General features: G+C 42.3%; 1 long non-coding RNA gene across 1 annotated transcript; it reads left to right on the top strand.

Moving 5' to 3' along the window:
* The first annotated feature begins 7,558 nt into the window (after window positions 1–7,558).
* On the top strand, window positions 7,559–102,067 carry LOC139153389 (uncharacterized). The gene is made up of 3 exons (XR_011556807.1): window positions 7,559–7,575; window positions 38,359–38,433; window positions 101,946–102,067. It is a non-coding gene; the product is annotated as an uncharacterized lncRNA (long non-coding RNA).
* Window positions 102,068–144,179: the final 42,112 nt, after the last annotated feature.

Here is a 144,179-nt window from a genome sequence, read left to right on the forward strand (position 1 = left end):
CATAGGCATTTCTATTAAAAAAATAAAAAAGAATCTATGGCTCTTCTGATGTTGCTGAGTGCACTTTCCAACATCTCACACATTGGGCTAGAACTGATGGGCTTTGAATAACCTATAGAAGTCTATGTGTTTCCTGTCCCTGAAGTAGACAGCAATATTATACTGACTGTAATATTGTACTCTTGCATAGCTTGCTAACATCAATGCATTTACTTCTGAGAAAATGTGAATTGCAGGAATTTACAGAATTCCTATTATTTCATACAGAATAGGATAAATCCTAACATCTTCCTAAATTACAGTACTTTTATCATATTTATATGAACGACATTTTAAAAGTACATAAAATTAAAATTTCATGGCTATGATTCTCTGTTTCTTCTACTTTTAATAATTGCACTACAATAAATGAACTATTTTCCACTACATTGGGATCACCTTATCAGAGCACACTCTCTAAACCAAAGTTGCTGCCAGTTTTTGCCCTATATATCAACTCCTTCCTGAATTTGGCAGGCAGTTGCTGATGCCACACAGCATTTCCAGTTATTTATTCAGCTTTAATACTATAGCAAACAGCTTTGCTATGAATGCTCAGTAATTCCTTTGGGGTAAGCCATTTTGCTGGAATAACCTCCAAATAGAAGGGTGTTGGCAGTAGTTGATAGAGAAAAGATTTCATGTTGTATTCAGTTTCCTCACTTTATTGTGGAAGCTTCATCTTTCGTATTATCTCATCTTTTGTGTGCACATTATTAGTATCTCCTTTAGGATTTTAACATCATATTCACTGGTTTATAATTTCCTGCCACTGGATTTTAGATTGTGCTGAGGTATAATGCTTGTATCATGATTTATCTATGATTTTTCTACAATAAATTAAATGCAAATATATTTAATATTATTTGAATATAGGATTAAATCATTAAGAGGCGAGAAGTGAGAAGCTTAAAGAACAAAAGGCAGTTTATGAATCAGTATATAGATATATTGGATATAAGGATGATAGACAGAAGGTAGAAAAGTTAAGGAGTGGTATAGTGAATGTTATTTATGTAAACTTTAATTGTTTAGTTGTCTGTCTTTTTAATCACCTGGACTTACTATGTCTGATGCCTTTTCTGCATTCCACATAACTGTTTATTGCAATAGAGAATAGTGACATGGATCTCTCTCTCTCCATCTCCCTCCCTCTCTCTCCCTCCCTCTCTCTCTCACACATACAATCTGTCTGTCTGTCTGTCCATCCATCCATCCATCCATCCATCCATCCATCCATCCATCCATCCATCCATCCATCCATCTATCTATCTATCTATCTATCTATCTATCTATCTATCTATCTTCTATCTCTTCATAAAATCTTTGCTGCAGAAAAAACTGTTGATAGGTACTCCCTGTCATCAATGTATTTAAAAACTGATTAGACATAAAAATATATTATTGATGTATAAAAAGGGGCTCCTTGGTGTTCTCTGAGCTTGATCCTTTGCTTGCAGATATTTCATTATCTATATTACCTTCTTTGATAATGAAATATCTGCAATCAAAGAACCAAACTTTGCCCTGCTGAAGCCTCTATTCTCCTATCCCCTTATCTCAGGCTGGCCTCATTGATCCTCTCTATCCTCTCCTCTCTCGCACACTTGTTCCACAGAGATCTTTCCTTTCCTATTTCCCTTTCTCTCCCTCAGGTATATCCCACAGAAACCTCTCATCTAATATCCCCCTTCTCCCTTTCAGCCTTGCCCCACAGATACTTCCTCTATCCTATCCCCTTCTCTCCCTCTGCCTTGCCCCACAGAAGTCTTCCCTACCCTAACTCCTTCTCTCCCACAGATTGGCCCACAGAAGCCTCTCATCTCCTATCCCTCTTCTCTTCCACAAGCTGGCACCACAGAATCCTCCCCTATCTTGTCCCCTTCTCCCTTTCAGCTTTGTCCCACAGATACCTCCCCTATCCTATCCCCTTCTCTCCCTCAGGCTGGCACCATATGATTCTCTCCTATCCTCTTCTCTTCCTGAGGCTTTCCCCACAGAATACTCCCCTATTCTATCCCCTACTCTCCTTCAGTCTTGCCCCACAGAAGCCTCCACTATCATATCTCCTTCTCTCCCTCATGTTGGCCCACAGGATCTTATTCTATCTCTTTCTCTCCCTCAGCCTTGCCACACAGAAATGTCTCCTATCCTATCCCCCTCTCTCCCTCAGCTTTGCCCCACAGAACCCTTGCCCCTTCTATTCTCTTCTCTCCCCCAACCTTACCTCACTATCCTATCCTATCCCCTTCTCTCCCTCAGATTTGTCTCAAAGAAGTCTCCCCATCCTATCCCCTTCTCCAGTGCACTGCTGAGGAGAGTCCAATGTGGGTTCAACTTTAGTCAGTTTGTAGGGACTGAGTTTTAAATATTTAAATGAGGTTACATCCTCTAGCTGCCTTGGAGGTCAGTTTTTAAAACTCAGTCATAGTGTATAAGATTTCTCTCCTAACTAGCTAGACTGAATCTATGTTGGACTCTCCTTTGGAGGCTTTTCTTTATTTTATTTTAATTTCTTTGCTTTATTTTACTTTATATTTTATTGATTTCTTCTGGGTTCTCCTCCACTGGCAGATTAGATAATTGGCTGCCTGGATCCCTAACCTCAGGAGGGATTTCGCTGGGTCCTTGCCCCCCTTGGGTATTGTTATGCCGGGCTTCTTGTTAACAGCCCCCAGTGAGAGAGGAATGCAAAGTCAAACAGACACATGCCAGTTCAGAAGAAATAAAAGTAGTTTATCTGAAACAGTGTTGAAAGCACACACGTTTAAGCAGAGTCAAATTTCTCTCACCCAGATAACAGTCCTGGAATGCAGTCAAAAGCAGGAACAAAAGAGAGCAATTAAGGCAGCTGTGATTCTGCACAGCTCTCCCTTCTTTGAGTCCACAAGAATTAACTGTGAATTGTCCAAATAATCAACAGAAGTCCTGGAATAGTCCAAACCTTGGCAAAGATCCTTCTCCAAACAAATAAATGCCCACTTGCACACTCCCCAACGCCTGTAATTTATCATCAACCGCCTTAACCTAATTGCCTCAGTAACAGGTGTTCTCCCTTATCTCCAATGATACCTGTGCAGTTGGTCCCTTCTAGCCATGAGCCTGCGCATACGGGCATCTATCCACTGATCCTCTTCTGAGTCTGATGTCTCACTAATGGGCTGGCTGCACCCATCTCTCTGTCTGATTCTGCTTCCCTACTGTCTGACCTTGGCAATGAATCTTCACTATCAGACGCTGTTGGCAACAGTACAAGTCTCTGTGAAGCTGAGGATTCCCTTAGACCAATGTCCAAATTCCCCATTGAAGGGCTGGCCCAGAGCCAACCACAACACCATCCCCCCTGGAAGCCCCCCCCCCGAACCCTGTGCTTGTGCAGGAACTGTACATGAAAATCCCAAATGAGCTCAGGAGCATCCACCAGGGTGGCTTCCACCCACGAACAATCATCCGACTCATCCTTAACCCATTGAACCAAATATTGTAATCAATCCCCCACCCATTGTGAATCCTGAATGGCATGAATCATGGCATCAGGCAGGTGATCCCAAACACAGAGTGCAAATAGGGTGGTTACACTAGGACGGAGCGGGCAGTCAGGATGAACAGGAACCAATAGGGAGTGATGAAACACTGGGTGGGCCTTCCAGGGCGGAACCACTGTGAGCGGGTGGAAGAGAACAGGGCTCTGCTCTTTAAGCCCGAATCTCCTGCAATCAGACACCCATACCAGGGCTCATCAACCATGGAGAGGTAGATGAAAAAGTAAAGCTTACAGTGAGCATTTCAGTGAAAGGCAATTGCCAAATGCGAAGCAAGGACTTAGCTTGCAGCTCCAAAAAGGGGAGCGCAGTCAGCCATGCTGATTGCTTCAGTACTGTGACAGCCCCAGTAACAGTGGAAGAAGTGAGATTTTTGCATTCCTGAATGAATCGGCAAGTAAACAACACAATTGTTAGACAAGACTGAATGTAACTCTGAATGAAAACTCTGAATCTCTTAAGAGGTGCATGAACTGTGCTCAAAAAAGAGGGGAATACCCCACATTGCTAATAGTTGATAAGCAGTGAGAGAAACTGAGATAAGATGTCACCATGTCAGGAAGCGTGAGAATGGTGGCTGGAGGGAGAGCGCTTACCCATTAAAAACTACTTTACATGAAAGTGATTTGAGCCCAGAAATGACTGGGGCTATCAGAGATTGATCAGAGACAGTAAAGTGGAGATTGGTGAAAGGCAATAATAAGGAAAGTATGTATTGCGAGTGAAGCAGAAAAGTGTGTATTGCAAGCGGAGAATAAAGGAATCCCTGGAGGGCGAGTGGAATGGGGCAGAGTGAAGTAGGAATAGTTTTGGCAGGCCAGCAGACAGCTGCGGAGACAGCAGAGACAGAGGTGACAGAGATGGCTGCGATCGGAGCAAAGTGACGAGGAAGGAGGTGCATATTGTTAAATCTGACAGCTACAATAACTGAAAGTGAGTGGAACAGAGTGGAGTAAAAGGAAGACTTTCATCAAGCAAGACAGAATAAAGCAGAGCAAAAGCAGGGAAGGTGGAGAGAGACTGGACTGTTTTGGCTGGTGAAAGGGGATTTTAAACTGTGAAAGTTAAGACTGAGGGAAAGTGGAGAAGAAGAAAATATTCCTCCTCCCTAAAAGAACGCCAGATCCGGCTGATGCAACGGACTCAGTTTGAAACATAATAGAGTGTAAGTGTTAAATTTTAACGTAAATTAACCAGACTTGTTTAAGCATTCAAATTTTTCTTACTTCTAAAGAAGAACAACAATTGGAAGAAGAATTTAATGGACTACTAAAATGGTATATACAAGAAGCACCCCCTATCTGGTTGTGGGGTGTGAATGTTTGTCTGGTGGTGGGCACTACTCACAGAGCACCTGTTTTATGCTGTGTGTGTGTTCATATTTTCAAAAAATCAATAAAAAATATTTTAAAAAGTCACTTCCACAAACTAGTTGCTCCAACTTCAGCAGTCCACTAATCCCAGTCATGGTGGGTGTCTCTGACCCTATGTCAGGAGTCTTCCTTCAGGGAGCCACATTGTATAACTGTCACAACAGATGCCATGGGTGCCCATTCCTTTGCTCAAGTAGCTCAGGGCTGATGGGCTCAATGGTACCTTATCAACATGAACATCAATTTCTTGGAACTCCAGGCGGTGTCTCTCGCACTCTGCAGGTTCATCCTGCGGAGGGCTACCACATTCTTAAACTCATGGACAATGTTGTGACCCACTCACACATCAACCATTGGGGGTACGATATCTTGCCACCTTGTGCTGGAGGTGGAATCATCATCACCTGGGCGGAGCACCACCTTGCATCAATATGAGCTGAACGATAAACGTTGAAGCAGACTGGTTAAGCTGCTCCACTCTAGACCCAGTGGAATGGCAGTTACACCCGGAGATCTTCCAAGAAATATCTCGCAGGTTTGGAACTCTGGAGGTGGACTTGTTTGCTATCCAAGTTCCCAAGTTTCTTCTCCCACTTCCTGTCCCTGGGACCAAAGGGCATCAATTCCTTACCCGTCTTATGGCGGGATGACCTTTTGTATGCTTTCCCTCCCATCTCCCTTATCCCAAGGGTAATATGCAAGAGGTACTACTGGTGGCTCCACACTGTCCTCATTGCCCCTGGTTCTCCAGCCTAATAGATCTGTCTGTCTCCCATATGTGGTGCATTTTGGATCATCAGATCTCCATCAGTCAGGGGTCCATTCTCCACCTGGACCCCCAGTAGTGGCAACTAGCCATTTGGCACTTGAGGTGATCGCCTGAGACAGGAATCATTGCCAGACAATGAAACTGCTGCCACCAGGTCAGCATATTGTGACTTCTGTAGGAAGGTTTACCTTTGGGTTGTTTCTCTTAAACAACTTTTAGCCTTCCTTCAAGCAGGTTTGGACAAGGGATTGGCATCCAATCGTAGGCACGTGGTGGTGCTTTCTACTATCTTGCATTGGGATTACCCTCCATCTCTTTCTCATCACCCTTGGATTAGAGACTTCCTCGGGGGGGGGGGGGCTCGAATTTTTGACCTCAGATTGTCCACTGCTATCTCATCTGAGATCTTCCTCTTGTTCTGCAGGGCCCTCCATTTGAGCTGCTTAGGACAATTTCATTTCTCTTCCTCTCACTTTAGATCTCCTTTTTGGTCATCACCAGGCAAGCATCAGAGTTGACAGCATTCTCAGTGTGACCTGACCTATGCCACTCTCATCCGGATAGAGTGGTTTTGCACCTGGACCCAACCTTCCTCCTGAAGGTTAATATTTTCTTCCATCGAGCTCAGGAAGATGTGTTGCCATATTTCTGGGCCCATGCTTCACATCAACTTGAATTTAGATGCCATAAGTTAGATATCCTTCATGCTCTCAAGATCTACATTTGCCGTATTTAGCTCTTCAAGAAGATGGAAGCTTTATTTGTCTCATTTCCTCCAGCTGTTAGTTCAAAGCCTGCATTGTGGAGACTTATAAAGTATGATCTTGGCTGTTTCTGGCTGGGATCATGGCTCACTCAACACAGACCACAGCCAGCACAGCGGTGTGGGCCACCCAAGCCTCAGTGGAGGACATTTGCAATGCTGCTACGTGGGCCTCTCCATCAACTTTCATTAAACACCATCGCCTGGACTCCTTTGTGTCTGCAGAGGTGGCCTTTGGCAGAAGGTTTTTGCAGTGGGTTTGTGCTTCTCCTGCTCTCCAGGTCCAGCCTTCTCCTGCCATTCAACTTAAGCTTGGGTAATCTCACATTGGACTCTCCTCAGCAGCGCATTGGAGAAGGACCATTGACTTACCTGAATGGTCTTCTCCATACAATATGTGGAGAGTCCATATCCATCCTGGCTCATCAGGCCCTAGGCCACTATCCTTTTCACTGGACTCTTTTTCTTTCTTCATGTTATTATGCCTTCATTTAAAACTGACCTCCTAGGCAGCTAGAGGGCATAACCTCATTTAAATATTTAAAACTCAGTCCATACAAACTGACTAGAGTTGAACCCACATTGGACTCTCCATGCAGTGCATTGAGAAGACCATTCAGGTAAGTCAACAGTCCTTCTCTCCCTTAGTCTTGTCCCACAGAATTCTCCCCTAACTTATCCCCTTTTCTCCCTCAGCCTTGCCCCACAACATTCTCTCCTATGCTATCCAGTTCTCTGCAGTTTTATTTTCAAGTTGGGAGGGGGAGTAGAATGTCTAACTAATTAGCATCAGACGTGTTATTAATACTTTTTTACAGCCTGTCTACTGACTTGGGGATGAGATCTTTACAAAAGATCTGTAAATCTTTTTCTATGCTTTTTGCCTCCTTTCCCTTTAACTGGTGTTACAGTAGAAGGAACAGATTCATCTGAACTGAGGAAAAAAAATAAAGGGGGGGATCTGTCTTTGCCTACCAGCATCCATTAGTATTCATCTGGCTAGTGTTCTGTAAATGTGTAAGAGAGTTGAGCAGTGTTTGGAAACTCAAACAGTATTTGCTGTGTGAGCAAGGAGGAGACAGGAAGGAGGTTGGTTGTGGCTTAGCTCAACTATTAGGTAGTAAAACTGTATGTTACTGTGATTCTCTCCTGTGATTGTGTTTTGCATTTGGAACAGATTTATTTTCAGGTGGGAAGGGGGAGTAGAAATCTTTAACATCAGACCGTGTTATTAATATAGGAAATATTAATGCTCCAATAGTCATTTCAAAACATACTTTCTTAGTGAGCACCTAGAAGGCAAATTTGTACAGTTCTGGAGATTTGGGGATTATGGTATGAGTGGTTTTTGCTTGTATGTATGTATGTATGTATGTATGTATGTATGTATGTATGTATGTATGTATGTATTTATAAAGAAATTGAGGCTCTTAAATGATTTATGAAATAAATAGTTTTATGGATGTCTGAAACAGTACAGATGGATTTGGCATGCACAGTAGTAAGCCCATATTGCATCACCTAGGGTACTTTATTTAACTTCTATTTGTTCCATTAAAAAGTTCTGAAAAAGTCATGATGGACATTTTAGCTATAAAACAGTTTTCAATATAATATGTGATTACACAATTAATTGTATGCAAAATACCCTGCCTATGGTAAAGAACTTTAAAAGAGTCACAGAGAATATATCGCTGTTACATAAACAGAAAATAGGTTTTGCTTCTGACTATTCTCAAGGTTCTGATAAAAAGGCCAATAGATCCTGCCAGTTGAAACTAGTCTATTATTTTTTAATGTTGCAGTAAGAAGGGAAAGTAATTATCAACCTTCGATGCTCCAAAGAAGCTTTTTAATAGCATAGCAAAATAGCTGGCTTTAGCAGTGAAGAGAATAACAAGTTGATACTTCCCTGAAATGATTTGGGGATGATGTTGTGAGGAAGAGTTGCAGTCTAGAAAACCATTCTGTAAAAGGTATCTCAACACACAGAAGGAAAAAAAGGGCATGGAAAACATCTCAGACAGAATAGAATAATAGAGTTGGGAGGAAGACTTCTAGTCCAACCCTCTGCTTAGGCAGGAAACCTTTCACCATTTCAGACAAATGGTTATCTAGTCTCTTCTTTAAAACCTCCAGTGTTGGAGCATCCACAACTTCTGGAGGTAAGCTGTTCCACTGATTAATTATTCTAACTGTCAGGAAATTTGTCCTTAGTTCTAAGTTGCTTCTCTCCTTGTTCACCTTCCATCCATTGCTTCTTGTTCTACTCTCAGGTGCTTTGGAGAATAGGTTGACTCTTTCTTCTTTATGGCAACCCCTGAGATATTGGAACACTGCTATCATGTCTCCCTTGATCCTTCTTTTCATTAACCTAGCCATGCCCAGTTCTTGCAATCGTTCTTCATATGTTTTAGCCTCCAGTCCCCTAATCACTTTGTCGCTCTTCTCTGCATTTTTTCTAGAGTCTCAACATCCTTTTTGCATTATGGCGACCAAAACTGAATGCAGTATTTCAAGTGTGGTCTTATCAAGGCCTTATAAAGTGGTATTAACACTTCGCATGATCTTGATTTTATCCCTTTGTTAATGTAGCCTAGAACTTTGTTGGCTTTTTTGGCAGCTGCTGCACACTGCTGGCTCATATTTAAATGGTTGTCCACTAGGGCTCCAAGATCCCTCTCACAGTTACTACTGTTGAGCGAGGTGCAACATATACTGTGCCTGTGCATTTTGTTTTTCTTGCCTGAATGTAGAACCTTACTTTTTTCACCATTGAATTTCATTTTGTTAGATAGCACCCATTGTTCAAGTTTGTCAAGATCCTTCTCTATTTTGAGCCTATCTTCTGGAGTATTGACTATTCCTGCCAGTTTGATGTCATCTGCAAATTTGATAAGTTCCCCATCTATCCCCTTGTCCAAGTCGTTGATGAAGAAGTTGGAGTACAGAGCCTTGGGGTACTCCACTGCAACCATCCATCCATGTAGATGTAGTTCCTTTGAGCACGTTAAGTGCGGTTGGTTAGCCAGTTTTGAATCCATCTGGAGGTGTTGCTGTCCATCCCACATTTTTCTACTTTATTTAGTCATAGGTTATGGTCTACTTTGTCAAAAGGCTTATTGAAGTCCAAGTGAACCACATCGACAGCATTCTCCTGGTCCACTAATTTTGTCACTTTGTCAAAGAATGCTATAAGATTAGTCTGGCATGATCTGTTTTTGACAAACTCATGTTGGCTTTTGGTTATTACTTTGTTTGTTTCTAGGTGTTTGTGGATTCACTGTTTGATTATCTTTTCCAGAATATTCCCTGATATTGAGGTCAGGCTGATAGGTCTGTAGTTTCCTGGATCTGTTTTTTCCCTTTCTTAAAAATGGGAACTACATCAGCTCTCTTCCAGTCCTCTGGCAGTTCCCTGGTGCTCCAGGATCTTTGAAAGATATAGTTCAGTGGTTCTGAGATCTCATCTGCCAGTTCCTTCAGAACTTTAGGGTGTAATCCACCTGGTCCTGGTGATTTGAATTCATCTGGGGTAGACAGGTGTTCCTTTACCATTTTCTTTCTATTTTAACTTGTGTTCCTAATATGTTATTTGTGATGCTGTCTTTGATAGGTTGGACTGTTTTTTCCCTTTGTGTCAAGACAGATTCAAAAAATGTGTTGAGTAACTCTTCTTTCTCCCTGTTGCTTGTCACCTTCTTGCCACTTTCTCCCTGGAATGGAGGGACTTTCCTTGACTTTTTTCTTGTTTTTAATATGTTGGAAGAAACTTTTTTTGTTACTTTTTACTCTTGTTGCAAGCCTTTGTTCATTGTGAGCTTTAGCTTTCCTCACTTCATCTTTACAGGTTTGGGCTATTTGCTGGTATTCTGTCTTAGTTATTTCCTCTTTTTTCCACTTTTTGTACTTGTCCTTTTTGCCTTTCAGGTTGATTCATGCTTCCTGCTTTCCTCCATGAGGATGGGCTCTTACTATATTAGGAATATATTAGAAGCTCAGGCTGCTAGGAAGGTCCACTATCAATTGTATTAGCTTCACAACATGTTTATTAAATGTTCATGTAATAAACATTCTCATACCTGTTGATTTTCCTTCTTTCCTCTTCTTCTTGAATTAGAAGATCAGATTGGAGTGTGGGTTCTAATATTTAAGAGAGAAGCAAGGGTCTTAGTAATTAGATAAACAGCTTGCATTATCTAAGTTCTGTAATGATGTTTGATGTAAGAAAACAGGTCCTGTCTTGGCTGGATCATTTTTAAAATTGCTAACTGACAATTTTGATAAGAAATTTTATCACTTTTAAAAATCTAGTTTCTGATTTTAATCTCTATGAAAATTTAAGGATGCTCTTGAATATTGATGATTTTACTAGATTCAAGCTGATAGCTAAATACAGGTAGTCCTTAATAATTACAACTGAGCCCAAAATTTAGGCTGTTAGGTAAGAAATTTGTTAAGTGAGTTTTGCACATTTTACCACTTTTCTTGCCACTTTTATTAAATCACTGAAGTTGTTAAATTGATTTTACTTGTCATAAGGTCACAAAAGAGAATCACATGACTCTGGGACACTGCAACTGTTACAAATATGAATCAGTTGTTAAGCACCCGAAAGCAAATCATATGACCATTGGGATGTTTACAACAAGTGTGAAAAATTGTCATAAGTTATTATTTTCATTTTGTAACTTCAAACGGTCATTAAATGAATTGTTGCATTTAAATAAGAAATACATAAAGCTTGATTTTCTCTACATAATAATGATAATAATAATAATAATAACAACTACTACTACTATTATAATTATAATTATTGTTATTGTTATTATTATTGTTATTATTATTATTAATTGGACTTGTATGCCATCCCTCTCCGCGGACTCGTGGCAGCTCACAGCATATACCAAAAACATAACAATACAGTTTACCCAATTAATATACTGAAAAGATTCTTTAAAATTCTAACTTAAAACATTCATTTGCATTCAATTATTAGTACAGGTCTTGGTTACATCAATTTCTCCTAAACTTCACTCCTGACATTGTCTGAAATAAATGACACAAAGCATAAAAATTAGGGTGGAGGAGAGAAAACAATAAAGGCTGTACATTTTTTAAAAAGATTGCATAAGAAACTAAAATGACAACAAAGACTGAAGCATATTTGTTCTTGGTGTTTAGTTTCAGTAATCTATGCATGTATATTTAATATTCCATCATGGAGCTCAGTATTTCAGGGATATAGATGCTCACATGGTTTCAAACTAAAGCATGGGTGTGTGTGTGTCAAACTCGCTGTATCATACTGCCATCATGTGATGTATTGTGATGTTTTTTCCCTTCATGGCTCTGGGGTGGATATGGCCTGCATGTGATGCACCCGCCCATTGGCTGCCTGTTTGACACCCCTGAGCTAGAGCATATGAGAACATCTTTGAACATCTTTGAATTTTCATAGAGATTAAAATAACTATATACACTATATAAACCATTTTTCCCAAAAGAGACACTGCTATAAATCTAGCATTTGTGATTTTTCTGCCTTTGATACATCAGTCATGGAAGGGTTTCATTTGATATGGATGTGCACCTCTAGAAATGAACATATTTATTTGAAATCTAATGAAAACAATAATATAAATAGCTATTTCATGAAATATAGTTTTATCTATGAAAACAGACAGAACAAGTGCTGTAATCTGTGACTAGGTGATAGGTTAAAGATTCTAGGGATGTCTATGGATATTCTGAAAGATCTAGGTCATGGTTACCCCAAAAGTGCTTTTTACAAAAGGCAACTGGACTTCCTTGTTGTTTTTTTCTTTGAAGACATTCCATTTCTCATCCAAAAATCTTCTTCAGTACATTGTGGTCAGAATTTGGAATTTTGAGCTAACATTGTTGACTCCTTGTATGATATTATTGTGGTTGGTTGTACAGCCAGCCAGATGCATAGATTGGACTTGGCATTTCTCTTTACTATTGTGTCCTCAAAGATCTGGGATTAGCAGATATTGTTTTTTCATGGTATTAATGGTATCCTTGCTGCCCTTTGAAAGTGACCAAATGTTGATGGTGTTCAAATAGTGTCCTGGTTGTTTTGGAATTACACCCAAAGCACCTATTGCTATTGATAATACCTTTCCTTTTCCCCTTCTCCCCCTTTTTTGCCACAGTTGTTCCATTTCTATTTGCAGGTATATTGTGATTTTTCTCCAGTTTTTTTAACTTTGCTGTCTTCTGGTACTACTCGATCCAATATATAGACATTTCTATTGATATTATTTTATTTCAAAACTAAGTAAAAAGGAATGAGCTGGGGTAGCACAGAAAAGATGATGTTACTAAATAAAGTATTAAGGGTATCAGGTTGCATCTGATATCTTAAATAATAATTCTGTTTTCCTTTTACTTATTCCTTTTGCTTTGTTAATTTATGAATTATTCAGATATAAGGGGTTTGATAGCCTTTTTAATACCTCCTTTATTTTCTTTCCTGAAGCACATCCATGCACACAGGGGTAAAAAGAACAATGCAAAGTCAACACTAAACATTATCTTCTCCCAAATTACAGTTTTTAATTTTTGTTTTTTTGTTTTTTACCTTTTTGAACTAATGGCTTAGAACTAATGCTTTATGGAAAATTACAGGGAGATTTGCAAAATGAGACTTACTCAAAACACAGTGTTGTGTTCTAAGTGAGCTACAGATCACAAAGAAAGAAATAATTTTAGAAAAACAAGTATCAGATAGACATATTTTGAATTCATTTTCCTAAACGGTAGGCTCCCACCCCTATCAAAATTAGCTTCTATTTTATGTGCCAGTAAATGATTAATGCCCCCCTTGGTGAGGGAAGGACATTAAATCATGGCCTAAAAGCATGTGATTTACAGTGTTTTGAGACTATGTGCAAATCACAAAATTCCAAAAAATATAGAACTAAATATTCTTGATAGAAAAAGATTGTTATACCTAAAATACCTAATTGGTATTTTTAATACCACCTTTTTCTGATATGGTCTTCTTGAAATATAGTAAGGCCAATCTGTGACTGAATTCATCCAACATGTTAAAATGTGTTTCAAAGAAAGATAATTGTAATTTTTTTAGGCATCTTTATGCCTTAGTTCATACTGTGCTCAAACTAATCATCAGATAAAAAGAGGGCAAATTTAATTTTAGCCAAGGGGCATCGAGATCTCTCCACATTAAAAAAAAAGGTAGAACTTTCTTCAGCCATTTGTAACATGAGGGATGTATTCAGTGAAGGGCTACCAAAATTTTTGCTACCACACTGTGGGCATTTTCTTTCAACATCTTGTAGTGCCTGACTCAAGTAATTCAAGATCCGACACGAGAGGGGACACACTTCAGAGGGCCTCCAGGGGAGCAGGGAAAGCTGTTTTTGCCCTCCCCAGGCATTGAATTATGGGTGTGGGCACTCGTGCATACATGATAGTGTGCGTGCATGCTCTTTTGGCACCCATGGAAAAAAAGGTTAGCCATCACTGGCCTAGACATCTTGCCTTGTCGTGATTGGATCATTTTCTGCTATGGCTTAATTTTAAGGCTCCAAACCTCCCCTGCAGGGAGGTGGAACTGATTAGGTGGTTCCAGCCCAGGTGCCTGATGGACCTGGAGAGCTTTCCAAGGGTGCTTGGGCAATTATTGGATTCGCTTATGCACAATTGTTTTTGGCAAATATTTGTTTTTATTTTTTCACTCCAATCACATATGCAAAATAATATGCCATCAATCTTAATACATTACAATGATTAAATTTTTTAAATTCAGTATTCATACTCTATCCAATGCTGCCTCCTTTACATTTGACATCTGGACAAAAATAATTACTCAAATTTCTTATATGTATTTAAAAAGCTATTAACTAATACAGTTTTTAGGCTGCTTCTTTTCTAATCACGTCTAATCATTTAGGCCGCAGTAGTTCAATCTTCTCCATACTGTATATCCTTAATATCAATTTCATGTATATTTCTTACCATTACTTTTTAGCCCTATTTGGACTGTGAGTCTCTTATCACGGTCACGCATGACCTTATCACCTCTGGGCTCAGCTGCTGCAATGCTTTCTATATGGGACTATTTTTGAAGAACGTTTGGAGACTGCAGGTAGTTCAAAATACAGCCGCGAGAGCTATCATAGTCCTCCTGAGATATACCCATGTCTCTCCAGCACTCCACAAGCTGCATTGGCTGCCGATTGGTCTCTGAATGCAATTCAAAGTGTTGGTCATGACCTTCAAAGCCAACATGGCATCAGACCAGATTTCTTGCGGGACCGTCTTCTGCCTCATGTATCTTAGCGGGGTCCCATAGAGTTGGCCTTCTCCAGGTCCCATCAGCCAGGCAATGCTGTTGGGTGGGGCCTAGGGGAAGAGCCTTCTCTGCAGTGGCGCTGGCCCTCTGGAATCAACTCAGACTGCCCACACCCTCCTAGTCTTTTGCAAGGCCTTGAAGATGCACCTCTGCCGACAGGCCTGGGGCCATTGAATTTTAACATCTACCCCAGCTCATGATTTATGTATGTTAGGATGAATGTCGATGATCAATTTTTAAATGATCTGGGCTTTTAGAATAGGAATTATTTAGATTTTATGTCTTTTAAGGTTGATGTTTTTCTCTCTTTAGAATTGTTAAATGTTTGAGTTCTTACACATTTGTATTTGCCCTATTGTAAGGCACCCTGGGTCTCATGAGTAGGGCAGCATAGAAATCAATCAATCAATCAATCAATCAATCAATCAATCAATCAATCAATCAATCAATCAATCAATCAATCAATCAATCAATCAAACAAATATTATCCTTCTCATCTTTCCAATTTTCACTCCATGGAGTTTTACAGGAATACCATGGCTTGTATGATTCTAATCTATGTGGGTTTTTTGTACAAGTCATCACATTTGAATATCTTTCCAAGACTATGGCTTTTCTATCAAGTGCTTGTTTGCAGAATATTTCTTGAGCATTTGTTCCTTTAATGTTGATGGTGCTTCTAAAAGGCAGAAGTTATTCACCATTTCAGTACTTTATTGTCAGTTCCAAAGCTGGTTGTCCTACCTGTTAATATTAATTTTGTCTTTTTTTATATTTCAATATTATATTTAATTTTAGTCCCTTTTTTCATGGTATTGGTTGACTTTTATTATTGGAACTTTCAGATCCTTTGCACTTTCAGTTATCAGGTTAGTATCATCAGCATAATACAGTCAATGATCTTCGTTTAATTTTTAAACTACACTCACCTTCATTTAAGTTGAATAAATAAGGGAAGAGCATATAGCCCTGTCACATTCCTTTGCCAACTAGAAGACTATTTTACCATTCATACTATGGCTTCCTAGTCTCTAGGTATAGCTAGAACTAAACTTACTTTGTTATTAAAGATGGCCACTAGCATATAGGTAGAACTGCTGTCATTCCTTGCATATTGAAACTATATAATAGATGATGTTCTCAGGAGAATAAAATTTCAGATTTTGAACATGGAGCTAAGTAAATATAGATAGATGCATATGAAACTAACTGGGGAAAAAAAGAAATATCTAAGATATTTTGAAACATAAAGTAGATCAGCAAAACAACATTTCAATCCTCTACTTAAGTCAATAACACTCAAGTAGATATAATCTAAAATTATAATTAAAAAGCCAGATTGTTTTCTTATCATTAAAGAAAATCCCTCAAGCATCTTCTCTATTTGACAGTAAAATTAAAACACTGATAAACGAATTTATACCAATGTACCTATTGCACGACAACCCAAAATATGTATCTGATATGGGTGTTTCCTGTTGTTGAATAATAGAACTTATCTTTTAGTCTATAATCCTGTTCCCACATACCAAGAAGCAACCCCTATTATGCTGTATTTTTCTAAATAGAAATATATGGAATTTCATTCTAAATCTCCTATTGTTTCAAATTGACATGTATGGGTTTTTTTTTAGTTTTTGCTCTCCAAAGCATCATAAATGGACAAGAATGATAATAACAGAATGGCTACAACTATCAGAATGACTGTATAAATCAGAGATGGGATTGAGCAGGTCCTGACAAAGCTCTGGATAAATGGCAGCAGAAATTTTGATAGTTCAGAAAACTGGTAGCGGAAATTTTGAATAGTTTGAAGAACCAGTAAATACCATTTCTGGATGCCCTGTCCCATCTATTCTCTGCCTCCTGAGTCCCAGCTGATAGGGAGGAAATGGGGATTTTACAGTAACCTTCTTCTGAAGTGTGGTGAGAATGGAGATTTTACAGTATCCTTCTTCTGACAAGGCCATCAAGCCATGCCACGCCCACCAAGCAATACCCACAGAACTGGTAGTAAAACCTTTTGAATCCTACCACTAGTATAACTGTATTCTTCATAGGCCTGGGTTACTGCTATTATTGTTTGATTTACTTATTCCTTTATTTTATGATCAAAGTATATCATTGATTATTATGTAGGAAACATAGAGCCCAACATCTCTAAAATAAATGAATTCTGCATTGTGACCCACTATTTTTATGCAGTTGATTTTTATCGGACTCCCTCCCTCCCCATTCCCTCCCCTCTCAATCTATATTTAATACATCTGTGTATTTGCTTTTCTGTCAAGGACATTTATCATTAATAATAAATTGTTCAATAGTTGAAACACCTTAAACCTTCTTGACAACTTAAACAGCCACAGAGAAGTTAGTGGGAAACACACCCTTCCCCAGAACTCAACTTTTCATTGCTATTCTATGTATTTGTTCATTTATTTGATATATTGCCACTACAGTTTATTAAAAAGCAAATAAATAAGAAAAACATATGAAAATCTAGACAATAATGCAACTGGAAAAATATTAAAAGCCATTAACAAAAGTAATACAAACAACATGTAGACGATTCAGTGCTATATCATTTAATACAAGGACATATTTCTCCATAATGGCCTCATCTGGTTTATTTGTGGTATTTATGTCACTGTTTAATTTAGAAAAAGCTTCCATGCTGCTAAAAATGGGCTAATAAGAACACTAGTAGTAATGTGCTGCAGCTGATTCTGAGACATCAGATTAATACTTAACAAATGATAGGTTCCCTCATATTATGATTTCTGCATATTTGTGAACAGCCAGAGTTAGAGTATTGTGTTATGTGAAAAATAAAAGCTTGTCATGTCATTGTAGTGTACAGAAATGGCTTTCAGCAACTGGCAAAGTTCTGGTGGAAATTTTTATTGAAAACATAATGTAATGGAGAAAGCTTAAGAAAATTCAGTCCAGTATTAGACAAGAAAAAAAAAATCACTTTAGCTTTGGGCATCCATAGACAGAGGGCTTCAAAAACGTCAAGATGGCATTGAGATTAAGTTGTGCAATGCATTCAAAATACACAGGGCTTCAATTAAAAAAAATATCTTACCTATGTCCCTGTGCTGAAAAAATGAGACTCCCTGCAAGTCAACTTACAGGAAAGGTGGAGAGAGGGCGAGGCAACAGCTCCGGTGTAGGCACAAGTTTACACCCGCGTTTTTTCCCCAGGGCGCCGCTTCTGTGTGCAGGTGGCAAGGCTATCCAACCACTGCCTCTTGTTTCCTGGGGGGTTTTTTTGCTTCCTGTTTCTTCCTGGCAGCGGGAAAAATATCAGCAGAAGTGGGCGGAGCGTGGTCCCTGGACACAGCCAGAGAAGCCGGGTGGGGCTCAGATCCCACAGGGGTTTCTCCTGGCTGACAGCAGATCAGCTGTCGGGCGGGAGAAACGGTGCCAGCTCTACCACGTGGAGTTTGAAAAACCTGCGTGGAGTTTGTTTTTTTGGATACGTGGCCGCGTGACCGCACAGGCTAGAGGGAACATTGGCCAGGAGCACAGGATGTGGACGCATCCTGTGCTACTGTCACTTACCCGCGGGCCAGATAAAGGGCCTCAGCGGGCCGCATGTGGTCCATGGTCCGTAGTTTGGGGACCGCTGATCTAAGAAATAAGTGTATGACAATCTTTTGGCTTGAATCTGTCAAATAATTGAAGCAGTATAATCTAATGTGATTTATATAAGTCAATATGCTACCTTCATTTTGTTTTCTAAGTATTCTGCAGTGAGAAAATTATTTTTATTTACATTCAATAAATTTATACCTCAATATCCTAAAGTGATACAATATTTTGTAGACTGAGCTGTGTGGATATGCAAATATCTAAATCGTCTATTCTGTGTGATTAATCTGAAATGATTAGAACATACAAATGCAAAAAATTCCTGTTCTATTTGCATCTGTGTCTATTTTTTCAGATCTTCATAGAAATGCCAATATAATAATACTTTGTTCACAAGCTAGTTATTAGCTTCATTATTACTATAATGCTGCCTTTATAATATCTGCTGATACTGTAGAAAAATACAGTATGTTAAAGAGTATTCTTTGAAAATTAGCTAATGCAAGTGAAAGTATGATCTGGTGCAACATGGTTTAAATCTATTAAAGCCACCACTTCTTCTGCAAGAAAAGGAATTATTTTATGCAATTAATAGCAATTTATTTGAAAGTGTTCCTTAAAATTTTTATGTAACCAAGCAACCAATCAAACAGGGTAAGAATGGTGGGAAAAAGTCTGTAGAATGACATGCTTTTTAAAATATTTTTCTTGTGAAAATTTCCCTGTAGTCTTTAAAGACAATTTTTATTACAACACACACACAGAAAGAGAGAGAGAGAGGAGGCAAAGGCCACTGCCTCACAAGGCAGAGCCTCAGGTTCAAATCCCAGTAAGGATGTGGCTACCTGATGAGGGCATATAAGCATGAAATAGACCTATAGCAATCTCCCTTCCTTTTCATTATCAGCAAAAATATCTTACACTTATAGATTGTAGTTGTCAGCTATATAAAAAAAGCTTATCTACCTTGGAATATTTTTATTTTATTTATTTATTTATTTATTTATTTATTTATTTATTTATTTATTTATTTATTAGATTTGTATGCCACCCCTCTCCGTAGACTCAGAGTGGCTAACAACAGCAATAAAACAACATATAACAAATCTAATATTTAAAATAACTAAAAACCCTTATTAAAAACCAAACATACACACAAATATACCATGCATAAATTGTATAGGCCTGGGGGGAATGAATATCTCAATTCCCCCATGCCTGATGACAGAGGTTGGTTTTGAGGAGCTTACGAAAGGTAAGGAGGGTGGGGACAATTCTGATCTCTGGGGGGGCTGATTCCAGAGGGTCGGGGCTGCCACAGAGAAGGCTCTTCCCCTGGGTCCTGCCAAACAACATTGTTTAGTCGACGGGACCCAGAGAAGGCCAACTCTGTGGGACCTAACTGGTCGCTGGGATTTGTGCGAAAGAAGGTATTCTGGTCCGATGCCATGAAGGACTTTATAGGTCATAGCTAACACTTTGAATTGTGACTGGAAACTGATCGGCAACCAATGCAGACTGCGGAGTGTTGGTGTGACATGGGCATACCTAGGGAAGCCCATGATTGCTCTCGCAGCTGCATTCTGCATGATCTGAAGTTTCCGAACACTCTTCAAAGGTAACCCCATGTAGAGACTGTTACAGTAGTCGAGCCTCAAGGTGATGAGGGCATGAGTAACTGTGAGCAGTGACTCCCGGTCCAAATAGGGCTGCAACTGGTGCACCAGGCAAACCTAGGAAAATGCCCTCCTTGCCACAGCTGAAAGATGTTTCTCTAATGTAAGCTGTGGATCGAGGAGAATGCCCAAGTTGTGGATCCTCTCTCCTAGAGTGATGGATGGACAGATGGAATTGTCCCTGGGAGGCAAAACCCACAGCCACTCTGTCTTATCAGGGTTGAGTTTGAGCCTGTTGACACCCATCCAGACCCCAACAGCCTCCAGGCACCGGCACATCACATTCATTGCTTCATTGACTGGATATGGAGTGGAGATGTACAACTGGGTATCATCCGCATACTGATGATACCTCACCGAATGCCCGTGGATGATCTCGCCCAATGGTTTCATGTAGATATTAAATAGCAGGGGGGAGAGGACCGACCCCTGAGGCACCCCACAATGGAGACACCTAGAGGTCGACCTCTGATCCCCCACTAACACTGACTGCGACCGACCGGAGAGGTAGGAGGAGAACCACTGAAGAACAGTGCCTCCCAACCCCTCCAGCTGGTGCAGAAGGATTCCATGGTCGATGGTATCGAAAGCCGCTGAGAGTCAAGAACACCAGGACAGAGGATAAACTCCTGTCTCGGGCCTGCCAGAGATCATCCATCAGAGTGACCAAAGCAGTTTCCGTGCTGTAGCCGGGCCTGAATCCTGACTGCTGAGGGCCTAGATAATCGGCTTCTTCCAAGGACCGCTGGAACGCCACCAACTTCTTAACAACCTTCCCCATAAAGGGAAGGTTGGAGACTGGCCGATAGTTGTTAAGAACGGCTAGGTTCAGGGAAGGCTTCTTGAGGAGGGGGCGCACAAGTGCCTCCTTGTAGGGATCTGGAAAGGACCCCCCCAAGGAAGCATTGACAATCCCCTGGACCCAGCTCCATGTCACATCCCTGCTGGCCGAGACCAGCCAGGACGGACACGGATCCAGTAAACAGGTGGTGGAACTACAGTTCCAATGGCCTTCATCAGGTGTCACTAGATCAAACTCTTCATCAGGTGTCACTAGATCAAACTCTTCCCAGACAGATGGACAAGTACGGGTCCCAGTCACCTCTGTTATCCAATCAGAGTCAAGGTCTGCCTGGATCCGAGTGATTTTATCAGCAAAAAACATGTTAAAATCCTCGGCACTACTCTGTGAGGGCTCCCAAACTCCTCCCTGGTTAAGAAGGGAGTGGGTCACCCTAAACAGAGCAGCTGGGTGGGATTCCGCTGATGTAATCAAGGCGGCATGATATGGGCATCTTACCGCCTTGAGCCCCACTTTGTAAGTCTTAATATGAGCTCTTACAAGTGTTCGATCAGATTCGGACTTACTCTTACTCCATCGCTTCTCTAGACGTCACTTCTGGCGTTTCAACTCCAAAAGCTCCTTGTTAAGCCATGGAGCTCTCCGGGGTCTAGTGCCATGGAGAGGTCACAGTGGCGCAGTCCGGTCAAGAGCCTCTGCTGCAGCCTTGTTCCAGGCCTCAGCAAGAGACTCTGCTGAACTGTGGACGAGTGCATCTGGAATAACCCCAAGCGCCCTCTGAAAGCCCTCTGGTTCCATCAGGCGTCTGGGGCAGAACCACCTAGTCAGTTCCGCCTCCCTGCGGGGAAGGATTGGAGCCAGGAAGTCAAGCCGCAATAGAAAATGGTCTGACCATGACAAAGGCAACACTTCTAAGCCCCTTAGTCTCAGACCATTGCTCAGTTGCTCAGAGAGGAATACCATGTCAGGTGCATGCCCCCCTTGTGAGTCAGACCCTGTACTACTTGAATCAGGTCCATGGCTGTCATGGTGGCCATGAACTCCTGCGCTAGCCCAGAGGTTTCACCAAGTGATGGCAGGTTAAAGTCCCCCAAGACAATAAGTCTGGGGAACCCCACCCCCAGCCCGGCTATCTATTCGAGCAGCACAGGCAGGGCTGTTGGGAGGCAGGTACGTGAGTAACAAGCCCACCTGTACCCCTAAGTCCAACTTCACCAGGAGGGACTCAGAACCCGCAATCTCTAGAGCAACGAGTCTACACAGGCAAAGGCTCTCCCTGGCTATAATAGCCACTCCTCCCCCCTTCCCTGGGGTCGAGGCTGATGCCAAATCTGAAACCCGGCTGGGCAGATTTCAGAGAGAGGAACTCCTCCCTCTGGGCCCAGCCAGATTTCAGTAACACATGCCAGGTCAACCTCCACATCTGGGATCAAATCTCAGATGAGGAGAGCTTTATTTAACACTGACCTGGCATTGAATAGCAGCAGCCTGAGCCCAGGGCCAGTATTACACTCGTCAACAGCACCCTGGGTTGAGCTCATGGAGCAGGAACAAGGAATCACTATTAAGCAGCAATCCCTCCTTCCCCTGGAACGGCTAGCTCCATGGCTCCCAGCATATCTGCCTCTCCCCAGAAGCACTGGAATGTTCTGACCCTCTGCCACCCCAGAGATAGGTGCCCCCTCCCCTCCTGCCTCTCCAGCGTCAGGTGTGCCAAGGATTTCATTCATGCCATATCCATTCACCTCATACATACCATAGTTCCACCCACCCACCCCCATCCCATCCACCACCCCTTCCCACTCCATCCAATCCCAAGCATCCATCACTAAAATTACCCCCCAATAAATTAGTTTAAAAGTGTATAAAAATTAAAAATTAATTTAAAAAGGTTAACCAGTCAATTATGAGTCAAACTGAGACAATCATACAATTAATATTAGTTAGTATAAAAATCAGTTCTTAAATCAATAGTTCAAAATTCATCAGTCAATCAGTCAATTCAGTTCAGGATGATTATAGTGTCTTCTATAAATCCTTCTTTAAGTCTGTTGTGTTATAGGATCTTCCACTAGGGGCGCAGTTCTACAATGGTATTCAATAGGGAATAGATGGAAGGGGGGAGGAGGGGAGAAGATGACAAAGCAAAGATGTTAACATTAGCTAATACCCCCAATTTGGCTGGCCTTGATGGTCTTCGGCAATTCAGTTTCCATTGCTCACTCTCCCCCGAACTCTGACCGCTCTGTTCTTTCAGTCCAATCCCAGCCAATGCTCTGCTCCACAGGGCAGCTCCAACTCACCTCAGCCTCCTTCCTGCATTTCCGGCCATCCATCTCCTTCGGCCCCCTCGGCACCAGTAGCTCTCACTTACTTGCATCATACAGGGGACTGGGCTGCTTCGTCTACCAGCTGGTATCCTTAACTCCTCCATTCTCCGCATATGACCTCCAGTGCCAAGAGCCGACTGCTCCCACCGGCCTGCACCCTCGGCGTCCTCAGTCTCACAAAGCAGGTAGATTTGTCCCGGCCTCGGTGCTGGCCTCTGCTCCGTCATCTCAGGACCTCTGTCGCCTTGGCACCAATCACTCTCACTTCCTGGTGTCTTGCTGAGAGGGTCGCTAAGATTAAAAACAATTATAGAACCCAAACAAATCATACATAAACCAAGACAGCTAAGGATATATCAATTATTCCATGCCTGGTGACATAGGTGGGTTTTCAAGAGTTTACAAAAGGCAAGGAGGGTGGGGGAAGTCCTAATCTCTGGGGGAGTTGATTCCAGAGGGCCTGGGCTGCCACAGAGAAGGCTCTTCCCCTGGATCCCGCCAGATGACATTATTTTGTCAGCAGGACCCGGAGAAGCCCAACTCTGTGGGACCTAATCAGTTGCTGGGATTCATGTGGCAGCTGGCGGTCCTGGAGGTATTCTGGTCAGATGCCATGTAGGGCTTTATAGGTCATAGCCAACACTGTGAATTGTGACCGGAAACTGATCGGCAACCAGTGCAGGCTGCGGAGTGTTGACGAAACATGGGCATATCTTGGAAAGCCCATTATTGTTCTTGTAGCTGCATTCTGCACAATCTGAAGTTTCCTAACACTTTTCAAAGGTAGAGAGCATTGCAGTAGTCGAACCTCAAGGTGATGAGGGCATGAGTGACTGTGAGCAATGACTCCCTGTCCAAATAGGCCCGCAACTGGTGCACCAGGCAAACCTGGGCAAACGTCCTCCTTGCCACAGCTGAAAGATGGTGCTCTAATGTAAACTGTGGTTTGAGGAGGATGCCCAAGTTGCGGACCCCTTTATGACGGGGATCAGTAACCCCCCCCCAGGTGATGGATGGACAGATGGAATTGTCCTTGGAGGCAGAACCCACAGCCACTCTGTCTTGTCAGGGTTAAGTTTGAGCCTGTTTGAGATGTAGGATAGCTTGAGAAAGTCCATGTAGTGGTTTGAGGTGTGCTCATCTGTTCTTCTAAGCACATTTTTGGTATTCTATCAGTTCCATTGGGAGAATCCTCCACCAATAGTTGAAGACTTTATTAACTGTTAAACTGTAGATGGAATGGATGCCAGTTTCAGCTCTTACTACTGCTGCAGGTGTATTTCTATCGGTCCCCAAGATAGTTCTTAGAAAGTGTTCTGCTGGGCTCTATGGTATGAATCTCCCAAAAATTCAAGGGTACAAATTTCAGACACACACACACTTGAAAGTTCAAAAACAATGTTATTTATCACAAAATTCAAACAAAACAAAGAACCCTTTTTGTATTGCAAAGAGCACTCTTTCAAAAACAACCTGGTAGGCTGTACAATCCCCTTAATCAAGCTAGCAGCTGTGAAGAAACATCACAGCCCTCCTTCTTCCATGAAGCGAAACACACTTTGCTCTGCTTTGGTTTCAAAGTCGTGAAAAATCAACAAACAAAGTCCGGAAACAGCAAGGCACGGTCCTGAAGAACAACGATCAGATAATCTTCCACAACGGTCAAACCAGCATGCTGCTATTTATATCAGCAGCTCTAATTACTGGAGCCCCACCCAAACACAGGTGGCCTCTCTTATCTCTTGTAATATTTCCTCAATTTGTCTCTTCTATGCATAACTCTCCGCATGCTTGGATTTAACACTTCCTCATCCGAATTGACCAAAGATAAGGGAGATTGGCTTCCTGGGTTGTGTGCCAAGCCCTCCTCTTCCAAGTCACCCCCACCTTCTTCTTTGTCCAAGGAAACTGCACTCCCTGACTCTGTTGGCAATAAAACAGGCCTAGGACGTGTTGATGTTTCCCCTGCATCCACCTCCACATGCCTTGGGGCAGGAGCTGGGCCAGAGCTAACCACAACAGAAAGTAGGCTTGGTTTTGTTCCAGTGGTGAGGCCTTTAGCAGGCCCCACAATTCAGCACCATATGCTAGCACAGGTGTGATTTTTGCTTTATAGGCCTTTAGAATAGGAAGCAGAGAGCTTGGGTGATTATAACTGAGTAGTTTCATTAATGTTTTAGAGCTTGCTGTGGCCTTCATAGAGCTTTGTTTAAAATGATTGACCCAGGGCCCTGTATCTGTAAAAACCACCCCTAAATATGTGAATCTATCTATTGTTTTATAGGCTCCCCATCTAGATACCAGTTATAATTTGCTCGCCTTTTCCCAAAAACCACTTTGGACTTGTGCTTATTAATATTCAAGAAGTTAAGAGCACAATAAGCACTAAATTTCATCATCAATCTTCTCAAGCCTACTTGAGAATGTGCCATCAAAACCATATCATCAGCATATAGGAGATGTTAATGTGTCTATCGAGGATCTTTGGCATGTGAAGGTCCGTGGAATGGAGGAATCCTGGTATGTCATTAACATAAAGGTTAAACAACATCGGGGCCAAGATGCATCCTTGTCTGACTCCTTTGTAGGTGGGGATGCTCTGAGTAAGAGAGCCACTGACTCCAGTACGGACTTTCAGACATGTGTTTGTATAGAGGGCCTTTATCAGATATAGTAGTCTAGGTTCCATATTTAACTTGGCCAGCTTCTTCCATAAGATACTGTATCTCTGTTTACAGAGTCAAATGCCGCATTGAGATCTATAAAAGAGGTAAACAAATGTTTGCCATCAGTTGTATATTTGGTAATAAGATGATGTAGTACAAAGCAGTTATCTGTTGTAGAATGTTTGTGTCTGAACCCGGCCTGTTCTTCCACAACTATATTTTTTCTCAATTACCCAATCCTCTATTTTTCTCAAGAGATGTTTTGCATACATCTTAGCTATTGTATCAATGAGACTTGTGGGTCTGTAGTTTTTAGGATCTTCCTTGTCTCCTTTATATATATATGGGAACTACAAAGGGAAGTTCCCATCCTGCTGGAATATGGCCGGTGTTGTCTATGTACATAAACAAACCTGCCAGTAGTGCAGCCCACCAGTCACTGTGCGTCCTAAAAGTTCAGGAGGCAGGAAGTCTTCACCTGGTGCCTTACTAGATTTCTGTGACTGTATGATGTGTTTAATTTCTGTCACTGTAACCGGTTACCAGGTAGGGAGATTATCAAGAATCCAGGGCTCAGTCATTATCTTTCCTGAATTATCTTGTTCAGGGATGGCAAATAAGAAATCCTCCCAAATTGAGGCTGAAATGGGAATATCAAATAGGAGCTTGCGTTCCTTTATCCAATTTTCAGTTAATAATTCATCCAATTCGTATAATGCTACCTGATTATTTCATTTTTTAAAAAAAATATCCTAAAGTTATCCAATTTCTTTCTAATTCTATTTTTATCTATCAAGGGACTTGTTTGCTTTTCATAAAGGGGAGATATTCATATTTAATAGTTTTATATTTCCAGAGTAATACCATTTCTCCTTCCTTCCTTCCTTCCTTCCTTCCTTCCTTCCTTCCTTCCTCCCTCCCTCCCTCCCTCCTTCCTTCCTTCCTTCCTCCATTTCTCCTTCCTCCCTCCCTCCCTTCCCTTCTTCCTTCCTTCCTGCCCTTGTCAGTCTTCCAATTCTCTCCCTGGTCCCCAACCTGACTTTCCCTCACTGGGGGTGGGAGAGGCTCTGCTGTGAATTCCCAACTTACGAGAAAGGTGGGGTGGGTGAGGCGAGAGCTCCAGTGTAGGCAGCGCTGTCAGCTGACTAACAGGCATGGCGTGACTGCCACTTTTTTGCTTTTTGCTTCTGCGCGCAGGTGGTGAGGCCGTCCGACTCTGCTTTTGATTTTTGCCTGTGTGTGTAGGTGTATGTGCACAGATCGGACTGACCTCTGCAGGCTGGTCACAGATAGCGGGCGGGCCGTATCCGACCCTCAGACTGCATCTTGCCCAGGTCTGATCTAACATCTATTAAACTGAAGCTAAGAAGTTCTTTAATCTCGCGGGGGGGGGGGGGGGGGGGGCTCATATTCTTTTGGACTGAATTGGCTGACTCACTACTGACATATGCTGTTTTATTAGAGATATTTTAAAAAATCATCCTGATTAAATTAGACCTTTTGGAAAAGACTGGTTGGAGTTGTTATTGCAGGAAGAGTTGGACAGTAGAATTGTAAAGACCCTGGAAACTATTGAGAGCACTGTTCCCTCTAAGCTGCGTGCGTCTGTGCATGCGCACCACAAAACACCCCCCGCACACCCTTTTCCAAGGGCGCACAAGGAGCTGCGGCCGCCCCCATCCCCCTGTGCCTCTGGCCCCCTCGCGCCTCTGGCTTCTTGCCGCTGCCCCCCGCCCAATCTGCCTCTCTTTCTCCTCCTCCACTTCCTGCCTTGGGGCGCAGCTCCTCCCGCAGCAGAAATGCCCACCTCTCCCCTCTCGCAGTCCTTTCACCGAGAGCACTTTCATCCTGGGCTGTCAGCGAGGGGGCTGCAGGAGAGGTGGGGCAGGCATTCTCACAGTGGAGACCGGCGAAGGTGATTTTCAATGTCGGGTGTGCTGATGTGGACGCTCCCCATCCCCCGGCCAGCCTGCTCGGAACATTCAAAATAAGAAAAACCTTGGCCCGCATCCCCGACATTGAAAATCACCTTCGCTGGTCTCTACTGTGAGAAGAACGGAGAAAGAACTAGAGAGAGTGAGAGCAACAGACGGAGCAAGATAGAGAGAAAGTGAGAAAGAGAGAGAGAGAGGAAAAAAGAGAGAAGTTATTTTAAATAAATCTTTAAAATATCAATCTCCCCTCCTCATTCACTGGATTTCTTTTTCGCACTTCCTTTTTCTCATCCATTAGTCTCTCAGCCCTTCGCTGTTACCTTTCTTTGTCTGCAAATGTTCGGTCTCAACCCCCTCTCTATTTTTAAGCTCAGGTTTCTCTCCGCTCTCAGTCTCAGTCTCCCCTTTGCCTTCTTCCCCTCTGTTAGCATCACTCTGGTCTCAAATCTCAGATCTCTGATCTCAGGTCTCCAGTCAGCTTCAGAACATCAGCATCTTCTCTGTTTAGCTTGCTGCCACTCATCAGAGCTCTCCTCTGGTCTCCATCACTTGCCTCTGGCTCACCCGATTGCTGTCTCTCACTCGTCTCATTTCTCACTTGTTCCTCACTCAACTCCATCCGATCACTACTGTTTCACTTATTTCTCAGCCTGCTCCCTTAGGTTCAGATTAAATACCAATCTATCTCATTACACCTGGCCCTTATCATGCTACAGTTTTTGTCTTCTTTCTTTCTTTCTTTTTCTTTCCCCACATCTCCTCCTGTTCCTCCTGTCAATGTCCACTCAGCATGTACTTCCGCCCTCACTCATTAATCAAGCTGATATATTTTGGTTCAAATTAGCATTTTATAGTTTAGAATTTAAGGGCTTGTAATTTTCTTTTGTGGTCCCTTATTCTTTCTCTCTTCCATATGTTTATGTCTTTATCTTTTTTCAGATCAAATCAGTTCATATAAATCTACACACACCCTTCTGTGGTTCCCTCCTTCTCCTTTCTTTCCCCCGCTGTGGAGCCGCTGTCTTAGAATTTTAAATTTCTTTTTCACCATCAAATATTTTGGATTTCACCAATATTGCAATATATTGTAAATTAATACTGTATTGGGTTTCTTCTTAGCAGATCAGGAATGTAATAAATCTCTTGCCTTCCTCTGTTTCTATGGGCAATCATGGTCCCACCACCGCCATGTTGACAGTCAGCTCTCCTGCATTAGGGTTTACAAGGTGCCTTGGGCCACCCTGTTCCCCAAGTGGGCACCCAACTCAGAATACTTCCATCTGTGATGACAGTCACCCTTTCCAGCTCTACGAAGCAGGTCCCCCTCTCAATTGCCTGAGAGCTCCACCATAGTAATAATAATAATAATAATTTATTAGATTTGTATGACGCCCCCTCTCCGAAGATGTATTGATGCTCAAACTTCCTGGGAAAGACAAACTCTGACTGCTGATACAATGTACCCTGCTCTCTGAAAGGAAGAAGAAACCACTGGAGATCCCTTGAGTGGAGATGCACCCAGGGAACAATGTGAATGGCTGATATCATTTTCCCTGCAAGGAGAACAGGGTATGGAGTGGCACCATGGAAGACTCCCTCACTGAACTGACCAATTCCTGGATGCCATCCCTTCTCTCCTCTGACAGGTACACCATGCACACTGAGGTGTCTATGATTGCCCCCAAATGAGTCTAGTGTCAGGGGACAACAGATTATTTTTTAGTGGTTCAATGAGAAAACCTTGCTCCTCCAGAACCTGGTATGTGATGTGGTCATCTCTTTATGCTTGTCTCCTGGAGCCTGATTGGACCAGGATGTCATCCAGGTAGCACTGCACACTGTCTGGAATGGCCCTGAAGTGTGCTGCTAGCATGGCAAGACCCTGGGGCTGAGGACAATGCAAAGGGGATGGCAGTGTATTGAAAGTGCCTTTCCCATATGTAAATCAGAGATACCTACATTGAGAATCCCTTATGGGGATGTGAATATATGCCTCCGAGAGGTCAATAGATGTAAGGAAATCCCTTTGTCTGATTCCCTTCAGAATGGTGTGAAGGGTGTGCATGTTGAACCTCCTATACACCACATACTCATTGAGCCACTTGAGGTCCAGGTTGGGCCTCTACACCCCTCCCCCAAATGTTTTCGAGACTATGAACAAGACTGAATAGAATCCGCAACCCCTTTCATCCACTAGCACTAGCTGAATGGCAGCTATGTCCAGCAGATGCTGAATGCCCTCCACCAGAGCTCTGTGGCTGGGGCTCTGTGATTTGGAGCCACAAACAAAGAATTTGAGAGGAGTAGTCTAGAATTGCCAGGGTCTGGGATATGGTATCCTGGACCCAGGAATAGTTGGTCATGGTCTCCCACCAGCTGGTGAAAAGAGCCAGACAACCCCCAATGGGAGAATTCCTATGATGGGAATCAGTAGCTCCGGTGGAAAGGGTGTCCGCCTGCCCCTTGAAAGGGCCATTTGCTCTGGTTCCCCTCATTATAGTAAGATGGGAAATGGGAGGGGAAAATGCCTGTACTGAGAATTGGGTGCCTGGTACTGGGAATCAGGCACCTTCTAACCCCTCTTGGGAAAAGGGGCGGGCCTAGCTGCTGCCTTGTGGGTAGACATGGGCAACACCATCTTCTTATTCTTAGTTTCAGTAACCAGGGTATCTAAGGTTGACCCAAATGACAACTGATCTGCCAGAGGGGGTGCCACCAGTTTCATTTGGTGCAGGCATTCCTGGACCAGTTGCATAACCAATTTAGTTGTCTGGTCACCATAACACCTCTCATCGAATGTGCTGTGAAGTGCGCAAAGCATGTTGCCTGTAGGGTGACGCCTGCCATGTATCTCACCGTGGTTAGGAGCTTGTTCAGGTCCTGATATGCCCTGACATCCACCATACTAGGTAGAGATCCTGCTACTGGATTCAGCCATTGCTTGTTAATGGCATCCAGGAACAATTGTAGCATCGGGATCAGTTCCACCGGGACTGTGGATCTGGTTGGGCGTGGAAGATAAGTTAGCAGTGGTTCTTGCCTTGTGTAGAAGGGGTCGGAACAAGGCTGGGGAGAAAGACCTGAAGTGGATGGTGGCTCTGAGGCCAGCATCTCATCCTCCAAAAACTGCAAGTCTGATTGCTCGTCTTGGGAACTGTCCTCTTGCAACTGGCCTTCCTCCAGATCTGACAGCAGATCAGGGGTCCCCAGACCTAGAGATGGATATATACCTGACTCACCCTGGTTAGCTGAGGGGGGGTATACTTCATAACCATGGCCCTGACTGCTACCTCCATGCTTCTTCAGAGGCCTCGTTAAATCTGGACTAGTCCCCAGAGGCCGCCTGGTTGGTAGGGATCTGGGACTGTGGCTGGGGTTGGGGCCTCCAATCAGTGTTTTCCTTACCTTATTTGGAGCAGCGAGGCAGCTACCGGAGGGAACGCCTAGCCAATGCTCAAAGCCCTGCTGGACCGATTGCTGGCTTAGTTGTTGCAAAAAGGCTCCTTTTAAATTAACAGAGACCAAGATCAGTTAGTCATTGATATAGGATAAGCTTGTTGTTCTACAAAGAAGAAGCACACGTCCCGTTAGTCATGGACTGAATCAAAACAGAGGGGGAAAGTAGGGGTCAATCCCTTTTATACACCTTGATTCAGTCCTGGACGGGCCTTAACCCATACTCTTGGAGCCTAGCTTCATTCTTCTTGGAGAAAGGGTTTTCATATAAGGAGGCAGAGGCAACTTCTCATCTTTGTCACTGCATACTCAGAAAGAGCAATAAGCAGTAAGAAAGACAGCAGCAGAGCCAATGGGTTTATAGTGAACTGTGAACCTTTATCGTTTCCAGTCAAATATGCAACAAAGCAAGCCATTTTTTCAGTTGCAGAATCACTTCTTCTCTTTGACACATTTTCAAATATAAACTTTCAATCATTTGGAGGGGGAAATAAAATTGCCATTTTTATTTTAATTTCCAAAAAAAATTCTTCTCAGACTGGAAATATTCGAATTATTTATTTATTTGTTTGTTTGTTTGTTTGTTTGTTTGTTTGTTTGTTTATTTATTTATTTATTCATTCATTCATTCATTCATTTATTTATTTATTTATTTATTTATTGGATTTATATGCCACCCGTCTCCGCACTTAAAATCATTTCAGAAAGACAAGATGAATTTCAGTATAAGCTTTAGCAGCTTTTCTCAAGGATTAATATAGGTAATGCCACTGTATTACAATATATGAAAATAAAATTATTATGCAGTGCAAAAATGTTTAGATCTGACATGGTATTTATTCTAAAACTAATTTGGGACCATGCTAATACAAGAACATTTTTATCAAGAGCTAAAATGAAACTTTAAACTAATTCTGATAATACTTGTTATATTACTATTTAAAATTAATTTTGTAGATCGGGAGTGTCAAACTCAATTTCATTGAGGGCCACATTAGGGTTGTATTTGACCTCAGGGGGCTGGGGTGATCATGGACAAGATAGTCATGGCCAGTTTAACATTCTCATGTTGGGGGCACCTATAGTGGCCCAAGTGCTCTACCAGTGAAAATGGGCTCTCAGCCTCTGTTTCTGGCTGTGATGGACTCCTGAAAACCTCTGCTAGTGAAAAGGGAACTCTGTTTCTGTTGGAAGAGCACTGTGGGCCAGTCTTTTCTGTTTCCAGGGCAGCCCCATGGGCTAGATCTAACCATCCTGCGGGCTGAATCCGGACCTAGAGTTTGACACTCCTGGTGTCAAACACATATAATTTATACTTCTCAGCATCTTATGAACAATATCAAAGTGTTTAAGAATCAGGGCATGACAACAAATAATTAAAAAACTATTTTTCAGTTACATAAATCAGATATAGTTAGAGAATCAGATATAGTTATATTGTTAACAATTTTCAGACAACTTGCTTTGGGCTAAGTTTCTTCCTTTGCTTACAGGAATGATTGCCTTATTTAATTCCCTCCTATTGCCAGTATAAAAAAAGTTAAGTAACAAAAATGATTTAAAAGCTCTAATAGTTAATGTTGTGGTTCAGCCTGGGACCCCTCCGGGAATGGCTGATTTGCTGTCGGCTTCCAGCTCAGAGGGAGAGGCTGAGGACCAGGAGGTGCAGACTGACGAGGAAGCGGAATCCCAGGCTGAAGAAGAAGGACAGCCAGAGTTCCACCAGGGGGAGCTCTCCCCAGCAAGCAGCCTGGATTCCCTGGGGGAAGATGCTCATGACATCATAGATATGCGACAAAGGAGAGCTAATCAGAGACGAACTCAATTGGCTAGGTATTTCCAGCATTAGAGGTCACAGCTGGGTTTGGGTGTGGTGCTTGGGAAAGGATAAAAGGCGGCCCCACCCTTCCTGGCTTGTGGAGTTTTATCTTGGAGATTCGTGAGACCTGTCTGTGAACTTTGGTGGCTACAATCCTGGTTTGTGCCTTGGACTATTGAAACCTTGGGGGGGGGGGGTGCCAGCAAGAAGCTTGTGAAATTGACTGGACATCAGGACCCTGTTGTAACGTATTGTAACCTGTCTGCTGTGAAGACAGGTTTTCCTTTGTGCTTATTTTTTCCTGCTATAAAATACTTTTGGGATTTTACCAGAGTGTCTGGCTGTTTTTTCAGTGGGTGTGGAGGTCTGGGAAAACCCAGACAGAACAGTTAAGAAGTAATTAACTAGCTGTTACTTGACCTCTTATAATTTTGTGTCCAAAGCCCTACCGTAATAAATAAGAAGTCCATTTAAAAAGATGAAAGATATTTTCATCTATAGACCACAAGTAAACATGTCAAATTCACTTAGTTGTATTAATAAAGAATTACAAGTCAAATGCTTCATCAAGCATTGATGTCACAATACAGTGATCCCCCGATCATTGCGAGGGTTCCATTCCAGGACCCCTCGCAATGACCGGTTTTTCGCGAAGTAGCGCTGCGGAAGTAAAAACACCATCTGCGCATGCGCAGATGGTGTTTTTACTTCCGCAGCAGCGAGGAGCCGAAGATTGGGGTTTTCCCACCGCCCACGCAAACTCCTCGCTGCCGCTCGCCCGCCCTTCGCCCGCCCACGCCGTTCGCTCGCGCCGCTTCCCAGCTGAATCCTGAAGCCAATTTGCTTCAGGACTCAGCTGGGAAGCGGCGAGAATGAACGGCGTGGGCGGGCGAAGGGCGGGCGGGCAGCAGCGAGGAGTTTGCGTGGGCGGTGGGGAAACTCCTCGCTGATGCCCGCCGCTCGCCCTCCCGCCAGCAAGAGGGGGAAGACCTAGGGAAGCCTCCCAGCAGCTGATCTGCCCGGCGCCATCTACGCATGCGTGCCCATAGAAAAAAGGGCGCGCATGCGTAGATGGTGTTTTTACTTCCGGGTTGCAAAATCGCCATATAGCCGTTTCGCAATGATCGGGATCGCAATACCCGGGGGATCACTGTACATGCAACAGAGTTACATCAAAGACAGCTGAGGGAAGAGAAAAAGAAAAGTCTGGAACAAGATCCACGTAGGTATCTGGCTTCATGTACACAAGCAAAATTCAATCCCTGTCAGACTGTATTCACAGGTTTCCTTCCATTTCTCCCTGGATACAGACGTTTGGTTTCTACACGCATCTTGGAAAAATGAGATATTTGACTGTTCAGTGTTTAACAACCTCTTTGCAGAAATCAGAATACAGAACTAACTACATTACTCTCCTGATCTGAACATTTATAACATTTGAGATTGTGTAAGCTTAATATGATCTCAATTCAAAATATTTTACTACTTTTCCTTGAATTATCCCATGATTCCCTAAAATTTATTTATGTTCATTATGTAGAAGTTCTGTCTCATGAACCTAAAAACAACCATGTGTATTCTCCATTTCTCTGCAACTATACATTCTCATCAAATCTTTCCCACAGGGCATTACTTCATTTTATAAAAAAGGTGACCATGCAGTTTAGAGTTAAAAGGGATATCTCCTTTTCTTACTTTAGTAATCCAGATTAAAGCATCCATGACAAATGACTATCTTGCCTCTGCCTGATATTTATGTAAAAAAGAAAAAATTAAGGTGCCACAAGACATATTTGATATATTTGATGCAACTGACTAATAAGGCAACCTGCCTTGCACATTTGTAAAAGAAATTCAAAGAAAATAAATACCCTACCTCTGTTCCACTAATCCAGGGGTCTCCAACCGCCGGTCCGCGGACCGGGACCGGGCCGTTGGGGGTTTTCAGCCGGTCCGCGGCGCCAGGGCCCCCTCGGCCTTTCCGCGCTGCCCACCGCCCGCCCGATTTGCCCCCTCTGCTCCTCTGCCACCTCCTGCCTTTCACCGCAGCTCCTCCCGCACCCGGAACGCACGCCCTGCCCGCCTCACATTTGCCGAGAGGACTTTTGCCCCGGGCTCTCAGCAAGGGGGCTGCATGAGAGGTGGGGCCGGCGGAAGGTGATATTCAATGTCGGGGGCGCACGGGCGGTTTTGCGCGTGCTCCCTATCTCCCTGCTAGCCCACTCGGAATACTGTATTCAAAATAAGAAAAGCCTTCGCCGGCAAAGGCTTTTCTTATTTTGAATACGTATTCCGAGTGGGCTAGCAGGGAGATAGGGAGCGCGCGCAAAACCGCCCGTGCGCCCCCGACATTGAATATCACCTTCCGCCGGCCCCGCCTCTCATGCAGCCCCCTTGCTGAGAGCCCGGGGCGAAAGTCCTCTCGGCAAATGTGAGGTGGGCAGGGCGTGCGCGCGTCACCGCTGAGAAGAACGGAGAGAGAACGAGAGTGAGTGAAAGCAACAGACAGCAAGATAGAGAGAAAGTGAGAAAGAGAGAGTGAGAGAAAGGGGGGGAGAGAAAGAGATAGCAAGAGAGAGAGAACAAGAGAGAGAAAGAGCGTGAGAAACAAAACAAGAGAGAAAGAGTGAGAGAGAGAGAAAGCAAAAGAGACAGAAAGAAAACAAGAGAGAGAAAGTGAGAAGAAGAGAGAGAAAGAGGGGGAGAGAGAGAGAAAGAGAGAGGGGGGAGAGAGAGAAAGAGAGGGAGAAAGAGAGGGAAAGGGGGGAGAGATAGCAAGAGAGGGAGAGAGAAAGAGAGAGGGAAAGGGGGAGAGAGGGGGGAGAGAAAGAGGAGATAAAGGAAGAGGAGAGAGAGAAAGGAAGAGAAAGAAAGAAAGAGGGATAGAAAGAGAGAGAGAGTGAGAGATGCTCAGTGAGCCTTTCTTTGAAGTTGCCTTTCTTTCTTTCTTTCTCTTTCTTTCTTTCTTTCTTGCTCTTTTTCTTTCTCTCTTTTACCTTTCCTTCCTCTATTTCTTTTCTTTCTCCTTCCTACCTTCTTCCCTCCCTCCCTCCAGTCCTTCCTCTCTTACTCTCCCCTTTCATAAGTTTCCTTGCTTCCTTCCTCTGTTCCTGTACCTTCCCTCTTTCCTTCTTCCTTCCTTCCTTCCTTCCTTCCTTTCCTCCCTTCCTTTCCTCCCTCCATTTCTTGCTTTCCTTTTCCTTCCTCCCTTCTTTCCTCCCTCATTCCCTTCTTTCACTCCTTCCTCTCTTACTCTCCCCTTTCACACCTTTCTTTGCTTCTTTGCACCCTTCTTCTGTTCCTGTACCTTCCCTCTTTCCTTCCTTCCTTCCCACCCTCCGTCCATTCATTCACCCATTCCTCTCTTGATCGCCCCTTTTACGGCGCCGCTAGCTCCCCCCCCCCACCGGGCCATGGAAAACTGGTCTAGCTGAAAGCCGGTCCCTGGTGCAAAAAAGGTTGGGGACCTCTGCTAATCTATAGTATTAATATGAGGAAAATATTAGCCTTATTATACTACCTATTGCAGTTCTCTGCAAAACACAAAGTACTGGTTTCAGTTTGCCATCTCCATCCTTAAATTTATTTCATCTCCAATATATCAGAGATATATGTCATTGTTATTAGTTTAGATATATAATTCTATTGCACCAGTTTTATACAGCTGTTAATTCATCATGTATTCTGAATAGTCCCTGCTCTTGTTTTATTACCAGTGGCTAAGATGTTCAAAATTGTATACATGTAGAATTGCAAGGCCCTAACTTTAAAGTCCACAAACCAGCTCTTTTCCTTTCTGTGCAACAACATTCAGTGATGTGCATGAAAGGTTAATACTTTCCAAGGCATAGAAAATCAAGAGCTGAACATTTCTAATGGGCCTGTTTCATAGCTGAGTTTACTTAAATGTGCTTGGAATTGGTAGCATTTCCAAGAAATCTAAAAAAAAAAAAATTCTTTCATCTTATATTGTTCTGTTGTTTTAATATAATTGATATACTAGTTCTAACTCAGGCTAGCTGATATTTGAGGAATGTGCCATTATTGGTTTGTGGATATCTTTAATTTTTCCTATAATGTAGAGAAGAAAGTATCATCCTACATCAGTGATGGCGAACCTTTTTTTCCCTCGGGTGCCGAAAGAGCATGGGCCCACACTATTGTGTATACCTGAGTGCCCACACCCATAATTCAATGCCTGGGGAGGGTGAAAACAGCTTTCCCTGCCCCCAGAAGGCCTTCTGGAGGCCAGAAATGGCTTGTTTCCCAACTTCTGGTGGGCCCAGTGGTTTGTGTTTTGCCCTCCCCAGGCTCCAAAGGCTTCCGAGGATAAAAATGCTCTCCCACATCCCCCATCGAGGCTCTCTGGAAGCCAAAAACGCCCTTCCAGAACCTCTGTGAGAGCCAAAAATCAGCTGGCCGGTGCACACATGCACATTGGAGCTGAGCTAGGGCAACAGCTCATGTGCCAGCAGATATGGCTCCATCTGCCACCTCTGGCACCCATGCCATAGGTTCGCCATCACTGTCCTATGTTTTAGAGAAGGAAGGAAGAAAGGAAGGAAGGAAGGAAGGAAACATACATTTTCTTTCATGTTCAATTTCTAATATATAGTACATTGTAAATTTTAGCTTCATTGTGACACTTCATAAATAGGAATGTCTGACCATTCATTTCCAAAGTAAACTGCTGTTTCCACAATTTCAATTACTCTCTTACCATATATTATCATGTTAAACAGATACACAAACTATTTTCTAGTCATATTTCAGATCCCCCCCATAACACTTATAGAGGCATTATGAAAATAAAATAATTCTTTGCAATTCCCCCAACTTCCCAATCAACTATAGAAAGCAATAGATTTTTATTTTTTCAATAGCAAACCATCTTAAAATAGTTATATCCCACGTTTTTATCCCAAGGAGCAGAAAATTACCTAAGTGACAATGCCAGAAAGCACAGATTTATCACTTTTTAAAATCTTTTGTTTGTGCTGCCAATGCATAAAAAAAATAAAATTTTGCAATTTTGAGAAGAGAATAATGTACTTTTTTATTAAAATAGAAATGACACACTGCTGCATATCTAGCATGATTTAGTGTTTTTATTAGTTATAAGTGTTTTAATACCATACTAACTATTGTATCCTCCCTCAAGGCTGTGATTATTCTCACATGCTAGAAACAAACTGATAATTCAAAGAAAAAAAATAAGTATTTCTTGTTTGCTTGTTAACAGCAGAATAGCAATCCGTCACCACAGGGTTACCACACTGGGCATCGTTATCTTTGGATCCTTATCAATTTCACTATATGGGTAAGTATTATTGCTATGTACCACAATTCCTTTGGTGTTATTGTTTAATTTTAATTGTGATTGTAAAATGTGAAAAATGTGGATATTTAAACAACAATTAAACACCTGCTATACTTGTTATGCATTGGCATTTAAAGATATACTGAGCATTTAAAAATTGCTGATTCAGATATATACTGAACAAAATAAGTAGTGGGAGAACTGTTTTGACACCTACAAAGGTGTATAAGGTAGTGGCTGTAGAGAAGCTTAATTGTATCTAATATTTGCTCCCAACCTATGCGGTAGACATTTCCAAAGGCACATTTTTACTACTTTTACTATGGAGTTCGGCCATCCCTGATGTGTTTTGAATATGGAGCAAAGCAGTTTTGTTCAAAGCAACAGTGCAGATTTTGTGATGGCTGCAGATGGTGTGGTGGGGGCACCCCACCTCAATATACAATAGATGTCTAGGGGCAGGAGTGGAAAAGACTAGGGCAATGGGATCAGGCAAAAGCAGGCCCAACATCAGGGAACAGGGCCCCAGCCCAATTAGATTGGATGGGTTTGAGTTTTGGTTTCAAGGATATACCTGAAAGGAGCAGGTGAAGACATTGTTGAAGGGTTTAAGGAGGGTTTTAGGATCCCATATGAAGGAACCAGGAGGCCTTCATGACTTACAATTTGAGGTCAATTAAAGACATGTAAGGGGTTGTGAGGATGAAGATAGATAAGGAGTTTAAGGAAGGTAGGGTGACCTTTCCAGGCTCCTCCCATCAGCACACTCAGGGTGTCACCTTTGGGCTTGGTGCCCAAGAGGGTGGAAGGTGAGTTCAGGCTTATTCATTACTTATTCTTCCCCCTGGAGGAGTCGGTGAACAACTTCATACCCAACTCATTGTGCACAGTGAGGTATGCATCATTTGATTTTGCAGTATGAATGGTATGGACCTGTGTGGTAAGGGGTCGCTGATGGGTAAGTGTGATATAAAATCTCCCTTCAGGTTGCTACCTGTGCATCTGGATGATTTTGACCTGTTAGGTTTCAGTTTTGAAGAAGGTTTCTACATAGATTGGGCCCTTCCAATGGGATGTTCAATATCTTGAATTTTATTTGAGCGCTTTAGTTCTTTTCTGGAGTGGGCACATAGACAGTGTACCAGGTCAGAAGAATAATGCACTCTCCGAATGATATTTTGATGGCAGGGCCAGGACACAGGGACCTGTGCAAAGACAGAATGGGGCTTTTAAAGCATTATGTGCAGAATTACGGGTTTCCCTGCCGCACAAGAAAACTGAGGGCTCTTCCACAACCATCACATTTTTGGGCATTGAGCTTGATTCAGTGAAACAGTGCTGCAGGCTGCCAGAAGGAAAACTGGATAAATTATGTGGCAAGATCAGGGAGGCTATGCCCACACAGAGGGTAACCTTCAAGCAGGTACAAGAGTTGGTAGGTTTGCTCAATTTTGCTTGCAGGGTGGTAGCCCCGGGTCGCGCCTTCTATAGGTGATTATATTCAGCTATGAGAAGGCTAGAGTGGCCTCACCACGGGGTACGCCTGAAGACTGAAATCAGGGAAGACTTAGTTACCTGGTTGTATTTTCTCGAATGCTACAATAGAATGGCTTTTTGGAGGCAGGAGCATTTGCTATAGGCAGAGCTTCAGGTAAAATCAGATGCAGTTTTGGCATGGTTTTGGACAATCAATGGTACCACTTCCCATGGCTGGTGAAATGGCTGTCAAGTGAATTTTGCATGGATTTAACATTTCTTAAGTTTTTTCCTATAGTGGTCATTGTGGAGACTTGTGGGTATCAGCTCGCAGATAGAACTGTCCAGTTCTGGTGTGATATTCAAATGGTGGTCCATATTATTAACACTGTCATTCAGGAATGAGCATGTCATGTGCCTGGTTCATTATTTTGTAAGCAGGTGTCAGGATCTCAACATTTTATTTTTTGCACACCATGTCCCTGGCATTGAGAATGATGTGGCTGATATGCTGTCAGGTGAACAGTTGGCCAGGTTTTGGCAGCTGGCACCAGGAGTGAAGATGCATGCAGAAGAAGTATCCCAGCATCTAGCCCACATCTCTGACTTAAGAGTATGCCCAGTGTCAGCCTTGGGGAGAATATACCATCAAGGGGGGCAAGACGTGCCCATCAGGATGGCACACCTTTAACCAGATATCAGTATTGGGCAGTGGCCAGGATAGCACTGTGCAGGTTAGGTCTAGACCCCAACAACTACATTACCCTCTCCTTCAGGATTAGGGCTGCCACAACAGCAGCAACTTCTGGTTTTAGTGCTGAGCAGATCTAGGGGATTGGCAGGTGGAAATCGAAAGCTTTCAATACCTATATTCAAGCTCCAAAATAAGATCCATGTGAAGTTCCAGTTTAACACTGTTTTGTTTTACTTTTTCTCAGACTGCCTTGCAAGTGAGAAGCCTCTGGTGCTAATTTGCAGCCATTTTGGGCTGGCAGAAGAGCAGCAAATCACAGTTTGGAACACAGCTGAAGCTGAGCCATTGGGCCAGAGTGCAGTGGCTGGGTTGAAAGGCATGTGTTGGGATGGGCTCATCCCTTTGCTGTTTGACAGCAATTGTGTAAAGATTCTTCCTAGATGACTTGTGATACACTTTGGTGGCAATGACTTTGGTGCAATGAAGGGCTTGGTCTTCATGTGGCAAGCAGTGCCTGATCTCAGAGTGATCAAAGAGAGTTGGTGTGGTCTGATAGGATTGTGGTGATGGAGACCCCAAGGTTGTGAATAAAGCTAGGAAATGGCTTTTCAACAGCAGAGTGGGAAGAGTGGTCCTAAAAATGGGGGGGATGAATTATACACCATCCGTACATCTGTATATTGCATCTAGGTCTGTACAGAGACGATGGTGTACATGTGACGGATGTGGGTAATAATATATTTCTTTCAGACCTGCAGAAGTGCCTGCAAGAGCTGGTGCAGGCTGTGGGGGGGGGGGAGTCAGGGAGTCTGAATAGAGATTTGACCCACTGCTGTGGTAGGTAGGGATGGAATGGGGTGTTAGCAGCCGCTGTGTGTTCTCCTTTAGGGCACATTTGGAAGGTGATGGGCTGATCCTCCTCAGAAGCTCTGGGCATCTAGGGCCTGAGTGATGGAGAGGAGGTACCCTTGACCTACTCAGGTCTTCAGAAGGGGATCGGGGTGGGTGGGTGAGTCTTCCCACATGTCATGTGGTATGGCAGAGAGCAAGGGAAGGGCCATTGCACCTTCCCCTTGCTCAGCAAGGAGCTTCACCCATAGTTTCCTAAAAATATTAATTGATAGGTAATTCTGCCTCATTTAGGTTTTGCCTCTGCAGGTCTCAATTATTTGTATCATAAGTGATCCATTAATACCCAGCTCTCCTTTTCCGTGTGTTTCTTTCCATGTCCAATGCAAATGTCCCCAACAACTTTGGATGTTGTCTGTTGTCTTGGGGGAATATTAAAGCAATATTTTTTATGTAAAATCCTCCTGATGTATTGGGGCTTCAGAAAGGTTCCTGGATTCTTGGCCAACATTTCCTTAGATCATAACAGATTATTCTTCAGGATTCAAGGAGGCACTTAACAAACGGGAGGGGAAAGTAACATAATTTTTATGTTTTCTTCAGAGTACTATGAACTGCCTACCTTATCTAAGATATGGTTTTATTGATTCTATCTGTGGCAATAGCTTTTTCATTTCATAGGAATTGTGTTAAAAAGGAAACCATAAAGAATTTATGTTATAGGCAATTAAATATTCTTATTGCCACAATGTATCTTTAAAAAAATCTGAATTATCCCATCAAATGGCTGATGTTTGGAGAGGTACATCTATTCTTCCATGAAATGTTTTCCTATTTTTCAGTTTTAGCCAGGTTGGCATCTGCTCAGACATTATATCCCTATTGTGCCCCTTTCTTCCATAGTCTATCTGGAAATTAACAGTATTTGCTCTTGACATCTATCTCTGCAGCATTTCCTTTGAATCTTCTAATTATCAGATCCTATTCAGATCTATATCTATCTATCTATCTATCTATCTATCTATCTATCTATCTATCTATCATCTATCTATCTATCTATCTATCTATCTATCTATCTATCTATCTATCTATCTATCTTCTTGTTTAGCTACTAATTCGGCTTTTAAAATAAGCCATAAGAAGGTTTCCCCCTTTTCTAAGTTTGCCCTCAGCACATGTTTTTGGGGGTGGAGCTTTCTGCTGCACCTCCCCTGCTGACTCATCCCTGCTAGCTGGAAGGAGATACCACATTCCTGTTTGGGAAGAAGAGGGGCAACTGATTTTTGTTTAAGCAGAGCATTTTCAAAAAAGGGAAAAAAATAAAACAGAAAATAAAAAGGGACTTGACAGGAACCTTGGGAAGAATACCTGCTGAGCCCTGGTAAGTTTGTGGGGTGAATTTATTCTTTAGCTACTAATTTGGCCTTTTTAGGTAACCCATGCGCCAATAGACGTGTGATTTAATCCTAAAGCAAGTAGAAAAAAAATCCAAAATGACCAAAACAAAAAGTTGAATAACCTAAAAAGCTGTTTTTAAATCATGAGTAAGGGAATAAAATTATTAACCTTATCAAAAAAGCATCAATATCTAGAAGAGGAAGTCAAATATCTTTTTTTTAAATAAAAAAAGTAATTTGAATACTAATAACGGTAAACACATACTAATAGGAACATCTTTTTCTTGATGTGGAGGTTGCCATGTTTGCAAGGCCTCGAGTTTTCCGGTGTCCATGGTGATGCCTTGGGGAGAAATAACATGTCCCAAGAATTCAATGGAGGTCCAGAAAAAGTTGCATTTCTCCAGCTTGGCATAAAGGTGGTGTTCTCTTATGTGTTGCAGGACTTGTCGCAGGTGTTGCAGGTGAGTTTCTCTTGATGGGTAGTAAATTAAAATGTCATCAAGGTAAACCACCATGAATTGGTCCAATAAATATTAGAATATGTTGTTCATGAAGCCTTGGAACATGGCCGGAGCATTGGTAAGTCAAAAGGACATGACGGAATACAGTGGTACCTCAAGATACGAACCCCTCGTCTTACGAACAACTCGAGATACGAACCCGGGGTTCAGAAAAAAATTGCCTCTTCTTACGAACTTTTTTCATGTTACGAACGCCAAACCCGAACTTCCGGGTTTGCTTCGGGGAGGTTGCTGGGAAGCCCCCCAGCCCGGCTGTCACCTTTTAAAACAGCCGAGCAGCTCCCCAGCAGTCTCCGAAAGCGGTTTGCTCTCCATGTGTCCTCAACCTTTCACGGAGGGTTTTCCACCTCTCCTCTTCCCAGTTTGCTCTCCATGTGTCCTCAACCTTTCACGGAGGGTTTTCCACCTCTCCTCTTCCCAGTTTGCTCTCCATGTGTCCCCAACCTTTCACGGAGGGTTTTCCACCTCTCCTCTTCCCAGTTTGCTCTCCATGTGTCCTCAACCTTTCACGGAGGGTTTTCCACCTCTCCTCTTCCCAGTTTGCTCTCCATGTGTCCCCAACCTTTCACGGAGGGTTTTCCACCTCTCCTCTTCCCAGTTTGCTCTCCATGTGTCCTCAACCTTTCACAGGGTTTTCCACCTCTCCTCTTCCCAGTTTGCTCTCCATGTGTCCTCAACCTTTCACGGAGGGTTTTCCACCTCTCCTCTTCCCAGTTTGCTCTCCATGTGTCCCCATCCTTTCACGGAGGGTTTTCCACCTCTCCTCTTCCCAGTTTGCTCTCCATGTGTCCCCAACCTTTCACGGAGGGTTTTCCACCTCTCCTCTTCCCAGTTTGCTCTCCATGTGTCCTCAACCTTTCACGGAGGGTTTTCCACCTCTCCTCTTCCCAGTTTGCTCTCCATGTGTCCCCAACATTTCACGGAGGGTTTTCCACCTCTCCTCTTCCCAGTTTGCTCTCCATGTGTCCTCAACCTTTCACGGAGGGTTTTCCACCTCTCCTCTTCCCAGTTTGCTCTCCATGTGTCCCCAACCTTTCACGGAGGGTTTTCCACCTCTCCTCTTCCCAGTTTGCTCTCCATGTGTCCCCAACCTTTCACGGAGGGTTTTCCACCTCTCCTCTTCCCACTTTGCTCTCCATGTGTCCCCAACCTTTCACGGAGGGTTTTCCACCTGTCCTCTTCCCAGTTTGCTCTCCATGTGTCCTCAACCTTTCACAGGGTTTTCCACCTCTCCTCTTCCCAGTTTGCTCTCCATGTGTCCTCAACCTTTCACGGAGGGTTTTCCACCTCTACTCTTCCCAGTTTGCTCTCCATATGTCCCCAACCTTTCACGGAGGGTTTTCCACCTCTCCTCTTCCCAGTTTGCTCTCCATGTGTCCTCAACCATTCACAGGGTTTTCCACCTCTCCTCTTCCCAGTTTCCTCTCCATGTGTCCTCAACCTTTCACGGAGGGTTTTCCACCTCTCCTCTTCCCAGTTTGCTCTCCATGTGTCCCCAACCTTTCACGGAGGGTTTTCCACCTCTCCTCTTCCCAGTTTGCTCTCCATGTGTCCCCAACCTTTCACGGAGGGTTTTCCACCTCTCCTCTTCCCAGTTTGCTCTCCATGTGTCCCCAACCTTTCACGGAGGGTTTTCCACCTCTCCTCTTCCCAGTTTGCTCTCCATGTGTCCCCAACCTTTCACGGAGGGTTTTCCACCTCTCCTCTTCCCAGTTTGCTCTCCATGTGTCCCCATCCTTTCACGGAGGGTTTTCCACCTCTCCTCTTCCCAGTTTGCTCTCCATGTGTCCTCAACCTTTCACGGAGGGTTTTCCACCTCCCCTCTTCCCAGTTTGCTCTCCATGTGTCCCCAACCTTTCACGGAGGGTTTTCCACCTCTCCTCTTCCCACTTTGCTCTCCATGTGTCCCCAACCTTTCACGGAGGGTTTTCCACCTCTCCTCTTCCCAGTTTGCTCTCCATGTGTCCTCAACCTTTCACAGGGTTTTCCACCTCTCCTCTTCCCAGTTTGCTCTCCATGTGTCCTCAACCTTTCACGGAGGGTTTTCCACCTCTCCTCTTATCAGTTTGCTCTCCATGTGTCCCCAACCTTTCACGGAGGGTTTTCCACCTCTCCTCTTCCCAGTTTGCTCTCCATATGTCCCCAACCTTTCACGGAGGGTTTTCCACCTCTCCTCTTCCCAGTTTGCTCTCCATGTGTCCTCAACCATTCACAGGGTTTTCCACCTCTCCTCTTCCCAGTTTCCTCTCCATGTGTCCTCAACCTTTCACGGAGGGTTTTCCACCTCTCCTCTTCCCAGTTTGCTCTCCATGTGTCCCCAACCTTTCACGGAGGGTTTTCCACCTCTCCTCTTCCCAGTTTGCTCTCCATGTGTCCCTAACCTTTCACGGAGGGTTTTCCACCTCTCCTCTTCCCAGTTTGCTCTCCATGTGTCCCCAACCTTTCACGGAGGGTTTTCCACCTCTCCTCTTCCCAGTTTGCTCTCCATGTGTCCCCAACCTTTCACGGAGGGTTTTCCACCTCTCCTCTTCCCAGTTTGCTCTCCATGTGTCCCCATCCTTTCACGGAGGGTTTTCCACCTCTCCTCTTCCCAGTTTGCTCTCCATGTGTCCCCAACCTTTCACGGAGGGTTTTCCACCTCTCCTCTTCCCAGTTTGCTCTCCATGTGTCCCCAACCTTTCACAGGGTTTTCCACCTCTCCTCTTCCCAGTTTGCTCTCCATGTGTCCTCAACCTTTCACGGAGGGTTTTCCACCTCTCCTCTTATCAGTTTGCTCTCCATGTGTCCCCAACCTTTCACGGAGGGTTTTCCACCTCTCCTCTTCCCAGTTTGCTCTCCATGTGTCCTCAACCTTTCACAGAGGGTTTTCCATCTCTCCTCTTCCCAGTTTGCTCTCCATGTGTCCCCAACCTTTCACGGAGGGTTTTCCACCTCTCCTCTTCCCAGTTTGCTCTCCATGTGTCCTCAACCTTTCACGGAGGGTTTTCCACCTCTCCTCTTCCCAGTTTGCTCTCCATGTGTCCTCAACCTTTCACGGAGGGTTTTCCACCTCCCCTCTTCCCAGTTTGCTCTCCATGTGTCCCCAACCTTTCACGGAGGGTTTTCCACCTCTCCTCTTCCCAGTTTGCTCTCCATGTGTCCCCAACTTTTCACGGAGGGTTTTCCACCTCTCCTCTTCCCACTTTGCTCTCCATGTCTCCATGAGAGGTGGAAAACCCTCCGTGAAAGTTTGAGGACACATGGAGAGCAAACTGGGAAGAGGACAGGTGGAAAACCGTCCGTGAAAGGTTGGGGACACATGGAGAGCAAACTGGGAAGAGGAGAGGTGGAAAACCGTCCGTGAAAGGTTGGGGACACATGGAGAGCAAACTGGGAAGAGGAGAGGTGGAAAACCCTCCGTGAAAGGTTGAGGACACATGGAGAGCAAACTGGGAAGAGGAGAGGTGGAAAACCCTCCGTGAAAGTTTGGGGACACATGGAGAGCAAACTGGGAAGAGGAGAGGTGGAAAACCCTCCGTGAAAGGTTGGGGACACTTGGAGAGCAAACTGGGAAGAGGAGAGGTGGAAAACACTCCGTGAAAGGTTGAGGACACATGGAGAGGAAACTGGGAAGAGGAGAGGTGGAAAACACTCCGTGAAAGGTTGGGGACACTTGGAGAGCAAACTGGGAAGAGGAGAGGTGGAAAACACTCCACGAGGGTTTTAAAACAGCCGCGAGGCCCGCCGAAAGCCGTTTTTTTGCGGGGGGTTTTTTTGGTTGCACGGATTAATTGACTTTACATTGTTTCCTATGGGAAACAATGTTTCGTCTTACGAACCTTTCGTCTTACGAACCTCCTCCTTGCACCAATTAAGTTCGTATCATGAGGTATTACTGTACTCAAAATGACTGCACCAGGTCCCAAATGGGGTCTTCCATTTGTCCCCTTCCTGGATGCATACCAGGTTGTAAGCCCCGTGCTAGTAAGTTGGGCAGCTACGCAGGTTTGGCATATGTGGTCCACATATTGGAGACTGGGAAAAGAAATGCAGTTCTGGGACCGTACAATGTGAAGATCATGAATTCTCAGCTAGGCTAAGCCAAGGACTAAAGGGAAATGCAGGCCTTTTGTAACATAGAATAGGATGGCCTCTTCATGGTGCCCAATGGTTAAGTTTATAGGTTGGGTCATGAACTTAATGGGTCCAGACAACAAAAGTATCTGTCAATGGTCTCAACTATCATGGGAGATTTGACTGGACACAAGGATATAGCATGGAATTGAGCAAAGTCTCATCCATAAAGTTAGTAGTGGCTCTGGAATCTACTAAAGGAGAGGGTTTTTTTGAAGATTACTTGGTTGCTAAGGTCAGGTGTCTTGAGGGTCCTGGGTCCTCTGTAGAGCTGGAACTCACCTTGGTACCTGCCTGACCTGATGTTTCCTTTAGGCCAGAGTCTGGTCATTTCCTGGTGGAGTGGCCTGGAACTATTGATTCCCCACAGTACAAACAGAGGCCTTCCACTTGATGTCTGGCTTTCTCAGCTTCATTCAAGTGAGGTCTGACAGTGCTGAGGTCCTGGGGTGCACTGGGCAGATTGAGGCTTTGTGGTGTTCAATGGGCAGCAGGGATCAATCACTTTGGCTATGACAGTTGGGTGGTTTCCCAGGTCTGCTGATGGCATCTGGAAAACATGTCTTGATGCCAGGCTGGGGGCATTAATTTGAAGTCCTCGGTGAGGAGCCGGAACTGGTCTGTTGCCTTCCATAACCAGAACCTGGTAACTGGTCAAACGGTTTTGAGTAGATTGCATTTTGGCTTTGATGTCAAATCATAGCTGGTACAGGTCATTTAGTGTACAAGTAGTAAAATTGTGCATTATCTCAGTCAGGATTTTAGCTGACAGGCCATCATGGAACATTTCCATCAGTGCACCCTCATTCCAGTTCAGGGGAGCAACTACCTTCCAGAATTAAGAAATATAATTAGATACAGATCTGGCATCTTGATGGATCTGGCGTAGTCATGTGGTGGCATTCTGGATGCACAAGGGGTCAGGAAATTCATGTTGCATCAACTGTCAGAACCCTGTATAATTTTGTAGAATAGGGTCCTGGCATTCCAACAAGGGAGATGCCCATTCAGCTGCAGGGCCATTCAACAAACTCACAATAAAAGCAATTTTCATCTCATCCTGGGTGAAATCCATTGGGCTAGAGTTGAAAAAATTCCAGCATTGGTTCAAGAAAGGAATAATTCCCACTGGACAATTTTAGAACTCAGCCGATTTAGAACTTGGCACCATTTTGTTGCTGACTTGATTAATGAATTATTGACTATTCCCTATATTCATAATAATTAATATTTAGTTTGCATAGTACTTAGTTTTAGATTTTATATATATTTTACTTACTTTTTTAATGTTTTAACTATTATGAATTCAATTTATATTTTAATTAAATTATTGGGGGTTTTTAACTGATGGATAATTATGGGGGTGGAATAATATATGGTATGAATGATTGCTATGGGTGGGATGGGTGTGGTGGCTGGGATTTATGGCATACACACAAGACATACACACAAACATACCATACATAAAATATAAAGGCCAGGGGGAGACATCTCAATTCCCCCATGCCTGACGACAGAGGTGGGTTTTAAGGAGTTTACGAAAGGCAAGGAGGGTGGGGGCTATTCTAATCTCTGGGGGGAGTTAGTTCCAGAGGGCCAGGGTCACCACAGAGAAGGCTCTTCCCCTGGGTCCCACCAAATGACATTGTTTAGTTGACGGGACCCGGAGAAGGCCCACTCTGTGGGACCTAACTGGTCGCTGGGATTCGTGTGGCAGAAGGCGGTCCTGGAGATAATCTGGTCTGGTGCCATGAAGGGCTTTATAGGTCATAACCAACACTTTGAATTGTGACCGGAAACTCATCGGCAACCAATGCAGACTGGGGAGTGTTGGTGTAACATGGGCATACCTGGGGAAGTTCATGATTGCTCTCGCAGATGCATTCTGCACGATCTGAAGTTTCCGAACACTTTTCAAAGGTAGCCCCATGTAGAGAGCATTACAGTAGTCGAGCCTCGAGGTGATGAGGGCATGAGTGACTGTGAGCAGTGACTCCCAATCCAGATAGGGCCGCAATTGGTGCACCAGGCGAACCTGGGCAAACACCCCCCTCGCCACAGCTGCAAGATATTTCTCTAATGTGAGCTGTGGATCGAGGAGGATGCCCAAGTTGTGGACCCTCTCTGAGGGGGTCAGTAATCCCTTCCCCAGGGTAATGGATGGACAGATGGAATTATCCTTGAGATGCAAAACCCACAGCCACTCCATCTTATCAGGGTTGAGTTTGAATCTGTTGACACCCATCCAGACCCCAACAGCCTCCAGGCACCGGCACATCACTTCCACTGCTTCACTGACTGGATAAGGGGTGGAGATGTAAAGCTGGGTATCATCTGCATATTGATAATACCTCACCCCATGCCCTTGGATGATCTCACCCAGCAGTTTCATGTAGATATGAAATAGTAGGGGGGAGAGAACTGGCCCCTGAGGTACCCCACAAGGCAGTAACCTAGAGGTCGACCTCTGACTCCCCACTAACACCGACTGCGACTGACCGGAGAGGTAGGAGGAGAACCACTGAAGAACAGTGCCTCCCACTCCCAACCCCTCCAGCCGGCGCAGAAGGATACCATGGTCGATGGTATCGAAAGCTGCTGAGACATCAAGGAGCACCAGGACAAAGGATAAACCCCTGTCCTGGGCCCACCAGAGATCATCCATCAATCCATATATATATAATGCCAAATAGTTGTATCAAATATGAAGCTAGTTTTGTCTAGAACCAGATTATATAAACCAGAGGCTGAGTCAATAAAAAGCTGGGAGATCTCTCTGAAAGAATATCTGAATTCTAGTTTATATGTGGTAGCCCATTATTGCAGATTACAAGTCCAAAAAATGTTTATCAATGATTTTTTAATTTTATTAAATATAATATGTTAATATCCATTTTGATGTCCACAACATAATCATGTGAATGTTTTGCTGTTATTTTTATCACTTCATGCGTAATATACCTATCTGACATCTTGCTAATAAAAATCACATGCACATGCATTTATCTAATGGTAATATTTTTATATGCAGGGCTAGGGGATAACTTATTTTAGGCTTTCTAAATAGTGGTGAAATAAAAAGAACTAATGCATCTAGAGATGCATTAACTTTGAATAAGAAAATAGGATCTTATTTTTAGAGTTTCCAGATTTTTTGGCTAATGGATTTTGATACTTAATTTCAACATAAAAAAAAATATGGCTGCTTTATAGGACATATTGGAAAGTAAAAATATTTTCTCAAATATTAGTAGTGCTTTGTATTATTTTAAAAACACCAAGCAAGCAAGAGGGAATTGAGCGCATCTCCTAAATCTTCAGTATGGTCACTGAAAAAGAAGATAAAATTTAGAATAAATAAATGGGCCTGAGGGGAGAAACATAAATAGACTATAAAGTGGGTACATGGGATGTCTAACAATGCTTTGAGCTCTAATCACATAACGCTTATAAGCCATATCCTAAATAGCACGAAGCAAGCTTCCTATCTTCTTGGCTGTCCTTACCATCTCTGGATTTTCTATTTGAGTCACTGCTGCCATGAAACCAAGCAGTGATGCAGTTTGTTAAATTGCTCTCAATTATGCCTCTATAATAAGTGGCCAGGACAGAAGGAGAAAGATGTTCTTTTCTTATCTGAAACAGGAAATGCGAATGCTGGTTTGCATGCTTTACCAAGGATGATGTGTGGAGAGACCAGTTTAGATTGTTAATTATCTGCATCCCTAGATATTTAATACTGTTGACCACTTCTACAGATGCATCTTTATATTGAGTGGAATATGACTATACTGGCTCTTTCTAAAATCTACAATGATTTCCTTTGTTTTATTAACATTTAGTACCAAGGGGTTTAAGAGTGAGTTTGGGGAAATTCCCAACTCATCTGTCCGCAGCTCAGCCGAATCCCTAGTGGCAGCATGGAATAAGGCAGCAGAGCCAGCTCCTTGCCTCCCTTTTCTTTCTTTCTTTTTAAAAGTAATTTTATTGAATATAAATATTTTAAAAACATTTTTGATCAGCATTTCTGGGAGAGCAGAGCAGAGCAGAGCAGAGCAGAGCAGAGAAGAGAAGAGAAGAGAAGAGAAGGTTCCACGAGGAATCCAAAACATACTGAACAAGACATCAAACCGTAAGTGATTGATCCCTGCTGCCCATTGAACACCACAAAGCCTCAATCTGCCCAGTGCACCCCAGACCTCCAGCACCCTAGTACCATCAAACTTCTTGCCATTAGCCCTAACCCCCTGCAGAACCCAGCTTACCCTACCACCAGCTGAGCTATCAACCAAGGCTTGGAGCCATCTGAAGCTGGTAAGCCAAGAGAGAGACCAGGGAGTGAGGTGAATAACCCTTATTTTGAACAAGCACCAGGAGTCCTGTTAACAACAAAAGGACCTGTAAGCGCTCCATTCAAAGGGAGACCCAAAGGGAGACCCAAAAATCTTCTGGTATTTAACAGAGATTTAACTAAACAAAGGCTGCAATCACCTTCTCTGCAAAGACCATTTGGGCTAATAAGGCAAGCTTAAACTACCAGGTGCTGGCTGTGAAGGAAGAGGGGGGTTTACTGTACATTTGAAAGCCATTGTTCTTGCCTGTTTCAATTATTTGCCTCTCTCTTAAAGTTACAAACTGCTTAAGGGAAGTTGTTAAGTATACCTCTCCAACCCTAAAAAACCCCATTGCCTCTCCCTCAACTCACTATACCTGTTGCTTAAGTGAAGTTGTAAAGTATCACCATGACAACCAGGTCATAAAGAGGCCCCCTGAGCAGGAAGCCAGAAACCCAGGCAGGGTAACTGAAAGACTTTCCTGAAGCACTAAACCCCCCTCCCCACATCCTGGAGACAGACGCTGTTACAGAACAACACAAAGCTCAAAGCAGAAATGCCAATCAAAAAGAATATACAACAACAAGAACAAAAAGAACAACAAGCAAAAATTGATAATCACAGCTGTCAATGCTTTAAATGCAATGACATTAGCAATGATCATGATGGTTTCATAAAATGCCAGACTTGCAATCAGTCTGCTCACAAAAACTGTCTCAATATTTCTAAACATATTGCCACCTTTCTAAAAGCAAATTCTTCATTTCTTTATATGTGCTCATCCTGCACCCCCAAGCTAAATATACTCATCAGTTTGTCTGATGAGATTAACACCTTAAAAAAAGCCATCAAAACCCAACAAGCATTCATAGAAAGTATTGAACCAAGACTTCTCAAAACCCAACAAGCATTTACAGAACGTATTGAATCAAGACTCTCATCCATGGAGAAAAATATCCAAACACTGATTAATCCAAATCCACCTGACAAAATAACACTCACCACTCCACCATCCCAACCTCAACCTCAACCACTTCCAATACTCCATAAAAACCCACTAATTCTACCACTGATATCTCTACCCTAGTCAAGGATGCCATGGAACGTGAACAAAAATGCCAGAATGCTATCCTCTTTGGTCTTGATGAAAGCCATGAATCAGATATAACAAGAATAAGAAATATCATCCACCTCCATCACTCACATGCACAAACAATTGCCCAAGAAGACATTTTGGAAGTTACCAGAATTGGACCTGAGCCCAAATATAATGATGTCTCAATAGCCCCCCGCTTCTGCAAAGTAGTATGCAAAAATGAACAAATAAAACAGCAATTCATCAAGACCATTAACCACATTGCCAGAAATAACAAGTACTTCAACAAACTCAGATCCAGACCAGATCTTTCTCTCCTCCAACTTATTTGCTCTCGTGATCTATGGGCAGAACTCAAGAGATGCTATGAACTTGGTGAAACAAACCTTTACATAGATTACCGCACGGAAAGCATCAAATCCAAAACCCATAATCTCCCCACATTTTCCGGTCTAACTTTCAACCTACCATCTCACAACATCAAACTGACACCTGCCAGACCACCATCTCACAACAACAAATGGACAACCCTACCACCTCATACCAAGAATAGGAAAGTGTGCCCCTTACTTCCTCTAACCACGCCAAAACCAATCCCCAGCACAGACCAATCTCAAATGCAAACTATTAAATGCTAGAAGTTTAGTCAACAAGATATCTGAATTCCTCCTTCTACTTGACACCTCCAACTTTGATATAATTTTTATATGCAAAGCATGGCTAAATGCTTCCTACCCAGACTCCATTATCATATCAAAAACAACCATGTTTTCTCCTCAGACCGTGAATCCCACAGAGGAGGCAGAGTAGCTGGATTCTACAAAAAATCGCTGAACCTAAAAATCCTCAAAGTTGCACAGGATTTATCGGTACCTGAAACTATTGTCTGTGATTTATCCCTAAATACCACAGTTTGCTTCTTACTCTGCTACAGAGCCCCAGACTACAACATCGAACATGCTAGCAAATTATCCACATTACTAACGTGGGCAACCAACTGCCCATACCCCATTATCTTCCTCAGAGACCTCAACCTACCACACATTAACTGGTCCTTAAATGAATGCAGCACAGAACCCATCCATTCTACTATATATAATACTGTCACCTATCTGGGACTCTAGTAACTAACAATACCAGACTTGATAACTGTCTGGATCTCATCTTCTGCAACAGCAAAAGTGCAATAAATGGCTTACAAATAACAGAACCATTTTCCAACAGCAACCACAGCATGATAAACTTCAGTCTCAACCTAAGCCACACTATGATCCACCAAAATAACACAACACCAAAATTCAATTTCAAAAAAGCGAACTACGAACTCATTGAAGCCCACCTCTCAACATTAAACTGGAAAACTCTATTCTCTGAATGCTACACTACTGATGACCTCTACAACACATTCCTACTCGAAAGGAAAATTATCATCAGACTTCATGTACCTCTAACATGTATCATAAACAAAAAAAAAATAACCTCCCCATCTCAATAAGAAAATTACAAACAAGAAAAAAATATCTCTGGAGGAAAAACAAAAAAGGACAAGTTTCCAACTTCAAAAGTCAATATAAAAGCATTTGCAATCAAATAAAAACAGAATGCCTTAACTACTACAGCAAACAAGAGGAAAACCTCCTACGCACCAAATCTAATAGAGCTTTCTACAACTTTGTCAACAATAAGCTCAAAGACTCTAGACCTATCCCACCTCTCAAAGGACCCAAGAACAAAGAATACCATGATGATTCATCCAAAGCCAACCTCCTCAATTCTTTCTTTGGCTCTGTCTTTGTTAACAGCAATGGCTCATCCCCCAATTTCATTAATCGCACCTCAAACTCGCTCAATGACCTAACCCAAGTAGACTTTACTGAAGGCCAAGTTGAAAAAACATTATGTTACCTTAAAACTTCTCTATCAGTCGGACCAGATGGTCTATGTGCTTACTTCCTAAAAAAGCTCTCCATAGCTGAACCACTAAGCATAATTTTTGAAAAATCCTTCAGAACCAGACCATCGAAAGCAATGGTCATCCCCATCTTCAAAAGAGGAGACCCCTCTCTTGTCAATAACTACAGACCAATTTCACTATGCTGCGTCCCATGCAAAGTCATGGAATCAATTATAAACAAATCAATTACTCTCCATCTAGAAACTAATAATTTGCTCTCTAACAAACAATTTGGTTTCAGAAAAAAATTATCCTGCAACTTGCAGCTCCTCCACTGCAAAAATATATGAACAACTCATCTAGATCAAGGGAAATCTACAGATGCAATTTATATTGACTTCTGCAAAGCCTTTGATTCAAACTACTCCTAAAACTCAAATCCTATGGCATTCCAGGATCCCTCCATAGCTGGATTACAGCATTCCTGTCAAACAGACAATAAGTGGTCAAAATAGGAAACACCATATCCACCCCCGTCCCGGTTAAACAAGTGGTGTTCCCTAAGGTAGTGTACTGGGACCAACGCTCTTCATTTTCTACATCAATTACCTTTGCGATTACATCACAAGCAACTGTGTCCTCTTCACCGACGATGTAAAACTCTTCAATACTAATAACAAAAGATTTAAGTGCCAAATCCCACTGCAACAATATAGCCAAGAAGGCTTCAAGAGCTGTAAACCTAATCCTACGTAGCTTCTGCTCTGGCAATCTCACATTACTTACCAGAGCTTACAAAACTTTTGCCAGACCCATCCTCGAATACAGCTCATCTGTTTGGAACCCATATCGCACCTCAGACATTAACACCCTTGAAAATGTCCAAAGATACTTCACCAGAAGAGCCCTTCACTCCTCCACTCGAAATAGAATACCCTATGAGACTAGACTTTCAATCCTGGGCCTAGAAAGTTTAGAACTAAGATGCCTTAAACAAGATCTAAGTATTGCCCACAAGATCATATGCTGCAACATCCTGCCTGTCGGCGACTACTTTACCTTTAACCACAACACAAGAGCACACAACAGATTTAAACTTAATATTAACCGCTCCAAACTTGACTGTAAAAAATATGACTTCAGTAACCGAGTTGTCGAAGCGTGAAACTCATTACCGGACTCCATAGTGTCATCCCCAAACTCCCAACACTTTACCCTTAGATTATCTATGGTTGACCTATCCAGATTCCAAAGAGGTCAGTAAGGGACGAGTACAAGTCACTAGAGTGCCTTTCGTCCCCTGTCCTATTGCTCTCCTATATCTCCTATACCTTTCTTCTATTCCTATAGCTCTTCTTCTATTCTTTCATTGATATGTTCTATTCCTATACCTTCTTTTCTATTATTTCTTAGATATATTTTACTATGAGTATCTCCTCTATAACCTTCATCATGTATTTTACTATGTGTATATAGATATATACCCACTAAAACCCTCATTGTGTTTTGGACAAAATAAATAAATAAGAATAAATAAACCAGGTTACTTTGAACTCAGGCAGGCAGGCAGGCAGGCAGGCAGGCAGGCAGGCAGGCAGGCAGGCAGGCAGGCAGGAAGAAATGGTATTTGCTTTTGACATCTCTTTCTCTGCAATTTTCCTTTCACTCAAAAGTTGCCTGACTGACAAAATTAAGGGCTTATCTAATCCACACAAAGGATTTATGGCTGGCATAATGCTGCAAGTTCCCCTACTCTCATTTTAATTTTCTCTTGTGTGGCAGGGGATGGTAATCAGAAGAGATGCAGTCTGACAATTTAAACATACATAACAATTAGAATATAATAGATGCCTTAATTACTAAATTGATAGATTTTATAATGTTAATATTTGCTATTGCTATGTGGGTTGTGCATGTATCAGTAAACAGCATGTAACTCTGAATCTGTGAGGTATAAGCAATAATATACTGACTTACAAGGCAATGTTAGAAATGCTAGCTCTTGTGGGGTTAAACCTGGCTTTTGGTCTCAGGAGTGAGCAGCATACAAATGCAATAAGCAAGCAAGCAAGCAAGCAAGCAAGCAAACAAAGAAACAAATAAATAAATAAATAAATATTAACTGATATGTGCCAAATACTGATAGATATTGTATTTGAATTCGTGTGAGTCATTTAAAAAATAAACGAAGTATGAATTGATATATGGATTTGGATGAAACATGGCTGGCATGAACTGAAAGATATGTGACGGTATAGAATACAGTGTTGATGAAACTGAGAGCTGAAGATTTTAAGAATTAAAGTTTTGTATATAAAAATGTGTGACCATTGTATGAACTCTCCTTTGGTGATTGATTAAAAGTTTTTCCAGTGACTTTTGTAGCAAGAGCAGAAGAGTAGAACAAACAGTTGTAAGCTCTGTTGAAACTGGTGGTCAGCAAGAATAGATGATTTATTGTTTGTGTCCTATGTTGAAAGACAGAAAACCAAAAATACTTGCACATAGCTTTTTAGACAAGGATAAGGGGATAGGAGAAATGCATGTATTGGGAGATGAACTTAGTTTGTAACCCACTACGTCAGATTAGCTGGCATATCTGGGAGGAGTTTGTAAGGGTATACCTAACCTGCATTTTATTTCTGTAAGTGTGCATCCTCAGGATGCCACCGTGTTTTGTAAATCGTAAATCGGCAGTAGAGAGATTACTGTGCCCAAATAAACCTTGTCTCCTTATTCTGAAGCCTTCTTTGTCTGATTATTTCTTTTCAAAGAATTTCAGCAAACAAAACTAATTTTAATTGATTCTCTTTCTTTTCTTCATCTCTTGACTTTAATTTTTTCTGCTCATTATGTTGTACTTCCCCCCCCTGTACTTTTTTTATCATTGTTTACCTCAAAAGGAAATGGAATTACATTGTACACCATTATCATTCCAATAAAGGCAATTTGCATTGCCACATAAAGCACATTTTGACATTCCCTCCAATTAATTTCATCCATGTAGTTGCCAATGGGTCATACAATGTAAGGAATTTACAGAAGCTGGGGAAAGAGCAACTGCCTGAGAACTATGAGTTTGAGTAAGAAAAGGATGAGCAAGGAGGGAAAAAGGAGAGTGCTGGTGATTGGTGACTTAATTCTCAGGGGAACTGAACCTACCATCTGCAGACCAGACAAACAACCAGAGAGGTGTGCCGGCAAGTTGGCCTCGGGTAACAGTTCTATGGCACAATCGTAAGGGCAATGCGGTGGCATGCATTCCGCCTCTTTTTCATTAAAGACATCCGCAAACTCAGCGAGGCCCTCCGGTAACACTGCTGCAGGGATAACGGGGCCTTGTGAGGCACAAACATGACGATGGTGGTCGACACATTGTACACTGGAAAATGTGACGCTTTTCTGTGACCACACCACCTGAGGATCATGCGCCCTTAACCATGACAACCCCAAGACAAGAGGGAAATGGAGGCCCTGTGTGACATAAAATTGTAAAGCCTCCTCATGAGTCCCGATGCTGATCCGCACTGGTTAGGTCTGAAAACGCATGGGCCCAGACAACAACACCCGCCCATCAATGGTTTCTACAGTCAACAAAGGGTTCACAGGACACAAGGGCAACGAATGTCTCTGTGCAAACTCCTCACCCAGGAAATTCATGGTGGCCCCAGAATCCACGAGGGCAAGAGCAGAAATCGATTGAGTATGCTGATCCACCAGGAGCTTGAAATTAATCTTGAGGTGACGGTACCTTCTGGGCAGGGCCGCCGATAGACGGGTATTACTGGGAGTGGCATAACGGGCCTGGCCAAATTGACAAATAGGGGGGGCCTGGATGGTTTTGCCGGCCCCCTGGCGCCCCCAGTAATTTGTGCCCAGTGAGCAGCGCCAACGCCGAGCTCCAGCTCCTCGCTCGCACAGGCGCAGTACCGGCCCTCTCTTGAAGCATGTGGCGAAGGTAGGAGCCCCTTGGGGTGGCGGCGTTGGGGAATGAGGCTTGGGCGGCTGGGGTGGCTGGGGCGTTCCCTGTAGCTGTAGTTGCATCCCTGCTAAACGCGCACACACACCACACACACTCAGGCACGCGCGCGGTGGCTCCTGCTGCTGCTGCTGCTCGGGGTTGCAAAGTGTGACGCACGCCGCGGAGCCGAGGCATGGCTTTCACTTTACTTAGGGGAGGCCCCCTTCTCGCGGCCAAAAATAGGAGCACCTCTTGCTTGGCTGGTGGCGGCGGTTGCGTGGGCGGGTGGTGCGGGGGCTCCATGGGAGGAGGAGGAGGAGAAGGAGGGAAGCAAGCAAGCAGGCGAGGAGGAGGAGGAGAATCTCTCTCTCCACCCGCGCCAATGTTCTCTTGAGGGGAAGGAATTGGGCTTTGCATCTGCCAGGCGACAACCGAAGAAAGCCGGCTTGGCGTGGAGGAAAGAAAGCGAGGGAAAACATCCAAAAGGGCGGTGTGGAAGCGCGCACCTTTGTGTGTGGGGGTATATTTCAATAAAAATACACAGTTGGCATAGGTGTGCATGTGTGGTCTGTGATTTCATTGCACACACTGGCGAGGAGCAAGCTGCAAAAACAAACGGACGCTGCGGATACAAACGCGCAGCTTCTTATTTTATTAATCAACCGAGCATTATCTGCAAGCGGCCACGTTCAAACAAACCCCAACCCGGCAAAATGCAAACGTTTCTCATCTTCTTTCCCGTCCTTAGCGCACCCCAAAATGCCCCCCCGGCCCCGCACACCCTTTTTGCCAGCGTCCGGAGAACGAGAGAGAGTGAAAGCGACAGAGCAAGATAGAGAGAAAGTGAGAAAGAGAGAGAGAGAAAGAGGGGGGAGAGAAAGAGATAGCAAGAGAGAGACAACGAGAGAGAGAAAGAGTGAGAAAGAAAACAAGAGAAAGTGAGAAAAAAGAGAGAGCAACAGGGGGAGAGATAGAGAAAGAGGGGGAGAGAGAGAAAGAGAAAGAAAGAAGAGTGAGAGATGAGAGAGGAAGGGAGTGAGAGAGGAAGAAAGAAAGAGAGAAAGAAAGAGATGAGAGAGGAAGGAAGAGAGTGAGAGAGAGGAAGAAAGAAAGATAGAGAAAGAGAAAGAAAGAGAGAGATGAGAAGAAGGAAGAGAGAGAGGAAGAAAGAGAGAAGAGTGGAAGGAAGAGAGAGAGAGAGAAATGATAGAATAAAGGGGAGAAAAAAGAAATGAGAAAATGATTGAGGCAGAGAATGACAGGAAAGAGAGAGGTGACTCTTGATTTAAAGCATATGGTAAAAGCACTTAAATAATAACAGAAACCCCCCCCAGCCCTCACCTGCTTTTATTAATAGTTTTGCTGGTTGTTTTAGTTTTAATAGTAATGGATTTTGGCTTTTTTAATTATTAATTTATTTTAATAAAAAAGAAGGGATTTATATATTTATATATTTATATATTTATATATTTATATATTTATATATTTATATATTTATATATTTATATATTTATATATTTATATATTTATATATTTATATATTTATATATTTATATATTTATATATTTATATATTTATATATTTATATATTTATATATTTATATATTTATATATTTATATATTTATATATTTATATATTTATATATTTATATATTTATATATTTATATATTTATATATTTATATATTTATATATTTATATATACAGTATATGCTGCCCAGTCCCAAGTTTTTCCTTATTTCCAGATTGCATTTCCTCTTGGTGAGGTTGCTTCTTGTACTACCGTCAGGTGGCATGGAGAATAAATAGATGCCATCTGCTCTGTGGCAGCCCTTTAAAGATTGGGAAACTACTATTATATCCCCCCTCAGTTTTCTATTTGTTGAGCTAAACATACTCATTCTCTTAGCCCTTGTTCATAGGATTTAGCCTCTAGGCCAGGGGTGTCAAACTCAATTTCATTGAGGGCCATATCAGGGCTGTGTTTGACCTCAGAGGGCCGGGGGAGGGCTTGCCCAGGGTGTGTGGCCATGGTGGGCATGGCACAGGATTTGGGGGCAGTAGTTTTAAAATGGCGGGGGGGGGCCCATACACTTAGGCTGTATGGGGCCCCAAAATTCCTGATGGCGGCCCTGCTTCTGGGGTTGTTATCTGAAGAATCCTTAAGTGATGAAACGTCAGCCTGACCTAGCATTGCCACCAAGCCGGGCCGCCCTAGTTTCCTGACTGCATATCCGGCAGGGAAACCAGGGGCATGGGGACAGCCATTGAGGAATCCAGAACTATGGTGGGAACATGAGTTGACGGCTCTGGGAACTGTCCTAAAAGAGTCGCCGTGGCAACAGGAGGACTGGGAGGATTTGAAACCACACAGCAACTGTGCTCCTTCGTTTGCAGGGACAGGCATTCGCGAAATAACCTGCCCCAATGAAATAGAGGCACTGGCCTGTCGCATGTCACAGTGCTCGTTCCTCCGGGGACAAACGGGGTTGCACAAAGTTCACCTCCATGGGCTCCCCAACAGGGGCATGATCCGCTAGATGAGGAGGCAGGGCAGGCAGGAAGCGATGGGGTACAGGAACCGGGGTCAGCACGAGCATAGCAGACACCCCCCGTCATGGAGCAGGCACTGGCGTGATGCCCAAAACACAGGGGGAGGACCGCCCAGCCCGGCGCATCTCTCGAGCCAGCAGCCAAGCCTCAATGGCCAAACAATGCTGCTCCAGCTCATCCAGGGTGCCCGGCAGGGCCTCGTGCACCAGCTCATCAAGCATAGTCTCCACAAGCCATCCTGAAATGCCTCCATCAAGGTGGCCTCATTCCATTGCACCTGTCCATTGAGGCTATGAAAGTCACTTAAATATTCCACTAATGGGTGCGAGCCTTGTTTCGACGATGATATCCTGCACCAGATCCGAAAACTGCCATCGCAACTGGGCGCAAAAGGCAGTATAATCCTGCAGTATCGGATCATCTCTGTCCAGCAATGGAGACATCCAGGGCCGGCCAACAAACTGCATCTCTTGGAAAATGGGGCAGTTGTACATTAATAAACAACTGCACTTGACTGAGGAAAGCTGCAAACATGTATCTGTCACCCCAGAATTTTTCAGGCAGAGCCACAAAGCATTTCCTCCTTGGTAGTGGCTGTGGGGCAGGAGCTGCTGGCTGCACCTGTGGAATGACAGGCTGCTGAGATAATATATCCACCTGGTTCTGTAACTGCAGCACTGTCTGCATTAACGCTTGGATTTCCATCCTCAAAGTCTCGAAGACTGCTTGTATTTCTGCCATACCAGCAGCCATGATCAGATAAGTGCTGGAAAAAAGAGAAGCAAACAATCCAACACACTTCACTCAGAAACGGTATGTGCCTGAGGGTTGATGGCAGTTTATTGTGTTCTGCCAGCATGTCTCAGCCGGCAGGACTAATTGCAGGGTAATTAGTCCAGAAAGACACATACCACATGATAGAAGGAAAACCCAAAAGTCTTTATCAACAGAAAAACAGAAAAAGTTCCCTTTTTAAATGTCAAAGGGATTTTCTGGTACACACAAGGCACAGGTTAAATGCAATCCAAATGCTCACCCAATAACTGGGAAATTGAGTCCAATTCTAAAGTCCAGAAAGTCCACACACAATCTTGAACAGCAAAAACCACGATCTTGACGAAACTATGAATCAGATAAACTGCCATGAGGCTAAAACAGCAGGCTGCTCTTTTATCTGTAGCACTAATTACAGCAGCCCCACCCAACCACAGGTGGCCTCATTTTCTCTTGTAATAATCCTTCAGTTGTTGACTCCTATGCATCACTCTACGCATGCGTGGATGTGTCATACATTCTTGTTCAGAATCCAGGGATGATAAGGATGATTGATCTCCTCCTGCGCTATCTACCAAACTCCCATCTTCCAAGTCACCCCCACCTTCTTCTTCTTCCGAGGAAACTTCACTACCTGACTCTGTCAGCAATAAAACAGGCCTATGACATGTTGATGTTTCCCCTGCATCCACCTCCACATTCCTTGGGGCAGGAGCTGGGCCAGAGCCAACCACAACAGGATTACTACCCCTTATTAGTGATCCATGCAGGAACAAATGACACAGGGAAGGATTTGAATGCAATAATGAGAGACTGCGACCAATTGGGCAACACAGTCAAAAACATAGGTGCACAGGTTGTTTTTTCTTTTCTTCCATCCTACCCACAAGAGGATGATACCCAGCAAGAGAACACAAAATCCCAGAAATAAATCATTGGCTAAAGATTTGGTGTCGCCAAAAGGTTTCCTTGATCATGGGCTACAAAATCTCCAAGATGGGCTTCTAGCAAGGGATGGGCTGCACCTCACCAGGGCTGGGAAGAATCTCATAGGAAACCAAATAGGCCAACTTGTCAGGAGGGCTTTAAACTAAGACTGATAGGAGAGAGTGACCAAACTAGGAAGTCAGACCAGGAGCAATAGATGGAAACTGACCAAGGAGAGATTCAACCTGGAAATAAGGAAGAACTTTCTGACAGAGAGAGCGATTAACCAGTGGAACAGCCTGCCAGCAGAGGTTATGAACGCCTGATCACTTGACACATTGAAAAGAAAATTTGATTGCCATCTGGTTCGGGTGGTGTAGGGTTTCCTGCTTGATCAGGTTGGACTTGATGACCTGCAAGGTCCCTTTCAACTCTAATATAAATAAATAAATAAATAAATAAATAAATAAATAAATAAATAAATAAATAAATAAATAAATAAATAAATAAATAAATAAATAAATAAATAAATAAATAAATAAATAAATAAATAAATATTGAATTATAGACAAAATTTTTGAAATTTGTCATCTAGAAAGAACTATGGATTTATCTTTATTAAAAAATTAAAGCTATATTATGCTTTTTTATCTAATAAAGTATAATTTATTTCCTCTCTTTGTATCATATAGTTGTTGTATCATAGATACAATAGATGTATATGTCTATACAATCATAGAAATGATATTTTATCTATAAAAAGGGAGGGAAGAGAGAATGAAAAAAGTGTTTATATATTGCATGTGGTTACTATATTACAGTATTACTAAGAGATTTGCTGTAAACAAGAAAATAAAATCAGACACAATTTTACACTTAATAAGAATGCTTGCAAAAGTTAAAGGAAGTGTTTACTGTTGTACTGACTAGTCTTTCCTAATCAAATTTATTATATTCCCTCTATCAAGTAGCTGAGAAAAAATGCATTTGCCTCCTATTTCATCACGGCAGCTGCAATAGTAGCATAATACACTGGGAAATGTTGCTTTCCTCCGATTTCATGCTGGGGGCAGCAAAGAGAAAGTTGACCTCTTTCTCTCCTCACACCTGATGCCCGGAATGCTGCTGTGACAATTTTCCAGAACTCCTGGAAAATTCATAATTCATAATGATTATATAAATTAAAGGTGTCTTGGGAAGCTAACATTTTTCAGGATTACTGACTCACACTGGTGCAGAAAGAGAAATATTCAGTCTGCTTTCTGCCTTGCTACCCCCAACACTGAATAGCAAGCAGAAGATGGAAAGCTGAAATTCTTTGAATTATATTAAAAATGGGCTGAAAGAATCAAATATTATGACATTTATTCAATGTAGAAGGTAAGAATAAGTACCAATATTTGTATTTTGAGACAATAAATTATGAAATTCGGTACCATCAATAGATATGATGAAATAATTATTTCATCACTTTTGTTATGGGAACAAAGGAAGCTGCTTTGCTCTATGTAGTACAATATTATTGTCATGCACTATCAGATTCTCTCCAGGGGTTCAGACTGGCATTTATTTCAGCCCTATTTAGAGACATAATCTGGGACTTTATGTAAACCAAGCATATGCTCTATCACTGAACTTGATGGCTCATTATTATTGTTCATTTTTCCTTTTAACAATCAAACAAATGATAGAAACATAACAAACCCTTTTCACATACATTTTATTTATCTTATGGCCTGATTCCTCTAAACATTTAAATTACTAACAAGTGATTAAATCCTCCTTTGTTAAGAGTTGTTACATAGCAGTGCCACGAAATCTACAAGCGATGCAACATTGTAAAGATTGTGGTCAGTGGCTTAGGATGATTTTTGACCATGAATGTGAAACTGTGGTTTGGTGAGCTGTCCCAATGTTTGTAAATTTACAGAATAAAGATTTTTTTTTCACAGAACCTATGTTACAAAACAAGAATAAATACAAATACAACATGTAAGAAACCCAAACCTAAAATCTAGTTCTAAAACCCAAAGATTATTAAGAACAGGCACCCACATTCATCCTATTGAAATCATATGCTCAATCATCAGTTGGAGCAGGATGCCACCCATCATCAGGCGTCACCAGGTCAAACTCCTCCCACAAACCAGACTAAAATAGGTCCCTGTCACCTCAACTGACTCATTGTCAGTCGAAACTGCCCAGTCAGAATCCAGGTCCATCCGGATCTGAGCAATTTTATTAGCAAAAAACTTGTTAAACCCCTCAGCATTGCCCTGCAACGGTTCATCCCCAACCCTCCCCCATATTGAGGAGGGAGTGAATCACCCCAAACAGGGTAGCTGGGCATGATTCCACTGATGTAATCAAGATGGAAAGATATGAAGATCTTGCAGCCTTGTTCACCACTAAATAAGTCTTAATATAATAATTTAATTGTGCTCGGTCAGATCCAGATTTACTGGCCCTCCAACACTCCTCTAGGCATTTCTTTTGGCATTTCATCCCCCTGAGTTCCTCAGTGAACCAAGGAGATCTCCTGGGTCTACTGTCACAAAGAGGCGCAAAGACACAATCCGGTCCAGGAGCCCCATTGTGGCCATGTTCCAGGCCAACCCCAGGGACTCTGCTGAATTGTGTATAACCGAATACCTTTATTTCCCCAAGTGCCCTCTTACAGTCCACTGAGTCCATTAGGCATCTGGGGCAGAATCAAATAATTCTATTTAGAACCCTAAAATCAAGCAGTAGCAGAAAATGATCTGACCATGACAAAGGTGAGATGTCTAAGCCCCTTAAATTCAGATAATGGCTCAACTACCCCAAGAGAAAAACCATGTTGGGAGTGTGCCCCCCCCCCCTCGTGTGTCGGGCCCTGAATTACCTGGGTGAGTGCCATCATTGCCTTGGAAGCTATGAACTCCTGCACTAGCCCAGAAGATTCACTGAGTGACAGTACATTAAAGCCCCCCAAGACTACCAGTTTGAGAAACCTGACTGCCAACCTGGCTACCTCCTTGAGCAATGCAGGCAGGGCTGTTGTCATGCAGCTGGGAGGCAAGTTAGTGAGCAACAAACCCACCTGAACCCCTAGGTCCAACTTCACAAGGAGGGACTCACAACCAACTAACTCCTGTGAAGAGAGTCTGCATAGGCCGAAGCTATAATAGCCAGTTCCCCCTTTCCCTGGGGTCACATCTGATGCCATACCTGGAACCTGGCTGGGCACATCCCCTTGGGACCCAACCAGGTCTCAGTCACATATGCCAGGTCAGCCTCTTCATCCGAGAGTAAGTCCCGGATGAGGGGAGCTTTATTCATAACTGACCTGGTGTTGAGCAGCAGCAGCCTGAGCTGTTGTTTGTCCTATATCAAATTATAGAGAGGCACATCAATTATAGCATGTATTTTATTTTATTATTTTATTTTATTTTATTTTGTTTTGTTTTGTTTTGTTTTATTTTATTTATTTATTTATTATTTTATTTTATTTTATTTTATTTTATTTTATTTTATTTTATTTTATTTTATTTTATTTTATTTTATTTTATTTTATTTTATTTTATTTCATTTCATTTCATTTCATTTCATTTCATTTCATTTCATTTCATTTCATTTCATTTCATTTCATTTCATTTCATTTTATTTTATTTTATTTTATTTTTTAATTTTATTTTATTTTATTTTATTTTATTTTCCACCTAACTTATTATTATTATTATTATTATTATTATTATTATTATTATTTATTATTATTTGGATTTGTATGCCGCCCCTCTCCGAAAACTCGGGGCGGCTCACAACAAGTGAAAAGACAATCCAATACATAATCCAATTAATTAAAACATTATAAATTTAAGAAAAACCCCTATACTAACATACACACACACAAGCATACCATATATAAATTCAACGTGCCCAGGGGAAGATGTTTAGTTTCCCCATGCCTGACAGCAAAGGTGGGTTTTGAGGAGTTTACGGAAGGCAGGAAGAGTAGGGGCAGTTCTGATCTCCGGGGGGAGTTGGTTCCAGAGAGCCGGTGCCACCACAGAGAAGGCTCTCCCCCTGGGGCCCGCCAACCGACGTTGTTTAGTTGACGGGACCCGGAGGAGGCCCACTCTGTGGGACCTAATCGGTCGCTGGGATTCGTGCGGCAGAAGGCGGTCTCGGAGATATTCTGGTCCGATGCCATGAAGGGCTTTAAAGGTCATAACCAACACTTTGAATTGTGACCGGAAACTGATCGGCAGCCAATGCAGACTGCGGAGTGATGGTGAAACATGGGCATACCTGGGTAAGCCCATGACTGCTCTCGCAGCTGCATTCTGCACGATCTGAAGTTTCCGAACACTTTTCAAAGGTAGCCCCATGTAGAGAGCATTACAGTAGTCGAACCTCGAGGTGATGAGGGCATGAGTGACTGTGAGCAATGAGTCCCGGTCCAGGTAGGGCCGCAACTGGTGCACCAGGCGAACCTGGGCAAACGCCCCCCTCGCCACAGCTGAAAGATGGTTCTCTAATGTGAGCTGTGGATCGAGGAGGATGCCCAAGTTGCGGACCCTCTCTGAGGGGGTCAGTAATTCCCCCCCCCAGGGTAATGGACGGACAGATGGGATTGTCCTTGGGAGGCAAAACCCACAGCCACTCCGTCTTATCCGGGTTGAGCTTGAGTCTGTTGACACCCATCCAGGCCCCAACAGCCTCCAGGCACCGGCACATCACTTCCACCGCTTCGTTGACTGGGCATGGGGTGGAGATGTAAAGCTGGGTATCATCGGCATATTGATGATACCTCACCCCATGTCCTTGGATGATCTCACCCAGCGGTTTCATGTAGATGTTAAATAGCAAGGGGGAGAGGACCGACCCCTAAGGTACCCCACAAGGGAGAGACCTTGGAGTCGACCTCTGACCCCCGACTAACACCGACTGCGACCGGCCAGAGAGGTAGGAGGAGAACCACTGAAGCACAGTGCCTCCCACACCCAACCCCTCCAACCGGTGCAGAAGGATACCATGGTCGATGGTATTGAAAGCCGCTGAGAGATCGAGGAGCACCAGGACAGAGGATAAACCCCTGTCCCGGGCCCGCCAGAGATCATCCATCAACGCGACCAAAGCAGTTTCTGTGCTGTAACCGGGCCTGAAGCCCGACTGCTGGGGACCTAGATAATCGGCTTCTTCCAAGGACCGCTGGAGCTGGAGTGCCACCACTTTCTCGACAACCTTCCCCATGAAGGGAAGGTTGGAGACTGGACGATAGTTGTTGAGTACGTCTGGGTCCAGGGAAGGCTTCTTGAGGAGGGGGCGCACAAGCGCTTCTTTATAGAGTGGTGGAAAAACTCCCCTCCCCAAGGAAGCGTTGGTAATCTCCTGGGCCCAGCTTCATGTCACCTCCCTGCTGGCCGAGACCAACCAGGAGGGACACGGATCCAGTAGACAGGTGGCGGAACTCACAGCTCCAATGGCCTTGTCCACTTCATCAGGTGTCACCAGATCAAACTCTCCCCAGACAGGTGGACAAGTACGTGCCCCAGTCACCTCGACTGACTCATTGTCAGTCGACTCTGTTTTACAATTGGAGTCGAGGTCGGCCCGGATCTGAGCGACTTTATCAGCGAAAAACGTGTTAAACTCCTCGGCACTACTCTGCAAGGGCTCCCCAACTCCCCCCTGGTTAAGAAGGGAGCGGGTCACCCTAAACAGAGCGGCCGGGCGGGATTCCGCTGATGCAATCAAGGCAGCATGGTATGCGCATCTTGCCGCCTTGAGCGCCACTTTGTAAGTCTTAATGAAGGCTCTTACAAGTGTTCGATCAGATTCAGACCTGCTCTTCCTCCATCGCTTCTCTAGACGTCTCTTTTGGCGTTTCAACTCCCGGAGCTCCTCGTTGAACCATGGGGCTCTACGGGGTCTAGCGCCACGGAGAGGTCGCAAAGGCGCAATTCGGTCGAGAGCCTCCGCAGCAGCCGTATTCCAGGCCTCCGCAAGAGACTCCGCCGAACTGTGGATGAGTGCCTCTGGAATAACCCCAAGCGCCGTCTGAAAGCCCTCTGGGTCCATCAGGCGTCTGGGGCGGAACATCTTCATTGGTTCCGCCTCCCTGCGGGGAAGGATTGGAGCCAGGAAGTCAAGCCGTAGTAGAAAATGGTCTGACCATGACAAAGGCACTGCTTCTAAGCCCCTTAGTCTCAGACCATTACTCAATTGCTCGGAAAGGAATACCATGTCAGGTGCGTGCCCCCCCTCATGAGTCGGACCCCGTACTACTTGAGTCAGGTCCATGGCTGTCATGGTGGCCATGAACTCCTGTGCCAACCCAGAGGTTTCGCCGAGTGACGGCAGGTTGAAGTCCCCCAAGACAATAAGTCTGGGGAACTCCACCGCCAACCCGGCTACTTCCTCGAGTAGCACAGGCAGGGCTTTTGACACGCAGCTGGGAGGCAGGTACGTGAGAAATAAGCCCACCTGAACCCCTAAGTCCAACTTCATCAAGAGTGACTCGCAACCCGCAATTTCCGGAGCAATGAGTCCACGTAGGCAAAGGCTCTCCCTGGCTATAATAGCCACTCCTCCCCCCCTTCCCTGGGGTCGAGGTTGGTGCCATATCTGAAACCCAGCTGGGCAAATTTCAGAGAGAGGAACACCTCCCTCTGGGCCCAGCCAGGTTTCAGTAATACATGCCAGGTCGGCCTCCTCATCCAGGATCAGATCCCGGATGAGGAGAGCTTTATTGACCACCGACCTGGCATTAAGCAGCAGCAACCTGAGTCCAGGGCCAGAGTTACACTCATCACCAGTACCCAAGATTGGGCTCACAGAGCCGGAACAAGGGACCGGCTAACTCTGTGACCCCCGCCATATCTGCCTCTCCCCAGCAACACAGGGATATTCCGGCCCTCTGCCACCCCAGAGATCAATGCCCCTTCCTCTCCTGTCTCCCGAGTGTCAGGTGGGCCAAATCTATCACTCATACTACTGTCGCTCCTCCCATCCATACCATACTCCCACCCACCCCAACCATCACACTCATACCAATCATTCATTCCATGCACAACATTGAATCTGCTCCAATCATCCATTAATTAGAGACCCCCCCCAATGTTAAAAAAGGATTAAATTAATAATAGATAAAAATGCTGATAAAATATGACATAGTATAAATACATATAAATAAAAATAGAAAATTTCACAAGATTAATAATTAATAGTATAAAATAGTATAAAATGGTAAAAAATGGTATAAAATCAGTTCTTAATATTAATTATTAGCTAATCATCGGTTAATCAGTCGGCCCAGGTGTAGTGTCTTTGTAGGTCTTCAATATAACTTAGATCTTAAAAAGTCTTAAAAAGTTGCTGTTGCTTTTTCCAGCCGGTCCACTAGGGGGCATGGATCTTCTGTAAAGTGCATAGAAGCCAGAAAGCCAGGAGGGGTGGGGTGGGGGGGGACAAACCAAGATAGTCATTTGCAAAGTTAATATAAGCAATGTCCCTGGCCAATTGGCCATATTGGTCCCAAGCAACCAGTCCCATCCTTCACACGCTCCTCAGTGATTCCATCGTCCAGCAAGCCCGTCTCCACAGTCTTTCCCACCTAATCTTCCCTTGGCACCAGCAGCTCTCACCCGCTGGTGCCATGCAGGAAGTTGGGGGGGCGGGGGGGTTGTTCTTTCCAAATATACCCCGCCTGCAATTATCCTTCACTGGCAACAGGTCGCTCCATTTCCCCTGGTCTCTCTCCGCCTCGACGCCGGTCACTCTCACTCACCAGGTCGGGGGGGGGAGGGTCAGTTCATCATTAGCCCCACACACCACACTCCACGTTCTTTTAGCACCATCCACTTTCCTCCTTTCCTCCTTCTCCGATGTTTCTTAGCTTTTTCGCAAGGCACCGCCGCCGTCTTCCGCGTCCCAGTCAGCCACCTCTCGACGCTGCGGTCTTTTCCGGTGCCTACAACACCCCCCCGGCCCCCACCATCTCGGCACCGTCTGCTCCCATCTGTCGGGCGGGTCGGGGGGCTCGGCCCGACAGTCGCTCTGAATCTTCTCGGCTCTCTTCCCTCCGATGTCAAAAACTCCGCGCCAGGCACCGCCGCCATCTTCCGCGTCCCAGCTGGTTCCGCGTCCCAGCTGGTCGCTCCGCAGTCACCCACGCGCCTCCGGCCCCAGCTTCAGAGCTCTGTAGTTGGGGGCACAGCAGCAACAGCGACAACCGACAACTTTCCATCCTGGACCACCATTTTCCGACGATAAACCGTTGTTCAAGGGAGCGGCGGACCCACCATCTCCCCACCGCTCAAACCGGAACCGGATGCTTAAGGATCATATGGGATATATTTCTACTTGGTTCTGTAATGGATATGGATATATTTCCATTTGTTGCTGTAATAGATTTATTCATCCTTAAGGTGCTGCACCAAAATCTTTTAAATTACATTGCTTACAGTCTTTGACAGAACTTGATGTGACAACTAACAATATAATAATTCATAGTACCTTGACACAGGGTCAGTCATATTTAAGTTTATTTTTTTTAACTTTTTCTGAATAATTCAAGAGAGATGACAATTTTAATGACATTCTCATGGGTAGAGGTGTTCTTACATTTACTTAAGAGGTGACCTTTCTTTACTATCATTGTTCTAGCAGTGTGAAGTCCTCTAAGCATCCAGTCTTAGTAAATCCCAAGGGACATCACCAAGGGGAAAGTCTTTATGTGTGACTGTTTGACATTGCATTTCAGAATAACGGAAAAGTAGTAACAGGAAACAACAAGAATTCAACTTTACACTATATTAGTTGCATTGGCATCCTTCAGTCTCAAAAGACCATGGTATCATGCGCTGGATTCCCCCTACTATATTAATACTATGTACATAACTAGTTGGGGTTGGCAATATATAGAATAAACCAACAATGCATGCTTACTTGTATTAGAAGGGTATTGTTTTAAGAGCTAGTGTTACAGATTGCCATAGGAGGGAGCCAGAAGCATGACTCACTCTCTCTCTTTAAAAAAAAAAATCTTTATTGAGGAAAGAAAAAAAGAAGTAAATATACATAAAAAGACAACAAAAATAATTTGAGGAAGAGGAACATGGGAACAAATACAAGTATATGGCTTTTGCATTAAATCTCTTTCATAATAAATGTTAAGTGTCTAATTTAAATGGAAAAGAAAACGTAAACACGTACAGACAAAAAGTGAAAAAAATGTACATACAGTATGTACATCAGTCTATTTCAAAGACATGTCAACCCCCTGTTGACTATCCTATCACACAGCCTCTGTGATCTTATTACATTTCTACTATTTACTAAAGCTTTAAATAGTAATCGCTTTATTAAATTTGAATTTGAATTCTAAAAGTGAAAATCTATCCCAATGTTATAGTCTATTAAATTACATATCTTTGGCTCAAAATCATAACTATCATAACTATAACTATATACATCTATCCTAATGTTATACTCTATTCTCTATTCAAAATCATAAATATAAACATCTATCCTAATGTTATACTCTATTCTGTTGCAAAATTGAAAAATATTAGCTTGTTATTTTCAGTGGATTTATGGAGTGAAAGTTTGAATGGTAACTTCTTTTGTAGTTCTGTCAAAAATATTTTTATATTTTTTGGTCTAGACAGGTGTATCATCTTTCCCAAGATTTATAGAATTGTTTTTCTTCTTTGTCTTGCAGTTCCACGGTCATTTCTGTGAATTCAGGACATTCCATAGTCTTACTAATAAAATGTAATATGGGTATAGTCTAATTTCCAATTCTGAGCAAAGGATATATTTATTATCAAATATCTATCTTCTCTATCTGTTTGGGGTTTAATTATCCCTAAAAGAAAGAGTTCTGTATGGAGAGGGGCAGCATACAAATCCAATAAATTATTATTATTATTATTATTATTATTATTATTATTATTATTATTAAATTATTAAAGGGAATCGGCTTTTGGATAATATACTCCATATATTTTTGAATTTTTAACCAATAGGTTTTCGATTTAGGGCATGTCCACCATAGGCCGTAATAGGATCCTACATCTTGTTTACATTTCCAGCATGATGGTACTATGGTACTATTGCTAGGCGGGCTGAGGGGAAGTGCCATCTATAAAACATTTTATAGAGATTCTCTCTATAATCTGTTGCTTGGATTAGTTTATAATTTAATGTTCCAATTTCCCCCCATTCTATTAGGCTTACAGAGTGACCAAACTTTTGGGCCCATGGAATCATGTTGCCTTTGACTTCTTCACCCAGGAGTTTGTGCTGTATTAAAAAAAATGTATAGTTTCAATATTATTTGTTTATCTGTGCCCAATTGAAGTTTATATAACATATTTGTTTTTTGGAAGCCATATTTTACTTTGTCTTTATTGCATCTCGATTGAATCTGTAGATAGTGTAGCCAATCCAAATTTATACCTCTTTCTTGAAGTGTTTCTTTTGAAATTAATTGGTCATCCATTAATGAGTCATATGTTAGAATGTAATGATGCTTTCTTTTTATTTATTTATTTATTTATTTATTTATTTATTTTGATTTGATTTGATTTGATTTGATTTGTATGCCGCCCCTCTCCGTAGAACAATTCAAGACAAATCTAATAATTTAAAAACATTTTAAAAAACTGTTATTAAAGCAGACATACACACAAACATACCATACATGAATTGTATAGGTCCGGGGAAAATGTCTCAATTCCCCAATGCCTGATGACAGAGGTGGGTTTTAGGGACTTTACGAAAGGCAAGGAGGGTGGGGGCAGTTCTAATCTCAGAGGGGAACTGGATCCAGAGGGTCGGGGCTGCCACAGAGAAGGCTCTTCCCCAGGGACCCGCCAAACGACATTGTTTAGTCGACGGGACCCAGAGAAGGCCAACTTTGTGGGACCTAATCGGTTGCTGGGATTCATGCGGCAGAAGGCGGTCCCAAAGATATTCTGGTCCGAGGCCATGAAGGGCTTTATAGGTCATAACCAACACTTTGAATTGTGACCAGAAATTGATCGGCAACCAATGCAGACTGCGGAGTGTTGGTGTAACATGGGCATACCTTGGGAAGCCCATGATTGCTCTCACAGCTGCATTCTGCATGATCTGGAGTTTCCAAACACTTTCAAAGGTAACCCATGTAGAGAGCATTACAGTAGTCAAATCTCAAGGTGATGAGGGCATGACTGACTGTGAGCAGTGAATCCCGGTCCAAAAAGGGCCGCAACTGGTGCACCAGGTGAAACTGGGCAAACGCCCCCCTTGCCACAGCTGAAAGATATTTCTCTAATGTGAGCTGTGGATCGAGGAGGACACCCAAGTTGCGGACTCTCTCTGAGGGGGTCAGTAGTCCCCCCCCGGGTGATGGGTGGGCAGATGGAATTGTTCTTGGGAGGCAAAACCTACAACCACTCCGTCTTATCAGGGTTGAGTTTGAGTCTGTTGACACCCATCCAGGCCCCAACAGCCTTAAGAGACACCATGGAAAAATATTTAACAGGGATGAAAAGAAAGGAAGAGAGAGATGGAGTAAGTCTCCTGAAAGCTAAGATGAGGAAATATGAAGAAGCATATGTAGCACTGCGCTTCACTGTGACTACAGTGGGAGATGAAGAAAGACCGGTATACTTATTGTGTCTTAAAATATTGGTAGTGGACAGCATGAAGCCAAATAAGTTAAGGCATTACTTAAACAAATAATACTACTTGAGTTTTTTATAAGCCACTTGAGTTTTTTCAGCGAAAATGTGCTGAATATTGCAAGCAATCATCCCAGTAGAGAGTTGTGGGGAGGTGTTGCAAAATGTTTACTTCTTTCTAGGGGGGGTGTAACAGAAAATAATTGAGAAACATTGGCTTAATTGGATTAACATTGAATGACAAACAGCTGGTTCATGCCCGTGGTGAAGAATCTGCTGCTAGGTGTTGGGACATTTTGAAAAAGATTTTGAAAAAGATTTATGTTTGTGATAGTGTGGTAGCACACATTCATCTTACACTGTTTATAACCTGTTTGCAGAAAGGTGATGATATGTTAGCTCATTTGGCTTTTATGAAGAAGACTTTGCAAGAGCTACAAGAAAAGGAACTGATATTTTCCAAATTTCATTAAGTCTATATAATTCTTTCTTAGTTGGATGAGAGTTACAATGATTATGTGTCTCCACTGGAGGTTTTGACCAGAGATCAACTGACATTGACTGCCATAACTGGAAGACTGTTGGATGAGTCAAGAAGAAGGCAAGACAATGACAGATAAGAGATAAACCACAACAAGAAAAAGAGAATAATTCTGGGAATGCATATTTTGTAAGAAAATGTTATTTTTGTGGGGCTAAAGGTCACATAGCAAAATTCTGTAAAAAGAGTAGTAAACAGAATGTAGGTAATGTACAGATAGAATATAATGATATTGGTTTAGCTAGGAAAAAAAGCTGCTAAAATGATAATTGTGATTTGTGGTTGCTGATAGTGATGCAACACAATGCATATCTAATAATAGAAAGAACTTTGTAAAAATAACTAAAAGTAACCAACATGTATCAGTAGCTAAGGCTGGAAAATGAAAGCAGCTGGAGAAGGTAAAGCAAAATGTTCATGTTTAAATAAGAATTTACATATGTTTGTTTGTTTATTTAATTAATTAATTAATTAATTAATTAATTAATTAATTAGATTTGTATGCTACTTGTATAACAACTCCCCCCGGAGTTGTTGTTGTTACGGGGGTAAGTTTCGGCTTGTTAGAGGGAGCTGTCGGCCGGAGACAGCGAGGCTTGCTGCAGCGAGCGACCTGCTCCTGCCTTCGCTTTCGCCTCCTCGAGAGCGAGTGAAATTTGCCGGCGGAGCCGAGTTAGCTGCAGGGAAAGCACCCGAGTTAGCCGCTTCCACGGGGCTTTTGAGGGAAATAACAGTCCCTCCTGGGGGAAGCGCTTCCTTCCCATTGGCGCTCTCTTCAGATCCTCCTCCCCTCGCTCTGGGTGAGCAGCGCGGCGTGGCAGCGGTGATGGAAGAGGAGGAAGAGGAGGAGAACGAGGGCTAAAAAAGAGAAGTGCCAGAAGCTCAAACGCGGCCGGGGGGCTCGTGGGCCCCCTTTTCTTCAGAAACGGGAGTCTCTCGTCCACCCCCCGCCCACCTCCCTCTGATATTTTCGGGCTCACGGCAGCGGGAGAAGCTCGGACCGAGGAGAAGCCCCCGGTTCCCGTGCCCCGTTTGGCCATGCCGAACTGTAAAAATAATAATAATAATGGAGCGGGGAGCAAAATCCTGGCCGGAGCGTTGCAGCAGCTTCCTTTCATTCAGCGACGGTCTCGGCCACAGCTTCGGCGCCTCTGCAAAGATCCTGCACCCGCTGGGTGGTGGGGTGGTGGGAAAAAAGCGCCACAGCGATAGCGCTTGGGGGGGAGACGCTTCGAAGTGGGGGGTTGGTGTCAGTCTGGGGAGGCGACCGGCGGCGAACAGGAGAAGCCGGCGCTGCTGCTGCTTCAGAGCTGCTCGCGGGCAAAGAGCGAATGAGAAACTTTCCCCGGATCTTTTTTCCCAGCGACGCGATCTGGAGGAGGAGAGATCCTGCACCCGCCGGGTGGGGGGGGGAGGTGGGACTGACACCAGACTGACACCAACCCCCCGCTTCAAAGCGTCTCCCCCCAAGCGCTATCACTGCGACGCTTTTTTCCCACCTCCCCCCCCACCCGGCGGGTGCAGGATCTCTCCTCCTCCAGATTGCGTCACTGGGAAAAAGATTTGGGGAAAGTTTCTCGTTCGCTCTTTGCCCGCGAGCGGCTCCGAGGCAGCAGCAGCGCCGGCTTCTCCCGTTCGCCGCCGGTCGCCTCCCCGGTTGCCTCCAATATAAGACATACCCCGAAAGTAAGACATAGTGGGGCTTTTGGGGATAAAAAGAAAGTAAGACACTGTCTTACTTTTGCGGAAACACGGTAGAAGCAGAGATTAAGGGGGATGGTACAGCTGAGATAATGGATCTCGGAGTTTAACTGCCACGTATGCAATGTCCGCCGAAGCACTGACAATTATAAACAAAGAAGAAAATCTTAAAAGTTATCCTGCAGCACCATCTGGTGACCAAATAAAAGAATTACAACCTGTTCAAAAAGTAAGTTCAGAAAAATCTAAAAGTTATCCTGCAGTACCATCTAGTGGAATACAAGTTATTAAATATAAAATTGTTTCTCATCTTAAGCAATTGCCAGCTTCTATTCCAGATCAATCTTTGAAGTATGGAGAACACGTTGTTCATTATTATCCTTCAATTAAGCCACAAGTACCACAAGCAAGCCAAGGTGCGCAGATGCAAAAGGACCAACAACCACAAATTCCAGTTCTTCAAATTCAACCACCGCCGGTTCAAGCACCCTAGATGCCACAAACAATAGCAGTACCAGCTGCAGCTAAAAGGCAAGTTGTTACTTTATCACCATTGAAAGGTGAGTCAAGATTAAAGAATAATGGACAAAATTATAAAACTTGGTTGCATGAAATAAGATTGATTTTATTTGCTGAAAGGGTTGATCACATGGCTTTCAATCCACCCAATAGACAGTGGACTGAAGAAGAAAGAGCTTTAAATACTAGAGCGACCATTTTGATACTTATGTCTCTGGACACAGATCTATCAGTTAGATTTCTACATGATATCACTGCAAGTGACTTGATCACAGCTCTAGATGAACTTTATAGACCAGTTTCAGAAGAAGGAACATGCTTGTTGTTTACTGACATTTTTACTTAAAGCCTGGAGAGAAAATTGCTCCACACTTATCTAAACTTCTAGTAATGCAAAAAGATCTGATAGAGAGAGGCTATCAGATAGATCAGATACAAATGAATACAGCAATAATCACTTCCCTAAATTATGAATGGAAAGATGCCATTACAAAGTATAAAAACATACCTTTAGCTCAAAAAACTACGTCCAGAGTATGAAAGCTTTTAACAGAAGAAGTGATTATGCAAAGTAGACTCAAAACTACAGCACCTGCTTACAAACCTACAATGAGTTGCGGCTACCAACAAAGGGGCTACACTCCAAGATATCCACAGCACAATCAGCCTAGAAGAACAGATTTTCAACGCTCTCAATCTGGTGATTCTCAATGCTCTCAATCTGGTGATTCTCAATGCTCCCAATATAATAATAATAATAATTTAATAATTTATTAGATTTGTATGCCGCCCCTCTCCGAAGACTCGAGGCGGCTCACAACAAGCGACAAAACAATATTGTACAGGCACAAATCTAATATTAAGAAAAAACTAAAAACCCTATCAATTTAAAAAACCAAACAACACATACATACCCAACATAAATTATAATAAGCCTGGGGGAAAGGTGTCTCAAATCCCCCATGCCTGGCAGTATAGATGGGTCTTAAGTAGTTTACGGAAGACAAGGAGGGTGGGAGCAGTTCTAATCTCCGGGGGGAGTTGATTCCAGAGGGCCGGGGCCGCCACAGAGAAGGCTCTTCCCCTGGGGCCCGCCAGACGACATTGTTTAGTCGGCGGGACTCGGAGAAGGCCGACTCTGTGGGACCTTATTGGCCGCTGGGATTTGTGCGGTAGTAGGCGGTTCCGGAGGTATTCTGGTCCAATGCCATGTAGGGCTTTAAAGGTCATGACCAACACTTTGAATTGTGACCGGAAACTGATCGGCAACCAATGCAGACTGCGGACTGTTGGTGTAACATGGGCATATTTGGGAAAGCCCATGATTGCTCTCGCAGCTGCATTCTGTATGACCTGAAGTTTCCAAACACTTTCAAAGGTAGCCCCATGTAGAGAGCATTACAGTAGTCAAACCTCAAGGTGATGAGGGCATGAGTGACTGTGAGCAGTGACTCCCGGTCCAAATAGGGCCGCAACTGGTGCACCAGGCGAACCTGGGCAAACGCCCCCCTTGCCACAGCCGAAAGATGTTTCTCTAATGTAAGCTTTGGATCAAGGAGGACGCCCAAGTTGCAGACCCTCTCTGAGGGGGTCAGTAGTTCCCCCCTGGGTGATGGGTGGGCAGATGGAATTGTTCTTGGGAGGCAAAGCCTACAACCACTCCATCTTATCAGGGTTGAGTTTGAGTCTGTTGACACCCATCCAGGCCCCAACAGCCTCCAGACACCAGCACATCACTTCCACTGCTTTGTTGACTGGACATAGGGTGGAGATGTAAAGCTGGGTATCATCAGCGTACTGATGATACCTCACCCCATGCCCTTGGATGATCTCCCCCAGCGGTTTCATGTAGATATTAAATAGCAGGGGGGAGAGGACTGACCCCTGAGGCACTCCACAAGGGAGAGACCTTGAGGTCGACCTCTGACCCCCCACTAACACTGACTGCAACCGACCAGAGAGGTAGGAGGAGAACCACTGGAGGACAGTGCCTCCCACTCCCAACCCCTCCAGCCGGTGCAGAAGGATACCATGGTCGATCGTATCAAAAGCCACTGAGAGGTCAAGAAGCACCAGAACAGAGGATAAACCCCTGTCCCGGGCCTGCCAGAGATCATCCATCGACGCGACCAAAGCAGTTTCCGTGCTGTAACCGGGCCTGAAACTGACTGCTGGGGACCTAGATAATCGGCTTCTTCCAAGGACTGCTGGAGCTGGAGCGCCACCACCTTCTCAACAACCTTCCCCATAAAGGGAAGGTTGGAGACTGGATGATAGTTATTAAGTATGGCTGGGTCCAGGGAAGGCTTCTTGAGGAGGGGGTGCACAAGTGCCTCCTTATAAGGTGATGGACAGGACCCCCTCCCCAAGGAAGTGTTGACAATCTCCTGGACCCAGCTCCATGTCACCTCCATGCTGGCCGAAACCAGCCAGGAGGGACATGGATCCAGTAAGCAGGTGGTGGAGCTCACAGCTCCAATGGCTTTGTCCACTTCATCAGGTGTCACCAGATCAAACTCTTCCCAGACAAGTGGACAAGTACGGGCCCCATTCACCTTGACTGACTCATTGTCAGTCGACACTGTTTTCCAATTGGAGTCGAGGTCCCCTCGAATCTGAGCGATTTTATCAGCAAAAAACGTGTTAAAATCCTCGGCACTACTCTGCAAGTGCTCCCCAACTCCCCCCTGGTTAAGGAGGGAGTAGGTCACCCTAAACAGAGCGGCCGGGCAGGATTCCGCTGATGCAATCAAGGCGGCATGATACATGCATCTTGCCGCTTTGAGCGCCACTTTGTAAGTCTTAATATGAGCTCTTACATGTGTTCGATCGGATTTGGACTTAGTCTTCCTCCATTGCTTCTCTAGACGTCTCTTCTGGCGTTTCAACTCCCGGAGCTCCTCGTTGAACCATGGAGCTCTACGGGGTCTAGTGCCACGGAGAGGTCGCAACGGCGCAATTCGGTCAAGAGCCTCCGCTGCAGCCTTGTTCCAGGCCTCAGCCAAAGACTCTGCTGAGCTGTGGACAAGTGTATCTGGAATAACCCCAAGCAGCTTCTGAAAGCCTTCTGGATCCATCAGGCGTCTGGGGTGGAACAGCTTAATCGGTTCTGCCTCCCTGCGGGGGAGGATTGGAACCAGGAAGTCAAGCCGCAGTAGAAAATGGTCCAACCATGACAAAGGCGCCCCTTAGTCTCAGACCATTACTCAGTTGCTCAGAGAGGAATACCATGTCAGGTGTGTGCCCCCCCCTCGTGAGTCGGACCCTGTACTACTTGGGTCAGGTCCATGGTTGTCATGGTGGCCATGAACTCCTGTGCCAGTCCAGAGGTTTCGCCAAGCGATGACAGGTTAAAGTCCCCCAAGACAATAAGTCTGAGGAACCCCACCGCCAACCCAGCTACCTCCTCAAGTAGCACAGGCAGGGCTTGTGACATGCAGCTGGGAGGCAGGTATGTGAGAAACAAGCCCACCTGAACCCCTAAGTCCAACTTCACCAGGAGGGACTCGCAACCCGCAATCTCTGGAGCAACGTGTCTATGCAGGTGAAGGCTCTCCCTGGCTATAATAGCCACTCCCCCGCTTTCCCTGGGGTCGAGGCTGATGCCATATCTGAAACCCAGCTGGGCAAATTTCAGAGAGAGGAACTCCTCCCTAACTCCTTATGCAAAATTGATGGAGAAGGAACTGTCTATATAAAAAAATTAGACCAGATGATTCCACATGTTCTATACGTTCCACAATCTACAAGCAACTTACTCAGTACATATTGCTTAAATGAAGATTTGGGTTCCAAAGTGACTTTCGAACTAAATGAAGGCTACATTGTGAAGAACGGAAAAGTCATTGCTACTGCTTTTCCAATTAGAGGTGTTTACTACTTAACGCCAAAACCTCCAGTAAAGGTTGATGTAAGTATGAAAGTTCCAAAGGGCGAAAGCACAGGTCCAGAGAGAAAACCTGTTGCCACTATAGAAACAAAGGCTCCTAAAGCCAATGAGGTTCAAGAGATTCCGCATGATATTGCAAATGTTAAATCTGTACTAACAAACAAGTCTTTTCATTTTAGGTGTGTTCACCGATGGCACCGTCGTTTGGGCCATGCATCTTATCCAGTCTTATCCAAGATGCCTGAATTTGTAAATGGTTTTAAGGTTGATAGTAATTGCAAAATTCATTTAGACTGTTCTGTTTGTAACTCTTCTAAATCTAAAGCAGCACCTATTGCTAAGCATGCCACACGTTTGTCTACATGCATTTTTGATTTGGTTCATAGCGACATTGTCAGTCCATTTCGGCCTACTAAAAGTAATTGTAAGTATTTCTTGACTATTGTTGATAGTTATTCTAGATATGGGTATGTATACCTAATGAAACAAAAATCTGAGAATTTTCAGATCTTTAAAGATTTTGCAGCAGAGGTACTCACTCAACATGGTGTCCGCATCAGAAGAATACAAAGTCATCGTGGTGGAGAATTCATGTCCCAGCAATTCCAAGGATGGATGAGGAGAAATGGAATCCATTATCAAGCTTCAGCCCCTTACTCACCTCAACCTAATGGTATTGTAGAACAATGCCAAGGCGTTTTACAGACTATGTTCCATTGCCTTCTAGAAGATGCTGATCTCGACAATTTCTACTGGGGTGAAGCACTCAGGTATGCTAATTACATTGTTAACCGTACTTGGAGCAGTGTCTTAAATCAAACTCCTTACTACATGCTTTATGCAAAGAAGCCTGATATTCAAAACCTCCACATTTTTGGCGCATATGCAATGGTTAACATTCCGCTGGTTCAAAGAAAGAAAGGAGGTCCAGTAGCAGAAAGACTGAGATTTATAGGTTTTGCTGAAAGTTCTAAGTACTACAAATTTGCTGACAGTAATCACAAAGTTGTTATTTCCAATTCAACTAAATTTGAGGAAGATACAAATTGGTCCAGAATGCACAGTAATGATACTTCAGTTTATTTTCCTAAGGATGATGTTCAAGGTACAGCACAACCTGATCCACAGGCAGCTGTTCCAGATGTTGTTTCTACAAAAGATGATACAGTCTTCAACAGTTGCAGATGATGTTCCTAGCGATGCAATTGGAGACGGAGATGACCAAGATGAAGGATGGACCACAGTTCCAAGATGTTTGGAGAGAACCACAAAAGGAATTCCTCCAAAGAGATACCAACAGCAAGTACAGTGGTACCTCATGATACAAACCCCTCGTCTTACGAACAACCCGAGATACGAACCCGGGGTTCAGAAAATTTTTGCCTCTTCTTACGAACTTTTTTCTTCTTATGAACCCACCACCACGGAGAAGCCCCGCCGCCCAGCTGTCGCTTTTTGAAACAGCGGGGGTTTCCCAGCATCCTCCTGAACCCGAAAGCCAAACCCAAACTTCCGGGTTCAGCGTTCGGGAGGCCGCCGAGATGCCCCCCGGCTGTTTCAAAAGGTGACAGCCAGGCAGCGGGGCTTCCCAGCGGCCTCCCCAACGCCAAACCCAGAAGTTCGGCAAAAGTTCGGGTTCAGGAGGCCACTGGGAAGCCCCGCCGCCCGGCTGTCACCTTTTAAAACAGCCGGGGGGCTTCCCAGCGGTTCCGGGAGAAGCGCTGGGGAGGAGCAGAAGGGGCAGTGGGGGAGAGAATAGGAGAGAACGGGAGGCTCAGGACTCGGTCATTCGCAGCGCTGGCTGGCAACTTTTCTTTTTAGCGCTGGAGAGGCAAGCTGGCCATATCTATCCACCCACCCACCCATCCATTCAATGATCCAGAGGCTTGCCTTAGAACGGAATAGAAACAGCTTGATCTTTGGCAGTTGGGCTGCCTCTCCTTTGCAATGATAGACGAAGCTGCCTAAGTGAAAGTCCCCCCCCCAATTTTCGTTACGTATCCAGGAGTCCAGACTGGCAACTGTTTCAGTTTTCTTCTCAGGCAAGCCTGGCTGGCTGGATAAATGGATGGATAAATGGATGGGTGGATGAATGGATGGATGGATGGATAGATGATAGAGAGATAGAGAGATAGAGAGATAGAGAGATAGAGAGATAGAGAGATAGAGAGATAGAGAGATAGAGAGATACAGAGATAGAGAGATAGAGAGATAGAGAGATAGAGAGATAGAGAGATAGAGAGATAGAGAGATAGAGAGATAGAGAGATGATAGAGAGATAGAGAGATAGAGAGATAGAGAGATAGAGAGATAGAGAGATAGAGAGATAGAGAGATAGAGAGATAGAGAGATAGAGAGATAGAGAGATAGAGAGATAGAGAGATAGAGAGATAGAGAGATAGAGAGATAGAGAGATAGAGAGATAGAGAGATAGAGAGATAGAGAGATAGAGAGATAGAGATAGAGAGATAGAGAGATAGAGAGACAGAGAGATAGAGAGATAGAGAGATAGAGATAGAGAGATAGAGAGATAGAGAGATAGAGAGATAGAGAGATAGAGAGATAGAGAGAGAGATAGAGAGATAGAGAGATAGAGAGATAGAGAGATAGAGAGATAGAGAGATAGAGAGATAGAGAGATAGAGAGATAGAGAGATAGAGAGATAGAGAGATAGAGAGATAGAGAGATAGAGAGATAGAGAGATAGAGAGATAGAGAGATAGAGAGATAGAGAGATAGAGAGATAGAGAGATAGAGAGATAGAGAGATAGAGAGATAGAGAGAGAGATAGTGGATGGATAGAGAGATAGCTAGATAGATAGAAAGAAAGAGATGATAGAAAGAAAGAAAGAAAGAGAAAGAAAGAAAGAAAGAAAGAAAGCAAGAAAGCCCCCACCCGGGTTTTGTGAGGGCCATCCCATTGCCGGCCCAGCACACCACGAAAACACGCTCAGTCGGAGGGGGGCGAACAGGTCCGGGAAAGACAGGAAAGCCCCCCCCCATCCACACACAAACCCCTCCAGGGAAACACGAGGCTGCGAAGCTGCGTGAAGCACATATGGGAGGAAGCTGAGGAGAAGGTTGAAGGGTGGAGAAATAAAGAAAGAAACCTGTGTTCCCCAGTCCCTCCACTGCTCTCTCGTTGTCAGGCAAAGCCGCCGGGCGTGTCCAGGGGGCGAGCCCAGCACAGCAGACAGGCAGCTTCTGGTGTCATTGCAGTCAGCCTCTCTCTCTCCCACACACACACACACACACACACACACCCCTCTCTTTTCCTTCCTCTCTTTCGCCTTCTCTCTCTTTCCGATGGGCAGGAGGGGCGAAGAGGACTCAGCGGTTTCTCCTGGACGGGGCTGCTCAGGATTAGAGGGAGGAGAAGCAGCGGCCAGATTAGGACTCCGGATCGTTACTTCAATTGGGCACCACTTCTTTGTCCGGGGAGAAAAAAGGGAGCATTTGGCTGTCCCTACGGGCTCCAGAGGAGGAGAAGGAAGGGGGCATCTTGTCAAGGGAGCCTTGTCTGAAGCTGAAGCGCCGGGATTCTCCTTTGCTGTCACCAAAAACTTAGTAGAAAGTCTGACAGTATTGAGGGGAATTATTTGTTTAGTAGAGTGATGGCGTTTGGAAAAAAACTGTTCTTGTGTCTAGTTGTCTTGGTGTGCAGTGCTCTGTAGCGACGTTTTGAGGGTAGGAGTTGAAACAATTTGTGTCCAGGATGTGAGGGGTCAGTAAATATTTTCCCCGCCCTCTTTTTGACTTGTGCAGTATACAGGTCCTCAATGGAAGGCAGGTTGGCAGCAATTGTTTTTTCTGTAGTTCTGATTATCCTCTGAAATCTGTGTCGATCCTGTTGGGTTGCAGCACCAAACCAGACCGTTATAGAGGTGCAGATGACAGACTCAATGATTCCTCTGTAGAACTGTATCAGCAGCTCCTTGGGCAGTTTGAGCTTCCTGAGCTGGCGCAGAAAGAACATTCTTTGTTGTGCTTTTTTGTTGATGTTTTTGATGTTAGGTGACCATTTTAGGTCTTGAGATATGATAGAACCTAGAAATTTGAAGGTCTCTACTGTTGATACTGTGTTGTCTAGTATTGTGAGAGGTGGAAGGGTTTCTCTTAAAGTCTACCACCATTTCTACAGTTTTGAGTGTGTTCAGTTCTAGATTGTTCAGGTCACACTACAAGGATAGTTGTTCAACTTCCCGTCTGTATGCGGATTCATCATTGTCTCGAATGAGTCCAATCACTGTTGTATCATCTGCAAACTTCAGTAGTTTAACAGATGGATCGTTTGAGATGCAGTCATTAGTGTATAGAGAGAAGAGAAGTGGTGAGAGTACACAGCCTTGGGGGGGCACCTAATTGTACATGTATCTGATGTGATTTTTCTTAGCTTCACCTGCTTCTTCCTGTCTGTTAGGAAGCTTGTGATCCACTTACAAGTGTGTTCAGGTACTGCTAGCTGATTTAGTTTGGTTAAGAGAATGTCTGGTATGATGGTACTGAATGCTGAACTGAAGTCTAGAAAGAGGACCCTAGCGTAGGTCATTGGAGATTCAAGATGTTGAAGGATGTAGTGTAGAGCCATATTAACAGCATCATCTGTTGATCTATTTGCTTGGTTTGCAAATTGCAGGGGGTCTAACAGTGGATCCGTGATGGTTTTCAAGTGAAACATCACTAGCCTTTCAAAGGTTTTCATCACTACAGATATTAGAGCAACTGGTCTGTAGTCATTCAATTCCTTGATGGAGGGCTTCTTTGGCACTGGGATGATAGTCGAGCGTTTGAAACAGGAAGGAACATAGCACAACTCTAGTGATTTGTTGAAGATTTGGGTGAAGATGGGGGCCAATTGGTCAGCACAGACTTTTAAGCAAGAAGGAATTATCTTGTCTGGGCCTGGTGCTTTTCCAGGCTTCTGTCTGAGAAATAGATCTTTCACTTCCTTTTCTGTGATCACTAGGGGTTGTAAACCCAATGGGATGGGTTCAGTTGTAGAAGATTTAGCTGTTGTTGGTGTGTCTTGGATGGAGGTTGTGCAGATAAGTGGTTGAGGTTTCTTTTCAAACCTGCAGTAGAACACATTCAGGTCATCTGCCAATTGCTGATCTCCTTCAGCTTGGGAAGGTGGTTTGCTGTAACAGGTGATGTTTTTGAGAGTTTCCCACATGTTTGCTGGTTCATTTGTTGAGAATTGATTCTTTAGCTTTTCAGAGTAGTTCCTTTTTGCTGCTCTGATCTCCCTTGTTAATATATTTCTGGCCTGATTGTACAGCATTCTATCACCTTTTCTGTAGGCTTCCTCTTTGGAATGACGTAACTGCTTGAGTTTGGCTGTGAACCAAGGTTTATTGTTACTGTATATTTGCAAGTTCTTGGTTGGTACACATAGGTCTTCACAGAAACTGACATATGATGTTACAATATCTGTGAGTTCATCTAGATCTGCAGAGGTGTCTTTAAAAATATTCCAGTCTGTGCAGTCAAAGCAAGCCTGTAGCTTTAACTTTGCTTCCTCAGTCCAAGTCCTCACTGATTTAATTATTGGTTTTGTGGCTTTAAATCTTTGTTTGTAAGCAGGTACAAGGTGAATCATGCAATGATCAGAGTCGCCCACAGCTGCTCTTGGTAAAGCCATGTAAGCATTTTTTACAGTTGTGTAACAATGGTCTAAGATATTATTGCCTCTGGTGGGACAATTTACATGTTGAAAGTATTTTGGTAGCTCATCTCTTAAGTTTGCCTTGTTAAAATCTCCCAAAATAATGGCCAGTGAATCAGGTTATTTGGCTTCAGCCTCCATAATCTGATCAGCTAGGGTTTTTAGTGCCTTTTGTACAGATGCTTGGGGAGGGATGTAAATTGTAGAAATTAAGAAGGATTGAATCTCATGAGGAGAATAAAAGGATTTGCAATTAATAATTAAAGACTCCAAGTTTTCATCACAGAATTTTTGTATAACAGTGATGTTTTGAGACCAGCTGTTGTTGATATATTTACATAAGCCTCCCCCCTCCCCCCCTGATAATTCTGCATTCCGATCAGCCCGAAAAATGTGAAAGCCCGGTAAATGCATACTATTATCATCAATTTCCTTGTTTAGCCAGGTTTCAGTAAAGCATAGGGCAGATGCGTTGTGAAAATCAGAATTGTATCTATTTAAGAGCAGTATTTCATCCATCTTGTTGGCAAGTGAATGTAAATTGGTAAGAAAGATAGAAGGGAGAGGGTTTTTTAAAATTCCTTTGTTCCTTAGTCTATTTAAAATTCCCACCCTTTTACCTCTTCGTCTCTGCGGGCTGCGTTTGTTTTTGGTGATCCATGGATGCCGGGGAATGGCTTCCTCCTGTGATAAAATCTCCTCCGTGTTTGTAAAGACAGGTGGGGTTGAAGTTGTTACACTTCCTCCTGAGAACTTTTCTCAAATAAAACATTTACCTGAGTCTGAACAAGAAAAATGGTATGAGGCCATAGAAAATGAACTGGACAGTTTAAAGAAACTTAAAGTGTTTCAATATGTTGAGCCTCCAATGAACAAGAAGATTATTGGTACACGATTGGTCTACAGAATTAAACAAAAGCCAAATGATGAGAAAATATACAAAGCAAGATTAGTAGCACAAGGCTATTCACAGGTGTACCCCGAAGATTACACAGATACATTCTCACCTACAGTTAAAAATGAAAGTGTCAAAATTGCCTTAACCACAGCTATTGCCTTGAATTTAGAATTTTACCAATTTGATGTTGAAATTGCTTATCTGAATGCTGATTTAAATGAAGAAATCTACGTGAAGAGCACACCCAAGTTCCAGGATCAATAAGGGGATGTCTGGTACCTGCAAAAGAGTCTATACGGATTGAAACAGTCTGTCCTCATGTGGCACCGTTGTTTCATTGACAAGCTAAATTCAATGGGCTTTATTAAGTCCGACTCTGATGAATGCGTGTTTACAAAAGGGAAAGGTAACGTTTATGAAATTATACTTGTTTATGTTGATGATATTGTTTATATTGGTCCTAACAAACGTATGAGTGAAGTTTTTGCAAAAGGTTTAGAAAGACATTTCACATTGAAAAGCTTAGGGCACATACATGATTATCTAGGAGTTCAGATTGAAAAAACTGAGAAGGGCTTTTGCCTCTCATAAGAAAACAAGATTGATCAACTTTTGCACAATTGCAACATGACTGATGCACATCCATGTCGTTCTCCAATGCAAACTGATTTTTATAGGTTGACACAACAAGATAGTCCTCAATTTGAAGACCAAACACTTTATTGGTCAGTCATTGGGTCACTGTTATACATTAGCAGTTGGACAAGACCCAACATTTCACTTAGTGTGAATCTTTTGTCAAGATACGTTGGCAAAGCAACTACATTTCACTGGACATGCATAAAGAGACTGCTGAGATACATGAAGCACACGAAGAACATGAAGTTGTTCCTAGAGCCGAAACACAACAAGTTTCCTGAGTTAATTTGTTATGCAGATGCTGATTTGGCAGGTGATAAAGAAACACCGAAAAGTACTTCTGGTTATATAATATTTTTGAATGGTTGTCCAATTTATTGGAAAGTTAGAAAGCAGAATTTTATTTCTTGTTCTTCCACTGAAGCTGAATATGCTTGTGTTTCTGATTGTTGTAATGCATTAACCTGTGTTTCTGCTCTCGTTGATAGTATTTGGGGCGATCCCATGAAACCAATTGTTATTATGGAGGACAATGTTTCAGTTACGGTCATATCTGAAACTGAATATGTTGGATCGCGTTCATGGCACATCGACATAAGATATAAGAATGCAAGAGAATACGTAAAACAAGGATTCGTGAAATTACTTTATGTGCCCACAACTGAACAAATTGCTGACGTGCGGAATAAACCACTGCCACCTGACCAACACGAATACCTAGCCAAGAAAATGTGCCTTATGTGAACCAATGTCCTTGATGACTGCCAAAGAAGGGGTGTCACGCTGAATATTGACAGCCCCAGAGACATTCAGAGACATTCAGTAATTAAATAGTTAACTGTGTGTGTGTTTTATTAGATCCTCCTATTATGCTATAAAATCCTGTTATGTCATTATACCTCACATCCGTCTTTATGCCTGTCTCCATTTTGCTTAATTTCATTCCTGTCTTAGCAGCCATAATGTGAAGATGTATTTTTCATTTGTCCCTTGTGACATATGTGATTTTGTACTTTTATAATAAAAAGAAACCTTGCTTTGAAAACAAATGACTGCGCTCTCAGTCCATCGCCTCCAGGATGATTTAATGTTCAAATGGACATTAATTACCCCCATCCTGAAACCCATAAAGGGAAGGTTGGAGACTGGACGATAGTTGTTGAGAATGACTGGGTCCATGCCAGGTTGGCCTCCTCCTCCAGGATGAAAATCCCAGATGAGGAGAGCTTTATTTACCATCGACCTGGCATTGAGTAGCAGCAGCCTGAGCCCAGGGCCAGGGTTACACTTGTCACCCTGGGTTGAGCTCATGGAGCTCACAGAGCCGGAACAAGGGATCACTATTAAGCAGCAATCTCTCCTTCCCTTGGAATGGCTAGCTTTGTGGCTCCCGTCATATCTGCCTCTCCCCAACAGCACCAGGATATTCTGACCCTCTGCCACCCCAGAGATAGGTGCCCCTTCCCCTCCTGCCTCTCCAACGCCAGGTGGGCCAAATATATAATTCATACCATTCACATTCACCTCATCCATACCATATTGCTACATCCACAATTATCCATCCAATTATCCATCAATTAAAACTCCCTCAAAGAAATTAATTAAAATATAGATTGATTAAAACACTAGTAAAACAATCCCATTCATTCCACCAATCACAGGCATACATAATTTAACCTCCCCTAATAATTTAGCTAAAAACAATAAGCATAAAAACATAAACAAAAAATATACAAAACATAGAGAATGATTAATTAGCTAATGGCTCTTGAAGAAAAAGCAGCAGCAAGATGGCGCCAAACTCCAGGCTGGTTAAGTTCTAGAAAGGTCCAGTGTCAATGTCTAAATCTCATAGTACAATAATAAGATGGTCTTCTCAGTGCTGGCCACTGTCACTGACCAGCACTCTGAAGTTCTGTCTCTTTACCACTCCTTAATACATTATTATCTTCATATAACCAAACTAGAATATAATCTACTATCTGTTAGGGATAATGCAGGATATAATGTAACTTTTGAGCATAATACATGTAAAATAGAAAAAACCCAGGTAAAATGTTACAACAAGGTTAGAAAATGGTTTATTTGTGTTAAAAGTTAATTCATTACGTAAGGTTAACTCAGTTTGTGACAAGTCTGTGACAAGAAACTGAGTCTATGGAGAGGGGCGGCATACAAATCTAATAAATGAATGAATGAATGAATAAATGAATGAATAAATAAATAAATAAATAAATAGCCATAGCCACATGATAGCTATATATATCTACTCAATGGATAGGAATAATCAGAGGGATGATACTATTGTTATTGAGACCACAATGGTTAGAGATTATAATGTGACAAAAAGATATATAGACATAATGTTGTGGAAGAACATTCAGGAGTTGTTATGGGAGGAAATCTCTATGGGTGATAATGTAGAATATTTAGGGGAGGTAAAAGTTGAGGTTAAAGAGGAAGAGACTCCTAGTACTAGTAGTGTTTTGCCGAGGAGAGGTACTAGAGGAAGGAGAAAACATGATAGGTTTCAGGCTAGCAATGTTTATTAAGAAAGGAGTTAGTGGGTTAAATGCATATGCTGATGCAAGCTTTGCTACTGATACAATGATTCATAAATCATATTAGGGATTTGGACAATGTTGGAAAATCTATTGGAGTTATACATTGGCCACCCAAAGGTGAGAATGTTAGTACTATATACATAACTAGTTGGGTTTGGCAATATATATAGACTAAACCAACAATGCATGCCTACATGAAATAGAACACTATTGCTTTAAGAGTGTTATAGATTGCCATAAGAGTGAGTCAGAAGTGAGACTCACTCGCTCAGCTACTCTCTACTATTTCTGTTTTGTATTTGTGACTATGTTGTAGTAGGAACTGTGCATTCAAATGATAGTTTATTTATTTGTAAGCTGGAAAAGTAAGCTTATAGTATTGTATATTTATTGAGATGTATTGACAAAATGTTTGACTGTTTTTGATGAAGATATTTGTCAAAGTAAATAATATTCTATACACTTAATGTAACTGGCTTGTATTACTGAATTATTACTTGTATCTCTGGGCTATCAGTTGGATATTTATTTCTTTATTTATTTATTTTATTTATTTTGTCCAATACACAATGAGGGTTTTAGTGGGTATATATCAATATACAAATAGTAAAATACATGATTAAGGTTATAGAGGAAATACTCATAGTAAAATATATCTAAGAAATAATAGAAAAGAAGATATAGGAATAGAGGAAAGGTATAGGAGATATAGGAGAGCAATAGGACAGGGGACAGAAGGCACTCTAGTGCACTTGTACTCGCCTCTTACTGACCTCTTAGGAATCTGGATAGGTCAAGTGTAGATAATCTAAGGGTAAAGTGTTGGGGGTTTGGGGATGACACTATGGAGTCCGGTAATGAGTTCCACGCTTCGACAACTCAGTTACTGAAGTCATATTTTTTACAGTCAAGTTTGGAGCGGTTAATATTAAGTTTAAATCTGTTGTGTTGTTGTGGTTGAAGCTGAAGTAGTCGCCGACAGGCAGGACGTTGCAGCATATGATCTTGTGGGCAATACTTAGATCTTGTATAAGGCGTCTTAGTTCTAAACTTTCTAGGCCCAGGATTGAAAGTCTAGTCTGATAGGGTATTCTATTTCGAGTGGAGGAGTGAAGGGCTCTTCTGGTGAAGTATCTTTGGACATTTTCAAGGGTGTTAATGTCTGAGATGCGATATGGGTTCCAAACAGATGAGCTGTATTCGAGGATGGGTCTGGTAAAAGTTTTGTAAGCTCTGGCAAGTAGTGTGAGATTGCCAGAGCAGAAGCTACGTAGGATTAGGTTTACAACTCTTGAAGCCTTCTTGGCTATATTGTTGCAGTGGGCTTTGGCACTTAAATCTTTTGTTATTAGTATACCAAGGTCTTTAACCGAGTGGGGATTATCTGTGATAATTTGATTATTCAGTTCATATTTGGAGTTCAGATTTTTCTTCCCAATGTGTAGGACAGAGCATTTGCTAGTTGAGATTTGGAGTTGCCATGTGTTAGACCACTCAGAAACAGCGTCAAGGTCTTTTTGGAGAGTAGTTGTGTTATCGGTGGTGTTGAAGAGTTTTACATCATCGGCGAAGAGGACACAGTTGCTTGTGATGTAATCGCAAAAGTCATTGATGTAGAGAACGAAGAGCGTTGGTCCCAGTACACTACCTTGGGGAACACCGCTTTTAACTGGGACGGGGGTGGATATGGTGCTTCCTATTTTGACCACTTGTTGTCTGTTTGACAGGAATGCTGTAATCCATCTGTGGACGGATCCTGAGATGCCATAGGATTTGAGTTTTAGGAGTAGTTTGTCGTGGACCACTGAGTCAAAGGCTTTGCAGAAGTCAATATAAATTGCATCTTTAGATTTCCCTTGATCTAGATGAGTTGTCCATATATTTTTGCAGTGGAGGAGCTGCAGGTTGCAGGATAGTTTTTTTCTGAAACCAAATTGTTTGTTAGAGAGCAAATTATTAGTTTCTAAATGGAGAGTAATTGATTTGTTTATAATTGATTCCATGACTTTGCATGGGACGCAGCATAGTGAAATTGGTCTGTAGTTATCTACAAGAGAGGGGTCTCCTTTTTTGAAGATGGGGATGACCATTGCTTTCGACCATAGCTTAGGAAGTGTGCTGGTTCTGAAGGATTTTTCAAAAATTATGCTTAGTGGTTCAGCTATGGCAGAAGAGAGCTTTTTTAGGAAGTATGCACATAGACCATCAGGTCCAACTGATAGAGAAGGTTTAAGGTCACGTAATGCTTTTTCAACTTGGTCTTCAGTGAAGTCTCCTTGGGTTAAGTCGTTGAGGGAGTTTGAGGTGCGATTGATGAAATTGGGGGATGAGCCATTGCTATTAACAAAGACAGAGCCAAAGAAAGAGTTGAAGAGGTTGGCTTTGGATGAATCATCATGGTATTCTTTGTTGTTGGGTCCTTTGAGAGGTGGGATTAGTCTAGAGTCTTTGAGTTTATTGTTGACAAAGTTGTAGAAAGCTCTATTAGATTTGATGCGTAGGAGGTTTTCCTCTTTGAAAGTTAGACCGGAAGATGTGGGGAGAATTATGGGTTTTGGGTTTGATGCTTTCTGTGCGGTAATCTATGTAAAGGTTTGTTTCACTAAGTTCATAGCGTCTCTTGAGTTCTGCCCGTAGTTCGCGAGAGCGAATACATTGGAGGAGAGAAAGATCTTGTCTGGATCTGAATTTGTTGAAGGACTTGTTATTTCTGGCAATGTGGTTAATGGTCTTGATGAATTACTGTTTTATTTGTTCATATCTGCAAGACCTCCATATTTCATCTGTATATTTGACCAGTCAGAGATCATTCCACACACCCCTTAACACATTATTTCAACAATTAATATGAACACCACCCAAGAAAAATCCCCACTGATGTGGAAATTGTTTGCTATCTGAATAAAGTTTTAAGCAATTGGACAATAAGATAGAAAAATAGGAGTAACTGTCATAAGAATTGTTTTTAAAAAGTTAGAGGCAAAGTTATCTATCCTGACTTTCGTCTGACCATGAGATGTTGTTCTATTCTTATGCCTGGAGACTGATAGGGTCTGGACAGGGAAGAACAGAGCCAGGTTTAAAATTGGTAAGATGGAACAATTCTGTGGAGAGAAACCTCATGATTATAGGCATATTGATTTTGGATGAGTTACATTTCCTGATGTGTTATTGATTAACAACTCTAGGCAAGGGGGCATTGCATATTTGAACCTCAGAGATCCTGCTTTTAATTACTGTTGCCTTACTCATCTCCTATTTGATTTCTGCAATTCATTCTACTTGAGGTTGCTCTGAAGGCTTCTTGATTAGTTGCACATGAAGACATCAATTAAATAGTTATTAGTGGTGGGATTCTTTTTTCCCCCAATCAGTTCTGGAGACATGGCTTGGTGGGCATGGCAGGGGAAGGATGCTGTAAAATTCCATTCCCACTTCAGTCCAGGGGAAGGTTACTGCAAAATCCCCATTTCCTTCTGATCAGCTGGGACTTGGAAGGCAGAGAATAGATGGGGGCAGGGCTCGCCAGAGGTGATATTTATCAGTTCTCCAAACTACTCAAAATTTCTACACTGGTTTTCTAGAACTGATCAGAACCTGCTCTAATCCCACCTCTAATAGTGATAGCAATATTAAAGTTCTCTCATGTACAGGTGAAACATGAAAAATTAGAATATAGTGCATTCATTTATCTTAGTAATGCAACTTAAAAGGTGAAACATAATATATGAGAGATACTCATAGCAGGCAAAGCAAGATAGTTCAAGTCGTGATTTGTCATAATTGTGATGATTATGGGGTACAGTTCATGAAAATCCAAAATCCACCATCTCAGAAAATGAAAATTATTTACTTACTTACTTACTTACTTACTTACTTACTTACTTACTTACTTACTTTTTTGTTTGTTTGTTTGTTTATTGGATTTCTATGCCGCCCCTCTCCAAAGACTTGGGGTGGCTTACAACTTATAACAAAAAAACAATAAATACAATGATAAATCCAACTAATTAACTAATAACTAAGCTAAAATCCCTAATATTTTAAAAATCAATCATACACATTCAGACCTCAGTCATACATAACATTCATCAGCCAAGGGGCCCGAGATCTAATTGCCTCAAGCCTGGCAACATAAATGAGTCTTAAGACTCTTACAGAAGGCAAGGAGGGTGGGGCAGTGCAAATCTCTGGGGAGAGCTGATTCCAGAGGGATGCCCCCCCCACACACAAAGAAGGCTCTTCCCCTTGGTCCCACCAAGTGACAATGTCTGGTTGATGGGACCAGGAGAAGGCCAACTCTGTGGAACCAAACCGGTCTCTGGGATTCATACGTAAGAAGGCGGTCCTGCAAGCAATCTGGCCTGATGCCATATAGGGCTTTATAGGTCATTACCAACACTTTGAATTGTGTCCAGAAACCAATTGGCAGCCAGTGCAGACCGCGGAGTGTTGGAGAGATGTGGACATGTCTGGGTAGCTCGCCTGACTGCATTCTGCACAATTTGTAGTTTCTGAGCACTCTTCAAAGATAGCCCCATGTAGAGAGCATTATAGTAGTCAAACCTCAAGGTGATAAGGGCATGAGTGACTGTGAGTAGAGGCTCCCTGTCCAGATAGGGCTGCAACTGGTGCACCAAGCAAACCTGGGCAAATGGCCCCCTCGCCACAGCTGCAAGATGATGGTCAAAAGTCAGCTGTGGATCAAGGAGGATGCCCAAGTTGCAGACCCTCTCTGAGGGGGTCAGAAGACCCCCCCAGGTAATGGATGGATGGATGGAAGTGTCCTTGGGAGGCAGAACCCACAGCCTTGTCAGGGTTGAGCTTGAGCCTGTTAGGTCTATCCAGACTCTAACAGCCTTGGGACACCGGCACATTACTTCCACTATGTCACTGCGTGGACACAGGATACTGTTGTGAGCCGCCCCAAGTATATGGAGAGGGGTGGCATACAAATCTAATTAATAATAATAATAATAATAATAATAATAATAATATATAGCTGAATATCATCAGCATACTCATGGTAACTCATCCCATGCCCTTGGATGATCTCCCCCAGTGGTTTCATGTAGATATTAAACAGAAGAGGCGAGAGGACTGATCCCTGAGGAACCCCACAATGGAGGGATGCAGGAGTTGTCCTCTGACACCTGCTAACATTGACTGCAACTGACCAGAGAGGTAGGAGGAGAACCTACTCACAACCCCTCCAGCTGACGCAGAAGGATACCATGGTCGATGGTATCAAAAGCCACTGAGAAGTCAAAGAACATCAGGATAGAGGATAAAACCCTATCCCAGGCCTGCCAGAAATCATCCATCAGTGCGACCAAAGAAGTTTCCATGCTGTAGCCAGATGTGAATCCTGTCTGTTGAGGGCCCAGATAATTGGCTTCATCCAAGGACCATTGGAGTTGGAGCAACACCACCCTCTCAACAACCTTCCCTATAAAGGGAAGGTTGGAGACTGGACAATAGTTATTGAATACAGATGGGTCCAGGGAAGTCTTTTTGAGGAGGGGTGCATGAGTACATCCTTGTAGGGAGCAACAAAGCATTGGTAATCTCCTGGACCTAGCTCTGTCATCTCCCTGCTGGCTGAGACCAGCCAGGAGAGACGTGGGTTTACCAAGTAGGTCCTGGAGTTGAAACGCCAGAAGAGACGTCTAGAGAAGCGATAAAGGAAGAGTAAGTCTGAATCCGATCAAACACTTGTAAGAGCTCATATTAAGACTTACAAAGTGGTGCTCAAGGCAGCAAGATGCATGTATCATTCCGTCTTGATTTCATCAGTGGAATCTCGCCTGACCGCTCTGTTTAGGGTGACCCGCTCCCTTCTTAATTGGGGAGAGTTGGGGAGCCCTTGCAGAGCAGTGCCAAGGATTTTAACACATTTTTCGCTGATAAAGTCGCTTGGATCCGGGCAGACCTCAACTCCAATTGGATTACAGAGTCGACTGACAACAAGTCAGTCAAGGTGATTGGGGCCCGTCCTTGTCCTTCAGTCTGGGAAGAGTTTGATCTGGTGACAACTGATGAAGTGGACAAGGCCATTGGAGCTGTGAGTTCCGCCACCTGTTTACTGGATCCGTGTCCCTACTGGCTGGTTTCAGCCAGCAGGGAGGTGACACGGAGCTGGGTCCAGGAGATTGTCAATGCTTCTTTGGGGAGGGGGTCCTTCCCAGCTCTAGGCTTCTCCCTTGTGGGGTGCCTCAGGGGTCAGTCCTCTCCCCCCTGCTATTTAATATCTACATGAAACCACTGGCCGAGATAATCCAGGGGCATGGGGTGAGGTATCATCAGTACGCTAATGATACCCAGTTATATATCTCCACCCCATGTCCAGTCAATGAAGCAGTGGAAGTGATGTGCCGGTGCCTGGAGGCTGTTAGGGTCTGGATGGGTGTCAACAGACTCAAACTTAATCCTGATAAGGCGGAGTGGCTGTAGGTTTTGCCTCCCCAGGACAATTCCATTTGTCTGTCCATTACCCTGGGGGGGGATTACTGAACCCCTCAGAGATGGTCCGCAACTTGGGTGTCGTCCTCAGCAGCTTACATTAGAGAACCATCTTTCAGCTGTGGCGAGGGGCGCGTTTGCCCAGGTTCGCCTGGTGCACCAGTTGCAGCCCTACCTGGACCGGGAGTCACTTTTCACAGTCACTCATGCCCTCATCACCTCGAGGTTCAACTACTGTAATAATCTCTACATGGGGCTACCTTTGAAGAGTGTTTGGAAACTTCAGATCGTGCAGAATGCAGCTGTGAGAGCAATCATGGGTTTTCCCAGGTATGCCCATGTTACTCCAACACTCTGCAGTCTGCATTGGTTGCCAATCAGTTTCCTGTCACAATTCAAAGTATTGGTTATGACCTAAGGAGCCCTTCATGGCATCGGACCAGAATATCTCCGGGACCGCCTTCTGCTGCTGGAATCCCAGCAACCGGTTAGGTCCCACAGAGTTGGCCTTCTCTGGGTCCTGTCGATGAAACAATGTCATCTAGTGGGACCCAGGGGAAGAGCCTTCTCTGTGGCAGCCCCAACCCTCTGGAATCAACTCCCCCCATAAATTAGGATTACCCCCACCCTCCTTGCCTTTTGCAAACTCCTTAAAACCCACATCTGCTGTCAGGCATGGGGAAATTGATCCCCCTGGGCCATTTCCATTTTATGTATGGTTTGTCTGAGATGTATGACTGTTTTTAAATTAAGGGTTTAAAATTGTATTTAATTATTGGATTTGTACTGTTTTATTGTTGTGAGCCGCTCTGGGTCTTCAGAGATGGGCAGCATACAAATCTAATAAATAATAATAATAATAACAACTCCGGGGGGAGTTAATTCCAGAAGGCTGGGGCTGCCACAGAGAAGGCTCTTTCCCTGGATCCCACCAGATGGCATTGCTTAGTTGACGGGACCGGGAGAAGGCCAACTCTGTGGGACCTAATCGGTTGCTGGTTATGATTGTGTAGTATTGATTGTTTTTAAGAAATGGGTTTTAGCTACAGTTTTAATTATTAGATTTGTTTCTGTATTGTTTTATTGTTGCTGTGAGCTGCCCCAAGTCTTCAGAAAGGGGTGGCATAGAAATCTAATAAATTATTATTAAATTATTATTATTATTAAAGTCCTCAGCAATACCCTCTGGTTAAGGTGTGAGCAAGTTACCTTAAATGGGGCAGTTGGGCAGGATTCTGCAGATAGAATCAGGGCAGCATGATATATGCATCTTGTCACCCTGAGCGCCACTTGGTAGGTCTTAACATAAACACTAGCCAGTGTTTGGTCAGATTCAGATTTACTTTTCCTCCAATCTTTCTCTAGATATCTCTTCTGGCGTTTCATTCCACGGAGGTTAGATTAGATTAGATTTAGATTTATTGGATTTATATGCCGCCCCTCTCTGTAAACCAAGGACATCTCCAGGTCTACTGCCACAGAAAGATCGCAAAGGCATAATCCGGTTGAGAGCTGCTGCCATATTCCCGGCCACTTCAAGGGTCTCTGCTGAACTGTGTATAAGCGAATCTAGTAAAACTCCAAGTGTCTTCTGAAAGACATCTGGGTCTATCAGGCATCTGGTTCCGCCTCTTTGCGGGTGAGGATTGGAGCCTTAAAATCCAGCCATAGCAGAAAATGATCAGACCATGACAAAGGCAAGATATTTAAGCCTCTTAATTTCAGATCATTACTCAACTGCTCTGAGAGGAATGCCATGTTGGGAGCCTGTCACCCCTCATGAGTTAGACCCTGAATTACTAGGGTCAGGTCCATGGTTGCCATGGTGGCCATGAACTCCTGCACCAACCCAAAGGATTTGCCAAGCGACAGTAGGTTAAGGTCCCCTAAGACAATTAGTCTGAGGAACTCCACCACCAGCCCAGCTACCTCCTCGAGTAACACAGGCAAGGTTGTTGACATGCAGCTGGGAGGCAGGTACGTGGGCAACAAGCCTGTACCCCAAAGTCCAACTTCACAAAGAGCGTCTCACAACCTGCAATCTCAGGAGTAGCGAGCCTGCATAGGCTGAAGGTTTTTCTGGCTATAATAGCCACTCCCCTCCCTTCCCTGGGGTCATTGCTGGTACCATACCTGGAACCCAGTTCAGTACATTTCAGAGAGAGGAACTCCTGCCTCTGGGCCCAGCCAGGTCTCAGTCACACATGCCAGGTTGGCCTCCTCATCCAGGAATAAATCCTGAATGTGGGCAGCTTTATTTACAATTGACCTAGCATTGAGTAGCAACAGCCTGAGCCTAGACTCTGGATTTCGCTTATCAACAGTACCCCAGGCTGAGCTCATAGGGCTGGAACAAGGGATTGTTTTCAAGCAGCGATCTTTTGTTCCCCAGAAGTGGCCTACTCCATGTCTCCATCTGATCAATTACACGTGATCAATAAAACAAGGATTGTACATAGAACAATATCGGACCTCTGAAAAGTATAAGCATGCATAGGTACTGTGTACTTCGTTTAGGCCAATTTTTCAGCAATTATTGCCTCAATGCAGCGTGGCATCAATGCTATCAGCCTGTGACAGTGCTGAGGGGTTATGGAATGCTTCAATAGCGGCCTTCAGCTCTTCTGCATTGCTCCATCTCATGTCTTATCTTTCTCTTGGCAATGCCCCATAGATTCTCTTTGGGGTTTAGGTCAGGCGAGTTTACTGGCTAATCAAGGATGGTAATAACATAGTCATTGAAGCAGGTTTTGGTGCTTTTGGCAGTGTGGGCAAGTGCCAAATCCTGTTGTAAAGTTTAAGTCACTATCCCCATAAAGCTCATAGGCGGATGGAAGGATGGAGTGCTCCAAAATCTCCTGATAGACAGCTGCATTGACCCTGGATGTAATGAAGCACAGTGGACCAACACCAGCAGATGACATGGCACAGACACAGACTGTGGAAACTTCACTGGACTTCAAGCATCTTGCAGTGTGTGCCTCTCCATTTTTCCTCCATACTCTAGGTCCTTGAGATACAAAATGAGATACAAAAGTTTCCACAGTCTGTGTTGATTTGGAGAGCCAAGAGATACAAAAGTTTCCACAGTCTGTGTTGATTTGGGGAGCCATGTCATCTGCTGGTGTTGGTCCACCGTGCTTCATTCATCATACTGCACTTCAACATTCTCCTGCACCACCAGGGTGTTGGACTAGATCACTGTTTTTCAATCAGTGTGCCGCGAGACATGGTCAGGTGTGCCGCGAAGCTCAGCAAGAGAGAGGAGAGAGAGAGAAAGAAAGCAAGAGAGAGAGGGAAAGAGAGAGAGAGAAAGAAAGAAAGAGAGAAAGAAAGCAAGAGAGAAAGAGAAAGAGAGAGAGAGAAAGAAAGCAAGAGAGAGAAAGATAGGCAGGGAAGGAGGGAGAGATAGAAAGAGCAAAAAGAGGAAGGAAGGAAGAGTGAAAGAAAGAGGAATGGAGAGAGAGAGGAAGGAAGGAAGAGAGAGAAAGTGGGAGAGAAATAGAGCAAAAGGGAGGAAGAGAGAGAGAGAGAGAGAGAGAGAGAATTTTTTTGTCCAAACTTTTTTTAGCTCCCCACTCCCCCCTGCTCAATGTGCCCCATGATTTTGTATATGTAAAAAATGTGCCGCAGCTCAAAAAAGGTTGAAAATCACTGGACTAGATGACCTGCAAGGTCCCTTCCAACTCTAATAATAAAATAAAAATAAAACATTCTGCCCCATCTGAAGCTTTAAGCAAATAAAGATTGTATTTTGCTAGTATTCTAACATCTTTGCATTTTAACTGATTGGAGGATTTCATTTCTTTTCACAGAAAGCTATTGTTTACACAATAGAAGAACAAGAAAATATATCATTAAATATACAGCCTAAAATTCTCTTTGTGGGTGGTCCCTTCTTTCTTTGTGACTATAATTTTTACATTAAGTTGTACTGGCAAGTTCTTTCTCCTGATGTCTTTTTTTTCAATTAAAAAATGTGCAGATTCACAAGGAAAATGTGTTTATCAGAAGTTGCAAACTCCTTTAGGGCCTCATAGGATTAATCATGGTTATAAAGTTTTATTAAACAGAATTTTTGTTTAATGACGAGCTCCACCAATCCTTCCCATTCCAACCAATCCTGTCCTAAGGGTGTATCTAGTCTAGCAGATTGTTTTCAACAGTCTCTCAAGACAATCCCCATTACTTTGTCATGCACAGAGATATTTTTCTTCCTGGATAATTTGAACTTAAAAATCACATCTGTTTCATACTTTATTTATTTGTAATTTAAATCCTTAAATTGAATCTTTCATTACTAACATCTGGGCTTCAAATGCAGCCCACTTGAAAAAAAATTCAAATTTTATTTTATTTGTCATCATATTTTTTTCCTTTCTCTTGGTAGCATTGGTACACACATTCCTTGGCCAGAGGGAAAACAGTCGGGTATCTTAAAGCTGTGATGTCGAATCACGTGTATTATGGCTCACTTGAACATCCCTGAAGTGACTGGCAATTTGCCCAGAATTAGACTGAATGCAAGTAATAAGCTGTAGAAATTCCACAATATTGACAATTAGATATCTCTATACAGCAGCAGCTGTGTATTGTTCTCATGGTATATTCCTCCCGAAGTATCTCCTAGAAAGAAGGGGATAAAAAAAAGAAGAAGAAATAAATAAATCCTGGCAGAAGGTTGAAGGCAGCAGAAAGGTAATATACATTGTAGAGAATATCACAAATTCAGATTAATAGGGATGTTTCTATTACTGCTGTTTTCTATAGTGGCAACCATGACTGAAGAAAATGCCAGGGAATTATGCATTTATAGCAGCACATCTGTACAGGGTAATTATTATATTTTTAGCATTTTCAGAGGAAGATACCTAGCCTCAATTTCCATTAATATGGAAGTTAGACATTTTTAATCTAGAACGCCTTCAAATGCTCATCTGTTAAAGATGATTTTTCCATGCTTTCTGAAATTGGTTTGTAAAATGTTAGAAATCCTTACCTATTTTTATAAATATAGGTCTGAGAAATAAAAGTGAGAAATGTTCAATTTTCACCTATTCTTAAAGTAACCCAGCTTGTGCAAATGAATTTTAAAAGCTACCATTTATTCAGTCCCTTTGGTTTAAAGCTTTCCCCCATCTTCTTCCACTGAAAAGGAATTAGTTGAGCTTATATTTTGCTCACAAAGCACAACAGCCCACAGTGAAAACATGCTAACACTATTTTTTAAAATAATGTTTAGTCAACTTTGTGTTATGAATTATTAGTCTATGATGCTCATCTCAGTGAATATAAAGGAGATATTTTTTCATCTAATATCCAGTATGTCAAAGTTTGGTTCCTTTCATCAATTTATATTATATAAGAAATGATAATTTTATTATCAAGTAGGCTGCAATTTTTTCTGCAGTTAGCATAAAGCGGAGACAACAATGAGATGTCAAGTTTTATATTGCAGATGCTAATTTATTAAGCAAATTACTAACAAAATGCAGCTAAAATGCTAATAATCCTAAGACTGATTAATTCAGCAACGCATATATTGGTGAGTATTTAAAGGTTATGAATAGCCATATGGATTCCTTGTCTCTTTCTGTATTTGCTATGCCATTAATATACTCTCTATTGTGAAGTCTGCAATTTTTTTACAAATGGTATAATGGTGAGCCATGTGTTTGAGAAATAATTGGAGTCAAAGAGGTTGCTGCTACAGATCAATGAAGAGAATGCTACTTTTAGAGACAAGTCATTATATCAAACATTGAAAAAAAATGTTTTAAAATGTTGTAAATATTATCCTATCAATCTTTTCTCCTTCCTGCTCCAGTAGTAAATATTTTCCAGTTCAATTTAAGACTTATTTCCACATTCTCACTTTTTGCAATACTCGAAATGATTATAGCCGTACAATCATCCAGGGTCATTCATGCAATTTTATTGGGCATTCAGATATAGCTTTTTTTTCAATTTATAGTTTTTTCTGTTTCATCTATCACTTCTTTTACCTCTTCCTGCAAACAGCCCATATCCAGCAGCACTGAAAAGAAACACTTGTAGTTTAGAGTTCAGGATATGCTTAGAATGGGAATCTACCTCTAATATCTTTGTTTGCTATCTTTTTGTTATTTTAACTACAAAACCCTTCTTCGAATGGTACTTTAAATTCATTTTTCTTCGAATTAAGGAAAATGATAAATTATGGAATGTCTAATGGTACAATCATTGCACTATGCAGATTTTGATTTCTCTAAAAGAGCTAAAATTTTCCTATCCACGTTGCTGAGGTAAATAATTTATATTCTAGGAGAATATAGGCAGTCATCATCTTCTCTATATGCCTTTCCATTAAACTTATGCTCAGCTAGAATTATATTCTGCTTCAGAGATAAAAACTCAAGGAAAATCTGGTCATTTCTGGTCAAGTAGGGGAGTCTCCGAGTCTACGGAGAGGGGCGGCATACAAATCTAATTAATAATAATAACAACAACAACAACAACAACAACCACATAGAAAACAAGGAAGAAAAGACCAGTTTCGGTGCATTTTTAAAACTCAAATTGCACCATTTTCTTGTGGAAGTGAGGCTGCTGAGTAAGACCTAATGAGGCCAGATCATGATGTGTTATTTCTCTGAACTAAAGACAAGGCTCAGATTGTATGAAATTGCATCACTAGGGTCCTTGTATGGCCAGCAACATAATAGTGAGGTCCCCACAGTGCTGAATATACTTCAATAAAAGAGGTTAAAAAGCCAGGACATTAATTGACTCTGGTGCCAAGTCCCTTTTGTAACCTGTGTTATCAGCAGAAGTACAAGTGGGGCATGCTAAAGAAGATCATTATGAAACAGATTTCCTGTGAGAGAAATTCAGCAGCCCAGGTAACTCTCCTGGTTGCAATGAACAGGCTGCCCTGTTTATGAACTCAGCTATAGATGTTCTTCCTTTCATCTTTCTCTGGGCTGTAAAGGAAAGGGAGCAGGGAGGGAGGCATCTCTTTATGGGGAGCAGGAATATTTCTATCCAGGCTCTCCGAGGGTTAATGTGCAGTTTACTATTGAATAACACAAAATGAGCTGTAAATAATGTAATGATATGTATTGTTAAACGACATATACTGTACCAGGTGCAAGTACTCCCACTCCTCACTTAGATATAATCTGGGGCCGTCAACAATCACAGATGTATTTTAACAAAGAAACAGAGAGAAAAGGGAGAGACTGACTGACAGACAGACAGAGAAGAAAAGGAGGAAGAGGATGCTAAGAAACGAACAAGAGAGGAAAAATAAGAAAAATATGTAATGCAATTTAATTAAGACAAGGAACAGGTAAAACCTGGCCTGCTTTCTGCACAATACCTTCCACTATGCTTCAGGGGGAAAAAAATAACAGCGTTTGATTTGTTTTTGGAACACACATGAGCCAAACACGTGTGAAATACCTTGACAGGCCTTTTGTATAACCACAAGAAAACTGATAATCCTAAATCAATTACACAGGGAAAAATATGAATCTTTGAATACTGGTAATTATAATGGTTATCTTTCACCATTGTAGCACCTGCAAATGATGCATCGTGTATATATAACAATAATTCAAAAGCCCCCCAATTAACAGTTTATTTTCCCCACCCCACCCCTTGTTTGCTGGTTGTAAGCAGTGTGCATTAATTGACAATTTATACATCTATTTTTCCCCACAAAATATTTTTCATTACCTTAAAGTGCCTGAAAAATCACACACCGCCGAATATCTATCTATCTATCTATCTATCTATCTGTCTGTCTGTCTGTCTGTCTGTCTGTCTGTCTGTCTGTCTGTCCGTCCGTCCGTCCGTCCGTCCGTCCGTCCGTCCGTCCGTCCTTCCTTCCTTCCTTCCTTCCTTCTTCTTCCTTCCTTCCTTCCTTCTTTCCTTCCTTCCTTCCTTCCTTCCTTCCTTCCTTCCTGCCTGCCTGCCTGCCTCTTCTGAAAGTTTTTTTAAAAATTGAATTAAGTAGATGGCAAAAAATGGGTGGAAAATTCTGGGCTGATCCTACCTAGAAGAGAAAATTCACAGTCTTTTCTATGATTCACTGACATGACTTTTTCCTAATTATGCCAGTCAGAATTCCTACCTAACCTGACCAAATGTGAAAACAACAATTCTGGAAAATCTCCAGTCATGGCTTCTAATGCTAACAGATCACTCTAGGCTATTCATGGCCCAAGATTAGCCTGGACCCTGAAAAAAAATCTTTTGTTCTGCACTGTAAACTAGGTAGAATGAAGCAAATTAGCCTAATTTACACAAAAATGGGATTGGTGAATATACAGTTATTTGTTTAGGAAAAGGCAAATTTATCAAGTTCTAGATGGAGGCTGAAGAAAATAAAACTTTGTTTAGTTGTTTTTGACAGATATTGAAATGACTTAAATGTTTGTAATGTTGAATATGTATAGCTAAAAAATTATTTATTTATTTATTTGTTTGTTTATTTACAGCCTCTGAATCCATCAATTAGGAATTCTAAACAGAATTATCTCAATTTTTTAAAGAGTGCAGTTGTTGTGTGGCTGTTCCAAAGGCAGTGAGACAGAACTGCAGCATTCCTATGTTTGAAATGAAGGCACAACAGCACCAGACACAACAACACAAATGCAAGATGGCTGAGGCCACCATCTGCAGGACATCAAAGTCTGCTGCCTGATGGCAAATGGGCTGCCAAAGCTTCTAAAGGCTTTGGCGCTGGACTGTCAATCGGATGCAAACTGTCCATCTGCTGCATGGCACAAATGACAGCTGAATTTTTTGCGGTCCGTAAGATGAACTGGACCCCAAGCCAATTCATCCCTGTTCCTAATCACACAAGGTTTGTTCAACCAATATCATTAGCCAGATACACGACATACAGTATGTGGTTTTTCATTTTGCCTGATACGTGACATGATAAAACCACCACTGGGGGTGGGCTGTGAAACCAAAAGGGACATGCTGCTGTTACTGCTGAGAAAGCATATTGGCAATGTTTAAAACATATTGGGGGCATAGCAATAGTCTAAAACCCCCAATATGGATTAGGACAGCTGACCAGATGTCTTGAGTGACATTTTTAATGAGTTTCAAGTGTGTCCCCATAGTGCATAAATGCAAACTATACATCTGTATGATTTTTGCCCACTTGATAAAGGGTATGTAGATATTTAAATCTATCTGATCATTATAATATACAATCAGAAAACAGTGTAATCTTCAATTTGTGCTCTTTTTTCAAAATGAGATAGACTCATTCCATGCAAATTCTGCATTTGTCAAAGCAGATCCAGTAAATCAAACTCCATGGTTAAAGAATACCTATGACTTTCATAGCGCAGAATGAAAGTATAAATACCTTCTGGGATAACCTCCTGAAGTCCGAAAAGACACATGACATCATAAGAGAGTATGTACAATTGATATGTGTGTGTGTGTGTGTATGTGCACATACATATGTAAAAATATAAATAATCTATTTTATTTATTTATTTATTTATTTATTTATTTATTTATTTATTTATTTATTTATTTAGTTAGTTAGTTAGTTAGTTAGTTAGTTAGTTAGTTAGTTAGTCCAAAACATAATGAGGGTTACAGAGGATATACTCATAGTAAAATGTATCAATGAAAGAAAAGATATAGGAATAAAATATATCAATGAGGAATGGAGGAAATATATAAGACTAGAGAAAAAGATATATAAAGAAATTTAGGAGAGACAATAGGACAGGGAATGGAAGGCATGCTGGTGCACTTACGCACATTTAAACTTATGCATGTTTAAGGATTTCTTATGGTGTAAAGAAAATCCTCAAGACAAAAGCAGTTCTGGAAATATGTATGTTTTTGTCTGAATGTCTGAATTAGAAACCTCATTACTTAAAAGCATATTATATTTTTCACTGCTAGCAAGAGACATATTACTGTATTTGTATAAGCAACTTCTAATTTTATGCTTTACAGTTCTACTTCTTTTGAAGCAGTTCATATGGGAGAAAATAAATATTAGTTTATTTCTCTATATAAAGTAACTTTTATACTGTAGTTTGGTGCTCTCTGAACTCTGTTGTTTGTTTGCAGATATTTCATTACCTAACTAGGTAACATTATTGATGTTAGAGAATATATGGGGGTTTATTTTCTGTTTATATAAGTAACTTAACTTGACAGTTAAGTGGGGTTGTAATTTTATTGGTAGTTTCTTGATTTAACTTTTTTTTTAAATTGCTTATCTGATATCACTGTAATTCCTATTTATCTAGATGTAGGCTGCTAGAAGGAATGTGTTCTGATCTTTTTGGTTAGCTTTTTCTTACATCTTTGGTGTAAGAATATTGTTTATTTCTATACGTCTATTGATACTTTTGTTTTCTTTTGGACTGAAGTATGATTATCTGCCTTTTCTTGGGTTTCTGTGGCAGGTTGTGAAATTTTAAATGCTGCTTCTAAGGCATCACAATAGTACACAAACTAATTAAAACCATGCAAGTAAACCAAAAGACCCAATAGACCAAGAAGAAGAAATAAGACCAATAAGAGTCATCAGTGTAAAGACTATAACATCCTCAATATAGGACAGACAGACAGACAATAACAATTAGCTGTCAGAAGACACAATGAAAACTCCATAATCTCACAAACTTAACCAAACTCCATAATCTCACAAATTTAACCAAACTGTGACTATACTTAGACAAGGCTAAATCCAAAACCGGCGATCTCTTTGAACCACTAATCACCACCTCACTTTACCATCTGACTATTAAAGCAGTTTTCCTGGTGGCAATCACTTCAGCTCGTCATATATCTGAACTGGCGGTACTTTCCGTGCACAGGGGCCTCTGCATTTTCTATTTGGACAGGGTGGTCTTGAAGTTGGATCCTTCCTGTATTCCAAGGATAAACATAGAGCACAGGAGATAGTTCTCCCTGATTTTTATGCTCAGCCCGCTGATCAGCAAAAGACCTTATGGCACACTCTAGATGTGCGCCCCGCACTGGACATTTACATTCAGTGCACCTTGTCTTTCTGTAAGTCAGGATCACTCTTTGTATGCTTTCAGGGCACTCCTACTAGTCTAAAGGCTTCTTCACCACAGATGGTCGCTGGATCCAGGCAGCTATTTCCTTCGCTTATGATCAACTGTCCCAACCTTGCCTGACAGCGCACACAACCATAGTGCCACTACCACTGTGGCTTGTCAGCTTGGGCATTGATTGATGAAATTTGCTGGGTAGCTACCTGGTCATCCCCTACTCCAGTGATGGTGAACCTATGGCACGGGTGCCATAGGTGGCATACGAAGCCATATCTGCTGGCAGTGAGCCATTGCCCTAGGTCATTTCCAATGTGCATGTCTGTGGCAGTTACCTGATTTTTGGCTTGCACAGAGGCTCTGGGAGGGTGTTTTTGGCTTCCAGAGAGCCTCCGGGGGGGAATGAGGGAGGGTGTTTTACCCCCCACCCCAGCTCCGGGGAAGCCTTTGGAGCCTGGGAAGTGCAAAACATCCTACTGGGCCCACCAGAAGTTGGGAAACAGACCGTTTCCAGCCTCCAGAAAGCCTCCTGGGACATACCAAAGCTAATGTTACTGGGGGAGGGCACCAGTGACTTTGGGAAAGTGTTTTCACCCTTCCCAGGCATTGAATTATGGGTGTAAGCACTCACACGGGCGATAGCGCATGTGCATGCTCTTTCAGCACCCGAGGAAAAAAAATGTTTGCCATCACTGCCCTACTCCATTCATCCGACACTACAAGATGAACCTCTTTGCCTCTGAGGAGGCATCTTTTGGACAGAGGGTACTACAACAAGTGGTGCAGGGCTAGAGGTTACTCAACCAGTCCCAGGTGCCCTCCCCATCTTTGGAGGCTAACTCCACCTACTAGGGAGAAGCTACCTGATACTCCCCTTCTTGGAAAGTGGAGCTAGCCTCCAAGTCGGTACTCCCCTTCTCGGAAAGTGGAGCTAGCCTCCAAGTCGGTCCCTTGTATTTTTTCACCCTGGCTGGCACTTCTTTACCTTCCCTTGAGTCTGGAGGTTTAATGTTCAGAGAGCTGCAGCGAGAGTCTGACTTCATCCTTCATCTAAAGAGGGGGTATCAAGGTACAGGGACCAAATTTATAGATTTCAGACTCAGTCCTATAGGATGATGTCATCCCATCTTTGGAGGCTAGTTCCACCCTACGAGAAAGGGCATATCAGATGGGCCAAATGCTCCTTTTATTGTAAGAAAGGTGGACGGTTCACAAAATATGAAAGACCTAAGCCATGTTTACATCTCGCAGTATCTAGTTTCCCAGAGAAAAAACCCTAACCCAAACCAAGCAAATTGGGATTAGTGAAGTCACAGATATAAATGCAACCATACGATCTTATATGATGCTAGTTCACAATTAATTGACAGAATGGAACTTCCTTATTGGCTTAGCTGAAACTATGTTTTTGTCAAGCACATATTTAATGTATTTTGTCAGAAATATTAAATGATCTAAGGCCTTGTTTACTACCCAACTTTAGTCAAAGCATTTGGATTTTATTTAAATATTGACTTCAAACCAATTTAAATTCTAATTTGTGGGTTTCAGAACAGTGTCTTAAGCAGTATGATGTTTGTTTCTCAATTTCAGGTTCTTTCTGATATTTTTTGCACAAAAAATGTCTTTATTCACACCTACTTATGATAATTTGTTCCAATCAGAAATCAACTTTATACCTCCACTTTCTCATTAAAAAAAATTAGGTTTGAAAAATACCTTTAAACTGGATAATAAACTTATGCTATATGTTATGATACATTTTTAAAAGGCAAAATTAACAAACTCTATTGGCTACTTTTAAAATTGCATCTAAAATGAGTTGAAAAGAGAGGAACGTATTCTCCCCAACCTTGGCAAAATATCAGCAAAGGAACGTTTTGTTTAGTATAGATCAAATGTTTCTTTGCTTGTCCTATTCAATACTGATTTGTTTTAAGTAAAAAAAATCCACCTAGTTGTTAAGAGACCTCATTTCTAAAATTATCTGTAGGTTCAAAATAAGTTATATTTTTAATATCAAAATAAGTTATATTTTTAGATTTTCATTTATTATGTGTATTGAGTTATAGAGAACCTTATAATTCATGGACCATAATTGGGACTGGTAACTCAATCATTAAATGAAGTAGATGCTAAGTGACACCGCAACTGCACTTAAGATATTAAGCTTTCCTTTGTTTCACAGATTTGTGAGGCCCATAAATGTGAGGGTTGGTTATAAAGTTTTCATCACTCTCACAACTACAAATGGTTGCTAAATGAGGCAGTTGCTAAACAAAAAATATCTATTGTTCTGCTTAGGCCTAATCAGATCAGAACAAAGGAGCACCCACTCACAGAGAATTCAAAACAAACATATCTATATTTAAAAATGATTTGTACAAAAAAAAGGCCAGGCTTTTAGTCCACGTTGGCAGCATTTCCGGTCAAATTGTCTAATAGATAAGGAACGGTCTGCGGCTGGGAGCCAAATCCAATGTATACATTCCTCAATATTTTAATGCACTCATGAATCTTCAGGTTTTCCTCAGACAGCTGCATCTTTGCACAATGAACTTAAAGGGATAACATTTATATACTGTCTGGGTGTGGCCAACTGTTTCCTAGAGATATTCACTGACTAGACTTTCTTCCATGGACTCAACCTTCTAGAACTTTTCCCATAAAGATATTCCTGTCTGCTTCATGACTTCTGACCCTGGCATCTAATAGGGGCTCCTGGTCCCCAATGTCCCCCTCCTCCTCTGAGTCAAACATTACTATAATTGGGGTTCCTACAGTCTCTGGTAGTTCCCCAGGTTTCTCAGGTTCCAATTATCCCTCACTCTCACTCTCTGACTCAGCTGTCAAGAACACTAGTCTAGGGTACCAAGATGGACCCGGTTCATCCTCCTCAGAATCTGTGACTAACTGAGCTGGTCATGGACTCATAACATTTATAAAGTGGTAGCCTTAAGGCAGACATGTCAAACTTAAGGCCTGCAGGCCAGATCCATCCCATGGAGACCACCAAGGGCTGGCCCCAGCCTCCTCAACCTTGACCTACCCCACCCCAGCTGGGTGCTCCCCCTGGGCATGTGCACAGGAGGCAGTGAGCATGTGAAAGGCTTGCAGGCTGTGATTTTGTTGGGGACACCAGGTTTTGAACATGATCAGCCTGTAGGATTCCAGTGCCGGGTGACTGCAATTAAATTTATTTATTTATATGTTCAAATTAGTATGCCAATGCCAAAGATGGTGAAAAAATTCTGATTTGGCAGGCTAATATATCTATAAATTTTAAAAAAGTGCACACAGCAGCAGGGGGAGGTTATTTTCTGAGCAAAATAAACAAATAAGCATCAATTTTTTCATTTCAATTTTCATATCATTGTATTCAGAAGTGTTCAAATTAGTATACTGTACTTGTGAAAAAAGTATTCAAAAAGACCATTCCAGTAGCTAGAATGAACCTTTTTATTCTCCAGGTCTAAAAGGACCTGGAGGGTAACAAGTGTAACTTTTTTTACCCAGCAAAAACTAAACACACACACATACACCAAAAAATACCACCCTTGGAAAGAACCCCTCAAATGAGACAAAGTCATGGAATTTCAAGTTTCAGATATGCAGGGAAATTTTTTTACAGGGTCTCATTTCGGGTCCTTTTTAGACATGAAGGGAACAGCAGGGTTAATGGCCTAAACGAACCCACTAAAAGGAAGAAAATATTTCATAAACTACTAAAACAAGATTTCGACATAATATGCCTCCAGGAAACCCATGTTAAAAAATAGAATGCTGGTATACTTTCTTGTCCCAGGCTTGGTGAAATCTTTCTATCTCTTGCTACAGTCAAAAAAAGGGGAATTGCCATTTTTGTTAAGCCCAAATTTATCCCTCATTTAGTTTATGCAGATGATAACGGCCACATATTAATTGTACAAATCTTAGTGAGAACAAGAAAAATAAATATAATAGCAATCTACACCCCATCGATAAATCAAACCACATTTTTCGCAAATTTACATTAAAAAAACTCTGATTTAAACCTGGAAAATATAATAATAATCAGCTATTTTAACGCAGTTTCAGATTTTAAAAAAGATCATAAAAGTTCCAATAAAATCAAAACAAGGAAACAACTGCCAGCTACATTTGAACAATTATCGACTGAATTTGCTTTAAAAGACCTATGGCAATATTTTAATCCTGATCTTAGGCATCAATGACCTTTACGATTACATCACAAGCAACTGTGCCCTCTTTGTCGATGATGTAAAACTCTTCAACACCACCAATAACACAACTACTCTCCAAAAAGACCTTGACGCTGTTTCTGAGTGGTCTAACCCATGGCAACTCCAAATCTCAACTAGCAAATGCTCTGTCCTACACATTGGGAAAAAGAATCTGAACTCCAAATACGAACTGAATAATCAAATTATCACAGATAACCTCCACTCGGTTAAAGACCTCGGTATACTAATAACAAAAGATTTAAGTGTCAAAGCCCATTGCAACAACATAGCCAAGAAGGCTTCAAGAGTTGTAATCTCACACTACTTACCAGAGCTTACAAAACTTTCACCAGACCCATCCTCGAATACAGTTCATCTGTTTGGAACCCAAATTGCATCTGAGACAAAGATACTTCACCAAAATTAAAGACATAAAATTAATCTTAATGAATGGGAAAAATTTTGGACGTAAATTATAAACTAACAATGGCAACTCCGTATAAAGAGAATCAATACAAAATGTTTTATAGGTGGCATTTACCACTGGCCAGGCTTACCAAAATGTATCAGAATGTCTCCCCAATTTGTTGGAAATGTGAGAAAAAACCTGGAACGTATTACCATGTCTGGTGGACATGTGAGATTGCTAAAAAATACTGGTGAAAGGTTAAAAATATGTTAGACCAGATTACTGGCCTAAATATCCAAATAAACCCGGAGCTGTTCCTATTAGGAATCCCCAGACAAAGTATTAAAAAAAGAAAACTTTTATATCATAATCCATGTCTTACCTGCTGCCAGAATCTTCTATGAGCAATCCTGGAAACAAAAAAAATAAGCCCAACCACTTTAAATCTCTTAACTAAAGCCAGGGAAGCCTCTGAAATGTCAAAATTAACTATGGAATTACAAAATAGGGGTGATACAGAATTCTATAGAGCCTGGGACAAATGGTATCACTGGCTAAAGGAAAAAATATATCTTCAAACTCTAAAAAAAAAAAGACGACTATCCAGCAAAATAATTCTGACATACAATAATCTACGAACCAACTCCCATTGTAAATACTATAAACAACTTACATAAGGCATTGATTGATACAATATAGACATACTCGTGACATTCTGAAAGCAAACCGTCAAAACACCGATAAGTACGACAAACCTAAATTTGAGGTCGTAATATACTGAGCCCCCAGCCAAGTAGCTTTTCTCCCTTTTCCTTTTCTTAGCTTTTCTTTCTCCCACTTTTTCTTTATTCCCCATTTTCTTATTTTCTGTTATTTTCAATGTGATATATATCATTAAGTCAAGATAAATAGTATGTACTATTCATGTGTGCTTTTTTTCCTGTCCTTTTAATGTATAAATTTAATAAAGACTATTTTTAAAATAATAAATAACTAAATAAATAACCAACTAACTAACTAACTAACTAACTAACTAACTAACTAACTAACAAACAAACAAACAAACAAACAAACTAAATAAATAAATAAAGGCATGAGTGACCATGCCTGATCCAAACATGGTCGCAATTGGTGCTCTAGGTGAACCTGTAAAAAGGTACCCTTAACCACAGCTGTCTGATGATGATCTAATCCTAGCTGTGAATCTATGAGGACACCCAAATTGTGAACCCATTCTAAGGGGGGTAATTCCCCCCCCCCAGAACCAAGGATGGACAATCAATGTAATCCTTCAGAGGCAATACCCACAGCCATTCGATCTTGTCAGCATTACGTTTGAGCCTATTAACTCCCATCGAGATCCTCACAACTTCTAGGCACTGGCACATCACATCCACAACTTCACTGAACTGACAATGGGTGGAGGTATTATCAGCATATTGCTGATACCTCACCCCATGTCATCAGATGACCTCACCCAATGGTTTCATGTAGATGTTAAATAACAGGAGAGAGGACCAAACCCTGGGGCACCCCACAGTGGAGGGGCCTAGGGGTTGACCTCTGTCCTCCTACCAACACTGACTGCAGTGGACCAGGCAAATAGGAGGAGAACCACTGCCTTTCACTCCCAACTCCCTTAGTTGTCTCAGAAGTATACCATGGCCAATGGTATTGAAAGCAGCTGAGAGATCAAGTAACACCAAGATAGAGGAGTGACCTCTATCTCGGGCTTGCCAGAGATAATCCATCAGAGTGACCAAAGCGATTTCTGTGCTGTAGCCAGGTCTGAAGCCCAATTGAAAAGGATCTAGATAATACATTTTACCCAATGACCGTAGGAGCTGGAGTGCCACCATTTTTTCTACAATCTTTCCCACAAAGGGTAGGTTGGAGACTGGATGAAAATTCTTCATGCAGTGGTCACTGTTGGAAAATGGTTCTTTTATTTGTAAGCCATATATTGCATATATATCTAATCTAGTATCATTAGTTACTAGTTGGTTGAATCCCAGACTAGTGACAGTGTTTTATATAGTAGAGTGGATAGGTTCGGTGCTATATTCATTTAAGGTCCAGTTAATGTGTGGTAGGTTGAGGTCTCCGAGGATGATGATGGGGTGTGGGCAGTGGGTAACCCATGATAGTAGTGCTGATAATTTGTTTGCATGTGCAATGTCATAGTCAGGAGCTCTGCAGCAGAGTAAGAAGCAAATTGTGGTATTTAAGGATAGATCACAGAGAATGGTTTAAGGGAGCAATAGATCTTGTGCAACTTTGATGTTTTTAAGATTTAGAGATTTTTTTTGTAGAATATAGCTAGTCCACCTCATCTGCAGTATTCACGGCCATAACGAGAGCCAAGATAGTTCCTTGTAATAATGGAGTCTAGGTAGGATGCATTGAGCCATGTTTCACAGACAAAGATAACATGGGCCCAGAACCCATCCCCAAGCTTCGCCTCCTCCACCGCCGCCACAGTGGGGGCTGGCCCCACCACTGAAGACAAGTAAGAAATGGTGGCAGCCCCTATTGAGAGCATCGACCCTGCCACCATTGAACAGAGGTAGCAAGAGGGGGGTGAGAGAAAGAGAGAAAGAGAGAAAGTGAGAGAGAGAAAGAGAGTGTGTGTGAGAGAGAAAGAAAGCAAGAGAGAGTGAGAGAGAGAGAAAGCAAGAGAGAGAGAAAAAGAGATTGAGAAAGAAAAAGAAAGCAAGGGAGGAAGAGAGAGAGAGAAAGAAAGCAAGAGAGAGTGAGAGAGGGAGAGAAAGCAAGAGAGAGAGAAAGAGAGTGAGTGAGAGAGAGAAAGAAAGCAAGAGAGAGAGAAAGAAAGAGAGAGAGAAATCAAGAGAGAAAGAAATTGCTTGGGAATTGGGACATTGCTAATATGAACTTGCAAATGACTATCATTGTCTGTTCCCCCCTCCCCCCCTCCTGACCTCTATGCACTTTATTGAAGATCCACGCCCCCTAGTGGACCGGCTGGGGAAAAACAGCAGCTTTTTAAGACCTTTTAAAGTCATTTTAAGATCTAAGACTTATTGAAGCTATACAAAGACACTTCACCTGGACCGACTGATTAACCGATGATTAACTAATAACTAGTATTAAGATCTGATTTTTACTATTTTACCATTTTTACCATTTTATACTACTAATTATTAATTTTGTGAATTTTTCTATTTCTATTTATATGTATTTATATTGTGCCACATTTTATTAGCATTTTTACCTATTACTAATTTAATCCTTTTTTAATATTGGGAGGGTTCACTAATTAATGGATGATTGGAATAGAGTTAATCTTGTGCATGGAATGAATGATTGGTATGAGTGTGATGGTTGGGGTGGGGGGGAGTACGGTATGGATGAGATGATTGTGAGTAGTATGAATGATAGTTTTGGCCCACCTGATGCTCGGGAGACAGGAGAGGAAGGGGCACTGATCTCTGGGGTGACAGAGGGCCAGAATATCCCTGTGTTGCTGGGGAGAGGCAGATATGGTGGGGGCCACAGAGTTAGCCATTCCAGGGGAACGAGAGACCATTGCTTAATAACGGTCCCTTGTTCCGGCTCTGTGAGCCCAATCTTGGGTACTGGTGATGAGTGTAACTCTGGCCCTGGGCTCAGGTTGCTGCTGCTCAATGCCAGGTCAGTGGTAAATAAAGCTCTCCTCATCCGGGATCTGATCCTGGATGAGGAGGCCGACCTGGCTTGTATTACTGAAACCTGGCTGGGCCCGGAGGGAGGTGTCCCTCTCTCTGAAATTTGCCCAGCCGGGTTTCAGATATAGCATCAACCTCGACCACAGGGAAGGGGGGGGAGGAGTGGCTATTATAGCCAGGGAGAGCCTTTGCCTGCGTAGACTCATTGCTCCGGAAATTGCAGGTTGCGAGTCTCTCTTGCTGAAGTTGGACTTAGGGGTTCAGGTGGGCTTATTTCTCACATACCTGCCTCCCAGCTGCGTGTCAAAAGCCCTGCCTGTGCTACTCGAGGAGGTAGCCGGGTTGGCGGTGGAGTTCCCCGGACTCATTGTCCTGGGGGACTTCAACCTGCCGTCACTCGGCGAAACCTCTGGGCTGGCACAGGAGTTCATGGCCATCATGACAGCCATGGACCTGACTCAAGTAGTACAGGGTCCGACTCACGAGGGAGGGCACGCACCTGACATGGTATTCCTTTCCGAGCAATTGAGCAATGGTCCGAGACTAAGGGGCTTAGAAGCGTTGCCTTTGTCATGGTCAGACCATTTTCTGCTATGGACTTGACTTCCTGGCTCCAATCCTTTCCCGCAGGGAGGCGGAACCAATGAAGATGTTCCGCCCCAGACGCCTGATGGACCCAGAGGGCTTTCAGACGGCGCTTGGGGTTATTCCAGAGGCACTCGTCCACAGCTCGGCGGAGTCCCTCGCTGAGGCCTGGAACAGGGCTGCGGCGGGGGCTCTTGACCGGATTGCGCCTTTGCGACCTCTCCGTGGCGCTAGACCCCGTAGAGCCCCATGGTTCAACGAGGAGCTCCGGGAGTTGAAACGCCAAAAGAGACGTCTAGAGAAGCGATGGAGGAAGAGTAGGTCTGAATCTGATCGAACACTTGTAAGAGCTTTTATGAAGACTTACAAAGTGGCGCTCAAGGCGGCAAGATGCGCGTACCATGCCGCCTTGATTGCATCAGCGGAATCCCGCCCGGCTGCTCTGTTTAGGGTGACCCGCTCCCTTCTTAATCAGGGGGGAGTTGGGGAGCCCTTGCAGAGTAGTGCCGAGGAGTTTAACACGTTTTTCGCTGATAAAGTCGCTCGGATCCGGGCCGACCTCGACTCCAATTGTAAAACAGAGTCGACTGACAACGAGTCAGTCGAGGTGACTGGGGCACGTACTTGTCCACCTGTCTGGGAAGAGTTTGATCTGGTGACACCTGAAGAAGTGGACAAGGCCATCGGAGCTGTGAGTTCTGCCACCTGTTTACTGGATCCGTGTCCCTCCTGGTTGGTCTCGGCCAGCAGGGAGGTGACACGGAGCTGGGCCCAGGAGATTACCAACGCTTCCTTGGGGAGGGGAGTCTTTCCAACACTCTATAAAGAAGCGCTCGTGCGCCCCCTCCTCAAGAAGCCCTCCCTGGACCCAGCCGTACTTAATAACTATCGTCCAGTCTCCAACCTTCCCTTTATGGGGAAGGTTGTCGAGAAGGTGGCGGCACTCCAGCTCCAGCGGTCCTTGGAAGAAGCCGATTATCTAGGTCCCCGACAGTCAGGTTTCAGGCCCGGTTACAGCACGGAAACCGCTTTGGTCGCGTTGATGGATGACCTCTGGCGGGCCCGGGACAGGGGTTTATCCTCTGTCCTGGTGCTCCTCGATCTCTCAGCGGCTTTCGATACCATCGACCATGGTATCCTTCTGCACCGGTTGGAGGGGTTGGGGGTGGGAGGCACTGTTCTCCAGTGGTTCTCCTCCTACCTCTCTGACCGGTCGCAGTCGGTGTTAGTGGGGGGTCAGAGGTCGGCTCCGAGGTCTCTCCCTTGTGGGGTGCCTCAGGGGTCGGTCCTCTCCCCCTTGCTATTTAACATCTACATGAAACCGCTGGGTGAGATCATCCAAGGACATGGGGTGAGGTATCATCAATATGCCGATGATACCCAGCTTTACATCTCCACCCCATGCCCAGTCAACGAAGCGGTGGAAGTGATGTGCCGGTGCCTGGAGGCTGTTGGGGCCTGGATGGGTGTCAACAGACTCAAACTCAACCCGGATAAGACGGAGTGGCTGTGGGTTCTGCCTCCCAAGGACAATTCCATCTGTCCGTCCATCACCCTGGGGGGGGGGAATTATTGACCTCCTCAGAGAGGGTCCACAACTTGGGCGTCCTCCTCGATCCACAGCTCACATTAGAAAACATCAGCTGTGGCGAGGGGGGCGTTTGCCCAGGTTCGCCTGGTGCACCAGTTGCGGCCCTATCTGGACCGGGACTCATTGCTCACAGTCACTCATGCCCTCATCACCTCGAGGTTCGACTACTGTAATGCTCTCTACATGGGGCTACCTTTGAAAAGTGTTCGGAAACTTCAGATCGTGCAGAATGCGGCTGCGAGAGCAGTCATGGGCTTACCTAGGTATGCCCATGTTTCACCATCACTCCGCAGTCTGCATTGGCTGCCGATCAATTTCCGGTCACAATTCAAAGTGTTGGTTATGACCTTTAAAGCCCTTCATGGCATCGGACCAGAATATCTCCGAGACCGCCTCCTGCCGCACGAATCCCAGCGACCGATTAGGTCCCACAGAGTGGGCCTTCTCCGGGTCCCGTCAACTAAACAATGCCGGTTGGCGGGTCCCAGGGGAAGAGCCTTCTCTGTGGCGGCACCGGCTCTCTGGAACCAACTCCCCCTGGAGATTAGAACTGCCCCTACTCTTCCTGCCTTCCGAAAACTCCTTAAGACCCACCTTTGCCGTCAGGCATGGGGAAACTAAACATCTCCCCTGGGCACGTTAAATTTATATATGGTATGTTTGTGTGTGTGTTTGCTATTACATGGGGTTTTCTTAAATCGTTAAATATTTTAATTAATTGGATTGTTGTGACTGTTTTACTTGTTGTGAGCCGCCCCGAGTCTTCGGAGAGGGGCGGCATACAAGTCCAAATAATAAATAAATAAATAAATAAATAAATAAGAAAGAGAGAGAGAGAAAGAAAGCAAGAATGAGTGAGAGAGAAAGCAAGAGAGAGAGAGAGTGAGAGAGAAAAGGGAAGAAAAAAGAGAAATGAAAAAATAATTGAGGCAGAGAATGAGAGGAAAGAGAGAGAAACAAGAGAGAGAGAGAGAAGTGACTCTTGATATGGTAAAAAGCACCCAAATAATAACAGAGAAAAAAACCCCAGCTGGAAATGATTCAAGAGTTCACACACACACATGGGGGGGGGGAGAGACAGGGATGGAAAAAGAGAAGAGAAGTGAGAGGGGAAGGAATGAGAGAAAAAGGGAGGAAGAGGGAGAAATGAGAAACAAGTGAGAGAGAAAAGGGAGAGAGACAGGAGAGGCACCCAGAAATGAGAAAGTGGTAGAAATTTGAGGAGGAATGGTTGATTATTAAATATGAATTGACTATGGAATGATGGTAAAATATATATTTAGGTGTTGTTTAATATTAGGATGTATTAATTTGTAAAATTGGATTAGAATTTTAGAACTATATAGAATTACATAGGTAAAATTAATGGAAGATACATAGGATAAATAAGGGGTTTATGATGTGTATGTATGATTTTATGACTTTGCATTATGAATTTAAAATATACTTGGAAATGTAGAAGATTGATGAAAGTTAATAATAGTGAATGCTAAGTCCCGAAAATTAATTGAGGTTGGAAATATTGAATGAAATTATAGAAAAGTAAATATGGAAATTTACAGTATTAATTGATGCATTGGTGTTCAGATAGATTTTTATAGTATTATTAGATTACTATAATACTATGATAAATAATTAAGAAATGAAGATTTTTAAAGCATGGATTTATTAATAGTTGTGTTTTTGGTTTTGCTGTTTGTTTTAGTTTTAATAGTAATGGATTTTGGTTTTGTTTTATTATTAATTTATTTTAATAAAAAAGAAGGGAAATATTTTTCCTAATTAGGAAAAAATTGTATAAGGGTTTTTTGTTTCTTTTAAGAAGAATGTATAAGGAGGAGGAGTAGGCATGACGGCCTATCTGGATCTATAAGAGGATAATGATATTAATTGAAATATAAAATAATAGAATAACATAGTGGGAAGAGACCTTATTATGCCCCAGCACCGAGCCCCAAATAATTATACAATAAGTTGTCTTGGGTAACATCTATGAAAAAAAAAATCAGGTGCTGAGGCATGAAAATTAATGTATGTATGTATGTATGTATGTATGTATGTATGTATGTATGTATGTATGTATGTATGTATTTATTTATGTTGACTTCTGTGCTGCCCAGTCCCGAAGGGACTGCTGCTCAGACACTGTACTTTTCCGCCCACACCAAAAAAAACTTAGAGGGAACATTGTTGGTGACTGGACAATAGTTGTTAAGTATGGCTGGGTCCAGAAAAGGCTTCTTGAGGAGTGGGCACACGAGTGCCTCCTTGTAGGGAGCCGGGAAGGTCCCCCCTCAGAGAAGTTTTGACAATCTCCTGGTTCCAGCTCTATGTTACGCCTCTGCTGGCCAAAACCAACCAGGATCTATTACTATTAAAACTAAAACAACAACAGGGACACGGATCCAGTAAACAGGTGGCAGAACTCACAGCTCCAATGGCCTTGTCCACTTCATCAGGTGTCACTAGGTCAAACTCCTCCCAGACAGATGGACAAAGACTGGCCCAAGTCACCTTGACTAACTCATTGTCAGCCGACACTGCTATTCAATCGGACTCGAGGTCCATCTGGATCTGAGTGATTTTATCAGCGAAAAAGGAATTAAAGTCCTTGGCACTGCTCTGCAAGGGCTTCCCAGCCCCCCCCCCCAGTTAAGAAGGGAGCGGGTCACCCTGAACAGAGCAGCCGGGTTAGATTCCGCTGATGCAATCAAGGTGGCATGATATGTGCATTTTGCCACCTTGAGTGCAACTTTGTAAGTCTTAATGTGAGCTCTTACAAATGTTCGATCAGATTCAGATTTACTCTTCCTCCATCGTTTCTCTAGATATCTGTTCTGGCATTTAAACACACAGAGTTCCTCGGTGAACCAAGGAGCTCTCCGGGGTCTAGTGCCACAGAGAGGTCGTGATGGCACAATCTGGTCAAGAGCCCGCGCTGTGGCCTTATTCCATGCCACAGTGGGAGACTCTGCTGAACTGTGTATGAGTTTATCCAGCAAAGCCCCAAGCGCCCTCTGAAAGCCCTTTGGGTCCATTAGGCATCTGGGGCAGAACCACCTAATCGGTTCTGTCTCCCTGCAGGGGAGGAGTGGCAGAAAATGGACCGACCATGACAAAGGCGCAGCTTCTAAGCCTCCTAGTCTCAGATCATTGCTCAACTGCTCTAAGAGAATTATCATGTCGGGTGCGTGTTCACCCCTCATGGGTTGGAGCCTGAACTACTTGGGTCAGGTCCATGGCTGTCATGGTGGCCATGAACTCCTGTGCTAGCCCAGAGGTTTGGAGGTTTTTTATATTTTAAATTTAATTAATTGGATTTATGATGTTATATATCGTTCTTTTATACATTGCAAGCCACCCTGAGTCCTCTGAGAGGGACGACATAAAAGGCCAATTAATAAATATACTGTAATACAATGTTCTAAATCCAATTAATCTAAAATCCCCAATTATTAAAAGTCAGGCATTCCCACCCAGACCACAAACGTACATAGTATTCATCGGTCAGGGGGCTAGAGTCCAATAACCCCAAGTCTGGTGGCATAGAAGAGTCTTCAGGCTCTTATAGAAGGCGAGGAGGTGGGGGCAGTATGAATCTCTGAGGAGAGTTGATTACAGAGGGCCAGAGCCCCCGCAGAGAAGGCTCTTCCCCTAGGCCCTGCCAAATGACATTTCCTATTTGACAGGATCTGGAGAAAGGCGACTCTGTGAGAGCTAACCAGTTGCTGGGACTCATGTGGCAGGGACTCATTGAGTTGCTGTGGCAGGGACTCAATGAGTCACTGGGACTCATAGCAGCATCCTTCCAGTTATGTGATCATGTGCTGGGCAACTGGCCTGCAATGACTATGGTTTCTACATCCAGGGTCATACGATTGCCATTTTCAGCCTTCAGTTGTGATTTCCAACAAGTAAAGTCAGTGGGAAAGCTGGCAGAAGGTTGGAAAGAAATAAGAGGGAGGGAGGGTAGGAGGGAAGAAAGGAGAGAGAAGGAGAGACAGACAGACTGACTAATATCATTGTGTGGGGGGGAAACCTAAGCTAAACATTTGGAGAGTTTAAGACTGTTCAGTATAGATTAAAATAGATATCAGAATTTCTTATTATCATCAATAACTGCTTCATGAATGGTCATTGTCAATGGGCCAATAAACCTTTTCCATTAAACTTTACTAAGTTTCAATAAAAGATAAAATATTAGAAAAGAAAAAAGTATTTGATAAAGAAAAGACAAATATGTGGAAAATTAGGAATGTTGAAAAGGAGGAAGAAAAAAGAAAGTAGAAAAGAGTAAGTTTCGTCTTTCTTCAACATAGATAAAAATATAACATACATTAACTACTTATTCTAAAATTAACAAAAATATACAATATTTCTATAATGATAAACAATACTAATCTTCAAATCCCAAAATCAAATTTCCATTTCCATTTCTTTCAGTTACAAGAGGAGTATAGTTGGTTTTCTTGGAAATAGAACAGGATTTTAATAATTTGAAATGAAAAGGCAGTATATTCAGAATGAAGTTTAGGAAGAATTTCCTGATGATAAAAGTTGTTAAGCAATGGAATGGTTCAGTTAGATCAAACTTCCCCAAAGTTTCCAATTTTGTGGACCAATGGGGGAGATGGTTCCATATGAGCAGTTGGCAAGCGCATGCCTGCTGTTTGTGCAAGTGAAGATGTGCATGCAGTTGAATGGCAACCTCCTCATGGCCCACTAGTGTATCTTGGCCACAGGTTGGGATCCCTGACTTAGATCAGTGTGGTTTCCTCTGTTTCCTGGACCAGAATTCTTGCACAAAACATGTAGTTGGATTAGATGCTCCATAATATCAAATCAGCATTGTAGTTCTCTGAGAGAGGGAGGGAGGTGGGAGATGGGATGGACATGGGGAGCCCCATATGGCCCAAACTGGGACATGGGGAGCCCCATATGGCTCCCTGTGTGTCATTTTGGCCTCCATGGCCTCCTGAAGCACTCTACTGGCCAAAAATGGGTCACAGGGGTGTCAAACTTAAGGCTGGATCTGGCCCAGAAGTTGGCCTGGAAATATCACAGACTGGCCCACAGCACTTCTACCAGATAAAAAGGGCCATGTGCGGGGTCCCCTTTGCCCATTTCTAGCCTCCTGGACCTCCTGCATCACTCTGCCAGCCAAAAAAGGGCCACGTAAGGCCTTGCAATGTCCCTGCATAATCATTAGGGATTCTAACTTTGCAAGCACTTTATATTTTTCAATAAAAAAGGAAATAAAAGTTGTAGTGTGAATATGGTAAAGGCAAACTTTAGAATATTGCAATCAGCTTGAAGGGGAAAAAATCATGTCAAAGGAAGCTACTTTTTAGAGTCAATAGACTGGTCTCTCTTTCCCCCCTCCAACTCTCGCTCTGTTTTAGGCTGTTATAGTGGCTACAGTTATACCCAGGGGTGGGCTACTGCCCGGATGTGGGGAGGAACGCAATGGGGTAGCAAAAATGGAGCTCTACCCCAGAGCACCCAATTTGCACTGAAAGATGTTGAAAGAAAATGCAGGGCATCCTGTATAAGCCACGCCCACAGTGTGGTAGTAAAAATTTTGGTAGCCCTTCACTAATTATACAACATTTGAGGGAGATGATCTATTTTAGTCAAGTAGGACACAAACAGTAGATGCAATAGTGATGTTGACATAAAATTCCATGCAGGGAGCTCACATTATTTTATTTGACCGGATGCATCTTCAGAAGGTCTTATTTGTCAGCTTCATCATAGTTGTTACTTGAAAGGCTTTTATAATAGTACCCTGTTTTTCCTTTTATATTAGTTAAATTAGTTATGCATGGCAGAAACGGATTGTGCCTTCACTGATTAAAAACATTTAACATTTTCTCTCTCAGTACAATCCAAAAAAATATAACATTTCATTTTTACTTCTAACACTGAGTACAATGTTATCCAGGAAATTATGCATCTGTCCTATATAAATAAAATTAAATAAAATTTAAAAATAAAATAAAAATCTATTTGGAATATACTTAATCTGTAGTTCAGAAGCTTTCATATTATTAAGTCAATTCATATTATTTTTTCTTTTAACACTAAATGGTTATACATTGTAAGTCCAGAGAATAATGCTAGCGGCATGCTTCTTCAGGAAATGATATATAAACAAACCATTAAAAAGCCCAACCTATAGCATTTTGTGTGGGTGAAAATCTCCCTTTCTCACTTAACAGCTCAAACAAATGAAAGTGCAGGATGCCTTTATAGCAATCTTGAAGGGAGATCTATCATTAAAGTGAGTGAGCCTTTAAAGCACACCTTAAAAAGAAACAAACAAACACGATTTTGAACTTTTAAGGCATCCATGGCTTTTTTTTACCAGCACCAGGACTATGATTACCAAGTGGGAAATAATTATTAATCGTAATGGAACACTTTTCGGCTTGCAAGTGCTTATCAGTTCTCCACACACAACTCATTCTAAGAAGCAAACTACTGGAATGAAAAGGAGGCCTGTGACTCACAGATGACAGCATAGGGATCCAAGAGAGAAGTGGGATTTGAACAATCCAATCTGGTGTTTAAATAGGTTGATTTGTTCATATAAGAAGCGGTGGGGGGGGGGGGGAGGAAGAGAGAACAAAAGTACAAATGAAAAATGGGAAGGAAAGTGATTAAATTCCTAAATAAGGCCAGTAGAAGAACAGCTTTTCTGTACATAGAGACTCCAAACCCCCCACATCATCAGGATTCATATATGATACTATTTTATGATGTACTCTGTTTGCTCTGACTCAGCTGTTGTGCTCATCTTTTTTGTGGCTTGAATTTAGCCAGTTGTGAATCATTCAATGGACCTGGGTAAAAATACAATCCTTAGAAAGATGTATGAACTTAGCCATCAGAATGAATCTTGCAAACTCCACAGATATATGTCCAAAATTACGTTACAATCTTATATTGCAACTTCGAGGATATATTAGATTATTACTTCTAAAAATTAGCTGACTTGTTTTTAAGAAATTACATATAAAATTTCTCAGCTAGTCACTAACAATAGTAATTTAATTTAATTTAATTAATTTAATTTAATTAATTTAATTAATTTAAAAGCCCAGAATATGGGGGAGCGGGAGGTGATAGCACAACTGAAAGGTTCACTATTTTGAGGATGACAGGGCAGATAATATACTCTCAATGAGAATGGGTTATAATTTATTTGTTAAAGTATAGATGATGAATCCCAACTTGCCATGTTTAAAATGACCTCAAAGCTGCCTGGAACCATGTCCCATTTTATATCTCCCCCTAGAATGATGCAGTCAGCATCCCTTTGTTAAAATAACAGGTTGTTATCTAACAAGAAATGTATTCCATGCTTATTTTTGATAACCTGCTAAACCAATGTTTTTCAAATTTGACAATCATAAGATGTGTGAACTGTTGGTCCCAGAATTCCCAGCCAACATGTTGATTTTCCATAAGGAAGTTATGAGGTTGGGCTGAAAAGAAGAAATGACCAAGAGCCATGCAAACAGCTATTCAAGAGAAAGCACAATTCTGCTCTAATTATCCTCTGACTGAAATTAGATCCTGTATGTAAAAATGTTTCAGTCCTCCATATGCCTTCTTTTTTCCCCATCTTGGTACATTCCTTTTAAAGAGAATTTGGATATGACCATGATTCCAAAGTGTGGTTTATTAATCATGGTTTACGGAATAGACAATATAACAATAATAGTTTATTATACAGATAACTGGGTATGATTCTTCCTGGCTGAAGCTGGGTTTTAGGGAACAATCTGATTGCTACTGGTTTACTTGCTTCTCTGTTGCCTTAATTGCTAGTTTTTATCGGTAATCTGACAATAGAAACTCCAAAAGTAGTGATGCTAAAGTAGTGATTTAAGTTTGCCTCCTGGTAGTGTTAAGCTCAGGACTTTGTGTTCTTCATGGAAACTATGTAGTGTTACAAATCATCACACGTACAGATGAGTTATTTTTATCTCATATCAATTGTAATGTGATCTGGTTTTGGAGAACATTATTGTCAATCTATTGTCATAGACAGATCACTCTCTGGTTGGTTTTTGTCTTACTGGTATCATCCTATCTTGAAGGAGAAGGCACTTGTTATACCTGTACACTCTAAACCTCTGCATGGAAGAAAAAGAGTGAATCCAACCAAATACAGGTAATTATCCCTATAAGGGTTACAAAAATGGCTAACAGGCAAGTACTGGAGTGCATAATCAAAGGCAAAATCATGAAACTGCATATCACCTACTTGGCCATGTCATGCAGGAAAATTCACTGGATAGAACAATTATTTGTGGAAGAGTTAGTGGTAAAGGGAAACCAGGTTGTCAAAGATCAACACTATCAAAGCTGACACCAGCTTTGATAGTGTCCAGCCATGGTGATCTTTGACAACCTGGTTGTCAAAGCTGACACCAAGAGAGAGGGGTGGGGTCAAATGGCCATGGCAGCATGGAGTCTCCCCGCTGCCTTGGGGGGGGGCTTAAAATCCCCACTGTCCAGGGGTTCTGGTTCTTCTGAACCTGACCCAATCATCCCTGGAGAGGAGGTGATGCAAGGGACGCTACAGTGGGTCTGGTTAGGGGTTGGCATACCCCACCAGATGAACCAGCCTAGTCTCGCACCAGCGGTGGTGCGAAGCCGGCCAGGCAGCCATGCCTGAATCAGCACCAGCCACGGGGACAATGCTACGGCGGGATGGAAGATGAGCGGTAACACCTGGAAAGAGGATGAGTCAAAGTGCTGGCAAGCTGAAGAAATGATCTAATGATGTGCTGGTGAGTGAGGATGGCCAAAGGGATTTCAAATTTATTTTTTTCTGATTTTTATTTTCAACGGAAGTAAGGTTGCTGGAAATGAAAGTGGAAGCAGCTGTTTGGCGATGGGGCAAATAGCGAGAAACTTCTGAGCTCAGCAAATTGCCCAAGATTGGATTACTAAGAGGCTTAATGATTTTGAATCTGGATTGAAAGCGATCTCCTGCTCCAGCCCCATGGACCAGGGCTCTGGTGATAAGCCGGGCCCTGGACTCAGGCTGCTGCTGCTCAATGCCAGGTTAGTTGTGAACAAGGCTCTCCTCATCCGATATTTGATCTTGGAGGAAGAAGTCGACCTGGCATGTGTGACTGAAACCTGGCTGGGCCCAGAGGGAGGAGTTCCTCCCTCTGAAATATGCCCAGCTGGGTTTCAGGTATGGCATCAGCCACGACCCCAGGGAAGGGGAGGAGGAGTGGCTATTGTAGCCAAGGAGACTATTCGCTTATGCAGACTCGCTGCTCCTGAAATTGCAGGTTGTGAGTCCCTCTTTGTGAAGTTGGACCTAGGGGTCTGTTGTGGTTAGCTCTGGCCCAGCTCCTGCCCCAAGGACTGTGGATGTGGGGGAGACATCCACATGCCACAGGCCTGTTTTGCTCCCGATGGAATCTGCTGATGAAGCTCCTCTGACCAGGAAGACATGAGTGACAGGGTGGAGGAGAGTGTGGCAGACAGCTTAGAAGGAGACCAATTATGTATCTCCTCCTTGGATTCGGAACAAGAGTTAATGATACAGCCACGCATGCGGAGAGCGATGCATAGGCAGCAACAACTGAGAGATTATTATCAAAGAAAATGAGGCCACCTGTGGTTGGGTGGGGCTGTGGTAATTAGTGAGGCTGCTATAAATAGCAGCGTGTGGGTTTGGCCATTGTGGAGGATTATCTGATTGTTGTGTTTCATGCCTGCCTTGCTGACTTCAACCTTGGTGTGTTGGTTTTTCCCAGCTTTGAAACTAAAACAGAGCAAAGTGTGTTTCACTTCGTGAAAGAAGAAGGACTGTGAATTGCCTCACAGCTGCAAGCTAAGTATCTAAGAACTGATAAGGGACTTGTACAAATTACCAGTTTGTTTGGAGACGAGTGCTTTTTGCTATAGTGCTTAGTTTATTTGAATTTTCGTTATAAAGAACATTGTTTTGAATTTTCAAACATGTGTGTGTCTGAAATTTGTACCTGTGAATTTTTGGGAGGATTCTAGCAGAGAGCCTGACAGAACAGGGTCTAGGTGGGCTTCTTGCTCACGCACCTGCCTCCCAGCTGCGTGTCAATAGTCCTGCCTGTGTTGTTCGAGGAGGTAGCTGGGTTGGCGGTGGAGTTCCCCAGACTTATTGGGGACTTGAATCTACTGTGACTTGGTGGATCCTCTGGGTTAGCACAGGAGTTCATGGCCACCATGAAAGCCATGGACCTGACCCAATTAGTTCAGGGTCTGACCCATGAGGGGGGCACACACCTGATATGATATTTCTCTCAGAGCAGTTGAGTGGTGGTCTGAGACTAAGGGGCTTAGATATTCTGCCTTTTTCATGGTCAGACCATTATCTGCTGCAGCTTGGATTCAAGGCTTCAATCCTCCCCTGTAGGGAGGTGGAACTGACTAGGTGGTCTAATGGACCCAGAGGGCTTTCAGAGGACACTTGGGGTTTTACCGTATGCACTTATGCACGGTTCGGCAGAGTCCATTGCTGTGGCCTGAAACAAGGCTGCAGTGGAGGCTCTTGACCAGATTGCACCGTTGTGACCTCTCTGTGGCACTAGACCCCGGAGAGCTCCTTGGTTTACCAAGGAACTCAGGGTGTTGAAACACCAGAAGAGACATCTAGAGGAGAAGTGGAGGAAAAGTAAATCTGAGTCTGATCAAACACTTGTAAGAGCTGATATATAGACTTACAAAGTGGCGCTCAAGGCGGCAAGATGCGTGTATCATGCCACCTTGATTGCATCAGCAGAATCTGGCCTGGCTGCCTTGTTTATGGTAATCCACTCCCTTCTTAATCAGAGGGGAGTTGGGGAGCCCTTGCAGGGTAGTGCAGAGGATTTTAATAAGTTTTTCCCTGATTCGAACGGACCATGACTCCAATTGGACAGCAGTATTGACTGACAATGAGTCAGTCAAGGTGACTGGGGCTTGTCCTTGTCCACCTGTCTGTGAGGGGTTTGACCTGGTGACACCTGATGAAGTGGACAAGGCCATTGGAGCTGTGAGTTCTGCCACCTGTTTACTGGATCCGTGCCCCTCCTGGTTGATCTCAGCCAGAAGGGAGGTGACACAGAGCTGGGTCCAGGAGATTGTCAACACTTCTTTGGGGGGGGGGGGTCCTTCTTGGGTCACTACAAGGAGGCACTTGTGTGCCCCCTCTTCAAGAAGCCATCCCTGGACCCAACCATACTCAACAACTATCGTCCAGTCTCCAACCTTCCCTTTATGGGGAAGGTTGTTGAGAAGATGATGTTGCTCCAGTGGTCCTTGGAAGAAGCTGATTATCTAGGCCCTCAGCAGTCAGGATTCAGGTCCGGCTACAACACAAAAACTGCTTTGGTCGTGCTGATGGATGATCTCTGGCAGGCCCGGGACAGGAGTTTATCCTCTGTCCTTGTGCTTCTTGACCTCTCAGTGACTTTTGATACCATTGACCATGGTATCCTTCTGCGATGGCCAGTGTTCCCTCTAATTTTTTTGGGGGGTGGGCGGAAAAGTATAGTGTCTGAGTGGCAGTCCCTTCGGGACTGGGCGGCACATAAATAATAAATAAATAAATAAACAAACAAACAAACAAAAACAAACACACAAACAAACAAATAAAAAACCTACCCTGTTTTGTCTCAGAGAATTTCAAAATAAAATACTGTACTGTGTGTCTATAACAGTGAACTCATAATAGGGCAACTCTATCAATATCAAAATGCCACTTAAATAGTTGAGCTAGTTTCAAACTAGATTTTGGTTTTCTTTCTCTCTTCCTTACTACCATTCTTTTTCTTTCTCTTTTCCTTCCTCTCTTTTTTCTATCTGTTTCTCTCTCTTCCTCTCTCTCTCCATCCCTCTCACCCTTTCCCTCTTGGCTTCTGGGCAGGTTTGGAAAACTCTGAGTTGATGATGATTTTTAAGTGAGCGATTGCTCACTGCTCAGCTTAGAGGGAACTATGGCGATGGCTAGAGGGGTTGGGAAGTGGGAGACACTGTTTTATAGTGGTTCTTTTCCTACCTCTCTGGCCGATCACAGTCGGTGTTAGTGGGGGGGTCAGAGGTTGACCACTAGGTTTCTCCCTTGTGGGTGCCTCAGGGGTCAGTCCTCTCCCCCCTACTATTCAATATCTACATGAAACCACTGGGTGAGATTATCCAAGGGCATGAGATGAGGTGTAATCGATATGCTGATGACACCCAGCTGTGCATCTTCACCCCATGTCTAGTCGGTGAAGCAGTGGAAGTGATGTGCTTGTGCCTGGAGGCTCTTAGGGTCTGGATGGGTGTCAACAGGTTCAAACTCAACCCTGACAAGACGGAGTGACTGTGGGTTTCGCCTCCCAAGGACAATTCCATCTGTCCATCCATCACCCTGGATGGAGAGGGACCACAACTTGGGCATCCTCCTTGAGCCATAGCTAACACTAGAACATCCTCTTTTGGCTATGGCGAAGAGGGTGTTTGCCCAGGTTTGCCTGGTGCACCAGTTGCGGCCCTATTTTAACAGGGAGTCTCTGCTCACAGTCACTCATGCCCTCATCACCTCGAGGTTCAACTACTGCAATGCTCTCTACATGAGGCTACCTTTGAAAAGTGTTCAGAAACTTCAGATCATGCAGAATGCGGCTGCACGAGCAATCATGGCCTTCCTAGATACGTCCACGTCTTGTCAAGACTCCACGGCTTACATTGATTGCTGATCAGTTTCCGGTCACAATTCAAAATGTTGGTAATGACCTATAAAGCCCTACATGGCATTGGACCAGAATACCTATGGGACCGCCTTCTGCCACACGAATCCCAGTGGCCAATTGTGTCCCACAGAGTTGGCCTTCTCCGGGTCCCATTGACTAAACAATGTTTAACTAGGACCTAGGGATAGAGTCTTGTGGTGGCCCCGGCCTTCTGGAATCAACTCCCCCCAGAGTTTTGAATTGCCCCCACCCTCCTTGCCTTCCGCAAGATGTTAAAGACCCATTTATGTCGCCAGGCATGGGGAGACTAACCCTCCCCCCATCTTTCTGACTCTATCATTTGAGAGTGGTGTGTTTGTGTAGAATTGAATGGTTTTTTTTTTAGTAATAATAGTTTTTTTAATTAGTTTTAATATTGGATTTGTATCATATTGTATTCTGTTGCTGTTGTGAGAAGCTCTGAGTCCTCGGAAAGGGGCAGCATACAAATCTAATTAATAATAATAATAATAATAATAATAATAAATGTTGTTTTTGTTATAGTTATTGTTGTTATTATTAGTATTGTTGTTGTTGTCAAATTGGAGACAATGGAAGATACGAAAGACTGCCATCTTTTATTGGAGGAGTTATTGCAAGGAGTTTTTAACAGATGCTGGCCTTGGTGGAGGAATATATTATTTGTTTTGGCTATGAAGATGGAACCTTCTTGCTACATATTTACTTTTGAGTAGAAAGGAGGTCATTAGTTTATTTATTTATTTTATTTATTTATTAGATTTGTATGCCGCCCCTCTCCGTAGTTTTGGCTTGGAAGGAAAGAATTTTTGAGAAATGAGATAATTGAACTGACTGAGGACATATTGGATAATATTAGTGGAAAAGAGGTTTAAGATAATATAGATTAAGGGATATGGATATGGAAAATACAGATGGCAGCAGTACTGTTAAAAAGGAGAAAAAGACTGAGTCTTACCATAAAATTATAAATCTACAAAAGAATAAGACTATTCAAAATGATGAATTGGTATTATGGGAACTAAATGATGAATTTTAAATTTAATTGGAATTTATTAAATACATGGGGGGAAAATAAATGAATATAGAATGGGTGATAGGATTGGGAAATTTGGAGGGGAGATTAATGAATAAGAACTACGTGTTGTATGTAACAATGTCCAATAAATATGTGTTTTGTTTTTTAAAAATTATTTTTAAGGGTAAACAATGTAAAAATGGAATGATAGAATAAGGAAGTAAAAATTGAAAATGGTCATGATTATTCTGAATGATTAATATTCTTATTATTTTTAATATTAGCAACAGAAAGATGAAAAATTTTGAGAAGGAATTTCACACCTGAGAATGTTTAACTATAACATAAGATAAGATAGCTGATAAGATAGGTAAAGTTTATAAGAATAATGTATTTGGATGAATTATGATATAATGGGATAATAAGATGATTAAAATTCTATTATCAAAATTAAAAATAATGATGATTATAATGGATGACTTTTATTTCATTTCTCTGAGAAAGTTTATTAATACAAAATTTGGTTTAGATTTAACTATAAGATAAGCAATTTTCATGAGAGTGGTGTATATAGATGAATTATAATATAATGGAATAATAGAATTATGAAAGTAAGAAATAATGATAATCATAATGGATGATTTTTATTTTTTCCTCTCTTTTAAGAAAGATTATTAATTATGATATGTATTATTGATTGTAGAAATTTTACAACTACAAAATTCAAGTAAATTTTTGATTTTTGATTATAATATCCGGTTTATGGCTTTCTGTAAATGTGCAGAAAGTTATAAATTATGCTGATATAAAATGGAGTGGGCATGATGTCTTAACTAGCTCTTTAGTGATTTATTTTGGATTAGGATATGAGGTCTTAATTGGGTTTACTGTCCCATAAAATAGAGTAGGTTTTATTGATGATTCCACTGGGTGTAGAGTGAATTTTTTTTAGAAAAGGGCACAAGGATTCCACTGGGTTTACAGTGATAAATTAGATTAGGGTATGAGGATTTTATTGGATTTATTTACAGTGATATAATTAGAGTAGGGCATGAGGATTCCGCTGGGTTTACATGAACTTATTAGAATAGGACATGAGGATTCCATTGGGTTTGCAATGATAAATGGGGTACGAGGATTTAGGTTTTATAAGGGATACGTGAAAGAAAAAGGAAAAAGGTTTGCAATGACTTTTTTTTAAAGAACGGTGATTCCACTGGGTTTACAGTGATATAATTAGAGTAGCATATGATAATTCCACTAGGCTTACAGTGTTTTTTTCTCTTGAAATAGGGCACAAAGATTCCACTGGGTTTGCAGTGATATAAATAAGAGTAGGGTTTGATGATTCCATTGAGCTTACAGTGATACACGGGATATGAGGATTTGGGTACTATATGGGATAGATGGAAGAAAGGGGAAAAGTTTTTTTCTCTGTTCTTTCATTTTTTTGGTTTTCTTCCTATTTTTTACCTTTTTTTCTTTTCTTTTTCTATTTTTCCATTTCCATTTTTTTATTTTATTTATTTTATTTTTTAAAAGTAATTATTATTAATTGGGCTAATTGGGACATATGTGATAAAATTTTGGGGCCTTTCTTTTCCCCCCTTGAATTAATATACTCTTGATCCATATACAGTGGAACCCCGACATAAGAGCTGCTCTACTTAAGAGCAACTCGAGATAAGAGCTGGGAGGGGAGAGATATTTTTGTTCTACTTACAAGCCCAAATTCGAGATACAAGCGCCAAGGAGCTGTCTCCTGAAGCCAAACGCTAACTTCCGCGTTCGGCTTCAGGAGACAGCTGCGAAGCGGCGCACGTGTTTTAAAAGGTTGCAGCCGGCCTGGGGGGCTCGGGGGGGGTGCTTGCAGCTTTCTTTCTTGCTCTTTTTCTTTCTCTCTTTTACCTTCCCTTCCTCTATTTCTTCTTTTCTTTCTCCTTCCCACCTTCTTCCCTCCCTCCCTCTCTTCACTCATTCCTCTCTTACTCTCCCCTTTCATAAGTTTCCTTGCTTCCTTCCTCTGTTCCTGTCCCTTCCCCCTTTCTTTCTTTCTTTCTTTCTTTCTTTCTTTCTTGCTCTTTTTCTTTCTCTCTTTTACCTTCCCTTCCTCTATTTCTTCTTTTCTTTCTCCTTCCCACCTTCTTCCCTCCCTCCCTCCCTTCACTCATTCCTCTCTTACTCTCCCCTTTCATAAGTTTCCTTGCTTCCTTCCTCTGTTCCTGTCCCTTCCCTCTTTCCTTCCTTCCCACCCTCCGTCCATTCATTCACCCATTCCTCTCTTGATCGCTTAAAGCCGGTCCCTGGTGCAAAAAGGGTTGGGGACCTCTGTCCTACAGGATTGGGTGGCAGAGAAGTTGAACATATGTAAATTTAAAAGTTTAAGAAAGTTTACAAGTTAAGTGAAAGAAACTTCATTATTCATTTATATGTACATGTACATTTCTTCATTAAAAACATGTCTTTCTGCATAATTTAGACTAACTTTGTGAGTTTTTTGAGGGCTGGAACCAATTAAAATTATTTACATTAATTCCTATGGGGAAAAGTCGTTCGAGATAAGAGCTGCTCGACTTAAGAGCCCAGGTCCGGAATGAATTAAACTCGTATCTCGAGGTACCACTGTAATAGTTAGATAACTATTAGGATTTAGTTGTCATGATTTGGAATATTTGTTTCTTTTTAAAGGGCAATTATTATAAAAGTAATGGTAATAAACATTATGAAATTGTTGTAAAGGATATATAGAGAAGATTGAAGCACTACGGCCTAAATGATTAGATTTGACTAGAAAAGAAGCAATTTAAAAATTGTATTAGTTTAGCATTTAAAAATACACATAAGAAATTTGAGTAATTATTCTTGTCCAGATGCCAATTGTATTGGAGGCAGCATTGGATGGATCATGAATACCAAAGTTAAAAGAAATAATTATTATAATGTATTTCAAGATTCATGGTATGGTTTAGAGACATTGCCTTTGCCATGGTCAGATCATTTTCTACTGCGGCTTGATTTCCAGGCAGCAATCCTCCCCCGCAGTGAGGCAGAACCAATTAGGAGGTTCCGCCCCAGATGCCTAATGGACCCTGAGGGCTTTCAGAGGGTGCTTTGGGTTTTACCTGATTCACTCATCCACAGCTCAGTGGAGTTTCTTGCTGAGGCCTGGAACAAGGCTGCAGCGGAGGGTCTTGACCGAATTGCGCCATTGCGACCTCTCTGTGGCACTAGACCCTGTAGAGCTCCATGGTTCAACGAGGAGCTCTGAGAGTTGAAACGCCAGAAGAGATGTCTAGAGAAGCGATGGCGAAGGAGTAAGTCTGAATCCTCGAAAATATCCAAAGATACTTCACCAGAAGAGCCCTTCACTCCTCCTCTCGAAATAGAATACCCTACGAAAATAGACTAACAATCCTGGATCTAGAAAGCTTAGAACTACGACGCCTAAAACACGATTTAAGTATTGCCCACAAGGTCTTATGCTGCAATGTCCTGCCTGTCAATGACTACTTCAGCTTCAATCGCAACAACACAAGAGCAACAGATTCAAACTTAATATTAATCACTCCAAACTTGACTGTAAAAAATATGACTTTAACAATTGAGTTGTCGAAGCATAGAACTCATTCCCAGACTCAGTAGTATCAACCCCTAACCCCCAACATTTCTCCCTCAGACTATCTACGATTGACCTCTCCAGGTTCCTAAGAGGTCAGTAAGGGGTGTACATAAGTGCACTAGTGTGCCTTTCATCCCCTGTTCAATTGTCTCTCTTTATCTCATATCTCATATCTCATATATCTTTTCTTCCTTTCATATATCTTCTCCTCTATTTTTATATCTTTTCTTCTATCCTTTTCTTTATATATAATACTAGATGTCTATTATCTTCAATATGTATTGTGTATTGGACAAAATAAATAAATAAAATAAAATAAATAGAAAAGCTTCTATGGCTTAAAGAAGTTATCGAAGAGTTGGAATACATGTATAGATAAAAAATTAATACAAATAGGATTTAGGCACAGCACAGCTGATGCATGTGTATACACCAAGGATGGTGGAAAGAATCAAATAATGATTATTGTATATGTTGATGATATTTATGTATGTGCAAGAGATTATTGGGTAATCGTACAAGTATTTAATGATCTGAACAAGTCATGTATGGCAACAGACTTGGGATATGTAAGACAATAGTTAAATATTGACATTATAAAAATCAGGAAACAAAGAATGTATAATTGTTAAACTAAGTGAAAGTACAGAATGCCAATGAAGTTAAAACGGTATATTGAAGTTAAATTGCAGAATGTGACACAACTTGTATAATCCATTGGGATTAAAACTGAAGTATGTTTTAGAATGTAGAAAATATATGAAGAAGGTAAATATAACAATGAAAATGTAAAATGTAAAATGTAAAAATGTTAAGTATTGATAAACAAGTTTTGTAGCACTGCATCGAGAAGGGGTGTCAAGTTATCCTGAGGTAATATCTCAATGCAGAAGGAAGGCCTACGTAGAGAATGCTGAGTCATTCTGAGGCAATTAAGCATGCAGCAATCTCATCAGATGAAAAATATTTAAATATGCAAGAACTCTCTGCTTGTTGCTATTTGCTGTTCATTCTCTCTCTCTCTCTGTTATCTTTGATTCTGCTCTGTGTGAAGTGTGCTCTGAAGTTGCTGTATTGATATGTTGGTTCCTGTGAGTTATTGTAACTGAGATAGTTGCAGTGATGCTAGTGAGATACTAGTGTAATGTATGTATAGTAAACATAGTATATAGTAGTAGTGTAAATAAGAAGTAAATATATTTTTCCAAGACTTCCTACTGCTGCTATGTATCATTGAAGACTTCAACTCCATATCTACTGGTCTGTGGCTGGCTGTTTGGGTTGTTTGGCTGTTTGGGCTGGTTTGCTGTTTGGGCTGGCTAGCTTCCGAAAGTGCAGCTCTGATATCTTCCTTTCCGGCTACAATTAGACTTTAAAACACTGGGGGAGGGAGATTAACCATGCTGATGCCTTGAGCCACTGCCCAGAACCTAAAGTACTTAACAACCCAGCACCAGTGGCAGAATGTCTTGTTAATAGAACTAGACATCAGTAACAGCAGCAGAAGTGGCGAAGGAGAAACAAAAGGACAAAAAACTTCACCACATTAACAGGATATATATTTAAGGGGTAGACAAAGGAAACACCTCAAGATGACTTGGAACAATACAAGAGTAAATGATTAGAACTATCAATATTAAGGGGGTGCTTCCTGTGGGGGGAAAGAGCAGTTATTCCTTCATCCCTAAAAAAAAGAATAATGGAAACTCTACACAAGGGTCACCCAGGGAGAGTGGTGGCCAGGATTGGACTCAGACATTGAACAGTGGGAGTGATTGGGGCGGGGTCTCATGACCGCAACACTGGGCTATTTCCCTCTCTCCTGGGAAATGTCCCCAAGTCCCATTGTCCGGGGATTCTGGTCCCTTTGGACCAGACCAGATCTCTCCTGCAGGGAGAGTGACACATGGGATGCTGCCAGGGGCCTGGCAGGGGCCGGCATGCCCCGCTGGGTGAAGTGGCTTGTCTTGCACTGGCTGTGGTGAAGCCAGACAGGCAGCCATGCCTGTTCCAACACAGCTGCAGAGACTACGCAAGCCAGGATGGTAGCCAAATGATTCCATCTAGAAAGAAAATTGGAGTAGTTACCTGCAGAGGGGAAGAAGGGATTTCCTCTTTATGGTGGTAAGTGGAGAGTGCTTTACTGGGATTTTAGACTTTTGTTTCTTGCTTGTTGCTGGACAGAGTTAAAATGGCCTGAGATTGAAGAAAGCAGCTATCTGTGTGGTGTGGCATTTCAGTGAAAGCTTTGAAAGTAGAAAATTGCCCTTCATTTGATTTTTTTCTAACTATCTAATTGGTTTTCTTCAAAATTCACCTTTTGGAATTTGGAGTTTTAAACTTCTGTTATGTAATCATTATCTTTCTTTATAACCAAAGAGCAATGTAAGACCAGAAGTTCAATCACTAAAACCGGAAGGAACTATAAAAGAGCTATTCAGAGAAAACGTGGAAAATTGATCACCTAGCTACAGTTTGCTGCAGGTTTAAAGACAGTATTCTTGCTGTCCAGCTAATGCATGGAAGGAAGACAATGCATGGAAGAAAGACAATGTTCAAGATGCAATTATTTGAACTGAATTAAACTGATTTGAATTGATTTGATTTAATTGGACTGATTGATTTGATTGACTGCTTGATTTGGACTGCTTGATCTGACTGAAATTACGTTGAATAATATTAAGTGAAATTAAATACTTTTAAGAATTATATACTTTTAAGAAAATTAAAATTAAAATACTTGTAAGAATATTTAGAAGTTACTAAAGTTATTTAGAAGTTACTAAAAGATATTAGCACTTTCTTTTTCTCTTTTCTCTTCTCTCACAAAGTTATAAATTATAAAAAGAAATGAGTATACATAATGAATGGGATTTATTAACATTTTAATCTTATGGGAGCTTATCAGTGAAAATATATATACTCTATATATACAAATATATAAGCAAGTGATATAAAGTGTAAAAAGGGAGAATTATATAAGAGGAGAAAATTTAATGACTTATAAATGAAGAAATGAAAATAGCTTTGATCATTGCATATAATATAGGTGAGATATTTGACAATGATTATGATTGTTTTTGGATGACTTTTTTTCTCTTTTCTTCTTTGCTCTCTCCTTTCTTTTTTATTATAATTCTGATTGATTGAATTATAAATTGCTTATTTGAATTATGGTGATAAACAAAGTGGGAGGAAGGGGGAAAAGAAAAGGGAGGAGAGTTACAATAACAAGAGTATGATTAATATGGGATAATAACTAGCACTAATTATGTTAGGCATTATAAGGAAAGACAGATGAAACAATGAAGAGTTAAAATCAATAGATTAGGGATGATTATTACATTGAGTTCGATAGTGGAAGATATTTAGAATTAGGGATAATATATAGATTAGGGAAATATATATATTAGGGAAGATTATGGTACTGTATTTAGCAGTAAAAATAATTAGAATAGGGAAGATTATTGCACTGATAATACAGTGACACACAGATTAGGGAAGATTATTTCGCTGGGATTGGCAATGGGGCTTGTAGATTAAGAAAGATTATCACACTAAGAACGGCAGTGAAAAATATCTGGTTTAGGGAAGAATAGTAATACTTTGGTCTTTTTTAATGGAAGATACTTTTCACACAAAATACAGGAATAATAATAATTTATATTTATTTTGATCTGTTAAAAGTAGAAATGATATACTGATATAATGAAAGAAGTGAAATAAATGAATTGAGTAGGAAATGCATTTAAAAATTTCTAACAACAACCCTTCCTCCTATGTATAGATTAAGATACGATATGAATAGTGTTTCTTCTTTTCTTTCTTTTTTCCCGCTCTTTTTTTCTTTTTTTTTCTTTTTCCTTTTTCCTTTTTTTCTTTTTTCTTCCTTCCCGGCATTTTAAAGAGATGTGAATTTGAATATTTTCTATTATTACGGGCAACTACAATAAAATGACAGGGGGGGGGGGGTTTCAAACGAAAAGTAGGAATGTGTTTTCTAAGAACACTAGAAAGGGACTGAAGCATGATGGCACAGTTAGGAAAAATAGCAAATAGCCAAGAGAAATCTAGATAGCTATAGCACTTTAAATATAAATGAAAGCGAAGAACATTATCTAAAATCCGTATGATAGCATTTGGAAAGGAGGTAGCACAGGATGAATGATATATACAAGAAATAATTGGATAAATAATTAGAACAAATTGATTAATTGGATTAAGAATTTAGCATTTGGTATTGTATTATATTTTGATTTGAGGTATGTAAATTGAAATCTCTGTAAGATATGAAAAATAATAAAAAAAATTATACCCAAAGAAATTGAACAGGAATCAAAGCCAAGCCTCCCAAAGACAACGCCATCTGAATGGGAAACTCCCAGGGGCTCTTGGTCAAGGATCTACATAGACTTTGCAGGACCCATTAACTTCCAATCTTTCCTAATAATAGTAGACGTCTACTCTAAATGGTTGGAAATAATATTAATGGGGTCGACCATGATGTGTGCAACTGTAAAAGCGTTGTGAAAACTATTTGCTACACATGGGTGTCTAGATGTGCTTGTATCAGATAATGGGCCACAATTTACAGCAAGGCAAATGGAAACCTTTCTAGCAGAACTGGATATTAGACATGCATTAATATCTCCATATGCTCCTTCTAGTAATGGGCAGGTTGAATGAATGGTTACAGTAGCCAAGGAAGCCCTGACCCGCTCAACATCAGGGGACTGGCAAGAAAGAATAGACCAGTTCCTATTAATGCAGCATATAACGCCAAGCACAACTACAAACATGAGCCCGGCAGAACTCCTAATGGGGTGAAAACTAAGATCACAATTAGACTGTCTTCACCCCTCTCACATTAGTCATCTACAGAAAGTGAATCCAATACCTGAGCATAATTTTGAGGTGGAAGGAATGGTTTACGTGAAAATTTTTGACCGGGGGGGGTGGCTGTCTTAAAGGAAAAATACTGGGAAAAAAGGGACCGAAATCCTATGAAATCCTCCTAGAGGATGGGCAAGAATGGAGGAGGCACATAGACCACCTCCGAAGGAGATTAGAATCGGCCAGTCTTTGTTCAGACAATAACTAGACCTTAAACAAAGACTATGAACATTCACTGGCCACAGAGGGAAACTCCATTCGACACCACTACCCCCAGGGCACACAACAACTCACAGATGTTTCGGAGTACTTATCTGAGTTTCTTAAATGATCCAGTGGGGGGAGTTATGGGCTCCAGGAGGCCAGCATTGGTATCACAGACTCAACGCAGGGGGGCTCTACACAGGCGGGGCCTATGGAGCTCCGCAGAATCGCAAGCAAGCCGACCTCCTCCACCAGCATTGTCGCTTCATCTGAACTGTACAGATCCAAATGGGAAAGCCGATGTCTGCCCGGATTGGATGATTATATCACATAGCTAAATGAGTGACAGTTTGTAAAGAACTATGAAGGGAGGGGTGTTATAAATAATGTAAATAGTGAATATGTAAATAGTGAATATGTAAATATGTTATGTAAATACAATGGATATGCATACCAGCTGCAGATTGACTAAGCCGCGGCTGGGAAATTCAAGAGGCTGTCAAGTCAAGCCTCTACAGGAAAAAAAGTTTAAAAGGGAGAGCACAGTCGCACGCTTCCATCCTTTTACTTCACTACACCGTTTTTGCTCTATTGTAAGTTTCTTACTGTTACAGCAGATTCCTAATAAAATGTATCATGTGATCTAACACAGTTAATTCCAGCTTTTTTTTGTTTATGTGTTCTTATTCAGGCACAAACAGTAACAATAGCAAACAAGTCTATATTTTACTCCATTTCCTGATGCTGCCATTCATTTTGCTCTCTTATAGGGCCACATCTAGCTTATGCAGAACACAGAGTCTCTTTAGCTTGAAGATTGTTACTTCCCTAGCAATTTTCCTCAAGTCTCTTCAAAAAAAGGAAAGCATCTAGGGAAAAACGTGATTCCTATGGCTGCACCAGTTGAATCATGACAGTGGGAAAAGTTAGCATCAATTTCTATTTATAAACAGCAACACCTGACATATTCATTTTCTTTGTTATAAAGATCAGGACCACATAGCAGAATAGATATTTCAGCAAGGATAAAAAGTGCTAGAGTTCTACCAATGCATTTCTATTCTTTATTTTTTATTACTGTTATTATATTTATTTTAGCATTCTTCTATCAGCAGCATTTAGTGCAAAAAAGAAGCTTCAGAAAAGGGTGACAAGTAATAAGTTAAGCTTAATTATTCTGTGTAAATTGAAAAGCTGCAGTTTTTCTTGTTCCTGAGTCTTTCCTCCCTAATCGCAATTCAACACTCTTTTTCAAGCATTGCAATGGATGAACTTCATGCTGCTAGACAAATAAATTCTTTGGAAAAATGCACATTTTTATTTGGAAATAATGCCATCTCTTTGTTAGATTTGCGGCAATCCTATTTTGCCTCTACTGTTTTTAAGTCGAAAATGAAAAATTATATAGAAGATGTTTGTGAATCATATTGTGCTGAATGGTATCTAGGTCAGCATGCTGCACCATGGAAGATAAGGCACAGTGAACAAGTGTTCTATGTACTTACAAGCAAATATCAGTCATAATAGAAGTAGACAGATCTACAAGAGTGTTTTGGCTTTGGAAATGCTTCTTGTCATTAGCATTTTTAAAAAGCTATGAGATTCAGGCCTATCAGCACCAATTCACTGCAAAGCCTGGCTTATACAGGTTGTTATCTGTTCTGTACAGAGGTGCAGCTGGTTACCAAATGGATTTGCAGATTTTTTCCAGTTTCTTCTTTCTTTTTTTAAAGCAAGGATGAGTAAAAAGGCAAAGAATCAGGTACTTACAATCCATTCAAAATGTAACAATTTCGTTTCTTTTATAAACCAAACCTTCTGTTTGCTGTTTTTTAATGCATTATTTTTAGAAACAGAATAAAAATATCATGTTTTTGATACCGGAATATCAAAAGTATTCCAGTACTCCCAAGGGCTCAAGTAGCCAAGAAGCAGTATCTGAAAGGGGAGGTATGCATTTTCCCATGATGCTGTTTATGTTGCAGTTTTATTTTGATATATAAGTAAAAAGACAATATTTGACTTTTTTTTCTTTTTAAAGGGATACTGCAGTCACTTTCTGAGGCAGAGGGGATATAATAGTTGTGTCTAAATGTAATTGGAAAGTGTGCAAACTCCCAACTAGAGAATTTTATGGGTGAAATAAAGGGGATACAGTGATGGAAACTCCTTAGGTAAGACTGCATGTGGAAGAGTAAAGAATTGCAGCTACATTACTCTTATTTAAATATAAAAATACTTGCAAGACCAAAAACTTTCCAAGATAACAGGGACAAGCAAATGAAAGGCCTGTCCTTTACTCTACTATTTTAGCTATCGCAAGACTCATATATCAATTTCCAATTTTTATCATTTATCAATTTATCCCGTCCTTGATGTCGTTTATGCATTTAAGTTAAAATTACAATATTCACTCTGTTATCCCTAGCCATCCTTATGTACCCTATGGTGTTTCAAATTTGATCCCAAACTATTTATGTTTGCAACCAAAATAGTACAATCACTCATAATATAAAATTTTAGCCTATTTCCCCCTTTGTCCTGCTCTTATCTTGTTTATTTTTTCTTTCTTTACCCTTCTCGCCCCATCCTTAAGTGCCTCCCCATAAGCCCCCCCACAAAC

The sequence above is a fragment of the Erythrolamprus reginae genome, chromosome Z (assembly GCF_031021105.1).
Source record: "Erythrolamprus reginae isolate rEryReg1 chromosome Z, rEryReg1.hap1, whole genome shotgun sequence".
Classification (NCBI taxonomy): domain Eukaryota; kingdom Metazoa; phylum Chordata; class Lepidosauria; order Squamata; family Dipsadidae; genus Erythrolamprus; species Erythrolamprus reginae.